Genomic DNA, 123,248 nt, shown 5'->3' on the forward strand with positions numbered 1-123,248 from the left:
TACATATGATTTTTTTTTATAAGATTTTCCGTAAGATCCTTACCTTATTAAACTAGCTATAATTCCTTCATATATATATATATATATACATACATATATATATATATGGAATTTTTTTTTTCTTTATAAATGCTGATTGTTTTTATCAATTCTTAAGTGCTGAAGTGCAATAATATATATATATATATATTCTTTTTTTTTTTTTTTGCGTAATATGTAAAATATCATGTTTCAACCTAAGAAAACAAACGACAATAATTGATAATTTGGCAGTATGCCTGATAATTTGGCAGTATGCTTGTAATTAAATTGCTAGGTTAGTGCATGCAACTCGATCTTTATGTGAAATCAAGACCATTAACAATAATAGAAAAAAAAAAAAAAAAAGACCATTAACAATCGTATGAATAATACATGATTTGAAATTAATATAAAAATATGAAATAAAATACATAAAAACTTTATTCATATGGGATGTTTCTACTATCAGGTTCGTGATGGGAATAGATTTTATTCAAAAAAATGAAAAAAATTATAGTCATTGAATTTAAATTGTAAGACATGGACGATTTATATTTAAAATTTTCTCATATGAGAAAAATTGCCAAAATTCTTTTCCAGCTCGACACCACGGCTCCCACTCGACAAAGAGGATGCTTAACCAAACTGTTAAAGTAAATTAGTAAATCCGAGTGCGGTCAAAGTTGTATTAAAGAAAACCTTCTATCCCATGTCCTGCTATCTTGTCCCCATATATATAAATAGTGCTTCTTCCATGACCTTGGCTTGAGCCAGCAACTGAACTCTCTTCTTTCCAGATGGATGTGTCGAAAAATAATTTCTTAGTAAAAGAGTACGTCACCACCGTCACCCCTTCCCAACTTCTCATACACCTGTCTCTAGGATCATATCCAGCATATGCCATCAACAGCAGCCCTGTGTAATTCGCTTCCATTTCATTCCTAATTAAATCACAACAAATGAAAGATTACGGAAAAAGTTTAGTCTAAGACTAAGTAATAAATGCATGGGGGTTGACTAAAAAGAAGGGAACATTAAGAAAATTGGCTAAATATGATCCTTATAATTTAGAATGCTTTCACTTAAATTAAAGATTAACCCCTATGAAAAAAATAAAAAAATAGATTTTTAGCAATGATTTTTTTTAAAAATATCATCAAAAAAAAGAAAAGCCAATATTTTTATAGAAAAGCATCAGCTATTATATAGGTTTTTAGCGATGTTTTTTTAAAAAAAAGATCATTAAAACGTTTATAATAATTTACATTTTTACAGAAAAGCATTGACTTTTTTTTTTTTTGGTGATAATTTTCTGAAAATCATTGCTAAAAATCTATTTTTATTATTTTTTATTTTAAAAATTGGATTATGAGGCTAGGGAATTGAATTTTAACCATCCATAAGTGATGGAAAAAAATGTTTAGAATATTTGGAGAGGTTAGGAAGATATGGAGGTGAAGAAAGAATGAGAAAGAAAGAGAAGGAATAAAACCTTAAAAAAAAATTTCAGCACCAATGTTTTGTTGTAAACTTTTCATTTGGTGGGGCTTTTATCAATTCTATTGCTTCTTCATTTAATTGCATGGTTAGGAAATGTTAGGCACACATGAATAAATGCATGAGGCTTGAATTCAACAGGTTCAGGCATGGATTAGGAGGGTGGGCATGCCTGGTTTGAAATGTTGAAGACTGGGGAGTTTGAATTCCGTGGTGTTCTTGCTGCCAACAGCAAGAAATGAACCTTGCTATTCTATATGTATATTGCTTTTATTCTTGTTGCCAAAGTGCTTCAATTACTGCTGAGCGGAAAATGAATTTTGGCAATTTTTCTTATACGAGAGAATTTTAAATCTAAATCATCTGTACTTTGCAATTTAAATCCAATGACCATAATTTTTTTCTATGTTTTTGGATCAGATCCATTCTCATAAGGTCGGACTTGATAATAGACACCCCCTACTCATATGTATACAAAGCACGCATGTTTTGACGGAGTAGAGTAATCCATGTGGATTTATATTTTTAACTGTGAGTAGATACAGTTGACAGCCAATATATGATATATCTTCTTTTTTATATAAATTATTATTTTCATCTATTTAATTAGTAATTGTTCCTAAGGATAAAATAAGATTATTAATCTTTTTTTTCTTCTTCTTCATACATATGGGTTGCTTAGTTAACTTTTAGTGCTTATATATATAAGAGAAGTACCTAGCTATAGAGGCTATTAATTAAGTTTTTTTTAGGCTCACGTGTATATAAAAGTAAATGTTCCATACAAAAATGTTGTGGACTCTAGAATTATCGATGAGGATGTAACCTTTTATCAAAGTCATTTGAGCTTGAAGGATAATCTATATGTAATATTTAGACCCATTGTCAAACTTTTCCTTGATACGTTATAGGGAACAGGAGAGAACAAATTGATCGACAGACCATGATCTCCTAGCATGACATATATATATACATGCATGAGCCAAATTTCAAAGGTCAAGTATCTATAGAACTTGCACCTTTCATGTCAGACTGTTTCTAAAATAGAATAAGGTGTCATTGACCAACATACCTAATCCTTGATCTTCTATATAAATCAGAGTCTTTATTTTCCTTCAAATGTATTATATATATATGTATATATATGTACATTGACTCCTTAGATTTTCAAAATTTTTTATGAACATATATATTAAATGTACAAATACAAGGAATCATTAATATAGGATTCTGGATTAGAAGATAAAATCTAAAAGTTTAATATTGACCATAAAATCTTGAGTTTAACATTAACCGATGCATCCAAATGTTTTAGAAAAGAAAAATGAAAAAAAATGCTTTTAAAATACCTAGGTGTCTGGTTTCCGTGAATGTCAGTGAAAATTGAAGAGAAACCCTGATGGAATTGCAAAATCGGATGATATACACGATATTGGTAGTGGTGAATTTCCAGTGAAAGTTTTTATGTTTGTTCCCTTTATGAGGAAGAAGAATTTCAATCAACCCAAAATTCTAATAAATTAACAACCCCAATGAATTCCAATTAATGAACCTTTAATCTATTTGACTCACTGTTACAGCATACTCGAACTGGACGGAGAGGGGAAGAAAATGACATCGAGTTGATAATATTCGTATTTGAAATTTGTGGTTCATAATATTCATATGTCAAATTTGGGTGACAGAAGTCATGGAGGAGATCACTTTTTATTTGTTATTATTATTTTTTCAATTAAAATTAAATCTTAATGAGATTCAACTTGTCAATAGTAAAAGTATGGATTTATCTTTGGTTTATATATATAAAAATAATTATCATGTTAGAATATTTTCACTTCAATTACAAAATTAGAATATATTGCAAATAATAGAATTAAATCAATTTAGATTGATTTAGTGTTTGTTTGGTAAAGTTTTTTTTTTTTGCCCAAAAGTTATTTTGGTCCAAAAATTAAAGTGTTTGATAATAATGCTTAACCAAAAAATTAGTTGTTTAAACTAAGAAAAACTTAAATTTTGAACTTTTTTAATTTTTTTTTAAAATTTCTGTGGAAAATCTAATTAGTATATAATGCAGTTTTTAAATTGACAATTAAATTACTTATGAACTTTTTCATAAAAGTTATTTTTAAAAAATATTTATTACACAAAACTTTACATACAAAAATTCTATTTTTATCGGCTATAATAAACGAACACTTATATTATAGGGTGGGTATTGTTCTCTTTAATTAGTTTTGAACTTTTTTACAAACCAAATTAAACCATTTAAAAAAAAAACAAACCTAATTGAATTGACCATCATGTTTTAGCTTTGGTCCAATATTGTATTTTTATTAATTTTTTATTTCTTTTAAAATTTATTATTTTGTAATAATTTAAATTTAATATTATTAATTTCTTAGATAAGATAATTTAAAACATAAAAGTATAATTAATTATAATAAAAATATAAAATCATATAGTTATATATATATTCTATTCATTTTGGTTGGGGTTATCTAAACTAACCAATTAAATTAAAAACCAAACCAATTCAATTAAATTGGTTTTTCTAATTTGTATTATATTTTAATTTTATAAAATCAAAATATTCTGTAGTTAAAAATATTTATGTATGAATATACATATATATATATATATATATATATGATTTCAGTCCATCATTAAAAAGAGGATATCAACAACATTTCAACCCCTCTCGAAGACCATATGTTAAAGGAATATTTTTTTCCTTTTTGTTTCTTTTTTGTTTGTTGGGGAGGGGGGGTTGTTTAATAATAAACAATAAACATGACTCAGCAAAACAAAATATATATATAGTATACCGTTGTTAAATCATCAGTTCGTGGCATCACGGCAAATGATAAGAATGACTCCTTAATCAATAATTTGAATCTGAAAATCTAGTTCCTCAAGTGATTATTTTAGAAGTTATCACAAATTAATAGATTTTCAGTATAAAAGGGGAACTCAATTTCCTTGTATAAAATATGGCATGTTTGTATATATATATATAAAATCTAGCTGAGTATGTAGCGTGTAAAAGTCTGTTAGGCATGGATTCGGCACTTTCTTCAAGTCGAAGGAAAAGGTACGTGTCATATTGAGGTTTGTGGCTTTAAAAAAAAAAAAAAAACACAAATAAGTCACTCTGCTCCATTCCCATCAATCAGAGTCAAAAGGCGGCTTATATACGCTGGGAGCACATATTCACATGAGATCTACGTAATACACACATGTATATGAAAATTATATGGTGAGGATGGTTCATATGAGAACCGTAATATTAGTGATAATTTTTTATAGTATTAATGATAATTTTTTATAAAATCGTCACCAAAATTATGAAAAATCATCACCAATACTGTGGTCTGCATGAAAACCGTCCGCATAATAGATGGATTGTACATGTATATATCAATATATATGAGTCCGTGATTTATTTATGGTGCAAGGTTCGTATGTTTTTGTAAATTTCAACATTGACGATCATTTTTCTTATGTATACACTATTTCGATATGAAAGTGTAGTAGAAAATACTAACATTACAAATTTAACAATTATTAATAATATTTTTTCTTATTTATTTTGTGGGTGTGTATATATATATATATGTGTGCATGATAATTAAGTTAGGCTAATCGGTAATTGAAAGGCTCTGAGGAGGTTGCTTCTTCCAACAAGAAATGAGTTAATACTTGTGCGACTTTCTTATCCAACGAAATATGAGTTAATAACAAACGCATGATGTAAAGTTAGACCAACTCGTTTGTTTTTTCACTTGTGCGATTTTCTTATAATTAATTGTGACTAGTTGTGCATTTGATATTTTCGTTAAGAACATGCATGCATGGTAACCCGAAAGCATGCTTAAAAGGCCACGTAGATTGGTGGATTTTAGCATGCGTACGCCTTCATTTTAACATATAGGTATAGAACCACATCCACATGTACCAATTTTTAGCCAAACAAAATTTAGCACATCGATGTCACGGTTAAATAGATATTACTTGATACTCAACTAGTCCAATGTCCAAATCAACTTTAACTCTCTCTATATTTTGCTTTTCTAAATATCGAATACTTCTACTTTTTGAAGTTTAGTAGTACCTATCAATATTTCGTACCAATTAATTATTAATGGAATTATTGCAAGTTTACCCCGGTAGCAACCAGTTGGCTTAAGTTATCTATTTCTATTTATGGATATTTGAACCATATTTCAGATATGCATATGATTAAGTATATAATTAGGAAAAGTTTTGAGCAATTTTTTTCATAATTGGAAATGTTCTAGTGAAGTTAATATGTTTCCCTTTTTAAGAAAATAATAATGTGGGCGGTTAAGATTAAATGGTTGGGAATCATAAAAATAGAAAGTTTTTCTGACAATTCGGATCTTTCTCTACAAGTTAATTACAGGGTATGGTAAAATTTTTACAAATAATATTAAAGATACTATTTAATCTATCAAAATATCCAGCTTATATTCAATTATGTATATATATATTTTATAAATTCACTTGTTTATATCTAAATTATATTAATATATATTAATTAAAAAAATAATAATACATGTACTGTTATGATATTTTGGCTGATTATTAGATGATACTTGAGTTACTCATTTTTTTTCATAAAAAAAAAAGGTATGATTGATTTTTGCACTGCTGAAACGCTTAGATATGCCTATGAGTTACTAAGCAAAAAGCAAAAAGGAGAATGGACTAGCCAGCATCTAATGTAATTTGCAACTAAAATATTGTATCCTATATCAATATGCATTTTGTTAACGAATCTATTCGCACGACCTTATATATATAAGTTTGTAAATACTTTAATAAAGTTTACTGCTTTCGTTTTCTATATATGTACGAGGCCTATATATGCTTAGATTGCAGGTTGTCAACTGGTTTAATTGATAGCCATTCTTATTTTGCAGCTAGAGGCAATTAAATTAATGGAAATCTAGCTGTATATTAACAATCTCAAAGTGACTCTGATGTAGGGGTCTAACAATCACATACAAACACAATAATTAATTTAATTTAATTTAATTTAGTCAACAAGTGTCCTTTTCCCATTCGGCCAATATAGGACGTAACATAAATAATCAAAATTAATTAATTCAAAACAGTAACTCTATATATTCCTACACCTATTCGATTCGTATACTTATTCTATATATAAGCAATTATATAAAGTTATTGCTTCTTTGTCCATTTCGAGTTTAAATCCCCCCGTTTTGAGGAAGAAAAAAAATTATTTCATGATTGGTGCACTATATTCCAATCCTCAAAAATCAAACTATATATTAAATCATCCATTGTCTCTGCAATTAATGAAAAAAGTTATCCTTCATGAAATGATCTCTACTTAGGCTACTCATTCAATGCATCACGTGCGGTACTATTCGCATTAATGCTACCTAATGACTTTTATAATCTTTTTTTAATGAAATAATTACTTTTATAAATTAATCATATTTTGCTTATAAATATAAATCTTTTTTCTTATTTGAAGTTCACCTATTGTCATACGTTAAGTGTTCATTTGGTATGCTGATGAAGCAGAGTTTTTATTTATAGAAATTATGAAAATGAATTTTTACTAAAAAGCCAATAAATATTTGGTTGTAAATAAAAAATTGTATTAAATATTTATTAGGTTTTCTATATAAATTAAAAAATAATTTTTTTTTAAATTTAAAATTGAAACTTCTCTATAACAGTTTAAAAAATTATTATTATTATTATTTTTTTATGAAAAGGTGCTTGTTAACTATTATCAAATATCTATACTTATTGACAAAATGGTTTTTGGCCATCGAATATAGCTTTTGAACAAAAAAAAACCTTGCCAAACACATCCTAAATCTTGATGAGTTTATGATCTTGTTTTTAAGCCACATGTAATATGTGTTGATATTTTGTAAATTGTAAACCACTCGGTCTCCACTTTAACTAAAAAGGAGGAATTTTCCTTTGTCTTGCAACCAAATTATAATTTCTTTTAATTAGCGAGGTTGTAGTTGGATAAGCACTAGCTAGCTTATAGGTAAATTAAGATCATTTTTTCTTCCTAGTTTGTATTCATATGGGTGGTTATAGTTTTAACATAAATGCTACACACATCAAATTATTATTTACCAATTGATATGATAGGGAAAATAGTAAATATGTTATTATTTTACCAGTGATGTTATAGGTACTAAAATATTTATAAAATAATATATGTTAAGATATTATTGGTTGATATATTCATATAACCTAAATATAGATGAGTGAACCTTTAAATAAAAAAATAAATCAATTAAATATTATTACATCATATGTTATGTTATTTACTCCACAAATTTGGTGAATATTTTAATAAATCCGGTATTATTGTTATTTTTATTGATTAAAAACATAATATAAACTAAATATAAATAAAAAAATAAATGAAATTCAACACAAGCCAATTAAATAACAGGAGTATTGACTAGTAGCTAGGGAAGTTGTTAAACATTATTGTTGATAAATAATGGCGCATCATTTTGGTAAATTTCTTTCCTTCATTTTATGAAATTTATTTTGACAAATCACTTCGTAAATAGCATCTATCTATGTATAAAATTATTGTAGTATTTTAAGTTAGGATAAGAGTGAGGATGATTAATTATCTCTGTAGAATCCGTTAACATGAAAATTTTTCCTAGTCCGTCCAATATTCGAATAGTTGGTTGCTATCAAGCAATATTTGCTTTTATCCCTCTCATCTTAGCCATAATCACCAAATGCTTTTTCTTGCACAACTTTTCCATCTACAATATTCTGTTCACCTAAAGTTACCAACAATAATTTGCTTTTTAGCTTTTGACTTTCCTCCCAATAAGATTCTTATAGCCATAGCTTTTGGTTCTTTTTAAATACCATGATATGGATTTCATTTTCTTCAAGTCCTTCAAGCCACATAAATATAGTTCAAACTTATTAGTCTATTTCCATGGCTTTTTCGGATTTTCCTGATATATTTTCCTGGATTCAAAACCTTCCACCACTCCCTCACTGGAAAACAAATTCCATTTCTCTATGTATATGTTCACCTAGTCCATCCCAACCATCCCTTAAACTCTCTATAGCCAACAATCGTCAAACTTCAAATCCCTCTTTCTCTATAGTCGTGGATTTTAATCTCCCTATCTCTCTTTGGACCTCGAAACCCTTGAAGCTTAGCTCCAAATGCACTAAGTTACTCGATCAAGAAGCTATAACCAATCTCTTTATTAATTTTATCAAAGATGTTCTTCGTTATGGCTCAAACAATAACAGCTCCTTGAGTATCAAATTCCCAAAGCTAGATTCCATTGCCAACTTCAAAGACATCTTCAACACCGCGTTTCTCACGCTGTTGTTCCTGATTTGCATCTATGAAGCTCCTGGAGATCTTCGTTCTGAATGTCTTAATATTTTGAAAAACCATTTGGCAAATTGTGGATCAAGACGTGGAACAAAGTTGCTGATGAAACTGTTGGGATCTAACTTGGAAGAACAATGGATGAGGTCCATAAATCTCGCTATTACTAATTGGATTGTAGAACTCCAATCAAGTAGCCAAGGAATTCTAAAAGCACCATCACCACTTTTCTCTTATGCGATTTCGACATTTGGGCTGTGGAAAGTTCAGTTGTATTGCCCTTTAATAGCCATGCCTGTTGAGAACTCGAGTGGTCCTAATTCAGCTGATGATAGATTGGGATTCTCTTTGAATTACCACCAGCTTGAAGGTGTGCTTCAATTCAACTACAGAGTTACCATTCGACAGATGTGGGTCGAAGTGATGGTAAATATTGATAACATAAGGTATATATTCCCTCCATTAATTTGTCATCTTTTCTTTTCTTTTCTTTTCTTTTTTTCTTCTTTTTTTTATTTTTTTATTTTTTGTTTTTTTAGATGGAGGGATTCTGGACCTTTGCACATATTATCATTGAGTCACCAATATGCATATTATATACATAGACCTGAGTGCCTGCATTTATATGTGTGTGTGTGTGTGTGTGTATGTATACATACATATATAGTGTAAACAAACTGATGGGGAATATTCGACCAAAAAGAATCCACTTACTAATCTGAAGGAACAAAAACTAACAATTACAGCTAAAAAATTTTAAATTATGGGAGTAATATCTAAGAGAAAAAAAGAAAAAAAAAAATTCTTATCACAACGCGGAGATGAATATATATGGTACAGACCACAAACACACCCAGTTGGGTCAAGGATCTAGCATCCCAAAGATAGTTTATCAATTTCCACAACTACTTGAAACAACCACTGTTAAGGGTCCATTTTCATTTTCATGTTGCCGTATAACAAAGGATGCACTTGAATGTTGACACCACAAAAAAAAAGGAATTATTTTAATTTCATGGTATTTTAACATAATATACTTGCGTTATATATATATTTGGTCACAAATTAATAAATGCTATTAAAAAAAGTCTCCTTCCCCAAAAATGATCTTATTATTGCAATTTTAAGTTTCTAAAATCAAATTCATACTAAAAGATATTTTATTTTTGTAGAATAAAAAAAAAATGGTCAATTATCTTTTATACACTGAAATTTTTGTTTCATTTTCTTGAGAGAGCTCATCCAAATTGATACGTTTCATGAAATAAATTAACCAACTTTTTTGGTTGTTTTTATTATTTATTTCTAATTAACTTCAATTTTTTGTTTTCATTTTTCCTATAGGTGCGATGTCATAAAACTTTTGAACAAGACACTACTATCCGAGAGAGGTTTTGGGGCATCAGAAAAACATTTCCCTTCGCGAATATCTTTGCGACTCACACCAACTTTGCAAACAAACATAATAAGCGTTTCAGTGAGCAAATCTTCAGAGAATCCCACAAGAGAGATTGGGATAGAGAAAAGCATAGAAGGTGCATTTGAACCACCAAACCCTTACTTGGGTCTCAAGGTATCTGCGGGAGAGACGGTAACAATGAGCTTGAAACCTTGGAAATTTGAAGAATCTGTCCACGGATACTCTGCAAATCTGAATTGGTATCTCCACGACAGTGTCGATGGAAGAGAGGTTTTCTCTTCGAAGCCATCGAAGATCTCGTTGATCAACCCCAAGGCTTGGTTTCGAGATAGATATTCTAGTGCTTATAGGCCTTTCACAAGGCAAGGGGGGGTGGTTTTTGCCGGTGATGAATATGGAGAGAGGGTTTTCTGGAAGGTTGATAAAGGTTCAATTGGAAAGACAATGGAATGGGAAATAAAAGGATGGATTTGGTTAACATATTGGCCTAATAAACATAGAACGTTTTATAGTGAGACTAGGAGGCTGGAATTCAGGGAAATCCTTGACCTCACAATTTCATCCCAAGTCTAAATTAAAGATGAGATTTAAATAAAGAAAGTGTAAAAGAAGAGAGACCTCTGAATTGTTTTACATATATGTGTGGAGTTGTAAACCTTTTTTTTTTTTTTTTTTTTTTTATGTAGTTGGGCTGGGTTGGGGGTGGTTTTTTCAAACTTGTATTATAAAATTAATATTGTTTTTCTTGATGATGTATAATTCTAATATGAAGTTTTATAGAAATGAACAAAAATGCCCATCTTTTGTTTAAGGGGTACCTCTCAAGCAACATATATAGGGGTGGTGAGTGACAATAGTATTTCTCCTCAAGAAGCATATGTAAAAATTAAAACATTTCAATTGTATCCAAAAAAAAAAAAATTATAACATTTCAAAAAGTGGTTGGAGCAATCATGTGAATTAGATAAACCAATAATAATAATAGTGACCTTGAAATTTGTTTTCATTTTGGTTGATGGGTAATTTTGATGTTATATTAACTTTGATACTCGAAGATTTTTTGGAACAAACAGAATATTTAGTCAAAATACAGTAGAATGTTATAGAGACCGTTTATATATTATTTTAGAATTTTTTTTTAATAAAAAAGAAAAATTTGTTGAATGGTGACAAAGTTGAGGCTTAAAGCTATAATTGAGGCTCAATTCACCAAAAGAGTTGAGGGTTAAAGCTATAATTGCAAGTGAGTTAATTGAACCCAACATAATAAAAGAAAATCAAATTATTTCAAAAACGTTTAAACATGATTTATGCAAAAAAAAAAAAAAAAATTGTTTACATTATTTTTGGGGGGATTTCCTTTGAAAAAGTGGGGATTGGGGGGATTTCCTTGGAAAAAGTGGGGGTGTTTTCCCTTTTTTTATTTTTATTATTTTTTTTTTGGGCAGAGGTATATATATTGATTAATATTATTTATATGGGCTTTTTTTCTCGTTCTAAGGCCCAAATTAAGTTTGGTCGGCCCTGATTAGAAGCGGGCTGTTTTCCAACGACCCGGCAAAAATGTTAATTTCGAAATTGTTGCCCAAGAAAACAAAATGTTATTAATTTGGAAATTAAAGAAATAAAAACTTTTAATAAAATTTTATTATTAATCTGCTTCTGCATCTCTTTTTCTCATCCAACAGGTGGTACCAAGTAGTGAAACCGAAGTAAAAGTCCGCTGCTACCATAACGAGAGTGAAAAGGAGGCAGAGTTATCATCAATGGACGACGAAAGTATACTGAAATTCGTGACGGAGTACCTGAAGAAGAAAGGGTTTAAGCAAACGGAGAACGCTTTTCAAGAAGAACTTCAAAATACCAAGACCACCACCACCAACAACAATTCTGCGTCTCCAATCTCTTCCACTTCCCAATTCGATTCCGATATTGCCAAGCACATCCTCTCACTCGCCGAGTACTCTCTCGCTTTCTCTTTATGCTTACAATTTCATAACTTGGCTGGTGTTCTTTTTTTCTTTTTTTTTTTTTGGCATTGAAAATTTATATATTATATGTTCGCAGAAATTGTGCATATGAAGCTCTAATGGGGGTTGTGTGAATATTTTGTACCCTCGAATGGAAAAATAGTGGTCGCGGAGACTAACTTTCTGTGATAGGGTATTCATTTTGTTAGCATTTTAACTGAAGTAGGGTTTTGGCGTAAACAAGGTGTTGTTTAGTTTTGTTCATTATTAGGGTTTTTTATTTTTTTTATTTTTTTTATTATTATTATCCAAAAAGGGCAATCTTGTTAATTATTCTTTCATGTTAGATATATGCTCTTGAATTGGTGCGTGTAAAGTCATAAAATTTGCTTATGAATAAGTGAGGGTAGCTGGAGATGGGATATAGAAGTTGAGGAAAAATAAGATCAACATGAAAGGGTTGCTTTAGAAAATGATGAATTATCTGTAAACGAAATCTGTGGATTCTCTTTTGTTCCATCGTTGATTTTGATTTTGTGTGTTTTAAAAGGTGCTTTTGTTCCTTAATGGGACTTCATGTTTTCTCAGATCAGAGAATGCTCCAACACGGTATCAGGATGGGTATAGCAAGTTGAGGTCATGGACTTATAGTTCTCTAGATTCATACAGGGTAACTTATCTTCGAGGTTTATACTTCTGTTTAAGTAAAAATTCAGTTTGGGGTCTTTATACTGTTTTATACCATTTTTAATACCCTTATTACTATTGCAGCATGAATTGCTTCGTGTGCTTTATCCAGTTTTTATACATTGTTTTATGGATCTGGTTGCAAATGGTCACGTTCAAGAAGGTATGCCTCAACCTTGTATTTATTCAGTTTTGTGGATGTTGTATCTCATGATAGTGGTCCATCAGTGCTAACGTTGGCACTTTATATCTTATACTATTGTGGTTGATGTTTCCAGCACGCACTTTCTTCAATAGCTTTCGTGAAGACCATGAAATGATGCACTTACGAGACCTTCAAAAGTTGGAAGGTGTTCTTTCTCCATCACATCTGGAGGTTAGTTACTATCTAAAACCTTCAGTATCACATTTTTACATGATAATAAGTACTTAATAAGATTTCATGGTCCTGTACTTGTTTAGGAGATGGAATTTGCTCATACTCTTAGGAAGAGCAAAATCAGCATAAAGATGTGTCAGGTAAAATCTTTCTTTCAGGGATATACTTAGTCTTATTCATGGTTCCTTTGAAATTTATTAGTGTTTCTTGGCAACCATTTCAGATATGTTAAATCTGGTAATCTGACTAAAAAAGATTGTTACCAGAGTTTGTGTCAAAATTATGGTTTTGCGATGTTTGTTACACCATTCTTGTTAGGATACTCATGCACTATAATTTTGCCACTTGTCATGCTATGGTGATTAGACAAACCTGTTTCCGCACAAGTATAAATTTATCTCATGTAGTTTGATATATATATATATACACACACACACACACATATATGTATTCCTAGGAACTGGATCAGTTACTTTAAATGATTGCTGGAACTTTTTGGGATACTGTAAACTGTTCAAAATTCATTATAGTGTTGTTCATATATATATATATATATATATGGTATTTCTGCTGAAGTTCTAGATCTTGGTGTTGGTTGAGTTTTCTGATAGTAGGTGTCAGCATGTTTTTATTATATATTCATGAGCACTACAAGGTTTTCGTTCTATTTAGATAAGATGGAACATATTTATGTAAATTACCAACAAATTTGTTGTTTGCTGTCTTGTCAGTATTCCTATGACCTTCTGCTGCAATTTCTACAAAAACCACAGTCCACAACTATACTTGGGATTATCAATGAACATATCAACTTCCAGGGTATATCGTTGGACTGCTTATGTAATAATATTTTGTTTCGACTTACTACTTTTTATCGTTTGCATAACTAATTTATAATTTATGGTTTTGTAGTTTCTCCTGGACCGCCAAGCTCAATATGTGATGATGCTGATGTTGTCACTGTGATTGGAGGCAGCCAGGATGCAGCCAATCAAATAAATCAGAAGGAAGTACATTGGGGGGTGAGTTAAATTTCTCATTTTGTGCCTGACGTGGTCTTGTTCATGTTTTAATTTAAAATTTTCAGCCAGGAGTTGGATGCTGTTGTTTTTGGAATCAAGAAGTTGCAAGGATAGACTTATATTATCATTAAGTACAACAATCTTTAAACATATATTGAATCATCTTTTTGCTTTTAAAATATTAAAGTTTTTGGTTTCATACTATTACATCATTGAGGTGTGGAGGTAAAGACTTTTCTGTCATCATATAAATCAACAGTAATAGATCTGCCTTTTGCTTTAAAATTTTTAGATCCATATTGAATTCAGGAGAAGCAATTACCTTTGGGTATTTTTATTTTTCCCCATAGTGGTGCTATAGGAAGAATGGCACCTTGATAGGCTATCACATGTTATCAATACATGTCTTGTAAGTTGTTCTGCATGTTGGTTGTAATGTGTTTGTTGTTAGTGATGTGCTTTATATGTGAGGTTGGTTCCTTAGTGCTATGCCATACCTGTGTGCAATATATGTTGGTTAACTTTTTATTTTTTATTTATTTTTTCTTTTTTTGGTGGGTGGGGGAGGATTTTTTGATAGGTTATTTGATCTGATATTAACAATTTTTCTATTGGTCAATCTTCAAAAAGTTATTTTTTACTGACAAGGATTTGTTTCTTTGAGCACTATGACAGTTTAAGATGCATATTTTTTAGCACCATGACAGTTTAAGTTGCATATTTTTAGGAGCTGAGGATATTTGTTGTTGTTGTTGCTAACTTTTATATGGCTTTGATCATATTTTTGTCATAGTTGCTTGAAGATTCCTTGGAAGAACGCTTAGAAAAGGCTGGGAGTTTGCTTTCAGATTCTGAAAAGGCAGAAGGAGAAACCAAAGAATTGGAATGGGATGAGAATAAGGTGCAAATGCCATTCAAATGCATATTGTTACTTTTTAACTGGACAAAGTACTCGATTGAAATTCTGTCTTTGTGATTGTTTACTTTTCTTATATATAATATAATGTCTATTCTATTGATGCTGTCAAAATCTGGATGCATACCCACAACTTTTATGGTATCTATTTCTGTTCAGAAAAGATCTGCGGATGGAGGAAAACAAGGGGCTTCAATTAAAAAGTTAAAAAAGGACAAGGCTGTTAATGTAACAGGAAAAACTGCACGTCCTGAGGCTAACTCTATACCTACGGCACCACGAGTGAAACCAGAGCTTGCTTTGCCAGTAATGTATTTTCAAGATTCTCTCTCTCTCTCTCTCTTTCTTTCCCGCTCTCATTTTAGTAGTGTTAGACGAGGTTTTAATCTCTTCCCCCACACCCCATGTTTTTTCCTGTCTTCCTTGTTTGCACCTGTAAGAGCATACAATTACTTTTATCTAATTATTCATACTTTTGTTTTATTGTTTGACCCTGTAAGAGCATAACATTACTTTATCTATTATTCATACGTTTGTTTCGTTTATTAGTACCTAATTAGTAAATAAATGAGGCATATAATAGTCAATTTGCCCACATAAAAACTTGGATGGATTTCGCATCAGTGTGTGGGTGTGTAAGAAACTGATGGTTTGTTAATATTATGATTCTGATTTAAGGCTATTGATTAATCTTTTATTTGTTGCTTCAGCCCAGCTGAGGTTGAACAGTCTATTCTTGAAGACTTAAGAAATCGCGTACAGTTGAGTAGTGTTGCATTGCCATCTGTCAGCTTTTACACATTTATCAATACACATAACGGGTAATGCTTTGTTGGGTTAACATTGGTTCGTTGGTGTTCGAATAATTGAATTGCATTTTTGTACTCTTTGCTTATCGTTTTGTCTTTTTTCTCTGTAGTTTAAACTGTTCATCTATATCCCATGACGGATCTTTGGTTGCTGGTGGATTTTCAGACTCATCACTGAAGGTTGTATCCCATGTCATAATTTATCCCATGCGCATCTCATTGTTTTTTGTGCTTGCTAATTTTTGAGCCATTTTTGCACAGGTTTGGGATATGGCAAAGCTTGGGCAACAGGCTGTTGGTTGTAAGTATTAATACCGCTCAGTTTATCTGATGTTTATTATTTCTTTTAATTACTTTGTGCTCTTGGCATAAAAAATCATATCTTTTCAGAGTTCACTTGTGTCTATTTCTGTATTTCATGTTGTAACTAAATGGATAGATGTGTGTATGCTTTAATGCTTTATAGTTTATACTGCAAAACTTCTGAAAGAAGAGACTTTTCTATGATTTTAGTTGAATGAATATTTTGAGGAAGTTTATTAAGATGTTGTTATGTGCACAGAGTTCTGGATAATTCTTGTTTTGTTTTGTCTGGGTTTGCATCTCATGGAGAATTGGACCCATCTCTATACAGATGGCTGTATGTTAGCATTGTTTCATATGTCCTTTCCATACTTTCACTCATAGTTAAATCATTCATTTGCATATGATTGGGCATGCTACCATTGCTTCTAAGTTCAATTCCTCCATGCTGCTCATATATCAGGGAAATTTGGATGTTAACTCGTACTGGTTTAGCCACTTTGCAGGGTGAAAGTGATGCAACTCCAAATGAACATACACTTGGGTCAAATGGAGGAAAAAGACCTTACACGTTATTTCAGGGTCATTCAGGACCAGTTTATTCTGCAACATTTAGTCCTCTAGGGGATTTTATACTTTCCTCCTCTTCAGACTCAACAGGTAAATTAATCTATTTTGCCATTACCATCACATTCTTTCTACACTGCTAGTTTTTTCGTGCTTAGATATTTTATGGTATTAACTGAACTTCTTATGAGAAAACTGCATTGCTGTGATGCAGTTCGGTTATGGAGCTCAAAATTAAATGCCAACCTTGTTTGCTATAAGGGTCATAATTATCCTGTATGGGATGTTCAGGTAGAAATCTGATCTTCTGAACTGGATTTTGTTTCTGCATACTTTTTATTTTTCTTAATGTTCCATAGGTATTTGCTTACGCTGTAATTTTGAGTCTTGTTTTTGCATTACTACTATTTTAATTTGAGTTGAGAACTGCAAGTAAGGATTTGGTGCCTCTCAATATGCAAATTAGTTGATTTCATCTTGTGAATGAGGCAAACTGATTGACTTGCTATGTCCTTAAACATTTTTCTCACGTATGTACTGTTTTTTTGGGATAACAATGGCCAACTTTTTCGAAGTTGACTAAAAAAATATAAGATAAAGAAAAAGAATTATCATATTTCCTATTTGGTAGTGTATGTATTCTGTACCTTATATTTTCTAATATCATGTCATATATTTTAGCTTTTTCCTGTTCGCTTTCTATTGATTCTTATATGTAAGTAAATCCTATTGCATTTTCCCCCCCTAACTTTTGGAGGCAAACATTGAATGGTGGATGTAAGAAGTTTGGCTAAGCAATACTTTTGCTTCTAGATGCATTACTTGTTGTCGTTTCCTCTATTGAGACATCATTATTGGGGTTGTTATTTTAGTATTTTACTTTTTTATAAATCCATTGTGTTTCCCTAATTTAATTGCATCTGTTTTTTATATCTTTAATAGTGTTCAGTACAATTGTTTCTTTACTTCTCTTCCTTGTTTATTTCCTTCCTAGCTTACCTTTTTGTGTATTCAAACCTTTTAATTATTTAAATTCCTGTATTCTCTAATTTTCTCTAATGTTTATTCTTTATTCCTTGATACAGTTTAGTCCTGTGGGACATTACTTTGCCAGTGCATCACATGATCGGACTGCAAGAATTTGGTCTATGGACAGAGTACAGCCTTTACGAATAATGGCAGGGCATTTATCTGATGTTGATGTTAGTCTCTCTCTCTCTCTCTCTCTCTCTCTCTGTGTTCGTGGTATAAACAATGTTTGATGCTTCTAAACAAGGAACCATCAAGAGGGGTTGTGTAAACATCTTTCTTTAAGTCCATTCTGCATCAATTAATCTCTTAAAGGGGAACCAGTGGTTCCTGAACCCTGAAATAAGTGTTAGATGTAGGTTGTACGATATTGTTGAATGATATGAAGCCAGCCCATGTATATTATTTGATTGAATATCAACCATGTGCTAAGCTTAAGAACCAATTCTGATGAATTGAAATGTATTATACCAGTGTGTACAATGGCATGCCAACTGCAACTACATTGCTACCGGTTCTAGTGACAAAACAGTTCGATTGTGGGATGTACAAACTGGGGAATGTGTCCGTATATTCATTGGTCACAGGAGTATGATTTTGTCTTTGGCAATGTCACCTGATGGTCGATATATGGCTTCTGGTGATGAAGATGGTGCAATCATGATGTGGGACCTGTCGAGTGGCCGATGTGTTACGCCTTTGATTGCTCACACCTCATGTGTTTGGACACTTGCTTTCAGGTGACCTTTTGGTGTTAGAATATATTTTCTTTTGCTCTATTTTAAACCTAAAATAGAATAATTTAATCCTGTGGCTGATATCCGAAAATTTTTGTCTGTCAGTTGTGAAGGCTCACTTCTTGCGTCTGGTTCTGCTGATTGCACTGTAAAACTATGGGATGTAACTACAAGTACTAAGGTTTCTAGAACCGAAGAAAAGTAACTCAAGTCGTTGTTCAATTCAAAGTTGTTCCTCGTTTAGAAATTGTAGTGTTTGTTTATTAAGACTATTGAATTTTCTCAGCAAAAGTGGAAATACAAGTAGGCTGAGATCATTGAAAACTCTGCCAACAAAGTCTACCCCTGTCTACAGTCTGCGAGTAAGTTCAATTTATAACTTCTACTTTTTGTTTTTTACAGAATAAAAAGCAAGTTAATGACTGTTTTGCAATTCATTATAAAGAGCTTTTTTTTACACAATGTACTTGTTGTAATTTAAATGCAGTTTTCTAGAAGGAATCTTCTATTCGCAGCTGGGGCTCTCTCAAAAACTGTATAAGAAGCTATCTATCCCTCATGATATCTGCTTTGTATTCGAGACTATTTATTCTGTTGGTGTACAAGACCTAATCGCTTACCTAGTTCGTTTTGTGGATTGGCATAGCATGTTTTCATGAATTGTTCAGTCTCAAGAAACTTCAATGCCGTAACCTACCACCAATTTTTGACGTTGAAGAGAGCAGAGCATGTGATAGAAGGTTGGACATAACTGCCACAGGAACTAGGTGGAAAATGGGATGGGAAATTGTTTCTTCGGGGGTATTCGGTTAACCATTATTTTTGTCTGAATCTGCTAATTGGAATTTTTAATATAGTAGTGTTAAGTCGCGAATTTGACATTTAACTGCTCTAATATTATTTTGTTTGTAATTTTAATATGTTTAATATTATTTATCACCTTTTTTTTTTTGACACATTGAATTATTAAATAATTATCCATCATAAGTTTAAAAAAATAAAAATCAATGTAATATGTAGATATAAGATATTAATCTAAAAATTATTCTAAATAAATTTAAATTATGATATTATTGTAAATTTGATATGAGATATTAATATGGCAGTGTCATGTTACCAAATTTTTTGTAACCACATTTAATTGCTCTAATATTATTTGGGTTGTAACTTTTATATGTTTTCTATTATTTATCACTTTTTTTGGTCCTGTTATCTCTTTTTTATTATTTTTTTTATTTTTTGGACATATTGAATTGTATAATTATACATCATCTAAAAAAACAAGTCAATGTAATATGATATACCAAAAAAAAAAAAAAAAACCCAATGTAATATGATGTTATAAGATATTAATCTAAAACTATTGTTCGTTAATTTAAGTTGTGATGATATTTTTCAAACGATTATATGTCCAATAATAAATTGATTGTCTTACAAAACTATCTTAAAATAGCAAACTATCCTTTGATCTGGGAAACACTCGATCCAAAGATAATCAAGTAGATATAAATCCGCCACAGCCTGGTGGTTCATGTACATGAGTGAGCATTATAATGCTGACAAGAGAAGGCATGCAAGCAATATGATCCTACGACCTGTCGTATGGAAAAGCCCAACTTTAATTCTCGGAGAGAGCGCTAGATAAGTGCCACGTAAGACTGAAAGCACCGTACTATTGCGGCGTAGGTTAGCGAGCAACAATGAAAACGAAAACGGAGAAACTAATGAGAAAAGGCGGAGATTTCGAAGACAAACCACCACCCCAACTGTGCTCTAGAGCAGAGACTTTATATTTATTTTTTGGTCTCAAGCTCTCGATTTTGCCCCCAAATTTTAAGTATAAATTGCTATCTGGACCCCCACTACTCCATTTCCGGTTCGTTAGATCCTCCAAAGATATCGTTCCTCACCTGCATTTTGCCTGATTCGATTCGCTTCGCTCTCTCCTTCCATGGAGTCCCCTGCTGTGCTCCGATCCTTCCCCTGTATCTCTCTCTCTCTCTCTCTATATATATATATATATATATCTATGTATATTCGTATGTATTTGAATATGAGCGTTTTGGACGGAGATATATATGTGAATCTTTGAGTGACTTTTTCCTGTTTGTATACTCGTTTCCTGGATAAAACTGAGCTAACGGAATGAAGGAAAATTCTTTGGATTGCGTTAGAAATTCTCTCATTTTCTGTTTCTGGAGAACCAAACAGAGCTCGTTCTCTTACTCGTACTTATTCTCACTCTTTTTTTCTACATGATTGATTAAATGCTAATTAAATGGAACTATGAATCTTGAATTAGAAATTTAAGCTCCAGAGAGGTAGGATCCGCTATTTTCAAATGCTTTTTATTATTATTATTATTATTATTATTATTATTATTATTTTGCTTGTTATGTGAAGCTGCATAGATATGAATGATAAGGTTCATTTATATATACGCGGATTTTTCTTGAACCAAATGGATCTACATTATCAGATGCTCAATCTTTTATTTTTGTTTTTGTTTTCTTATTAATAATTAGAAGTTTTATTGATTCTAAGCTAGTGACGACGCTCTACAATGAACATATTTGGTAGCTATGCTTTTAGATTGCGTCATTTAACGATATTTTGTAATCTTTGTGTTACTTGTTGCGGTGCTAATTACCTTTATTAATAGAGAAGCACAATAAAATAAATTTCCATTTTAGAGTAGATATTACTTAAATATTTTGTAATAAATTTTCAATGTTAATAAGTATGCTCTATTAACAAAAGGTGGGCTTGTTTTATATATGTTGTATAGCGCGCCATTGCTAATTGTTGGCTGAATCTGTTAATTGCTCTATTAACAAAAGGTGGGCTTGTTTTATATATGTTGTATAGCGCGCCATTGCTAATTGTTGACTGAATCTGTTGCAAATAAATTGAATAAATGCTGTATAGTTAATCACTTTTAGTTGTTAGCTTTCACAAGCCACACTTTCATAATTGTTGTCAGTTCCCCTAAAAAATATAACATAATGGTATATTTCTTGCAACTTGAATTCCATTAATGGATTCCTTGATTCCGACTAGTATCTTAGAACTGAAAAGTTGACTTTTACTATCTAAACCAGTCAGTTAAAGCTTATGCTTATCATCATCATACTTGTTTTTTTTTTTTTTTTTTTTTCCTTTTGTACTTACATGCTTGTATGCATATACATGATTGTCTTCGCATTACTGTTTAGCTGTTATAGAAGTAGATATACAACAAGGTGGTTATAAGGCATTATGGAATTTTAGGTTCTGCTGGCGCTGTTTCAAATGCACGGTCCTTACTTGTGAAGTCTGGTGTTGTCCCTATGCATAATGCCTGCGGACCCACCCCAAGTGGTTCTTGCATCCAAAGCTCGACAGTTAGTAAGAAGTTAATTTATTCTCCAAAAATGCAGAAGACAATGCTAATATCATGTGTAAAGACATCAGAAGCTAAAGAGACATCCAAGTCCAATGGTGAGGTTAATTTTATTTTAATATTTTATCTAATGAGTCTAACTTAGCTGTTGATGTTCATCATTTCATGTTACCTGGTAATTTTTTTCTTTTGTGCAATTGAAGATTTTAGGCAGTTGTAGGATAGCTGTATTCAAATTGGATATGTACAACATGTTGATACTTTTAGAAATTAGAAGTAACATCTTCTTGTTGTATTCTTGATCTGGAACAGTCCTTTACTAGTGTGCTTTGCCTGTCTAGACAGCAGTGATGTGAATTTTCAGCCAACACAAGCTTATAAAAATATAATGTGTCAGTCTTAAAATATTTTTTAAAAATTATATAAGTGTTAAGTGAATCCTATTCTTTTGCTTGTACAAAATATAAAGAAAAATGTTTTCTATTATATATAATTACACTTATAAGTTGTAATGGTTACAACCATTGTTGCTGAACTCTTAATTATAAGCTATCAATTATAACTTATTGAGGAAGTGGAATTTTGGAATTTTTGAGAAATTAGAAATATAAAAAATAAAATAAAAATGATAAGACTTTTCAGATTAAGATAAAATAATTTAACAAAATTTAACTAGTTTGAAAAATAAACAAATGCAAAACATATTTATCTTTAGTCAAAGATGTATAAGACTTCTCTCAAGAAACAGACACCTATATGATACTCACACTCAGGCAGTTTCATCAGATAGCATTCAACAAGGCTCATTGGAGAAAACACCTCGGAGTGCTACTTTTCCTAATGGATTTGAGGTGAACATTTTTCTTTTCCTGATGCAACTTTTTCAGTTTTCTCTTTTTACTCCATCAATGTACCTTTTTTTTCAATGGCAAGGCACCAATTTAGTTATAACTTATTTGGATTAGTTGTACACAGATATTGCATTTATCAATTATGGCTGCTTCTTGTATTTCAAAATAGTTTTAGCTGTTTTCAGAAACTCCAATTCTCAATAGTGTGATGGGTGATTCTGAATACATGTAAGCTTCAAATAAGTATACAATGAACTTATGGACCATTTTTAGGCTAAGTGGAACCTAGGGGCTACCTTTAGTTGTAATGACGGTTACTCTTTACATTGGATTACATTTATTTGGTCTTGACAAGTATTGATTGAACTAATCTCATTTTTCTTGACATTGATAGTTCCTCTTGCTACCACAATCTTTTTCTGCATTCTTTTCATTTGATACATAATAGGGTTTTGCTTCTAACTCTTCAGGCTTTGATGCTAGAGGTCTGTGATGAGACAGAGATTGCTGAACTGAAATTAAAGGTAATCTTCTATTCTATCCAGTTTCAAGCAATTGGTTTCCTTGCTAAACATTCTAATAGTTTAGTGTGTATGCAGTGTAAGAAAGAAGTTTCTGTACATTTTGTAAACACTTGTAAAACACAGAGCATGATGTATGAAGGGATTATGAGGTATTTATTTTCAACAGAGTGAGCATGCAATTGAGACTTAAGTGGCATATCATTTACATTTTCATTTCATTAAAATTATAAGTGGACTATAATATACTAAACTGACAAGAAAGGAGATGTTAGGAAATGGGTCCAATTATTTATATGGAGGCGTATATAGTAGATAGTTTTAATAAAAATATTCACTAAGATTCTTGCTGTATGGCAGGGGTTGTGGTTCGGAAATGAGCCCAATTATGTATATCAAGCTTAGATAGTAGATACTTTTAATAACAACAATTCTCCAAGATTTTTGCTATATAGCAGGGGCTTCTTAAATTGTTGGTTTCATGTACATTCTTACCTGACTAGTACATGTTGTACGTTCTCTGTAATAGGTTGGAGACTTTGAAATGCATCTGAAGCGGAACGTTGGAGCCACCACAACTCCTTTGTCTAGCATCTCACCAACAACACCACCACCTATTCCATCTAAACCCATGGTTGAATCAACTCCTGCTGCTCCACCTCCATCACCACCAAAGTCCTCATCTGAAAAGACCAGTCCATTCAAAAATGTTGCATCACAGAAGATATCAAAATTAGCAGCCTTGGAGGCTTCTGGAAGCAGTGGCTATATTCTTGTATCTTCACCAACAGTATGTGTCATTCCTAAGTAGGGAGAGGCAGTATTGTACTTTCTTTGTTATGATCAATATTTACGCTATGTCCTCTAATTTTCCTCTAATTTTACTTCTTTGTTAGGTTGGCAAATTCCAAAGAGGCAGAACAGTGAAAGAAAAGAGGCAACCACCTATATGCAAAGAGGTACCAGTTGCATATCAATGCTTGTCATCATTTTAATATTTTGATGTTTATGGATTTTTAGGAGCAAAATAACCTTGTAAGCCAGTTTGCTGATATGTATCCTTAGGTTTAAAATTTCGTGTATTTTCAATGGTTTCAATCTGTCAATTAAAAAATGAAGCTTTTGTTCTGGAAACAAAATTGTGAGAAATCTGAAATAAGCTTTTTTGAAAAGATAGGTGTTAGTTCCGGCCATTTCTTCAAAGATCCTAATTTAGCTAAACTGGATGTAAACAATGATTTTAGGAATTCTCAATTTCTTATAGAAAAAAAAAAAAAAATAAATAGAAAAGAACCGAAAATACTAGATTTGGGAACTGAGAGAAATATTTGTGAAAATCATCTTGGCTGCCTAGCCATAGTTTGGGTTCACTTGGTTCTTTAATTTACAGGGTGATGTTATTAAAGAGGGACAAGTAATTGGATATGTGGAGCAGTTTGGCACTGAACTTCCTGTGAAGGTGAAATCTATTTTTGAGTTCACTTTCAATATAGTTGCAGGGTCATGTTGCATGCTTTTCATGATATGTTATTCCTGATTTGTTGAGCAGTCGGATGTTGGTGGAGAAGTTTTTAAGATCCTCTTCAATGATGAAGGTAAATACCTAAAAAAAAATTATTTACATATTTAATGTTTTGAGTTGCTACATTGTGCTGTTTATGGAGTTCTAATTTGCCATCATAAAATGTAGGCACAATTAAGCTATACAGAAACCATGTGTCCAACATATACAAACTTTGTTTGCGAGTTATTAATGAAAATCTTTTATCATGAACAAATTTTTGGCTTACTTGGTTTTCCTATTCTTTATGGTGTAAGATGCAAGGGCTTTAGGGAAGCACATCTTGTTCATTAAGATTTTATCAATTTTAGACTTCAACAGTCTGCACTTGCACATGTAATAGATATGTTTTCCCCGTAAATATATTCTGGTCTCTATACTGAAATATCATAGTTTTAGTTTACTGAAAGATGAACTTTTCAATTATGTATAACAGAAGCCGTTGGCTATGGAGACCCACTCGTCGCTATCTTGCCATCGTTTCATGGTATCAATATCAAGTGAAAACGACCGCACTCACTCAACCCTCGATCCACATTAAATCCCAATAGCTGGAGTTGGAAATGTCTGAGGGGTTTGAAATTTTCATTTTTCTAAACATTTTCATTCTTTTTGGATCAAGTAGTTGGTTAAAATGTATTTGACATCTCTCTGGTCAGTTAAAATGAGTGCGCATGGGAGGAATAATAGATTATAAGAAAGAATTCGTTGTGTTCTAAGGACAAAAATTTGTTATGTTACTCATTGAACTGCTAATATGTTCACGTAGGCACGATTATCCTGCCCCTCATAAAGGCAGAATTTCATAAATATGTTCATGTAAGCTCGATTATCCTGCCCCTCATAAAGGCAGAATTTCATATTACGCTTATAATCGTAACTTTTTTTGTGTTTTCCAATTCTTTTTTTTTTCCCTCTTTTTCATGGAAAACAAATGCCGTAGCCATAACGTTACGACCTTAATTCTTTTATTTTATTTTATTATTTTTACAGAGAAAAAAGAGAACCCTCCAGAGAAATTGCCGAGGCATATAGACACACTGGTTTGTCCTCAACTCAAGGCTGAGAAGAAAGCTCTTTTCCCAATAGCTTTAGAATTAATTGCATGCCATCCAACACCCTGCTTGTAGCATTCCACCTGCACATTTATTGAGAAAGAGTCATAAAAAAAAAAATAAAAAAAAAATCATAGAAGTTTGAAAATATTAGATATGAGAAACAGCAATTGCATACAGTGTCTAAAATTTGTTCCCCATTGCTCAAGCCTCCAATTACATAAATTGCATCTCCAATCACCACAGCATTAGAATATCCCCGACTTTCCCTCATTGATTCCTCCATCATCCATGAACTTTTACGAGGGTCAAAAACCTCAGCCGTCGAGACCATTTTCTCTCCATCAAAGCCCCCAATAGCATATCTGCCAAAATGTTGTCAATAACGATTATGATAATAATAATGATACGTAATCAGTCTCTTATCAGGTCGTTTGCTTAATTGAGCTAGGTCTATCTTTTTAAAATTAAATTTAAAGGGTCGATTTCATAGGTTTTAGGTCAATTTCATAGGTCTAGAATAAGCATTAAAATTTGTCCAATAGTTGAATCAATAATTACAGGCCATATTAAGACAGGAAATAAACTCACAGTTTTTCATTCAGAACGGCCAAAGAATGACACCTTCTCATCGTGGACATGCTCTGAAGTCTCCTCCATGAATACTCTCGGGGGTCAAATCTTTCAACTGACCTGTGAGAAGCAAGAGAGATGCTTCAGTCAAACCAGGGTCAACTCCACATATGATATTTCAGAATTCATGCTACCTATACCACAATATAATGCCATAATTCAAGTGAATCTAACAATGATGAAATTTATGAAAAGGTTTGAAAGAAAAATTTGAGACTGAAATCTAAATGTTGTTAAAGAGTTTGGAATAATGGCAAAACATGAAAACACATATATACAAGGGCAAAATTTACTCTTTTCACCATGGAAGGCAAAAAGGAGACTATTCTAATCCAAACTTTTGAAGTCAGTCTTGCACGTATCAGTGAGTAATGGAATGTAGTGTAAATACTTTAATGCTTTAATGTATTAAACCCGTATAATGTTATAATATTTGCGTAATTAAGCAGGATTTCTCCTCAACAATTGGTACCTTGTGAAAGAAATTTACACTGGCGGTTCCAAGAAATCAAAGATCAGATAGAAATTAAAAAAATCTAAAAATGATATCTTACTTTAGGCAGTATTGTCCATCAAATCCTCCAGCAACGTAAATTGCACCATTAATTTCTGCGGCAGCTGGAGCAAATCTCTGACATAACAAAGAATGATAATAAACTTGTAGTTAGACCAGTGAGCACAACCATACAAAATTCTCGTATCTCAAAAAAATTATTTGGTCACTGGTACAATATTAGATTTAATATTATCTTTTCTGGTCAAACATCGGATTTAATTGTTATGTCCATATCATGTCCAAAGAGCTGGGTGTGGTGTATCTTATCCAAAAGCACTTCTATATGCAACAAAATGATAAGATTTGCAACTTGCAACATATACAAAAAGCTCTTGCTACAATTTTTCTCCATAAAAATATGTTGGGATTTTATTGTTTTATTAATTTATTACAATGCCATTTGATACATGCCTATCATTCTTACATGAACTGGTAAAGCTTATGCCTGTATAACCCAATAAAATTTACCTTCTGCAGCAGTGAACGACTGGGTATCCACCTTCCAACATCCAAATCAAACATTTCTACCTCCGACAAGCTTTCAACTCCATTTCCTCCACCAATTGCAAAAATTTTGTCATTGTAAGAAATTCCTGCCAAGTTCCTCTTTCTTTGACCCAAAGAAGGACGAATAGTCCACAGATTCTTCACCGGATTGTACGATTCAACTTCACATTTCCAAATAAAAGACAAAAAATTAAATGCCTCTTGAATAGAGAATAAGTGGTAGACAATGAAAGTCAAAAGAATACTTCATAATATTACCTATATCATAACACCAGTTATCGTATACACCACCAAAAACGTAGATTTCACCATTGAGCTTTGCTGCCGAAGCATGTGAACGTACAAGATTCATAGGACAGAGGGATTCTAAAACATCTCGAGAAGGATGGTAACAGTCCAGAGATGAAAGCCACAAAGAACCGTCAAATCCTCCTGTTATAAGTATTGAGTCATCAAGGTTTTTAACAGGTTCATTAGTCAGCTCTAACTCTTCTTGTTCATCACTCGACCCAGATTCCAGGAGGTTCAACCTGTCTTTTAAGGCTCGAATTTGTAATTTTGATTCAACCTGGACAACTCATAATCATGTTCAAATTAATTAATTCACAGGTTCAATAAAAAAGCAGTCATCTTACAGTAACAATTCATAAGAATTATATACTGAACATGACATATTTGGGTATACATTTTGTGGACAAAACCATATACGGACAGAAAGTCAACTTGCCTAAGGACATAATGCACACAGTCAAAACAAATGATACAGGAAGATGGGTTCAACACTAATACTTTAAGAACTCGCCTCAGGAAAAAAAACAATTTACAGTAGAAGAAAGTGCATAAAGGTAAAATTGAAAACGTTTTGAGGCAAGAGCCATACCAGATCCATCTGCATGGAACAAATTTTCTTGGCTTGTTTCAAATGAGAATCAGCTCTATGACTTCCTTCTCCAGCTTTTATAATATCTCACAAAAAATTATACCAGATTAAAAGGTACGAAAACCTTCAAATGCTAGAGCTAACAGATGATTGACAGGTCTATTACCTTGGCTACAACGGATTGAACACCACCAGACAACTCCATTTCCAAAGCAAATGCAGCCTGTGGAGAATAAATATTATCTGATATGGTCCCATCCACCATACTGTCTTCACACTCACTATGTTTCGATATATTTTCTTTTGTACTGGCTGAAGATGACGTGCATTCATCACTCGGTTTGAAGTGTGCATGTTCATCATCAATCACTTCCTCTCCATCCTCATCCACAAGAGCATCAAAAGGGTGACTTAACTCCTGAGTTAATGCTGTAATATCTTCAATTCCTTTCTGATCATCAGATGTGGTTGAATCTTTAAATAGAGAGCTCCATTTTCTCTGCTGATAAGGTTGCACACCTCCCGCAGCAGCAGCAAAAGAAGGCCAGTTGTTTGGTTCGACAAGTCCAACCCCATCCTCATTCTTTTCCGCATTATCACCAACAAGCACAGTTTCTGACACCCAATTTTCTTCACCCAAACCAGGAGCATCCCATGAGGAGCAACATTCTGTGTTAGTTTTGTTAGGGTAAGAACCACTTGTGTTTAACCAATGTGTCTTAACACCCTTCTTAATCGAAGTGATCGGTACAGACGAAAACATGGAGATTAATTTGCTTGTTTGATCCCGGTCAAGTTCAAACCAGAAAAGCTTTGGTGCATAGTAATTGTTGGAAATTATTGGACCAAAATGATCCTCTAGCACGGGTTGGCACTCCATTCGAATTCGAACCCTTACCTTTAAACACAAAAATAGAATAAACTAGTTGGTGCCCTTTAGCAACAACAAGCTACTAAATTAAAAAGAAAAAAAAATTCTAATAAGAACAATAAATCACAAAATGGTAAAGAAAGAATTCCTTTACTTGTGCAGGATATGGGGTATCTGAACCATCAGTAGTCCAGCCATTCGGATTAATATTGAGCTTTCCATGACTAGCAGCCTCAAATATACCATGGAGCTTTCTGTCACTGTAGTTGAACAAAAACAGTGGTAAACCAGGATCAATGTTCTTCACATATGAGATATGAGGAGCTGGTAATCCTGCAATAAAAAAATAAAATAATAAAAGTTGGAAAAAACGAAATTTCCATACATTTTGGAGTGAATGAGTATGGACCATATTGCAAAACATATTAAAGACTAAAACTACGAACCAAATAAGTATTCCTTCAAGCAGTCTTTGATGGTTCCGTGCTTGCATCCGAATATCACACCAGCAAGGTCACTTTTCCTCAAATTCCTAGCCGTTACACTACAATTCCAAGTCCACTTTCTTTCACCTTTTTCTTTTCCGTTCACATTGATAGTCTCCGTCTTCCTTCCTCTGCCCATTTCTGTTATTCACTAATAAAAGAATAAATAAACAAACCAAAAAAAAAAAAAAAGAAATATTTGACAGAAGTATCATAAGCAAAAAATTAAAAATAAAAATAAACTTACATACTGAAAACGTAGCCTCTGCACAAAGGAAGAAAAAAAAAAAACCTGCTCAAGCACCGAGGATGATGAAAAATGCTTTTGTTAATGGCGATAGAGAAAGAGAGAGAGAGAGAGAGAGTAGAAGTGGGGCTTCGGCGAGCGATCCTGTATCTGTAACCGCTGGAAGCGCTCAGGTTTTGTTTTCCAGCTTTCAGAGCCAACTCAAGAATGGTGTTTGTTTCTCGGGAAAATGTATATCTTTTGGAGAGGAAATGGGGCTTCTTGGTGTTTCCTCCGCGTGACTGAGGGAAAAAAAACAAAACCAAAAAGAGAAAAGAGTCCGAGACGACATTTGAAATTATGCTTTTGCAGATGCTATGTAAGCCTAAGGGTCTCAGAACACTGGAGCTCCCGAAGCGCGAAACGTGCCCATTCTTTTTTCCAATTTTGTTTCATTTCCGTACGTGATACATATACTTCTGCCAGTTGCTCAAATTACATACTTGCCCCTGTCGATCCATTACCTTTTATTGCCCTAAAATAATAAAAAAGGAACTTTAAAATAAAGTTTGGCAAATTTCAATTGGTTTTGGAAAGATGAATTGTTTTGGTTTTGCTCAATAATTTCAACAATAATAATTTATTTTTATTATTATTATTATTATTATTTCTTTTTCTTTGTAAAAAATGGAAGTTGGTTTTAATATCACAGGCCTCACCAAATTTGTTTATATCAGGCACCAGCTTTTATTTTTTTTATATTTGATAGGCACCAACTTTGTTTAGCAAACTTTTTACCAATTAATATACAAATGATACTATCAATATATTATTTTTTATTGTTAAAAAATATATACTTTTTTTTCTTTTACCAAAAAGATATATCAATGTATTCTTGGTTGGAAATAATGTGGTATATTGCGAAGCAAACCAAGAAATAACAAAAAAATGGTATATTTCTATAGGTTGGAAAAGATTATTGTATTGGTTTACTGCAGAATTTATACGAAAGTGACTTCTTTTATTTTTAGAAACTCTAGAGATATTAAAGGCGAGATGCTCTTTTTTTCTTTTTCTTTTTTTTCTTTGAAACATTTGGATTTGTTTGATCAATTGGTTTTAAAAATTTTCTGTTTTATAAAATAAAAAACTATTTCTAAAATAAAAATAAAATCATCTGACCATCAATTTTCAAAAACAATTTTAAAAAATAAATTAAAAAATGTTTAAAAATATTAAAATGATATTTTTTAATTTTTAATTTTTTAATTAAAAACTATTTTAAAACATCACTAATCAAATACTCTTTGTTTTCATGAAACAAATAAAAATAATATTTTACTTTTTATTTTTAAAATAATATTTTAAAAACTAAAAATAGAAAATATAATTAAACAGAACCTTAGTTTTGATAAACTTACACTACATGCAATAGCTTTGTTTATCAATTTATCAGACAGCAACTTTGTTTAGCAAGTAGTTTTTCTTTTTTTTTGGTAGGGATTGATAAAAAACAGTGTCTTATAATCTTTTTATTTTTATTTTTTCGCTAAAAGTTGCCGTATAATTAGGGAGTGAAGAAGTTTTAACTCAAAAATACCTTGCATTTTAAGTAATAGGTTAGCTATTAAAATACAATATTTCAAAAATGAAGCGGTGAAACTGTTGCTTAAAACGCAGCGTATTATAAAAGTTTATGAACGACACAAAACTTCTTCATCCCCCACTTATACGACAACTCTTCACGTATAAATAATACTATAAATAATAAACCAATAATATTATTGTTTGAACTAACTATATAAATTAAGTATTGACAGGTTACTGTAAACATGCTATAGAAAAATTGAAATATTACCGCATTATTCGGCATTTTAATTTTATTTTATTTTTGGCATTTCAGGTGGAAGAACTCATAAAATAAGGTGATACATATATCATCATTACAACTATATTTATAAGAGTTTTATTATTTATCATCTGCAATGACAATTACTAATATACAAATGATATTATCAATATATCTCATCACTTGTGGTGATCGCTGGTTGACCATTATTGGTATGGTTATTACAACTTTTTATTATTATTATATTAATATTACTTATTGATTGCTGATTGCAGTTAATTATATAATGATTTTTATTTTAAAATTTTAATTTAAAATATAAATTTAAATATATATAAATAATCATTTAATTTATCAATCTAATAAATGGTGGCAAATAATATTTTTTTATTTATTATTCTCAAATCAAAACTTTTTTTTTTTTTTTTGGCTGAAGATTCTCAAATTAAAACTTACTTAGAAGATTTGTTTACCTCCTGATAGAAAATGGATAATAAAAACGAAAAGGAAAGGAAATAAGGTTAATGTATGTCAATTCTCTTCTCGTCCATCAATAAGTGTTGAAATGATAAAACAAACAAATAAATAATAACTAAGGTGTTGAAATATAGTACTATTTAAAAAAAGTCCAATACATCATAGGTAAAAATAATATAATGCATTGCACTGAGTAACTAATGCATTTTCAGCCGAAAAAAAAAAAAAAACTAATGCAATGCAATGCATTAACTAATATTAATAAATTGGATGTCCTTTTACCAAAAAACAAAAATAATAATAATAAATTGGATGTAGAAAACTTAATCATTTGATTAATAAATATTCATAGGCTTAGCCCCAATGGAGAAGCAACACTTGGGCTCGAGGGCCATGGCCTCCTGCCATTATTATTATTATTATTTTTTGCCATATATGTTTTAATATTTTATTAGTTTTCTTTATCATTTAATATTATCTGTGATTATCTTTTAATTATCATTAAAATAATTGAAATAATGAATTAATTGTATACAAAATATAAATTGATTTGTTACTTAGATATAGGTAACTAATCATGTATATTATAATTACTCTAATTGAATGCTTCAAAATAATTAAATACTTCAATATTTTTATAAACATTTTAAAATTTTTTAAAAGTTTACATTGAATATTTCAAAACTGTTATAGAATCCTTAGAAATCTATATTAAATACATTTAATCTTTTCAGATCCAAAAAAGTGTAAGAATCTTTTAAAATCATAATTAAATATACCTTTCTAAATAATTTTTTTATATAGAATATAAGAATATAAAATGTTTTACCATTAAATTGATAAATGAAAACAAATAAAATACTTTACTTCTTTGCTCTTTCACTTCTAGCGTATTTTTATTTATATTCAATAAAAATAAATAATTTATTTTATGCTTGTTTAATTTATTTTCAAAGAAAATAAATATATTATTTTTATTTATTTTTAAATAGTTTGATTATAAATATTCTTTTTTTATAAATAATATTTTAACTTCCGGCAACCCTACCCTAACATTTTTGGCCCATTCCCTACTTAGCCCATGTTCAGATCTTAACTTGGATAAAAATTCCTCCAATCCAGATTGTAATTAAAATAATCTTAAAAAAAAAAAAAAAAAAACCCATTTGATTAATAAAAACTTAGTGTACGGTTAAATTAATATATATTGGCAAAAGAAGAGAAAAAAATAAAATTAGTGTATGGTTAAACTAATATATTGGCAAAGGAAGAGACAAAAAAAAAAATGATCATGTTACAACAATAATCTTTGTGGATGATCATTTGTAAGATATTTAATATGCACATTTTTTTTTTTGGGGAAATAAACATTAAATATGTACAAATGCATTATCGTGATGTCATATTATGTTAAAAGTATTAATCTATGCAATAACATATTATTCATCAATACAAATATAATCCACTAGAAGGAAAAATTCGAATTAATAAAATATTATTGTATTATTTATTTAACTATAAGAAATATCATCTTGCCTTCACAAGGTCTCAGTTATGCTGATCTGTTGCATGTTAGGACTCTGTTAGATTTAATAATTAATACAAGAGTAAAAACTATTTGGCAAATGGAAGCAAAAACAGTGAAACGATAGATATAAACGATTATGGACCAAATTGCAAAACATATAAACACTAAATTGGACTAATTCATACAAAATTAAAAAATCGAAAGTCTAACATACATAATTATTAAATTGAAAATTTAGAATATCAGAATTTAATTAACATAAAAATAAAAAAACGATGAATCCGATCTAAATTAAATCAATTAAAAATTATAAATAATTACAGAATATATATTTAAAAATGATTAGTAAAATATCATTGTTTTTATTTTATTTAATAATTATATTGATTTTTATATTTAATATTTATATCTGATGGTCCAAATTGCTAAGGCCTTGTCTTGTATTATTATTTTGCAAAACTGTTTTTCATTCTATAAATTCAAAAAATGTTTTGAAAAAATGTATTTGGTAGCTATATGTGGAATATATGATTTCAAAAAAAAAAAAAAAATTTGAAACAAATATACAAAATGATATGGATAGTATTTATTGTTTAAATAAAAAATTATTTATTTTATATAAATACATATCATATTTAACATATATAAAAAATAAATACGAATAATATATATAATTTTCATCAACAAACATTTTATTTCGTATAAAAGTAACTCATTTAACGTTTTACCAAATACAATTTATACTATTTTTATTCTCAAAATATTTTTAAAATGTATTATTGTTTTTAAATTATAAAAATACAAAATGCAATCTACCATATTTTCATTTTACAAAATTATTTTATTAAATACCAAACGGGCCTAAAGTTCTTTTTGGTTTGTCTTGTTTTAACCTTTTTTTTCATTCATTCACTCATTCAAAGTGTTGTTTATTGTTTGTATGGAACCTATTTGGTTGGACCATCAGATATTAATGCCGGTTATATTATACTAACTATTAAAGTGTTATCTCAAAGAAAATGTTCAAAGAGGTCTAAGGCAGGGAGATCCCTTATCTCCCTTCTTATTCATCATATATTCAGAACTTTTCTCTCGAATGCTCATCAAGCTGGAAAGGGAAGGAAAAATTCATGGTGCTAAGATCGGGAGAACAAGTCCTGCCATATCTCACTTATTTTTCGCAGATGACATTCTACTTTTTTGCAGGGTCAAAGAAAAGGAGGTTCGTGAAACCCAAAAATGCTTGGGTCTTTACTGCAGATTGTCAGGTCAGAAAATAAATATTGCGAAATTTGGTTGCTTCTTCTCCAAGAATAAGCAAAGGAAAACCAAGGCAGCCATCAAGAAAATTTTCGGTTTTAAAGAACTTACAAAAGATTCCAAAAACCTTGGAAATCCTTTATTCACGAGGAAAAATCATTCCAATTCATATGAAGATTTGCGAAGGAAAATAGACTCCAAGCTTCAAGGATAGAAATCCAAAATGCTTTCTTAGGTTGGCAAATTTACTTTGGTAAAGTCGGTTGCTAGTGCAATTCCCCTCTACACAATGTCTGCCAATAAGCTCCCAGCCAAGTGGTGTCGCAATGTAGAACAGATGGCGAATCAGTTCCTTTGGGACAAAGGAAGAAATGGCAAGGCATTGGTTCCCATTTTTTGGTCTAGAGTATGCCGCCCCAAATCAGCAGGTGGGCTTGGTCTCAGAAGGCTCAAAGATATGAAAATGGCACTTCTCAGCAAGTTAGGCTGGTTCCTAGCCAATGATGCAAATAAACTCTGGGTTAGAGCATTGAAAGCAAAGTATTTTGTTGGGAGATCCTTTTCAAATTGTCCTATCAAGAAAAACAGCTCCAGATCTTGGAGAGGGATCCTTATGACTAGACAAATTCTGGAAAAAGGCTTATGCTACAGAGTGGGGCGGGGAGACGCCATAGACTTCTGGGAAGATTCTTGGGTACCTAACAACCCAAATTTCAAACCCATTCCCAAGTCTGAAGAAGCTAGAAGTGAACTAGGATCGGTTAGCACTCTCAGATGCCTGGATGGAAGCTGGAACACCGAGTAGCTGCTTCGTCTTTTCAATAGAGAAACTGTTAATAATATTTACAAAATTCCCTTAACTACTACCCAGTTGGAGGACAAACTCATTTGGAATGGCAACAACAATGGCATCTTCAGGGTGAAATCAGCTTATCTAATTGAGTTCTGGAATGGTTACTCAACTTCTTCATGGTGGAAAATCCTTTGGTCGTTGAAAATACAGGAAAGACAGAAATTTTTCCTTTGGAAATTAGCAAATGGAGGGCTAACCACGGCCTCAAATCTCTAACGACGTAACATAGAAGTCAACTGTAAGGATTGAATTCATGGTTGTAATAGTTCAGAATTGGATGATCATTTGTTTTTCCATTGTCAGGTTGCCAAGGCTCTATGGTTTTCTTCTCCTTGGAGTATCAAATGGGACGCATTTGAACATTTATCCATTAAGGAGAAACTTTTACTTCTTGCTGACCCCATCGGGGTGCTTCCAGTACACTTAAACGATAAGGAAGACTTCTTCCTCTATGCTGCGTTGCTCCTTCATCAGCTGTGGCAAATCAGAAATCTCGCTAAAATGGAAAATAAAATTTTTTTCTCTCATCCGCAATATGAGTTCCTTAAACCACAGATATGCTGAGTTCAAGACACTGAGTTCCAAGGATAGGCTTGAAAGCCCGATGGTCCATTGTAGCAGAAACAAATGGAAAAAGCCTCAAGCACATTGTATCAAAATTAACTCCAATGCTGCGGTCAAAGAAGAAATCGGCTTCATATGAGTCGTAGCCAGAGACCACTTGGGCAAGGTTCTAGAATTAAAAGCAGCTCAACTTCACACCGATATTTCGGAGTTAGCAGAAGCTTACGGCGTTCTGCAGGGTTTAGTCTTGGCAAAGGAGAAAGGTTGGAAGAAGATTTGGCTTGAATCTGATGCGAAGAATGTAATTTTTCAGCTGGACAATCATAACTCTACTTCAACTCACTGGCTATCAGAAGGGCTCTTTGCAGACATCCAGAGTTTAAGAAATGATTTCCAGGAAGTCCAGTTTACTTGGTTCCTAGAGAATAAAATTTTCTAGCTCATTTTGTTGGTCAATGGTGTCTTAAAAGTAACTTTGTTGGGTCAATTCCCATTGATTCCCTTCCAGGGATGTTTCCTGTTTTTGTTGCCCAGGAGGATGGAGTTTCGGCCACCTCTCTTGTGTAGGATTGTTTGCCTGTGGGGTTATTCTACAACCATTTTATTAAAGCAAAATAAAAAAAAGTAAAAAAATTTATGATGGAATATTAGCAAATAAGCATCCCTTTCCTGTATAAAAGTTATATTCAATATAATATAATAACATTATTTACAATTTTTGACCATTTATTTTAATTTTTACCAATTTATACCCTAGTATCAAATCGGTTTTTCTGTTAATGTATGAAACATATCAAAGCCATACTAACATCTAGTGGAAATGCTGAGCTGAGGTCCTAATCGAACAATATTATTGATGTACATTTTTTTCCCTTGATATTTGAAATGATGTAGACAACTTATTTACACATTATACTATATGAACAAATTTTATCAAATTACCAACATAAAACCATATAAAGAATATATTTGATATCCAAAATCAAGAATAAGAAAAGAGAAACCCACCACAAAAGCAAAAAGCCAAAAAAAAAAAAAAAAATCATTAGAACTGGCAGTTATAGGCAAATGCCCAGATAGCCAGATCGGGCACGCGATGTGTAAGTTTGGCGCTAAAATTTTCTTGGCTTTCCAATAAGTATAGTACAAAAGTATATATTAATTTATTAAAAAAAGGGTCTATGAACTGCCAACCACAAAAAATTTGTTGTCTGGCGGATAAGAATGAAAGCATCTGTGGAGAAAAAAAAAAAATATATATATATATATATATATATGTTTTTTTTTTTTTTTTTTTTTGATTGTCCAATAGAAATATTTATTTATGTGAAGAAGAAAAACTAAAATATATGAAGCACAAAAAATAAAAAAAGTGTGTGAACCAAATTCATGCACGAAGGAACAAAATATGCTTTGGGCATTATACAACCTGAATCATGTACATGTGGAGCTTTCTCAGATTGGAAAATGAAGCCGCACACTTACGGGGGCTTCTACACAGCTGGACCCGTATATACAACACCCAATCGCCTTCTCTCACCGGAAAATCAATTCCCAACCAACTTAACCTCCGGAACTCAAGTTTTCCGGCGATTTTCCATCGGAAAACGCAACCGGAACTTTCTATCAGCCGTTTGCTGCCGTAATCCTCCTGACGATTCTGGATATACCGGTGGAAACATCGGCAATTCAAAAGAGAATGATGAATGCGTCCACCACACAAGGCGTCGCGTGCTTCTTCTTGCTCCTTCTCTTGCAGCCGGAGCTTGGTTCCTGCAATCGGCGACGGTGGCGAGGGGTGAGAATCCAGCAGCACCGGTGCCTATTCCGATGCCGGCGAAGGTGACGGAGCCAATTCAGAAAGCCGACGAGAAGAAGAATATGGATGCGATAGCGTCGAGGATATACGACGCGACGGTGATTGGAGAGCCACTGGCGGTTGGGAAGGACAAGCAAAAGTTGTGGGAGAAGATAATGAACGCTCGGATTGTGTATCTAGGTGAAGCAGAACAGGTTCCAATTCGCGACGACAAGGTATTGGAGCTTGAAATTGTGAAAAATTTGACGAAGAGGTGTGCGGAGAGTGAACGACCAATATCTTTAGCTCTGGAAGCTTTTCCTAGTAATTTGCAGGACCAGCTCGATCAGTATATGAACAAAAGGTTTTGAACTATATAACTATTGCTATTGCTCTACATATTACATTTTCATTTGCGTGTCTAACTCTATGAATTTTGTGAATAGGCTTTTGCTTTAGAATTCAAAGAGGGTGACGATTAGCTTTGACTATAACTGATAACTGATCTCATGCTGATATAATAACATATCTTGGGAAGATTACCCATTATATGGTATTTGTCTACCAGATGAATAAAATTCTGCCTTGTGCTTGGAACAGTTTTAACAAAATACACTCCAATAGGATGTTTGTAGGCTGGTTTCAATTCCAGAATAAACATGGAAAATCTCTTACTTACCAATTGAAAGAACATTATTAAGCAATACATCTGGACCCTTTTACGTATGTGAAGTGCATGTTTCAAGATTAACTTACACCTGAAGGGCTGAAAATTAGATGATTTAGTTTGATATTGAACTTCTATTTTGTCTTCTATAGTCATATAATTAAATATATTTTTAATTTTGTTGACAATTGAAATAATATTTGTAAAATTTTCTAATCACATTTCTCTCTTTCTTATGCTGATGCCTGTCAATGATGGCAGTATAGATGGAGAAACCTTGAAGTCTTTCACATCTCATTGGCCACCTCATAGTTGGCAGGAATATGAACCTCTTTTAAGTTACTGCCGTGATAATGGAGTTCGGCTTGTTGCTTGTGGTACTCCACTGAAGGTGCTCTGCGTTTCCTTTATAAACAATTATCAAACTATTACATTGTTCCCTCGACTTGGTCATGTAGGAATATAAATGTGCTATTTATAGCAACAATAATATAATAATAAACAGAATATTAACTAACTCAAATCACATATATCATTTTTTTGTCGTGGTGAATTTATAAATTAAGTATACCTGTCTGTGATATTTAAAAGAATAGGTTGTTTGCTATTCCTCTGCTATGCCAGAGTTTTTCTCTGACCATATTCAAGTGTTACAACTTTATTATGTCTGTTTCTGCGTGTATCTATCTTGCTGTGACTATGGGCAATGTGCTAATCATTGCAAAATTTGGTAGGTCTTAAGGACTGTCCAAGCAGAAGGTATTCATGGACTTTCGAAAGCTGATCGTAAAATCTATGCTCCTCCAGCCGGTTCAGGCTTCATATCAGGGTTCACTTCCATTTCACACCGTTCACAAGTTGACTTGAATTATCCAAATCAGCCCATTCCTTTTGGTCCAAGCTCATATCTCTCTGCTCAAGCAAGAGTAGTTGAGGACTATACCATGTCTCAAACTATCTTGAAAGCCGTGGTGGATGGAGGAGCCACAGGTATGATAGTAGTGGTGACAGGTGCAAGTCATGTTACATATGGAACAAGAGGGACTGGGCTGCCCGCAAGAATTTCAAAAAAGATGCAAAAGAAAAACCAAGTAGTTATACTACTTAGTCCTGAAAGACAACAAATAAGAAGAGAGGGAGAAGTTCCTATAGCTGATTTTTTGTGGTATTCTGCTGCCAGTCCCTGCAGTCGGAATTGTTTTGATCGTGCTGAAATTGCTCGAGTTATGAATGCAGCTGGCAGGAAGCGAGATGCTCTTCCTCAGGTTCTCTGATTATTTCCATGGAAACATAATTGCTTCACTTTCTTTCCTTGATATTCTTATTTTTTATATTATTTTTTTATGCATTATTTCAGACATTAGAACCTGATAACTTGGACTTTGAACTTTATATGGTTACTTCTTAAGTAATATATTCTAAGTGCTCATTTTGAATTTGTGTAATGTGTTACTTTCTGATTAGGAGTTCAAATAAATGCTTTACTAATCTATTTATGTTTAGTTCTGATATATGCTTTTATGTTTTTTTGAAATATATGTATATATTTATATATATCATTGAAGTAATGGAATTATGAGGAATTGGGTGAATTTTACAATTTAATTTCATTGAATTCAGATTCTTTTAAAACAAATATATGAGTTGATTTAATAAAATAGGAGTGATATACTATGTGCTGGATTTATTCGGTTTGCAAGTTAGGAATGTTTTTTTTAACAGTCTAGTAGCCAAAACTTGATCTTGTTACTTTATGGTTCTGAAAAGAGCAGTTTGCAACATGCTTTTTCAGGACCTTCAGAAAGGACTGGATCTTGGTTTGGTATCACCGGAGGTACTACAAAATTTCTTTGACTTGGAGCAGTATCCTCTTATTTCAGAACTCACTCACCGTTTCCAGGTAAGCTTGGGTATGAAATTGAAATATTACTTTGTGGTCAATGATGAAAAGTTTATATAATGTTTATGGCAAAGGAACACCTATTGTGTGTATGCAACCTTAATCCTGGTTTATATTGTAACGCTACGGAGAACCAGTTGGTGTAGGGAAGCTGATGCTGAAGAGGCACACAAGTTGACCATAGTTCTTATTCATGCAGGGATTCAGGGAAAGATTGTTGGCTGATCCTAAATTCTTGCACAGATTAGCAATAGAAGAAGCTATATCAATAACCACTACTCTCTTAGCACAGTATGAGAGGCGTAAAGAGAATTTTTTAGAAGAGCTTGATTATGTTATTACAGATACTGTAAGAGGAATAGTCGTTGATTTCTTTACTGTGTGGCTTCCTGCTCCAACTATATCATTCCTTTCATCTGCTGATGGGACAGATGTCCCTGATAATATGGATGCTATAAATGGTATTCTTGGGTCCATTCCAGATAATGCATTTCAAAAGAATTCTGCAGGGAAGTACTGGAATCTCAACCATAGGATTGCAGCAGTCCTTTTTGGTGGTTTGAAACTTGCTAGTGTTGGATTTGTTTCTAGTATTGGGGCTGTTGCTTCGTCAAATGTTTTGCATGCAATCCGCAGATTCCTTAATCCAGCACTCCTTGTAAATCAAAACAATAAAAGATCTCCATTACTTAAAACAGCAGTTGTATATGGATGCTTTCTTGGAATATCAGCAAATCTTCGCTATCAGGTAAAGAAAATACTAACTTCATATCCTTCAACTTGAGTCTTTTCTGTTTGCTCCAACATGTTCTGCATATATATATATATATATATTATAGAAAAGATGTTTGTCAATTTTTACTTTTTCAAAGAGAGCAGTTAAAGTTATTTAAGCAATGGAACTGATGATTGTGACTGCTTATTGGAGTAGAGATATTGAGAACAATTTGGTTTCCGTTATATTAGTAAAAGCATACTTGAATATCCTTTAGTATGTTCTGAAGTTATCTGATCAAATTTTTTCATTCAATGTTTTATAAGAAGTAGTTGGTTATACTGCAAGGTTTGACCTTTATTATTGGGAATTTCATGAAGAATGAATTAAATGATGTCAATTATCTATAATGCAGATTATTGCTGGAATAGTGGAGCATCGGATTTCTGATGAATTTTCTTCTCAAACATTTTTTGTAAATATGTTATCTTTCATCGTTCGGACAATCAACTCTTATTGGGGGACACAGGTTGATGTCATCTTCATAATCTCAAATCCAGATTGCGTTTATTATTATTGTTGTTTTTATTTCCTTGGGTGCTTAACTTCATTTGTTTTTGAATTTCTGAAAGACTTATCATTATTAAAACTTGAGACAAACCATATTATTATTATTTCCAAAAGTACAATTGAAAACTGTGCCAGTACACTATTGCATTGATTTGGAATCATTTTATTGCACTGTGTTAGAGGAATATATAATTATCACAATGGGTTTGGCGACTTCTAGGGTTATGCTGCAAGGTTCTTTTTGGAAAGCTTTAATAAGCTCTCTGGATTTTTATTTCATTCATGATAATGGTTCTTACTCATGCCTAATGGAACTTAGGTCTTGTGTTTATTCTTAATTTTGATTCCTTTTATCTATGAAACTCTACTGAATCACGATAACTATAATGCAGTTATGTTTTGTGCTATATATTGATTTGAGTTGTCTCCTAAATGCTGCAGCAATGGGTTGATCTAGCACGCTCTACAGGACTGCAAACTCGCAAGAGTGAATCACCCTCTTATCAAATAGATTCATCTAATCTTGCCACTTTGGAATGCAATACTGAAGAGACCAATGTAGATGATTTGAAAAATCAATAAGGTGTAGTTTCATTTTACATTCCCATAGTAAATTGTAAATTTCTCTTCAAAAGTTGGGAAGATATCTAAAAAATGAAAGCAATTTTGGCCCTTGTGTTTTATGCATATCTTCCATGACTCTATTATACTTGTTCCATATAATATAAAGCTTCCAATTTTTGTCACATGGTAGGATATAAGAATTAGCTTGTAGTCTTAATTGTCAAGTGATCTTAGGCTGGAGGTACTTGGGAAGAGAAGAGCTTGATGTTTTCTCATTTCAGAATAAATGGTGCAAATTTTGTTACAGATGCTTATTTTTTGTCTGAGCAACTCGTTTATTCTTTGCAGCAACCTATTTAATTATTCTAGAACTATATATATATTTTTTTTTAAATAAAAAAAGGAGATTTGATGTGGCTTGTGTTGCAAAGAAGACTAGAAATAATTTTTTCTTCAACATTGTTTGGGACAATAAAGCTAGAGAATATGATTCAATGGGTAACTTAAGAAAAATTAGAGTTTCAGCACATTAACTTTCCTAGCAGCAAAGTAGTCTCCTCAGATGTGGAAGACGAGGTCTATCGCCATTTAAGTGAAAAAATACCTGGAATAATTGTTGTAGCAGTGAATGTCTGATCTGAGTTCATCTAAAATATCATTTGATCGTATATCAATTTGGAAAATGGTTTATTATTTGTCCATTGTTCCCCAAAAAATGGTAGCTAACTTCAATTCAAACCATCCTTTAACTATAAAGAAACAGGTAAAACAGCATCAATAGACCTTTGTTAACCAAGTGCATTCTATATCGTTTTTCCACCCTTCCTCTTCCTCTTCATCCAGGAACTCTTGTCACAGTTATATTGTTAGATGGTATCCAGATCTTCTACCTCATTCATCCTATCTTGCAGCTTCTGCTTGATCTTCTTGAAAGCGAGTTCCAGATTTTCCAGCTACAAGATCAACAAAGACTCGACCTTCAATTTCTTGACTTGAATTGTTAAAAAGGGATATAAACCTTTAATTATGAAAATCAGTAGGCAGTCAGTCATTACCTCTCGTTTGGAAAATTTGTTTCGTACAAATAATCCACTATACAGATCAAAACTATCTTTCATAGTGCTGTCTTTCTGCAAATAAATTAGCGTTAGCTTGTTTCTTAATTGAATATTCTTTATACACTGTTTGGCTGTTAAAGATGGAAAAGAATAAGATAACTTTTGGAAAATAAACAGTGGAGTTTACCAATTGAATCAGTGTCTCAAAGCCTTTGGTATTGATGGAAGTGGACTTGATCTCCATTTCTGACAGTATCCTGTAAAATAAGAAGATGCTTGAGTATGATGATAGGTTGTTTTTCTGATGTTTTTCCGCTGGTGTTAAGGTGGGCTAAAAGTGGTAAAATCTTTTTACCTGCCAATGGTGTGAGTGATAAATTGGCTACTGGCAGCTATTTTATCATGTTCCTCACAAGACATTTCCAGCATAATGCAACCCTGAGTACATGATTATTGTTTTATGAGCCAAAAAAGGTTCAATTAAGTCCTTTTCAGAGGCCTTTGTACATTCAATGAGAAGATGTGACTTTAAAACTTATGAGGAAAGAACCCCCTATTAGATATTATGTGAAGAAATTTTGTAGGTGTTTTTAGCTTAATATTGAACATTTCATGATTGAAATCTACTTAGATATGGGTTAATTAGTTTCTATATGTATCAGAGCTAAAAGTACTGGCCAACTCTGTGCAAATGTAAGAACTGAGAATGGAAAGAACTAGTTGCCTCTCGTTTGAAAATTTGAAGGAAGTTCGAGCAGGTGACTTCATTTCTTATCCGAACTCTGTCATACATAAATGGGAGATCTTTCCACCCATTTTCCCCACTTTCTGGTCCGAACATAGGGTGAGTACAAAGAATATCAGATTCCTCTGGAAGCACCTAAGCAACAAAATACACACTTTAATACATTCAAACATTGTGTAACTAAATTTTTCCCAATATGAAACATAGCAGAATATCTAATTACAACTAGAAGTTAAATTGAGTACTTGCTGTAGAACTTCTCTAGGGTGTTCTTTGACTGAGAGTACGTCAGCAAAGAGTGTAGGTCGTTTTAGACAGTGGAGTGGCATTGACTTGAGAAACTCCGAGAAGGATAGGATTGATGTGCATATCAGTATGACGTCGTTTTCTGCTTCAAGAAATGCTTCTACTTCCCTAAGCATTGCAAAAATATAGACATGTATTATATTGAGCTAGAAAGTAGAACTAGGCATATAATGCGTGTATGCCTATTATTCTGTGATATGTTTTTCTCTGTTGTGCGGCTTGTGCATATATTTAATTATCTGAAAAACAAATAAATTGTAATTAAAAAAAGTACCTGAAGAATGAGACACCCAAGTTGAGACACAGCTCGGAATAATCTGTTCGAGAAGTTGCACTTAAGGTATGGCCTTGTTTGATCATGGTCTTCGCCAAAAACTGGCCAAAGTTGCCGAAGCCTACTATGCCTATTTTCAGGTTCGTTAATGGGGAAGAAGATGAGGAAGATACAGACATGGTGATTGGTGCTCTGGTAGAGGGTGCACAGAGAGAGAGAGAGAGAGAGAGAGAGAGAGAGAGAGAGAGAGAGAGAGAGAGAGATATGGATTCAATCAAACAGAGGTTAATTAATGTTTTGGACATATTTTCCATCCGCGTTTAAACAATATACGAAATATCTATTTAGTGGGCCCGCCTATTAGGATTTAGGCCTTCTCTCAAATCCACAAGTAGCTCTAAAGGTTATTCATTAAAAAAAAATAATAAAATAAAAAAATAAAGAAGAAGAATAAGAAGAAGAAATTAGGTCTGTGATGTGGGATTTATTTTTATTATTATTATTCTTTTCCCCGTATGGGATATATGTGGCATATTTTCTGAGACTGAATAATTTTCTGTTTAACAGTATTAACGTATGTTTGGTTTATAGGCCCACGTTCCACATGTGCCCTGTTCCTTGCATTTCATTTTCAAGTAGAAAATTGGTTTACGTAACAAGCTCGGAATATATTTGTTCAGCCAAAGAATTTATAATTAATTAGTATAATTACAATGAGCAAGACTAAAGATTTAGGCTCGTATATTAAAGATTTAGGTTCTTATCCTTTCTTATCAAATAGAAACTTTATTCCTCTAATAAAAAAAAAAAATGTATAATTTAGTAAATTCTTTTAACCTGCAACGATCCCAAATAAAGGATCTTTTTGCTTGCTAATGGTTATGAGATGTTATCAACCAGATTCATTTACCCCACTAGTTTTATTCGATTTTTATCGTGCTTTAAATTTTATCCATTTCATCATTTTCTCTTTGAAGGCAGGTAATTGGTATAAATTTAACGTATCATCTATAATAAACTCTACAAAAATCTAAAATTAGAGTAATATACTTAGAAATATTTAATTTACAGAAAAGAGACAACAGATTCATTTTGGGAAGGAGAGAGATTTATATTTGATGGAATCATAATCTTATAGATCCCAAATTCTATTTCTTATCATTCTTATCCATTGTAATAGTCCAGGATGTTTTCCCTTCATCATCAAATGGGGCATCATGAATTAGTTGATCTTTATTAAACTCTCGGTTAACTGCATTATTCCCTCCTATTCTCTGTTGTTGCACTACTAACACAGATGCCGCCATTCCAAATTCTGGCAAAGCCAGCATATCGCCGATGACTCCCAGCTCCGGGCAATCACTCCATCTTCCCATCCCTTCAAGAAGCGGTGACTCCGGGTGGCTCCTCCCAACCAGAATCAAATCCAAACAATCAGCCATTGCTCTGATACCAGTAGACAATCCTTCAGCATCTTTCACCATCTCTTCCACAATCACAAACCTCTCATTTCCGGCGTTCGCTTGCCAGTATTCATCGATCAACTCGCTGTCCCTTCTTCTTTCTTTGCTGTTTGTATCCCCAAAGTGAATGAATCGAGCTACTGTTAGATCCACTATTTCATGTTTAGCCATGTGAGCTCCGTATGCTAATGACTCTGCATCATCCTCTCCTCCAATGAATATTACAGCAACATGGTATATATACTGAACGGCTAGAACTGTCCCTGTCCCGGTTAGGATTCCCCGGTCGATGAGAATTGCAACCGAGCAAGGTGCTTTTTTTATGACATTGATGTTCATGTTTATGATGGCTCTGTCCAGTGAACCAACGGTGCCATCTATGGCCCATTGTTTATGAAACGGCAAGATCACTATATTAGCCCTCTTTTCCATCGCCACCCTGCAAATGTCTTCCTGCATCCACTTGAAATGGGAGACACAGGTGAAGGATTGAACAACGGTAGATCTACCACAACGTTGTTGGTATTGTCTCAAGGCGTTTAGGATTTGCATGGAGGTTTCTGTGGTGTTATGTGGGACATGATCATCAAGTTGGTGAGTGATGAGAATGGGAGCTGTTCGGCCTGCAATCTCGACAAGAATGAGTCCGATGACAGCAAGGGGCCTCTTTTCTGAAGCATGGGATACTTCCAGAAGGTTGATGATGGTTGGGACGGCCTCCTGGTTCTGAATGCAGACTAGGATTTTAAGCTCTGACTCGAGTTTGGAATGCTGAACGGTATTTCGCTTGACCATAAAGTATTGGCTGGAGGGATTGTAGAAAAAATTTATCAAGGGGGTTATGATTCCCGTTACCACTATCACTGAGATTACTAACAATGAGAACTCTTGGTCTTTCAGAACCTGCAGAAAGTTTTAGTATTTACATCATTTTGGTTGTCATTCACATCAAATCGGAGACCAACAGAAATAAACAGAGGGAAGTTGGTCAAACCTTATTTTGTCTCCACATGTTGAAAACCATAAGCTCAATGATGCCTCTGCCATTCATAATAAGTCCAAGCACAAAAGCTTCATGCCTAGGTATATTACTATAATGGCCTATTACCATTACAGCTCCAATCTTAATCAAACATGCAAAGAGAGTGATTATCCCCACGCCAATCAAACCCCAGAAATGAACCTTATAGATGTTGGTTTGCAACCCACTGATTGCCAGGTAAGTCGGATAGAACAATCCAGAAGCCAGACTATCGAGCTTTGACATCAACCCTGCCCCGAATGGTGGTCCAGGAGGCACAACCAGGCCAAGAATTAATGGTCCAAACACAAAATGCTGGCCTATCAACTCACCCAGAAATCCAGCCACAAGTACCAATATAAACATAGCAACAACATGTGTCTCCTTTATGGGTTTCCCTTCTCCAGTTCGTCTTCTCATCCACATTATGGCTGGTCGGAAGAGAAGTTGAATAACACCAATGACTGCCACCGCAGATATGATTGCCAACACTGTAGGATTTTAGAGTTGGTATGATTACCCAGAAATGCCATAGGTAGTTGCGGTATAGGTGATACCAAGAGCATCACAGAACATGGCAAACGAGAGGGCTAACCGACCGATTTCGTTGTTGAGGATGTTGAGCTCGGAGAGCAGGCACGCAATGACAGGGAAGCCTCCTAGAGACTGTGAAGCGGCTATGACTGGAAGAGAGTCGGCCATGGTGGCTTCAAGCGGAAGATATTTGACCACGAGTAAGGATAATAAACTAGGAAGTGCCAATGTGAAGATGAAAACTGATAAACCAATGCAAATGGCTCTTCGTTCTGGCTGCAACATGGTACTTGGATCCATCTTCACACCTATGGTGAAGAAGAACATGATTCCGAACTATGCGACGGTTTCGAACACTACCGTGCCTCTTAAAGGGAAGAATTTCGCACCCAAGACCTTTTTGTGTCCCAGAAGTGATGGCCCCAATACCAGACCACCTGTAAATGTTCTATCTGGATCAGTACTTGTATATATATATTCAAAGTAGAAATTTATTAGCAAGAAATTAGATAATATTAATGGTTGAAATGGTTAGAAGAAAAGAGAACCTTACGAAAATCTGTGCTACAATAGTGGATTGTCCGAGAGGTTTGAGACAAACTTCAAGCAGCTTTGATACGCATGAAATTGCAGAAACTTGAAGCAAGAGAAGAGGTGTAGAAGAATGGAAAATGTTACCGAAATTCCAAAAGCCCCTCGGAAGCATGCTGTGGGGATTATGGCAGACCAAAGTCGTGTTCCGAACCACCATTACCAAGGTAGGATTCGTTGCCATTGTTATTGTCTGTGTTTATGTTTCCAGTAACAAGGAAGAAGAAAAAGAAGAAGAAGAAGAAGAAGAAATGGAGAGTAGTGAATGCAAGAGAGAGAGGGAGAGAGAGATTTAACATGGGTGGCCAACCTCATATTTTGGACTTCCTATTTTTAGTATATTTAGAGGCAAATAGAGACAATCCCAGTGTAGAAAGTCTGAAAATTAATCCAGACTATTCGTGAGAAGACCAAACTGTATATATGTACATATATATATATATATGGATCTGAAAAAATGTCCACGACTTAATCTGGTTTCAATTATCAATATATATAAATATATTTATATATATCTACATATCTTTAAAAATAATCGATTAGCAATCTATTGTTTGGATGTTAAAGGATTTTAGATAGCTAGCTTCCAAGCTTAATCTAGTTTCTCCTCCCAATGTTAAGCCAACCTCATTTTGAACACCTGATATATAAGCATAAAAGTAGAATTAAGTTTTTTTCTTTTTTTTTTTTTTTTTTTCCCCCTCTTTCTTCTAATTATTTATTTTTTAATTTCGCTTGGTTTCATTGGCTTGATTTCGTGATTCAAAATTGTAGCATTTTCATTATAAAATTAAAAGAAAAAATAAATTTTTTGGTCACTACTCGAGACACATCATTGTTACGGTTTTCATTTCATTTATATATATATATATATATTTATATTTATATTTATATTTTTTTCTAACATTCTCCCTCACATATAGGTCCATCTTTTTTAGGTTTTTTTTTAGATTTTTTCATGTGTTAAATTTTAATTCTTTTTCATGTGTTAAATTTTAATTCTTTTGGTGTAGTTGTTGAATTTTGAATACAGAATTTTTTAGATCTTTGAATTTGATACTAAATTAAATTATCATTTATTTCAAAAACTCTAACTTAGAGGAGACAAATGTGTTTTAGATGGAACAAAACAAGAAGAAGGTGGGACCGAGAGAGAAGTGGAAGGTATAGGACTTTTGAAAGGAATGAAAGTGTGAGTGGAGTCATGTGATTGGAAAGAGATAGGACTCTAAGAAAATGATGGTGACTTATCTAGAGTGGAAGATAGAGATTGATATGGAAAAGTCGATTCAATGAACACCACATGACATGAGATAAATATTTTGTTTGTTTTAGTATTGAAACACCGGGACTCACTTTGAGAGGATAAGGGACCGAGGTAGACACAAGGGGTAGATCGGGTTTCAAGCTTGTAATGTGTGTAAGGTTGAAGCCACGAATAACATAAACAACCAAACACTTTTAAATTATAATAAATTAGGAGGTTTCTGAAATAATTTTTCAAACGAATATGTATTATTTAGTGTTGGTGTTATTAATCGATTAATTAGATGAGTGGCAGTAATGAAAGCAAATGACCAGAAGTTGGAAGGAAAGCCAGCTTGAGTTAACAAGGCCATACCGGTTTCATGAATATGACGATGTTGACGTTCAACAAAGCCGTTGTGTTGTGGCGTATGAGGTGTAGAAAGATAATGAGTAATGCCATGTTGTTGAAAGAAAGGCTTGAGTTTAATGAACTCATCACCATTGTCTGAATAAAAAGAAATTAAAGGTAATTGAAAATATTTTTCAACAATCTTTTTAAATTGAACAAAAATTGAAGAAACATATAATTTATTAGAAATAGAAAATAGCGAGTATATCTTATATAATGATCCACAAAGATAACATAAAATTTGAAACCATCATAAGACATAACAAAGGCAGGATCCCAAACATCTAAATAAACTAATTGCAATGGTTGTGAACTAGAAAAAGACCAGACACCAAAAGGAAGTCTGTGAGACTTGTTACAGAGACATGAATTGCGGTTGAATTTATTGAAGGACAAAATAGGAAGAGAGTATCGAGAAATCATTTGACGAAGAATTTGATCTGATGGTTGACCAAGGAAATGATGCCAGTCCTGAAAGGGTTGTTTTAACACTAGTATACGCAGTGGGAACAGAGGAAGAAATAATAGCTATTGGCAACTCATAAACGCCATTACGAAGAGGTCCTTTGAGAAGTGTGTTGCCCGTTTTGGAGATCCTTGACAAGAAAATAGTGAGGTAAAAATTCAATAGATAAGTTATTAGATTGACCAAATTTTGACACAGATAGTAGATTTCGGGTCATTTGAGGAACACATAATACATTAGTTAAAGTAAAAGATTTGGAAGAAGATGATAATGTAGCAAAGCCAATATGAGTAATTTGAAGTTTATTACCATTACCCACAGCAATCTCATCTGTACCGTCATATTCAGAGTGAAGAGAGAGAGTATTAAGATCTTGAGCCACATGATCAGAGGCACCAGAGTCAAGTGACCATGGTTGAGATGAAGTTTGTGGTGCAGGACCTAAAATAGAATTTGAGTGAAAAGCCTGAGGAGGATAATTCCGAGGAACAAAGGGTGGGTGTTGTTGACAAGGAGTACAAGTCCACTATTGTTTGAGAAGTGGACAGAAACGAGCTGAATGCCCTTGTTGAACACATAGTTGACACTGACTTTTAAAACCTGCTGAGAAATTTCCTTGGTTGCTGTGTCGGGTTTGATTATTGACACTCCCAGAAAATTGACACTCCCAGAAAATTTGGTTTGATGGGTGGGAGAAGCATAAAACTTAGAGGAAGCAGATGACATGGGAGTAGGGATCCTGGTGGCTGCATTTGCCGTGATAGGAGAGTCAGAAAGTTTGGGTTCATGCTTTTTCGTATAGCTTAAATATTCAATGAGTTTCTCATATAATTCTTCAAAAAGTAATGGTACTATCTCTTGAACGGAATGTAGCAGAGATGCTCTCAAATTCAGTTGATAATCCATTAAGAACATATAATATGAGATCATCAGCAGAGACTGGGTTCTTGATGAGAGCTAATTCATCAGAGGCAGATTTAACATCAGTCAGGTCTTTGAGAATTGATCGAGAGCCTTGCACTTTAATGAGGCATTCACGAAGACGTAAAACTCTGGAACGAGACAGCTTGACAAAAGTAAAAGCTAATTTTTGCCATGCTTCTCTTGAGGTTTCTGCTATGGAAACAAAATGATGCACTTCAAGAGAAAGAGAGGCAAGTAAAGCACCAAGGCCAAAATAGATAATAAGAGTTGGGAGTGTTGTCTGGAAGAGTTGGTGAGGGACAAGGCAATGGGCCATCAATAAAATCATATAGATCATAATCTACAAGTAGGGCATCAAATTGTTTCTTCCATAGAAAGTATGTAGTTTCCTTGAGTTTCAGAGGGGCTTGTGTGGCGGTATTAATGACAACAAGATTGCGGTTGGCAAAGATAGGGTCATTACGCAACATGAGATTGTTTAGATGCAGAAGCGTTAGAAGAAGAATCGGCCATGACAAATGAGAAGAGAGAAAAAAAAAAAAAAAAAAAAAAAGATAAACTCAGTTGAGTATAAAATGCTTTGATACAATGTAACAAAAACAGAGTATGAGGGTAAAAATAATTATTTCTCATTAATGAACAGTGTCAATATATACACACATGATGAGCAAAACTGAATGACTTAGATAACTATTATCTACAAGTTACAACAATATATACAGATAAGGGTAAGCACTATAACTTCTGTAGGCTAAAAAGACGGGAAAGGCTTATTAGGCTTTACATGTAACATTTCAATTGACTAACATGAGGAATTGAAAATAAATTGGGCGTTGCTTTCTTTTATAGATTTATAGTTTTAAAAATTCCAAAAAAAATAAATAAGACTCAATTATTACTGTGATATTAATGTGGATTTCACTAGTACAATATGGATTTCATTGGTTACTATCATCACTTATGACAAATACTTTATTATGAAGTCAATAACAATAAAAAAAAAAAAAAAAAAAAAAAAAAAAAAAAAAAAACTCTTTGTCACAATTCATGATCATCATTAAGTCAAATACATGCCTGCTTAGGATTTATTTATTATTTTTTTTGGGTGATACATGCCCCCTTGGGATTGGTATTTTAATGGATTACTTTTATTATAAGTTAATTTTTCATATTAAATTTTTAGTTTTAAAAGTTCAGAACAAAATTAAATACATCCAACTATTGATTGCCGTATTAGCAATACTGTAATAGATATAATTTGTGATGAATATAAATATGAAAAATTGCAAAACTCATCAAAATCATAAAAAAATTGAAAAACTTGTTAACAATATACTAATATTTTACAAGTTCAAAGCATTCCTAAATGTGTTTCATGTCTTTTATTTTAAAGAGTTAATTATTAAAAATAAGTACTAATGAATTTTTAACATTGATATTATAATATAAAGAGTAATTTTAATTCTCAAAATATAGAGATCCAAATCTGCTATTTATTTTAATATTATATTAACTTAATTTAATATAGTATAAATTCATGTATCACTATATAATATTTTTGAAAGATAATCTATATAAAAACAAAGAAGAAATATAAATAGAATAACAAATATTTATCAAAAAAAAATATGAATAAAATATGTTATCAAAGAATAATTTAAAATTTTAATATTTATCTTAAAGATACACTTAATTATTAAAAATATACTTTTTATTGTAAAGAGTTTGATTTCAAATTTTCAAAAGTTGAGAATAACAAAAATGCTTTAAAATTTTACTATTGTGCATGCTCTTTATTTAAAGAGTCTAATGCTCTCATATCTTCAAGCGTTGAAAAATAACAAAAATGCCTCCTGCGGAAATCCACCCTTAATGGGGTCAGGAATCTTTGTTTAAACAGGTCACAGGGCAGGCATGACCAAGAAAGTTTGCCTGCGATGGGGATAGGATCCGTCCCTTATATTACCATATTTAATTTTATTAAATTTTTTAATATAAATATACTATTTCAAAAAAAAAATAGTACTGAAATTTACATTTTTTTTAATGCTTAATATATAATTTATTATAATATATTTTAATATATAAATATATTGAGGTAAGTTCTTATATGACAGTTTTTTTGAATAATAATCGAAATTTGAATCCCTTGTTCTAAATATACAAAATATATAATGTATATTGATGTAAAATATGTATGCTTCTATGTTACAATAATTTTTTTAGATTTGTTTTTGAGGATCAGGGACGGGGCATGTTAGAGAAAGTGAAACAGAAATTGGAGCTTTTAAATGAGTATTTGGAAACTACTTTTTAAAAGAACTTTCTTTTTGTTGTTTGGGATATTGTAGAAATTTTTATTTCATTATGTACAAATGTAAATGATGAAATAGGAATTCAGCAGAAAAAAACAAGTAAAAGATGAAATATGAATTTTAAAGAGACAAATGACTTGTGTGTTTTTCAGAAGAACTTTACAAGTTACTCTAAGCTAACTAACCTAATTGGTGTAATAGGTGATTTTATTTTTACAAAATAATTGAAAATGATTTCAAATTTTTTTATTTTTATCAAACACTATAAAAAGAAAAAGGTGTTTTCACCATTTCTGCAGCGGTTTTAGACCTCCCAAAAATCACTTTCACCTCTTAAAATTATTCAAATAGGTTCAAAAACAGTTTCTTAATTGCAAAAACCATCTTTGGGTTTTCAAGAACCAGCAGTTCTTAAAAAAGAAGAGTGGGGTATTTGGGTTACTCGTCTGGCCATTCAGATGCCACTCATACCTACCTAGCAGTAAGCCCATAACCGAAGTAGATCAGATTTTCGTTATCATGAAAGGCCCAAAAAAAATAATAATAAATGCGTGGGTAAAGTCCCCAAAAAAAAAATAATAATAATAATTTAATGCGTAGGTAAAGGATAAGAACAATGACGTGTAAGCACATGGATGATACCCCATGTGGAAATCACTCACGTTCATGTACCTTTCGTATAAAAAAAATTATTTATTTTTTAAAAAATAATTCTATGGGCATAAAAAACCGAACCACCCGCGGCTTTGCACTTTAGTTTCTGTTTTTAGTAGGTAGGTGGTATTTCTGTAATACAACCCCAAAACTTAGGTCTATCTCTTTGCTCATCATGTTTATATATTCATCATCACCAGGTAGTACTAAATATTTCCTAGTCTTATCCTTATCCAGCTTTTTGTTTGAGAATTCAGAAAATTTCAGGTTTTTTTTCTACTTTTTTTTTTTTTTTGTATTTTTATTTTTTCTCAGTATGAGAAATTTTCAACTTAAGCACTAATTTTCTTTCTTTTTGAATTGAACAGTGGCAATGGACGTAATTTCTGCAAGAATGTCGTCGTCGACATTGAACCCTAACGCGCCGATGTTCGTTCCATTGGCGTATCGGACGGTGGAGGACTTCTCCGATGAATGGTGGGCCCTGGTGCAATCTTCCCCTTGGTTCCGCGACTACTGGCTACAGGAATGTTTCCATGATCCCCAAGATGACCCTTCCTTTGTCGATATTTACGATCCTGTCCTCCCCGAAATTGACGCTCTCTTCCACGATGCTGATATCATCAATGGTTAGTAATATTCATCACTGCGTCCAGAACGAGTCGAATTGCCCGAGTTGTTTTTTTTTTAACAGATCTGAATCGTTTTGTGTTGTCCTTTTTTTCTTTTTTCTTTTTTTTTTTTTTTTTTTGGTGGAACAGAGGAGGGAGGAGGAGACCATAGCAAGGAACTGGTTTCAATGGGAGCCTTGAAATGGCGAAAAGGCAGGGCTTTAACGGAAGTTCCGAGGTATATTGAAAAAGCTCCGAAGATTGTGAATGTGAAAGTGAGTCCAAGGACGATTCAGCAGCCGAGGTAGATCTGTTTTGGCTCAGTGAGTTCGTACCTAAGTTTATCAGCATGTTCGAGGTTCACCAATGATCTTAAGAATTGTTGTCAAAATCTGGTTTTCGTTGTAAATTTCTGTACAGACTGTAACTTCCATGTCGTAGACTAATTTCTCATGCTTGTTGTTTCTGTAGTTTGTACCTTGTTTTTCAGAAAATAAAAGCATAACAAAAACAAAAGGAAAAAAAAACAAAAAAAAGAATTTATTTTCACCGATACAATTGCTACTATAATCTAGTGAATATTATTAATATAAGTTTATAAATATATAAATAAAATATTATTATATAATTCCAGAAAGTAGGATTGCAAAATTGAAGAGGGAATGGCAGTGAAATTGTATGGAAAAACCCTCAGAATTAGAAAAGAAAGATATAATACAAAGAAATAATTAAAGGCCATAAACTAGGAACTATTATTTTGTTATGATGATTTAATTGCTAACCGAGGCATATATAAAAATGGAGATGTTTATTTTTAACATGTTTGTTCTGCTTCCCATGTGCTTGCTGTCTTTCCAATCTTGTGAATTACTTTAATGACTTCTTCAGTTGTAACATTACCAGTTACAGTCACCTTGTTCAGCTGTGTATCAACATTATATGTTTCAATATCTGCTAACCAAAAAAAAAAAAAAAAAAGAAGATAAAAATCCCATTGAAGCAAAATTCAGAATAATTCTTCATAATAAGCAAATCAAACTAAAAGCAATTAACGTGATGTGCTTACCTTGAATTTTCTTGATGGCCTTCAAAATCTTCTTGATACATTCATCACAGTGCAAACCCACCTTCAATTCCACCACCTAATATTCAACGAACCCAGAAAGAAGAAGAAAACAGTGTTAGTTCCTGTGACCATATAATCTTAAGTTAAATTCGGGGGCTGAAAATGTTTGTTAAGAGGGCTTACATTTGCCATCTAGTTAAGATTTTCTCCTGAGTGAATTGTTGTTATGAGCTTGTAGAAGGACGAAATGTTCTAATGGAAAGAGAAAGTGGGCAAAGAGGGTTCCTTTTTAACCCCCTCCAGAATAGTGAAAAACAGCTATAAACAAACAAGCAATGGGAGGGGCGAGAGAAAGAGAGAGAGGTATTGGATTCTTTACGTGATTGACGGGTGCCTTTTCTTTTTCCTCTTTTGCAAAGCCACTTTTATTCCTAATTAGCTTAACGAAGGGTGCTGATGGCTATAGCAATGATCCTCAAAGCACAAGGTCGGCGAAAAGCTATTAACCTGCTGGGCTTGTTGGGACAAAGATGGTGCGAATTTGTCGTTTTATAGCTAGCTTACTCTTCAATAAGGACCATATGTGGAAAGGGTCGAGCTGTGTTCACACGGATTGTGGTATGAAAGAAACAATATTATAATTCGCCACCCTAATAAGCCTGGGCTATGGGAAGGGGTTGAAAAATGAAAAGGGAGATTATAAATGTGGCAGAGCAAACACCGTTGAAGGACCTTTCCAGGCTAAACGTCTTTGTTGCAGGCCTCTGCCAGTACATTATTCCGTAATCTACAAATGGGTTTAGCTAGTATATCCTGCTTTTTAGGTCCTAATATAATATTTATTTATATGTGTGCATATTTTTTTTTTCTTTTTTTAAAGGTAATAAATAATGCATATCTTGTATGTATGGGTTTTTGGCACCAATGAGTAGTCCAGTTTTAACACTTTTCACTTTAGCATGTGTAGTATCAAATTTGTACCTTGTCAAGTTAATCAACATATAGCATCAGTCCAAAATTTTCATATAGTGAGTGCTGCTAATCAGTCCAAAACTTTCATAAAGTGACCCAATTCACAAAAAGTCCAGGTTCTCTCATCCACAACGTGGCTATATGTGAATCCATCGTCATTGAGGAGTATATTGATGATATTGGAGTTCAATTGATGCCATATGATCCTCACCAGAGAGCCCATGCCAGGTTCTAGGCCGACTTCATTGGCTAGAAGGAAGTTTTTAATTTTCCTTGGAGTATTATGTGTCCAAATATAACACAATTTAAAGTTTTTTATTTTCCTTGGAGTATTATGTGTACAAATATAACACAATTTTTCTCATTGGTTTCTTATTTTCACTTACTTATTATTTTCCATTTAAATTAAAATGGAAGTTGATAAAAAGATATTTTGGCAACTAAAGGATATTTTTACTAAGTTTTAAGCTTCTAAGGAAATAATTAGAAATTTAACATTCATAAAGTATGAAAAAAAATTTATTTTCACTTGGCAATATTAAACTTAAAAGATTTAAGAGTTAATTGCATGTAAGTACTTTGTATTTTGGTTATATTTTGCACATTGGATCTTCAAGGTTAAAACTTTCCACTTCAAACTCTCAATTTATATTTATTTCATAATAATTTAATTTTCATTAATTCCTTTATTGAATAATAAAAACTTTAAAAATTGAGAAAATTGATTAGCTTTCTCAACTTACAACGGGATGAGAAAAAATTGATTAATTAATTAATAAGAAAACTAGTCAATTTTTTGCTTTTAATTTTTTAAACTTTCATATGTCAATTTGGGAATTGATATAAGAATTGGACAAATGTAAAATAAGTTGCAATTTGAAGATTTAATATAGAGAACAATTTAAACCCAAGGCCCAATCGGCAATCAGACCAAAATACAAGATACTAAAATGTGATTAACTCTAAAATTCAATACCTTTTCTACATGATCTTTTTTCTATGAATGAAGTGCAAATATTTCTTAGTTAATCACATCTTACATATTATAAATAATTTTTAGTGGTTATTTATTTTAATTAATAAAGCATCTTCAATGACATGTTGTTTGGACATATAATTGCTAAAAAAATAGAAAAATACTTTTTGTCATTATTAGTGAATGATCATTAGTGGAATCTCTATGTCAAATGACAATTTAAATAATTATTATTAAAGAGTTTATTTTTTTTTAGTATAAAAATAATAAAATTAAATATTTCAATTAAATATTGACACATGAACTGGTAATATATTATTAACAAATAGCAAGATTTTAAAAAATAGCATTGATGCCCTTATTTTGTATCTTTCATGGGGTTGCTAAATTTTGGCAATCCATTTTTTTGATACTACATACCATGATAATACAGTATGTGGATCAGATACATTTATTGAATTAAATTTTTATTATGTTATTATTTTTTATTGGTAAAAAATAGGCATATCTAAAATAAGCTAATAAAATTTATAATTTGACAATTCCATTTCTTAATACTTGCAATGCTAAAATTTGACATTAATATTTATGATTAAAAAATTCATACCGATGCCCAAAAAACATTTATAATGACCAATATACCATGCTGCTCGTACTGTTTGTTGACCATAAATTATGGACTTGTTACCGTAGGGAACACGTGGTGTATATATATATATATATATATGAATAATACGATGTTTGTTTGTTTCTCTTGATTGAGGCTAGTAGTTGGAGAAGCATAAGAGACCCGTTAAATATTTCTTATTTTGTGCTTATGATATTGGATTGTAGATGGGGATGCTTGAAAGAAATATCAACGGGTGATGGACGGGGTGGGAAAAAAAAAAAAAGGGAAAGAGAAATATAGATGGTTACCTCAGTGGATGGAATGAGAGAGTGAATTCTGAGGCTTCTCGTATCTCAATGATTTGTGTACAAATTATTGCCATTTATTATGTTCCTGGAGGAACTATTCTTGTACATATCATAGTCGTCTCTTATACCGACAATTGTTCATATTAACAATGCCGTTTCATTAATCTCCAAATGGTTGTTAAAACAACCTCAAAAGTATAAAATGATCCTGACCCACCCTATGCAAACTCTAAAACCTAAAATCTTTATGCATGGAAATATGCTAATGGGGAAATATGCTTATGAGAAATATGCAACCTAAAATCTTTATGCATGGAATATGCTAATGAGAAATATGCAGGTTGTTATGTTAAGTAGAAAGTTAAGCAATCTGACATCATAGTTAAGTTTTTGAAAATTAGTGGCATGAAAGAAAGTTAGTTTGTTGTATTTGCTTGTTAAAAAAATATGTATATATAATTTGTATATTTAGTGTATTTTCAATGGGTGTTGATGGGTTGAGGTGGATTTAAAGAAATTCTAAACCTGTTTCAAGCAAGGAATTTAAAAAAAAAAAAAAACTTTAGATAGATATTAAACAAAATAAAGCAAAAATAATGTTAAAACTAAAACCATAAATATTGATCAATTTTATATGATTGTGTTTTTTTGATTGAAAAAAAATAGTATTGAATTTCATAATTTCTTCATATTTTTATATTTTTTTAAGAAAATTAAAGCTAAATAATCAATGTATTACTCTAACAGTTGATGGGAATGAAAAACGGATCAAGTTGTAAAAATGATATATGTAACAGTAATTTTGATATAATTTATGTGGCATTTATTTTGATTTTTTTTTAAATATTATTTATCATCATTGGTGAATTATCATCAATAAAACTTACATATCAAATAATAATTTAAATATTTATTAAAAGAGGTACATAACAAATAACAATTTAAATAGTTATCATTAAAAAAAATTTTAAAATTTTAATATAAAAATATTAAAATTAAATATTCTAATTAAAATATACCATATAAGTTAGAAATGGTCATCAACAATAATAAATAACAAAATTCTTTTTTTTTTAAAATAGATATAAAATTTTTGAGAAATATATTCACATCATAAAATTATTAACCATACTACAATTTAATAATATTTTTATATTCTGAAAATACCCATAATAAAAGGTCAGGAATTATACAATACACCATGTATCGGAGCAGTTCATGTTTGTTTCAATATCATATATAAATGCAAATATATATATATATATATATATATATATATTTTGCTAGTTTCAGTGTTTGTGTGTGGTTTGTCTAAAGACAATTACCCCCATTGTTCAAAATTCCTTAACAATTTCACAAGCAGTCACTATAGCCACATTCTCAATTCTCTCCTACAAAATTAAAAAGAAAAAAAAAAAAACAGCAAAATAAATATTTTTATATATAATAACAAAAAAAAAATGATAAAATGATAAACAAAAAATGAAGTTGGTGATGGTGGTGTCTATGTGAGGACCTCAAATAACAATAATAATAACAATAATAATAAAATAACAAAAAAAATGATAAAATAGCTAGATTGTAACAAGAGGCCGTGTGGTAAGAGAGAGCATCAATAACTCAATCTATGAGCTGGTTTGGAGTCTCACAAAAAAAAAAAAAAAAAAAAAAACATGATTATAACAAAATGAGACAGAGCTTGAATTTGAAGAAAATTACAAAATGTTCTCACCGAGAGGAGATAAATTCTTAATAGATCTGAATCGTCTAAAGTAAATCGAGGCCATGATTCAAAACCGACAATCGGAATAATTAAGACAAATATAAGTTTTGTTTAGAAATCACAATGAAGTAAAGAATCGAAATAGCCAATAGAAACTTGCAAGAATCGATCGGTGAAGGGACAATAATTCACAGATTATGCGTACTCAAATTTCAAGCAGATCAAGCTTTAAATGTCAACCGAAAGCCACAAATCAAACATTATGAACAAGCAAAATAAAATAAAAATAATAAAAAACAAACAAACAAACTCTGAATCATAAGACCCTAAGACCATGGAATTGTCATCTCATCATCCAAATTATTTATTTTTTATTTTTAAAAAGGTAAAACCCACGAGCCTGCTTCTTCTTCCACCGATCTGAAATCCTCACCCTTCCTTTCCATGGCTGTCAATACCCAAAACCCATATTTCCCTAACCTCCAAACCCTTTTAAAAAAATCTAAGAGGGAAAAGAAAGAAGATAGTAATATTTATCATCGTTGGTTCAAACCCATATCTCACCATCATTTTTTTTTAATTATATTTGCTTTTTAAAAAAAAACAAAAAAAGGGGGGAAAAAAACCATTATTTTTATTTTATTTTTTTTGTTTTCATGGAATATTAGGCCCTGATTTTCTTCTTCTTCTATTTGTCTCTGAGTGAGAAGCTGAGGAGGAGGAAGGAGAAGACGGAAAGAGTGGGCTGACAAATACTTAGATTCTTCTATTTAAAATCCTAATCTTACAATACAGATTCTCAAAAATTGGGGATAAAAGATTATTTAATTTATTATCTTATTTTGTTTAGAGTATTAATGAAAATTATGGGTCATAGAGTATGTATGTTTAATTTTAAATAATAAATATAAATTATTAATATAGTTAGCAAATCAAATTTTTGACTGAGAATATATAGTGATCACTTTTTATACTGTGGATAGAATTCTCCTAAGCTTTTTAATGGTATTTCAATATAATTTTCAAGAGATAATTTATGAGGCACTCATTTTGATTTTCTTTTTAAAGAAAGATAAGGTTTCTAAGGTATTTCTATATAATTTTCAAGAGAGTAATAAACTTGCAAGTATATCTAGCAATTCGATCACAATTTTTCGTATTAAATTCTGTGTTTAGAAGTAAATAATGTCATAAAATATTTCAGATTTCCTTCATATTAAGCATTTATTATTTATATTTATGCATATAAATATTGACCAATTTCATATGATTGTGTTGAATTTCATAATTTCTTTTAACATTTTGTTCAAACTGTGGAAAGAGATTCAAGGTAAAGTATTAATAGATTATCTAATTAAAGAGATTATGGGGAATAAAATGTAAAATCCAATTTGATATAATTTATGTGTCCCATTTTGATTTTCTCTTTAAATAAAGAGAAATGTAAATTATCCAAAAGCTATTTCTATACAATTTTCAAGAGAGTACTAAGCGGGGATCTTAAGTTGGTAAAATGTCAAACAGGCAAGTAAATCTAGCATGTCGATCACAATTTATCGTATTATAATCCATGTTTAAAAGTAGATAATTTCATAAAAATATTTCAGATTTCCTTCCTGTTAAGCATTTATTATCTATATCTATGCGTATATCTCTTTATTTAGTTTATTTTTTTAATAAGCATTTCTTTTCAAACAAAATATGTCTCTTTATCTAATTATTAATTACAATTTTTTTTTCTTCAATTTTTTTTTTATTATTATTTTATATAATTTTTTGTGAGCGAATGCGTGAACATCACTATAAATTCAGCTTTACTTACAATGTACGGCAACCCGTTGACTCGTATAATTAACCACCAGATGGGACAAACAGATCCTTTGTGTGCTAAATATTTAAAAATTATAATGGGACGCCGTGTAAACTATGAAGCTGTCCATGTTAAATCAAGACGAGCCACGTCCTAATGATTTTCTATTCGTTACTTGCCAATTTTCTTCCTTACGCGTCCTCGAATCTAAATCCAAACCCAAAAACCGTAAGTTAAAAGGACCATGAACTTTGTTATTATCAATTTATCAAAAATTCATTACCGAATTCACCAACTACTTTTTCCAATTCAAATCCACAGGGCGCTTCTTCTTGTAGCGTTCATCTGCTGCTTCTTCAGCTTTTTTGTCAAATTCATAACCTTCAGAGACTCCAATTGGCAGAGCTGCAACATGGGAAATGCCCTCAGGTTCCTCTACGCTCATTGTTGCAAGCCCACCACCGGCGGCGGCGACTCCGGCCCTTTGGGTCCCCACGGCGTGTCCACCGCCAACGTTGGTGTCTCGGCCCTTGCTCACGATCTCTTCCACTTCGAGATCACCTCTCAGGTATGTATGTTTATGGTCATTCCCTGTCATGTCCTCTGCTGCTTAATGGTAATGTTGAATTCCATTAACATCATAATTCTGTTGAATTCTGACAAAGCTCCAAGTTAGTTCTCACAGTTTATGAGCTAATTTGATATCTGGTTCAGATGAGTTTTCATCCCCTTTGATGGAAATTTGTTTTCTTTTTCCCTCTGTTGTTTTTAAGGTCCCAGAAGGACTCAGTAAACATGTGGTATCGTCCAAGAAGGCTCAGGCTAATTGGTAATTTGGAAGCATTATTCTTTTTCTGCAGTTTGTTTTATTGGATTTTCAAAATAGTTACTTACAATTTGCTAAATGGAACGGTGAAACTTGTATGTGATATTAAGGTATAGAAAATTAGTAGAGGCATGGAGAGAAGCAAAACCCCCTCCTAGAACAGCTGAAGAAGCAGCTAGGCTTATCATCCAGACCTTGAAGAGGCACCAAAAGGCAGATGTTGAGGTAAGCACCAAAGAAAAAAGCTTGAGCCTCTTAGCATGATTGATAAATTACAAATGAAAAAAAATTGACTAGTAGTATTTTCCATTCCTTGATTATATAATAGGGCTTGTTGGCTTTCTATGGTCTCCCTCTTCCTCATACTCTGGTTGAACATTCTGCTGGAATTCCAACTTCATTGCCTGAAGGGGTTAAGTTCGAATTGCTGACTCTACCGGTAAAAGACATAATAATCCTCATTGTCACCACAAATAACTTTCTTGAAAGCTGGGTTTGATGTGATCAATAATTTTAATGAAACCAGGTTGAAGCGAAAGCAATTTCAGATGGGGACACGGTGACTGTGTATGTTAGCACGGCAGATCCCAGGGAGTCATCCAGCCTTCCAAATGATGTACAAATGGCGGCTGCAGAAAGATCAGAAGCGCGTGCTGTAAGGAATTATGCAAAGGCAGATGCACTTCATAAGAAAATAGTTGATTCAGGATATCGGTTAGGGATCTATATTCCTCTAAAGATAATTTCATTTAGTAGATCCATAGCATCATTACTAGTTAAACTTACAAAAACGTTGCATTTCTCAATTCAGGGTAATAAATTCTCAAAACAACGAGGAGATCCTTGCTCGAAAATATCGCATTCGACTCAGGTAACTTTTCTCTTCTTAAATAAGTATAATTAGCCGAGTCACAACTAGCAGTGAATGATACATAAATAGAACAGGGGAATAGATGCACCAGAGAGTTCAATGCCATATGGGAAAGAAGCCAAGGATGAACTGGCTAAGCTTGTTCAGGGAAAGTGTTTGAGAGTCCTTGTCTATAATCAAGATCTGTATGGCCGTTCCGTAGGTGATATTTACTGCAATGGCAAATTTGTACAGGTACTACATCTCTGAACTTGTATTTTTATGGCACCATGACAACTACTATCCTGATCTTTCCATTTCATCTCAACCAGGAAAGGATGCTCAAGAAAGGGTTTGCTTGGCATTACACAGCCTATGACAACCGAGCAGAGCTTGCAAGAGTAAGTAATATGTTGTCCCTGCTCACTTTGCACTTCTTTTTTGGGAGGCCTCTTTGTTCTTAAGTCTATGTGCCATAACAGTGGGAAAATGAGGCTCGAACAAAGCGAGTTGGCTTGTGGGCTTCCTCAAACCCTGAGAAGCCATGGGAATGGAGAAAAGATAGACGAGAAGGCAGATAACAACGTTCCCTAACAAATTATTGCTCCAGTAAAATTGGCTGCTAACCACAGCCATATGCAGAGCCATATACATTAAGCACTCACATCAATGACCCGGCGTTGCCAGCAAGATAGGAAAATAACTTGAATCAAACCGACAAAAAGCTGTTATTTTATATGTATGCATCATTAATGTTTATGATTACTTGTATTTAATTGTTATCAGGGCATGTTGTAAACTGAAATTTGTGTTTGACAATTTGTATTCAAGGTTGTAACATTACACAACCATGAATGAACTAATAGCCATGCAAATATCCAAAGTGAATCATTGGAAATGGGCAGAAGGAACCCGAGATAATATCTTTATCGTTACTCAAACAAGAAGTAACTACCTAATCATCCATAAAATTATGGGGGGGAAAGGAAGACCAAAAAAAAAAAAAAACAGTACTAAAAATCAAAACATTAAAAATACACCCAAAAGCAAGTAAAATACCCAAAAGGAGGAGAAGATACATCTCCAGTTAGAAGACAGAAAGAAACAAAATGGTCGAGGACAGTAGTGAGACAAAATTTGACCTACAGATTGCCTTGGAAAACAGGTGAATGTTACAATTGTTTCTCCAGGAATTAACTGCAAAAGATTAATGCTTCAGATGAGTACATGTAGCACAACCATACTGATTAAAAGCATAAATAATTCATATTTCAAACCTGGCTCCCTCTTCCCCGTCTCAACAGATAAATTGATGTCAAACAGCTAGGGTAATACAAGGAGACAAAGACAGTTCCACGAATGCAAGCACTATCTAAACTAAACTATATGCTCACAATACACTGACACATCCACCCTTAAGATTGAGAAGGAGGACATATTCTTAGCTTAAATTGAGGAGGAGGAAATATTCTTAGCTGAACATGAATTCATGAGCCATATTTTCCACCCCAGCAAACCCAAAAAAGAGGGTTTGCTTATGCTCCCTCAATGTAAACCTCCCAATTGAGACATTAAAATGACAGCTTAATTTGTAGTTTTTACTAGTCTTAGAGGGTTATTCCTATTACTAATAAATCCATGTAAAATCACATGATGCAAATTCATAAAACATGGAAGATTTTCAAGCAATACGGTTCCAATAATTACAGCTTGCAATAGGTGTTAGGAAATTGCGTTGTGTGGCACACAATTACAGCTGAAGTCGAAATTATAAAAATGAGAAATTTGTGTGTAAAATATTCAAATAAAATACACACAAAATAATTGACAATTGTAGAAAGACTTTATTATAGCAAAAGAATATAATAATTTCTCTCTAAAATAAGGAGAGCATAATTGACAATACCCTCTTTTTTGTACTAGGAGAAAAACACTCTCTCTAACAAAAGAAAGACACAAGTATTTAGGAAAGACTATTTTTCTCTCTTTCTAATACTCTCCTTTTTCTCTCTCTGCGTTTCTCACAAATGAAAGACACGAATATTTAGAAGAAACCCTTTTAATTTTCCCTCTAATATTCTCCTTCTCTATCTTTGCTTCTCATGCCAAGAAATGAAATTGGCTTCTACATGAGAATGAGTTGAGCCCTTGTTCAAAATGGGATAAGTTTTGCAACAAGCTTAAATGCATATATATAAAGGAGAAGAGGCGGTGAAATTCAAATTGAAATTGAATCCTCCCAAGGTGGTAGAGTTCAAATTGAATTTGTCCTCTATCATGACAATTTAATGCTTGCTGTCATCTTTATACTTTAAGTCAACATATGTAGCTTAATTGATAAGGCCAAACGTGGTTTTACTGCCACATATCTCCTATTTAAAGTCACTTTTGCTATAATTCTTCTATCATTTCTACTTGCCGTTTCATTCCCATACTACTCATGTTTCTACTAGACCAATGGATGATCTAAAGTCTAATCCTCTATAACATAACGCAGCATTTTAGGTATCCTTCATATATTTTAGGATCCTTTTCACAGTATTCCAATGCTTTCTACCAGGATTCGCTATGTACTGACTAACCGCTCCCACTGCTTGTGCAATGTCTGATCTTGTGCATACCATAGCGAATATTAAACTACCCATTGCTGATACATACAATACCTGAGACATTTTGATCTTTCTTTTTCGTTGCTAGGGCTCATATTTGAGGATAACTTGAAATTACTAGGAAGAGGGGTAAAAATTGGCTTACAATTTTGCATGTTGAAACACTGCAAAATTTTCTTCAAGTACTTCTTCTGAGAAAGTCAAATCTTCCTATTATTTCTATCTCAGTAAATTTGCATCCCTTATTTTAGAAAAAAATTATTATATTCTTTTGCTATAATAAAATCCTTCTACAATTGCCAATTATTTTGTGTGTATTTTATTTGAGTATTTTACATGCAAATTTTTCATTTTTGTAATTTTGACTTCAGTTGTAATTGTGTGCCATACAACACAATTTCCTAACAGTGGTATCAGAATCCGGTTCATAGGCATATTCAACAATGACAACGAAGTACGAAATAGAAAAATTCAATCAGAATAATTTCTCATTGTGGAAAATGAGAATAAAAACAGTTTTAAGAAAAGATAACTGCATGGCGACAATTGAAGAAAGGCCCACAAAGATCGTCGACAACGATAAGTGGAACGAGATGGATGACAATGCTTTTGCTAAGCTGAATCTAGCACTAGCCGATAAAGTATTGTCAAATGTGGCGGAGAAAAAGACTGCAAAAAAAATATGGGACACTCTGATAAAATTGTACGAGGCCTGAAGAAAAATCTATTGTCTTTGGGACAATTAGATAATAGTGGGTGTAAAACCAATATTCAAGATGGGATCATAAAAAATAGTTAAAGGCACGCTTATGACGATGAAAGCGGAAAAAATAGCTGCAAATTTGTACATGCTTAAAAGAGGAACACAACAAGAAGGAGAAGCATCTACAGCGTCAGCAAACTTTATAGAAGACTCAACAATGATGTGGCAGCATAAGCTTGGCCACATGTCAGAATGAGTTTGAAGATTCTTGCTAAACAAAAGCTTCTTCTAGGGTTCAAAAATGTTTCATTACCATTTTATGAGCATTGTGTCATTAGTAAGCAGCACAGATTAAAAGTTCAGCAGTTCTAATGTTAGAAACAAAACTATCGTAGAGTTGATCCACTCCGATGTTTGGCAAGCACCAATTCTGTCTCTAGGAGTTGCAAGATACTTTGTATCTTTTATTGATTACTCCAGGAGATGTTAGGTGTATCCAATCAAAAGGAAAGCGGATGTATTTCCAGTTTTCAAAATATTCAAAGCATGGGTGGAACTTGAATCAGAGAAAAAGATCAAGTGTTTGAGGACAGATAATGGAGGAGAATATACTGGTGAAGAATTTAATAGTTTATGTCAACAAGAAGGTATCCAGAAGCAATTCAAGATGGCGTATACTGCACAAGCGAAATGGAGTAGCAGAACGGATGAACAAAACCTTGTTCAAACGGACAAAAGCGATGTTGAGAACTGCAGGGATGACCAAGACATTTTGGGCAAAAGTAGTTAAGACTGCTTGCTATGTGATCAATCGGTCACCATCTACTACAGTTTATTTGAAAATGCCAATGGAGATATAGACTGGTAAGCCAGCTAATTATTCTTGCTTACATATATTTGGAAGTCCTGCTTATGTTATGTACAATACCCAAGAAACATCAAAGCTTGATTCAAAATTCAAAAAGTGTATTTTCTTAGGGTATGCTGATGGAGTTAAAGGATACCGCCTGTGGGATCCCATTGCCCACAAGGTAATAATCAGCAAAGATATGAAAACTGCATTTCTTCATGTAAAACTTAAAGAAGAGATTTATATGCTCCAACCAGGAGGTTTTAAAGAAAAAATGAATGAGAACTTGGTTTGCAAGTTGAACAAATCTCTATATGGTCTCAAACAGGCATCGGGATGTTGGTATAAGAGATTTGATTCCTTCATCATGAGCCTTGGATAGAACATACTTAGTTCAGATCCTTATGCTTCCTACAAAAGATTTGGTGATGATGATTTCATTCTTTTGCGGTTGTATGTCGACAACATGTTGGTAGCAGGCCCCAACAAAGATCGTATTAAGGATTTGAAGGCACACAAGAGAGTTTGAACTGAAGGACTAAGAACCAACAAACAAGATTTTAGAGATGCAAATTTACCAAGATAGAAACAATAAGAAGATTTGGCTTTCTCAGAAGAATTACTTAAAAAACAATTTTGCAGTGTTTCAACATGCAAAATTGTAAGCCAATATTTTTATCTCTTTTCCTATTAATTTCAAATTATCCTCAAGTATGAACCTTAGCAAAGAAAAAGAATGATCGAAATGCCTCGAATACCATATGCATCAGCAGTGGGTAGCTTAATGTTTGCTATGCTATGCACAAGATCAGACATTGCACAAGCAGTGGAAGCGATTAGTCGGTACATAGCGAATCCTGGTAGAGAGCATTGGAATGCTGTGAAAGGGATCCTAAGATATGTGAAGGGTATCCCAAATGCTGCATTATGTTATGAAGGATTAGACTTTAAATAATCCGTTAGCCTAGCAGAAACATGAGCAGCATGGGAATGAAATGGCAATGGGAATGAAATGGCAAGTAGAAATGATAGAAGAGTTATAGCAAAAGTGACTTTAAGTGAAAGATATGTAGCAGTAAAGCCACCTTTAGCCTTATCAATTAAGCCACATATGTTGATTTAAGAAATAAAGATGACAGCAAGCATTAAATTATCATGATAGAGGACAAATTCAATTTGAACTCTACCACCTTAGAAGAATTCAATTTCAATTTGAATTCCACTGCCTCTTCTCCTCTATATATATGTATCTAAGTTTGTTGCAAAACTTATCTCATTTTGAAGAAGGGCTCAACTCATTCTCATGTAGAAGCCAATTCCATTTCTTGGCATGAGAAGCAAAGAGAGAGAAGGTGAATATTAGAGAGAAAATTAAAAAGACTTCTCCTAAATATTCGTATCTTTCGTATGTGAGAAACAGAAAGAGAGCAAAGAATATTAGAGAGAGAATTATCAAAAAAGGTTTCTCCTAAATGTTCGTGTCTTTTCTTTGTAAGAGAGAGAAAGTGTGTTTTCTCTTATTATAAGAGAGAGGGTTTGGTTAATTATATTCCCCTTATTTTAGAGAGAAATTATTATATTCTTTTGCTATAATAAAGTATTTCTACAATTGCCAATTAATTTGTGTGTATTTTTATACTCAAATTTCTCATTTTTATAATTTCGACTTCAACTGTAATTGTATATCTCGTACCTTAATTTCCTAACAGTGGTATCAGAGCCTGGTTTCGATCCAGGGACTTGTGGGTTATGGGTTTCTCTCTAAATATGTGTATCTTTCTTTTGTGAGAAACAAAGAGAGAGAAAGATAAAAGGTGAGCATGAGAGAGAGAAAAAGAGTCTTTATCAAATATTTGTATTTTTCCTTTGTTAGAGAAAATATGTTTTTCTCCTAGTATAAAAGAGAATGTGATGTCAATTATGCTCTCTTTATTTTAGAAAGAAATTATTATATTTTTTGCTGTACAATAAAATCTTTCTACAATTGTCAATTATTTTGTATGTATTTTATTTGAGTATTATAAACACAAATTTTTCATTTTTATAATTTCAATCTCAGCTGTAATTGTGTGCCACAAAACACAATTTTCTAACAATAGGCAGCCAAATGAGGATTTTTGATGATTGCGGCACAACTTATGAGTTGATTTCACAACACTCAAATCAAGGAAAATTGAACGTTCTTTTTTCTTTGCTGAACAAGGAAAATTGAACGTTTATAATATGACTACATGAACAAGAATTATGACTAAACCATCATCAGATAATGAGTAGGGATTTGAAATAAAACTGACCACATTAGTAAATCTTAGTGAGAATTGCTTTCGACATTATTTTGCATTGCCCTTCTGCTCATCTGAATCAGAATCACTTGCATTGTAGCCTAATGGAAACCAGCAGCACATCATTTAGAACACGCAAGGCCACAAAAATGTTCCAACGAGAGACATAAAAACACAAAGACTCAAACGCATACCTGGATGTTTGTCGCTTACTTTCCACACCGAAGATCGACTTTTTGAAGCTCTACTCATCCAAGCTCGACCCTTTATTTACAAAGAAACAGTTTCAGAATTAAGAAGGCCACAACCAACAAATTTGACAACAAAAATGTCAATAACAAAGCAGAGTAACTTACATAAAGAGTATTAGCCATAAATTAGGTTCACATAGCTAACTAACTTACAACGATTAAGAACCCAACATTAACATTGTCCCAGGCTCCATGCATCAAAGAACAATTTCATTGCAAAATCATTGGTCTATGAGTAAAGCTTTTTGTGCACTAGATATTAATTAATAAATGAATCCCCCCACCCTTAATTCTGCATGTTTCAAGTTGAGTATTTTCTCCAAACTACAGAGAACAAGGAATATGCAACATAAGATGCAACATTCTAAAATCTCTATTATTTTTATATAATTACTCCAACAAACCCATAAAGAATTCAACTTGAAAATCATAAAGCCTGCAATATTCATAATTCCACACATCCAAAGATGAAAACTTTCAACTAAAAACCAAAAACTCAAAAAGAACCCAGAAAGAAAAAAAGAGAGAAAACATAGAATGGAAATCTGAAAAGGAGAAAAGAAATGGACCTTTTGAGGGTCTCTAGCAACACCATAGCCACTGTAATACATCTGACCAACCAAGACCTGCATAGCGCTGTCACCAGCCTTAGCCTCCTTAAGCGAGTCTTGAAACCAACGATCCACGCAGTCCGAGACCACCTGAGCCAAAGGTATCCGACTCTGCCCCTCATGATTGCTCTCCATTTTAAGCTTGAGCTGCTCCGACGACCCGGCTCGGACCCTATCCGAAATTGCAGTTTCCGGTGAGGAAACTGGGATTTGAGAGATGGGTTTTGTGCGTTTGGTTCTTCGGAGTCTATCCGATGAGATAATCCTGGTGAATTCTTGAAGCCTGGTCGTCGAAGGCAGTGACTTTCCCATAAAAAAACCAATACCAAAAAAGATAAAGATTTTAAAGACACCTTTTTTTCGTAATTTTTTTTTTTCCTCTGTTTAATTTAATGGGATTGTGGGGAGGATTATAGCGGATTAGATTCTTTCGGCTCAATGGATTTTCATTTTCCTTTTTTCTTTTTTGTTTATACACAGATTTATGAGATCATGAACAGATAGACAAAGTACAAAACATATAACGGCTCTGTGTCTCTGCTACTGCTTGGTTTTGGGATTTTTTATTTTATTTTATTTTAATTTTTTTGCCTGATTTTTAGTTTGTGTAGGGCAAAAACCACCCGTTATCAGGCCTAGAATCTGGATTTCAGGCCCACAATTTGTGGATCGGATCGATTTGTGTTTGCCTGGATTTTTTATTTTTATTTTTTTGAAGTATCTTTCTATTTTATGATATATGAAAATATTTAAACAAAACAATGTTACTGCCTTTCAGAAAAAAAAAAAGGGGTTACTCCTTAAACTACATATATTGGGAATTTGAATTACCATAATTATTAATTTGACAATTTATTTATAATATAATAATTTCTATCTGGATTTTCTTTTTGAGTATTTTTCAATTAAAGAAATAAACATTTCGGTAGGATTAAAAGACATCTAACTAGAGTTTTTAAGAAATAAAGTTGGAAACTTGTCATTTGCAACGACTGAAATGTAATGATTTATTTATTTATTTATTGCTTTTCTTTTTTGGGGGGAGAACTGAAATGTAGTGGGATTTGGATTCTCTAATCTTCCTAAATTTGTGAAAATCTAATGACACATGATAACTAATATATTAATGTTTAAGATTCATTCTTCCATTTATTCTTTTTTTCTTTTTTTTTTCGTTCAACCTTTTCCATAATGACATGTTGCAACTAACATATAAATGGTTAATATTTATCTTTTTCATTCATTTTTCAATTTAACTTTTTTTAGCTCTTATAATAAAATTCATCTTTTCACCATTTGAAAAGGGGGAAATAAAAAAAAAAATAGGTTAGCACTGAGCGTTCAACCAAGTTATTTTGCAATTATAAGTCTTCCTTTAATTTTAAATACTTGTTGGTTGAAAAGTATTTACTTTTCTGAAATTCTCCCTATCTCTACCTTTACGTTCTCTCTTAAATATCTACATTGATAATATCTTCTTATGAAATTAAGTAAATGATGACACAAGAAAATAAAATAAAATAAAAAAGCCCAATGATTAAGGGTAGCCAAGATATCAATAGGAGGAAAAAATGACTTGTAACTCATCTTTATTCATCTTTCATCAAGATTAAAAAAAAAAAAAAAAATTCATCTTTATTCATAAATTTATTTCTAAAAATGAGGAATAGAACACTATTTTTGAAAAACAGTGAAAACTTTGAAGATTTATTATTCTATATATATAGAGAGAGAGAGGGAGAGGGAGAGAGGAGAAAATATTCTAAAGTTGTTGCTGTTATATGTTTAACCAGTTATTTTTGGATTTTATCTTATATATATATTTCCTAATGTAATTTTAAAGTTGAGAAAAAAAAAAACCATTGAACCAAAGGAGAAAAATGGACGAAAAGCTGAGAAGAAAAAAAAGTGTTATCATTTTATGATCTCAATTATTATTATTATTATTATTATTATTATTATTATTATTTATAAATTGAGTAAAATGCCCCCCCAATTGATACCTATTTTAAGGGTTTATTAAATTGTAAGCTTTAAAAGAAATATTAAAGTTGAATTCTAACCATTAATATGATAGTAGTCACATGTCATCGGATCCTCAATAATTTAAAAAGAACTTAGATTAAAAAAAGATTCAGATCCAATGTACTGATATATGAGAGGGAAAAAAATGTTAATATTATAAGTGATTTTCTGTGTTTAATTTATGTAACAAAAAATAGAAGATTATAACAATTTGTTAATTACTTTTAAAGACCACAAGGCTTGGATGGATCCAAATCCAATAATGATTATACACTTAATAAATGACGATAAAATATTTATCAATTTTGAGATTCGTTTCTTAATTTCATGAATTTCTATACCTTTTTAAGGATTAGAGTTGATATGTAGCAACTAATAATAAGTGAGATAAGGGAAAAATCAGGCGAATTTACACATTTTCCTCATAGTACCAAAAGTCCCTATGAGCTAATTTTTCGTTTCATGACGAAGAGCTAAAAGAGTTTTAGTGCAACATTTTTGAAAGACTCAATTACTCGACTAAGGTTCATTCAGTGTATGCCTCTCAAATTTATAGGCCCAAAGTTTTTATTTTATTTTATTTTATTTATTTTATTTTTATTTTTTTCCTGTCGAATGCACCCTCAAAAGTATGTTAGGTCAGAAAATTATTGTAGTGGGTAAAAAACAAAAACAAAACAAATCAGTAAGAGTTGTTTTTCTTTTACTTTATAAATTTTTATAGCAATACTTTGTGTTAAAAAAAAAAAAATTGTTAAGATAATACTTTTATAACTATTTTCAGTTGTTTTGGTTGTTTATTAAATATGTGGTGTTCTTTTATTTTGCTTGCCCTCTAATTAATTGGTATTGTTTTTACAGATTTGACCTTTACATTTATTATTCTCAATAGATATAATATAATTTTTTAGTCTTTTTTCTTTTCTTTTTTTTTTTTTGCCTGCTCTTTAATTAATTAATATTATATTCACCAATTTGCCCTTCATATTTATTTCTCTAAAATAGGTGTAATATGGTTGATAGACATTTTATTTAATCTCATCTCCTATATTCATTTTATTTAATCTCATCTCCTATATACATACATATATATATATATATATATATATATATGGATGTTTATGTTAGTATTGACATTTGTCAAGAAAGAGTAAATAAGCAGTGCCAATCCTCCTGTTCTTGAGTATTATCACCATTTCCATTTTGCACTTTACAATATTTTAATTACTACTAGATATTAAAAGAATATGTTTTTATGCTCTAATTTCATATGCTTAAGCAGCGTAGAAGCACAATTCAGGATATTGAAATTAAACCTCAAAACATTTCTTAAAAAATTACAAGAAAATAAAATTATATTTAAATAATTTATATGTATAAATTATATTACATATGAATGAATGGCTATAATTATATGTTATTATTGTAAAAAAAGAAATAAAGGTTAAAATTATGTTTAGTTCTTATTATATGAACACATTTATATTGATCAGTTGATATGTGACAAACAATTTAATATTATTTGGTTAATATGTTCTAAACAATTTAACATTATTTAGTTGAGGTCTACTAAATCTTTAATAAAGAGTGATTTTTAGGAAACTCACATAAAATACCATAAAAGATATAGTCATATGCTTGAACTGGTTAGGGAGGATAATCTTAGCAGTAATTAAAATGATTTTAAAAAGGATGATCAAATTAAAAAATAAAAAAAATCATCAATTATGGGCTAAATGAATAATCAATATTGACAAAGTCATTGTCATTAATTATGAACAATTTAAAATTAAAATAAACTTAAAAAATGAGCTTCACTGTAAGGATGTCAAAATATCAAAATTAAAATGCAATACTCCGTTTTCTATCATTAATATGGAGTGCATAAAACCCCAATACAGATTTGGTTTAATTTAAACATGCCAAATAGCATGTAAAACAATGGTAATTTAAAAGGGGCAGTGTTTACCTAATTTAATTTAGATTTATGATGCCTACTTGACGTCTTGTATAAGATCATGATAATTGGCATTTTTTCATTGTTTTGTCTATTGCCTAAATTAGATTTGTTTTGGAACCCAAAAAAAAAAAATTATATTAATCTTGTAATTAAATAAATTAGTTATTAATTTATACATTTTTAATGTTATTATTGCTTTGGGTTAACGTTCAAAGCGCTTTTTTTTTTCTTGTTTTTTTTTGTTAAATAACGTTCAAAGCACATTGACGAGGCCCAATGTTCTAATAAAAATCCTTTTTATCGTTGTCATATCTTATCCTAGTAGGAGAGGACCAGAATTCAGATTGGGCCAAAAACTCAAAATAAAGGTTTCGTCACAAAGCCCCTTACACAAGTTTTCATTGTGATTAAAAATTGGGCCCAAGTTGTGTTATTTCTTTTTTTCTTTTCGACGAATAATAACAACAATAAAAGGATGCTATAACGACTCGAAAGTTGTAAAATCTAAAACTGAGTTCTGGATTTTCCGAAGGCATAATACAAGATTAGTCACCCTCAATCAATTCAGTATTTGAAAAATCCCTCCCCCCCCATTTTTTTTATTTTTTTAAACCAAAAAATAAACTTTTCAAAAAACAACGCAAAATAAAACTAAAGCCCGTGGACTTATCAACACAAATTTAATAGCAGGGTGAAATACTATTCGTCCTGTGGGTAAGAGCAAAAGCTTATTCATAAATCATAGCCCTTTTTTTTATTATTACTATTATTTTTTTTATTTTTTCTTCATTTAAAAGAGACGTCATACCAAAATGTAACCAGCGGTGATATAGACTTGTTACAGCAAGCAAAATCCGTTGCCGTCTGCGTCTTCAAGCATATACATTGTAATATACGTAAAAGTTAGATACTTTCCTACTAATTTCCATACACAAGGAATCAATTCTCATATTCAACCAAAAAAAAAAAAAAAAGGAAAAAAAAGACAAAAAGTGCTTGTCAAAGAAAGGAAATGCGGGAAAATGACCATTCCCTACTTGTAAAATTAAATATTCTTATGAATCTTATCAACCTTCACAGTATGATCGAATACCCCATTCACCAAAAAGGGCAAAAAAAAAAACTTTTGAAAAGAATTTTGCTATTTCTGAATTTATATGATAAATTGTAATTAGAATACTTAATTTTATTATTTTTATTTTAAAATTATAAAAATAAATATTTTAATAATGATCATTTAAATTATTATTTAGTTATATAAGTTTTTATTAGAGATTGTTCATAGCATTTTTCTTTTGAAAATCTCATTACTTAGCTCAATTCCTTCTAAACCCATTTTTTCCTTCACCCAAACCCCGGGGCCGGCACCATTTTTTTTCTTTTTTTCTTTTTTTTTAATTATTATTTTCGTTTTCCCTCTCAAACTCTCTTTCTTTTTCCTACATTTTGGAGGAAAGCAAGCATGTTTATCTTGACGAAAGAATAGAAAATTTTCATTACGCAAAAAAAGTCAAAACCCAATATAGAAAAATTGAGAGTTTTGCGTTGATGACCTCCACTTGTGTATTTATAGTCTAACTTGTGATGCGGGTCATTAATATACTCGATTTCCGTCTTAATGCCAAAGTCTAATTGGAGTTTTTCCCACACAAATCCAATTCTAATTAAGTCATACCCACATGACTTTTGTTGCATGTCATTGATGCTTTATGACTTGATAAGCACCACTACATTGCTTCATCATCGTTTCCTCTGTATTAATTAAACTTATCTCAAAACTATTTGTTAAAGATAGCTTTTCAATTCTAGGAGTACTGCTATTTGTCTTCATAGGTGATCATCAACCATCCTTATTGCATCTAATATGATAATTATTAATTACTTTATTTTAAATTTCTTTTGATTTTTTGGGCTAAAACCTATAAGGGAAAATGTTGAAGGGCTCAAGAATGATTTTTATAAATCAATCTTATAAAATGAATATGATGAATTTGATTTTGAATTTTTGGAATAAAAATAATATATTCAAAAATATTTTATGAGAATGAAAATGATAAAAATATATTCAATAAATGTAAATATGATATAAAGAAAATATTTGTTTTTGAAAATGATAATCATTATCCATAATTGTGTCTAATGTTTATTAAACAAGCAGGCTCAAATCATGCTCATATAAAAACTAATGTGATAACTTCATTTTTTATCCCTTAAATCATATAAAAGGCTAAAAATTAAAATGACGTTTATAAATTATATCCCAATAAAGTGTATTTTTCTTATATAAGATTTTAACATATTAGTTACTAAATTTATATTTTACTATTTTTGAATTTTAAATCCTAATCGTTAAACTAATTTAAAAGCCCATAAAAGAATATATGATATTAAAAAATAATGTCGAACTTGATTGATATGTTAAATATGATATATATCTATATAAAATAAATATTTTTATTTAAAATAATAAATTTTATCATATTTTGTTTCCAAAATTTTTGGATTCATGTAAAACATCTTTTGTAACTTTTCTAAATTTATTCAAATTTTATTCAATATCATCAAATTTTTTTTTCAAATTTTAAATTAAAAAAAAAAGCTAACAAATACATTTTTGATCATTTTTCAATTTGTAAAATGAAAAATTGTTTTGTAAATGGAAGATGACAAATTCTAATATTTTTGAAATTTTAGTTAGAAGTTTATATATGGGACAAGGTGCTACTCCATCTCGATTTATTACCATATGGATATAAAAACAAACCTACCTTCTCTTATTCAAAATACACAAAAAGGATAAAAATGTCTATATATAGTTATATTGTAGTTAATATTGATGTATAATATTAATACACATCAATCAACTCATTACGTGTTAATATTATAGTTACTTATATCTATGTCTATATCTATATCTATGTATAAATAACCGTGTCAATATGCAGTTTGCAGAGAAAATGTACAAGAATGCACAATGTTAAAAATAATATGCATAAAGTAGCAGATTCCATTCATGTTGAAGCAGAGTTTTATAAGATAACTTTAAAAAGTTCATCCGTTCAACAAAAACAATAATCATAATAGTAATAATGATAATAACTGAAAAAGTTCATCCTAAACGAATTTAATTGGTATTAATCAATCTAATACGCAACCTTTGACATCTAAATATAATAAAAAACTTTCTGTTGGCATTTGGCAGTGTGTTGGATATCTTTTCCAACACTATGTCTCTAGATGATGCTGGAATGCTACCTTAAAAATTAAAGCATTTTTGAATAAATTGAAATAAAAATATAAATAAAATTATGCAAAATATCTCACTCATATCAAATGATTATACTAAAATTGTAGTAAACAAAGCAATTTAAAGGTTCTTTTAATGCCTAATGAAATAAGATTTTCTAAAGATATTTAATTTAGACTTTAAAAGAATCCATATAGTTCAGAGATATTTTATTTAGATTTTAATAAATTTTAATTTAGATGTATTTAATTAAAATTTTATAGAATTTTTCTAAAAATTAAGAGTATTTAAAAAGTTAATTGACTTTAAAATATTTTTAAAAAAATAATGGATTTGAATGGATTTAAATGGATTTTGAAAGCGAAAGTATGAAGAAAAATGTAAATGTGAAATTTAGCTTTAATTTTAAAGATTTTATTGAATTCTTTACAAATTTTATTTATAGAATTTTATAACAATTTATCAAATTTTTAAAAGTTTATAACTTTTTTTAAATTTATTAAATTTCAAATTAAATACATCATTTTTTCAAAGATTTTATTAGATTTTTTCAAATTTTATATAGAGTTTATGAAATTTCATAACAATTTATCAAATTTTTTAAAATCTATAATTTCTTTTAAATTTATTAAACTCCAAATTGAATAAATCATTTTTAAACTCTTTTAAAATCCTCCACACTCTAAATTAAGTAAACAACATTCACTTAAAGAAAATAATTGAAGTTTAAATAAATGGTAAAATAAGGGCATAAATCAATACTTGCTAGAAAATTATATTACTAAAAGACAGAGTTTTTAGAAAATTGTAAAAAGATTTTGACAAAAAGTATCCATAGTGAGGTTTTGTTGTATGAAGAGGAATCTCTCTTCATGTTGTTGTAGTTTTGATTGCTTTGCCGGATATGAAAATTTTCTAAAACTTTTATGATTTATGTTGTCATTAGGAATTGTCTAAATAAAACTGATTTTATAATATTCTCTTATTTAATTAACGCAATTAAAGCCATTTAAAATTTGAATTTAAATCTTGGCCACAAATAATTATCCATCACCTTAAAATCTTCAAGAATAAAAGATTTATGCCAAAATAGCATTTTCACATAACTCCAATCTCTCTATTAAAATCGTCAATATTTATTAACATTATTTAATAATAATAATAATATTAATATTTGAAAAAGTAGGTGGTGCAAACACAACGGCCACTAGTAATAATCATCAAATTTTGGATTCAAACCCTAAGATGAAGTTCGTCCTACCCAATTTATGAAAAAAAATTTCTTAAAAAAAAAAAAAAAAAAAAACCCACAACCTTTCTGTTGCTAAAATGAGTTGGACATCTTGTGTTACATTGTTTGTATTTCAATTTCTATCCAACCATTGATAGAATTGATTCCATTCAAAAAATGGTTACTCTCTCTCTGCAAGGATTTTTCTTTTGTTTAGTTACTTTTTTTGGTTACTCTTTCTCTGCTAGGAATTTTGTTTTGTTTAGTTATTTTTTTGTAATAAGTTGGCATGATATTGATATTGATATTATTTATTGGACATAAAGGGAGATAGAAAAATGAAATGGAAAATCTAATCTGCTAAAATGTATATACATATATGTATAAGATCTACCTCGTGTAATTATCAATCAACTTCGCGGGGCTTAATCAAACTTGAGATAAAAGTGATTAATTGATTAAACGACAAGAAAAAGATGGGACTGTCTGAAAGATTTTATCGAATAGGTGCTTTAGATTATCTACAGGATTGCTCATTTGCAATATCACATATCTCTGTATCATACTGCTCACTTTTTTTTAACATTATTGGTGGGTTCCATTGGAGAGGTCACTGAAAGCTAAAACAATTTCCATCACCATCTATTTACCAAAAAAAAAAAAATCTCCATCAGCATCCAAATCAAAGTCTATTTTCCCAACATGTATATAGCAATTAAAATAGTGCATTAATTCCAATTTACAACTTCAATGCCTTTCTTATCAGATGAACAATTTGAAGTGGGCATAGCATATTCGAGGTCTCGAATAATGAAATCTAGTGTATCAAATCGAATTGGGTTGAAATGATCTATATATTATACAACATTTTGGTATATATTGGAATTTTTATGCTTGTTTTTTCCTTTAACACATTTTCTATTTTTTTCTCATTTTTCAATGCATTTATTATATGAATAATATTTTGTCGGTTATCAAAGTAAATTATTTGATCATATATTATAGTGAAAAGCATGAAACGTATAAGATGATGAGGTTGAAATTCTGACAATTCCAAGGAATATCTTCATATGGTAGGAATATATTCCAATTTAGATCCTATAAAATCTTGGATGCCTCTCTCCCTTTCTGTCCCCATGAATAGTTGCTCCAAATTGAAATGGGGTTCGAGAATATACCTTATACGCACATTACAAGCTGATTAGCAAAGTTGGAAAGTGATATGGATAACCAAAAAAAAAAAAAAAAAAAGGGAAAAACAAAAACTGAAAGAGAGAGAGAATTATTGAGAAGAATTAAACATTTTAGAATTAAATAAAATTAGGAGCACGTTTTTTTTTTTTTTCTTTGAAGTAACTATGAACACGTTTATTTATTTATTTTGTCATGTCTCTCCACATATATTATCAATTAATTAAACTAATTCTTGCAAAACAAAATACAGCCTCACTTTTATGGGCTTTCCACAATGTATAAATAAAACTTAAAAATTCTAAAGTTTGTGCTTAATATACGAAGTGTCATAATTCTTATGCTCCCTAGACGATTGGTATTTGACCAAAGGGGTAAGAAAATGGATTCCAATGTTTGGTGGCTAGATTAGCTTTTGTCATACAACAAGACCTGCTTAGAATGTTGGATTGCATTAAATTGGAAATACCATTTTAAATTTTGATTGGAACAATCCAGTTCAACATTCCAAATTAACTATGTTCCAAATCATTTTTTTGGCTCCTTAATTATTGGGGGAATAAGGAGATATAATTTTGTATTTTTTTTTTTCATTGTACTACCCAAATTGCTTGAATGAAAAAATAAAGTTAAATTTATATATAAGTGGTTATCCATTTACAGTAAGAAAGACAAGGAGGAAGAGAATGCACGTAGAAGACCAGAATTCCACACACAAAAACACAAAATAAATAAATAAATAATTAAAAAGAAATACCAAGATGCTCTAGTGTTCAATGGAACCAACAGTTCTAAAATGAAGCTGGGACACGTTTCGTCTCCAGCCACCAAAACAATAAAACAAATACCAAATTAGGAGCAGCCTCTCATTATTTTATGTACCAAATTACACAAGGTGTTTGGATATATACGTAAGGTTTTTTATTCGATCAATTTTATATTTTATTCTAAAAGGGAAGTAAAGAAATTGTAAAGAAAAATAAGTGTGAACAAAAATTTAAACTACAAGTAAGTTTTTAAAGTAGTAAAAAAAGATAAGTTTTTAAAAAATAGAAGGATAAATGTGCAAAAATTTCAAATTGTAATTTCTATCGTGACAAAATTATACTTAGTTACATACATGATGCATGACAATTAATTAGTTGATTGGTTGATTAGCAAATTTTTTGTTTTTACTTTTAAAGTTTTTTTTTTAAATTTAATGTATTGAAAGTGAAAAATTCGAATTTAAATTTTTTTATCTTATAAAATACTAATTTTCCCAATAGATTGTTCCCAAAAGGATAATTTTTACTTATTGGTTTTAAGGGAAAAATAAACTATGATACTGGTATATACGGTATCTTTATATCAAAGTTGTAGATAATTTAGATGTGAAATGATTTAATACTTGTGTATTTTGTAATTTATTAAGCTCACATTATAATATTTTGGTATCTAAGTTAAAGTTTCTTAAATTAAATTGAGCTATGACAACTCTTGTCAGGTTCCAAACATTAATCATATATGCTTTCAGAGATTGGGACCCAATGAGACATGTGAAGTATGAAAACTGAGAAAGATGAATTTATGTTATTAGAAAAGCAAGATAAAAACAAAGTAAGAAAGACAGAAGAAGAGGAAGTTGAGTAAGAAAGACAGAAGAAGAGGAAGTTGTGTCTCACTATCTAAGCTCTTTGGGGCTATGTATGCGTCCAACTCAAATGCTGATTTGCTTCCTCCTTGAATTCTGCAAAGACAAGGGCGTCGAATGACTTAACTAATTAATAAATAAAGAAAAACGGTAACTACTATGTTTAAATAGTAGACACAAATACAAACATGTCCCTTTCCCTTTTGGCATCCCTATCCATTTTTGTCCTACTTGAGTTTTTTATATATTTAAAGTCAAGGCTTTCTAAGATAAGATTTGGGATTCGACTCTTTCATCTCTAATGTCAAAAAAAAAAAAAAAAAAGAGACCATATAAGTTCAAGGAATTCAATCTAATAAAAATATTTATTATCCAAATCACTTCAGATTTAAAGTAGCTTTGTTATACATATTCATTTATAGGATACATAATTTTTAGTGTTAAAATCATTTTACCACTAAATTATGACACATTTTTACATTTGTCTTCTAAATTACAACAATTTCTCACGAGTAACCAAAAAAAAAATAATAATTATTATTTCTATGCATAGTTACAATAATTGTATATGGATAATTTCATTGAGTTCAATAGCATATGATGTTTTGATTTGACTAAAGTAATACAAAAACATTAATTTAGGGGGTAAAAATGTAAAACATACTATAGTTTAGAAACTAAAATGATATTAGTCCTATTAATTCTTATGTAGCATTAGTTTAATTGGAATTTATTTGCCACATTTTTAAACCATTGTATTTTTACAAGCAATAATATTAAAGTTATCATTTCTTTTAAGAATTTTCAAATATTAGTTCATGTAATATTGTTATATTTAGGAGTAGGTTCGATGCAAATCGATTCGGTTTTATGGGCTTTTTAAACAGAACCGACCAATTCAATTTAGATTAGATATGAAATCGAACCGAATCGATCGTCGATTTGGGTTGGATTAACTGTTTGGGCCGGTTTGGGTCTCATATGGGACTTTGATCCAATTTTTTTTATTTATACTATTTTGAGATAGAAATTGTATACATTATGCTCAAAATTGTATAAAATTTTTTTAGACCTTTTTAATTATCAATCTTCAATCTTATTTATGTATTATATTTTTAATTAAGTATTTTTTTAAAGCTATTATCTAAATTAAATAATTTTAACATACATTCACCTAGCAAAAATACCAAATAAACTAACTATTAACTACAATACAACATAAAACCATACAACTACAATACAAGTGAAATAATACAATATAAAACCATACAACTACAATATAAGTCTACAACTACAACCTAATTATACAACTACATCATACACCATATTTGAAATCTTAAATTTTAAAATGAACTTATAATTAAATAAGCTAACAATCTATAAAAATGAAAATTATTTTAAAAAGTCTTTTTCCATACTTTTCAATTCCATTCTCACAATAAATAAAATAATAGTTTTATTTTATAATTATATACTATATTTATATATAAAAGTAAAATAAAATATTAGTTTAATTGGTAATCGGTTTGGTGAGGGTTGGGTTGGATAAAATTTCATCAAACCTACAATCCGAAGCTACTGTTTCGGTTTTTTATATATTTAACCAAATCAAACCGATTAATAAGTTAAAATCAATCCAAATCAAACCAAATATATCGGTTGGTCAATCCAGTTCAGTTTTGCCCATCCCTAATTATATTGACTTTTTTTTGAAATAAATTGTTTTATTGAATGTACTTATCAATATATTTATGTTATTTTAATTTGTAAGCTATTAATGTACTGCTAGATCAATTGATATCTAAAATTTAGTTAACTTAATAGACATTCACCCAAAAAAAAAAAAAAAAAACATATTTGATGAGACTAGTAATATTTTATATATATAATTATCTTATAGTTTCAATTAGAGAATGACATCGTGTTTTGGGTGCAAGCAAAAATTTGTATTTGTAAATTAGATAGGACCGGTTATAAAAATGATTATTTTCTGATAAAGATTTTAAGGTCCAATCCTTCTCGTTCTATATATATATATATATATATATGGAATATGATTACGGTACAAAATCAATATAAAAATTAATATTTTTTCAAAAAAAATATTAATTTTATTGTTATACATACATAATAAAATTAATTTTTTTTTTTTTTAAACATCAACTTAACTTTATTACTGATCAACATGCGGATCGTCTGTATAGCCATAATTTGTCCTTAATAAATATTTAATTTTCGAATCAACAGAATATTTAAGTGAAAAAAAAGAAAAAAAAGAGAGGTTGGAGTTGTAACCTGGAAGCAAGTGCGCCTGGGAATCACTGCAGAAGCACCAAACAAACACAACTGGTCACGCTATACACGTGAGTGAGGGAAATCTCTTTTTTTAAGGACTTGGTACTTGAAGTTGAAGTCACACATTTTCAGCTGTCAGATTTGCTCTTCGTCAGGTAGATCTGCGTGCGGTCATCACCACCGACGCCTATGTGATCCTCAGCTCCTTGCCAGCCTATTCTGTACAACCACTCAATCAGCTGGAAGACCATATCACCGTACACGTGGCTTCAGTTGGATTATAAAAGGAGCTCCAGACAAATTGTCCTCCAATTATTTTTTGTTTGCTGTGAACAACAAAATATCCTTTATTTTCTTTTCCTAGGCAAACAGGGTCTCTATTTTGGATCAAGCAATATATATATATATATATATATATATATATATGAGTATTTCGCTTATTTTAATATAAAAATCAAATAATTGTCTAATTAAGTTAGATCATCATTGTTCAAGTATGTGCATTAACCATTATTTTCCTTCTTATTTTAACCCCAAAAAAAAAAAAAAAATCAAAGGAAAGCCGGAAAATTACATTACAGGTAATACAATGAGAATCACGATGTCCAAATTCTCCCCTTCAGCCTCCTCATGTTAAAGTCAATTTCAGAAATTTTACTTTTTCACTTTGGGTTTGCTTCACCAAGAAAAAGAAAGCATATCCACTTATCTATTGCCATGCTTTAGCTATTTGACTGTACAAAGTTCAATTTCAATGAAAAAAGGCCATGTTGAGACAGTAGATGGTAATTTTTACTTATGGCCATAGGAGCCCAAATTTATTACCAATCAATGGACCCACCAAAACCAAAGTAATGATTAAAATATGTTAGACCAAGTTAAATACCCACCAGGTGTTGTGTGAGGCAATGCTGAAAAAGTCCAAATTATTCAGCTCAATAATGCATGCATGTAATGGGCAACAAGGAAACATTTATGGCTGTTGATGTTCATTCCATTATCCATTATTTGACTAACAAAGTTCCCAAAAAGCCATTTGAAGAAGGACCCATGAGGTGCGTGCATACCATGTTAACCATGATGACCTACATCCACATTATCATATAAATAAATACATAAATAATAAGCATCGCATTAAGTAATTTATTTTTGTTCCTGCAGTCCAAAGTCTTCGGGAAACGGTCTGGTGGCTAGCTAAGTCCATTCATTCTTATCGAGGCTGACGTTTCAAAGTTAATTTTTAAATTCAACTCCTTTAGATGACGGCAAATTCACGATAAATTTGATAGGTAGTTAAAAATAACAAATTCAAGAATCAAATACCATCCTTGAGTTAAACCCAATGCAAGAGGGATCTCTTGGTTGGCTTTGCTTCAAGTTTTGGACATCTTTTCCCATTTCCTTAGCAATCAAGCCGAAGTTACAAGGTAAAGTGGAAAACTAGCCCTTAATTTTTTCCTCCATCTCAGAATCAAATTTATTATGACTTATCACTTATGAAATTCATAATTAGTCCTCCTCACTTTATTGCCCATCAAAAATTTCACATGGGTGTTTTGGACATTGGCTCCATTTTTTGGGGCAAAGTTGATTGGTCACACCATTAGATCAACAATATCAGTCAAGAATTAGAAAAGTCATAGAGTTATTAAGAAAACCCATCTTTATTGTAAATGTAAAACCATAACACCATATTAAAGACGCGTCAGGATATGACCAATTGGAACTCATCCCCACAGTTCCACCCAACACCGATACACACAGGATTTCAACGACCACAAACCCAAACAGAACACTCCCACAACACGACAGATTAAAATGAAATGACAAACAAGCCCCTAAACGGATACGAAAACCCGAAAAACCGAACCACACTTTAAGGTCTTACATCTCTCTGACCTCCAATGTTTGACCTTTTTCTATAAGCCAATCAGGAACAGCCTTTTTTATTTACTGTACTATATTACACTACAACCGGCTGCGCACGATCACAGAGAGAGCTTTTTTTTGGGATTTAGATTGCCAGGACTAAACCCGGCACGGAATGCCCGACCCGGTCGGAGACACTGCTCTCCCAAACGGAAGGGCAATGGGAAGAAGTAATCTCAGACGTTGACGAAGAAGAAGAAGCGAAATCAGACGGTGGAGAGAGAGTAGTGGGATTGCCAAGGCGAGTGACGGTGAGGGAAGTGTTGAAGTACTCCCTAACCTGGGTGATTATCCCATCAGTGACGGTCCAAGCGTGAACCCAAGAGATGGAACGGTCGTGATCGCAGCCTTCGACGAGGACGATGGGGCCGAAGGAAGCGATGGATTGGGGTACGAATCGAAAGGTGTCCTTGGATGGAGGAGCACCGGTGAGCAAGCGCATCAAGTACTGGTGGGAGGGTGGACCATGGAACCACCAATCGAGGTCTGGGGATACAAGCTGGTGCACCGTATCCACGTCTCGTGAGCTTAGGGCCTCATATAGGGCGAGAACCACCCCTTGATTACTGGAATCACTTTCCTCCAGAGTTTCCTGAGAGTTAGCCAGTTCTTGATCGAGTGAACAAAAACACAAGCAAACAGAGAATATCAGAGAGAAAATATAAGATTAGATTTTCTAGGGAGAGAAAATGAAGGGAGAAAAAATTATACTAAAAACCAGAGAAAACTGGTAAAGATTAAGCATTAAGAGATGGAGATAAGGGGTCTTTTATAGACGAAATGTGGGTCCCACCTCGAATATGAGACCGCGCTCTTTGTTTACTCTGCATCCGTTTGCATTGGTTTAGTTGGTACGCTGTCTAACGGTCGGTGACCAAGTTGACTGTGGCAAGGGCTGTGCCGTCATTTGCGAACTTTTGGTGTAAAAAAAGTGAAGGATAATCCAGACATTCGGGAAACTTCGGATGACGTGGCGTGTTGGTATTGGAATTTATGAAAAGATTGAAAATGGCATGAGCATAAAAAAGTGAAATTGTTTGTTTGGTATGGTGGAGTATCGCGGGGAGCGAGGAAAGGGGAGGCCGTATTGAGGAGAGCATTGCCTTTGATTAAGCAATAGTCAAGCCAGCTTTATTTGACCCCACTTGTTACGTCATTGTTACATTTATTTATTTATTTTTTTTGTAATTTACCAAATTAATAATTTTACAATTTTACGCTATTAGCTTAAGAATTTTGTCTAGAAAACTTCAATATAACGAAAACTTGAAAATATTTGAAAGAGACTATTTTTGGATAATCTTTTTCAAGTTTATCTTATTAACTAAACTCTTAAGAAAGCTATTTCTATGTATAAGAAAAAATATATTTGACTAAAACTTTGCTAAGCCCATTGAGTTTTCCTATCTTTACACAAACCCATTTTGAATCCATTAGGCAAAGTTTAATTAATGAAATTGTGAATAACTGGAAGTGACCCACTGAGAAAAATTTGGTGATAATATTCACTAATGAAATAGTTGTGTCCAATACAATTATTTTCTGAAATAGGTAATTAAGTATTACCAATGTTTTCTTAGTGAAGCTGATAAGACGGAAAAGTTTAAAATTGAACCCGATTTCGAGTTTCCATCTAGATTTAAAGTAAAGCAACAAATCAGATTGGAATGTGAAAAGCAACATTCTTAAAAGTGGAACCAAATAGTTCCCACTAGCGCTTATGCAGCAAATTCCATCCACTTCCTTGCAACAAAATGACAAACAACACATATATAGGGATAACATTTTCCAACAATTTAAGCAAACCAAGGTTCTTTTTTGTTTATTTTTTTTAAATTTGCCGGTTTTAAGATTTTGTGGGTTACAAAGACAAGAAACGATGGATTCCATTAAGCTTTAACTGCCCATTGGTTTTTTATTTTGGGTAAAAACATTGGTTTTTTTTTTTTTAATTTTTTTTTTACCAATTGAATTAGATGAAAGAAATGAAAAGTAGAGCTTGACAGAGAAAAGCGAGTCATAATAAAGGCAATTTTTTTGACAGCACGGTAATATATATTTGTTACACATCCACATCCTATGAATTAAAATTGGGGTCAGGAAATAGAACAAGTACAAAAATAAATTTGTCTTCTTCGAAAGCGAGCAAAATTGCATTTCGCAATTAGTCATAGAGTAGAATGCTAGACTGGATACAGTCCATTTTTCCATCTCACAGTAGCCAACCGGGGGGCCGGGGGGGGGGGGTCCTTTCTTTACCATATCATTGTGATCGAACAGCTATAATTGCTCCCACAGAAACCTAATAAGGAAATGGTCCACGGCCGTCTTTGCTTTCTAATCGCCTTCGGAGAAACAGGTTCCAAGGTTCCAAGTAGGGAGACTGAAAGTGAAGGTCAAGCTCAACAAACAGGACCTCCTAATCCTGCCATGGTTGGTTATGTTTATCAAAGCCATAATTACTGATTAAGACACGCCCACTACTTAATGTAATAAAAGTGGATTAAGCTATTCATATTCGGTTTATTTATTTATTTATTTTTCATAAATTTGGATATTCTTATAGCCTATTATTATGGGTTTACACAGAAAAAGTGAAATTGGTTGCTAAACCTTTTTTTGTTTGGTGGAATTTTCCATTTTCCTGAATTGTCTTTTGTATACATACAAAATATTTCAAACCCACTTTATATTTTTGAGTAATTAGTAAATGGGTTTTGGTAGATAACCATGGAATCATACATTACACATGAAAGGGTTTAGGTAGATGATTATCAAAGTCTTATATGTCACAGCTATATATAGGAAATAACAACTTTCCAGTAAAAAACAAGAAGATCCTTGTTAGCTCATAGGACACAGTTCCCTACCTTATCCCTTATACCAAACTTGGTACTACTTGCTAAAGGTCTCCAGTAACTGTATAATGAACTTAAGTTTAGTCCTTCTTCAACGGGCTACTTTTCTTTTCTTATGCTGAAACTAACTTATGCTTGAGGCTTATTAATATGAATTGCTCATAGTAACATACGCTTTTTTAAGTGTGAGATTCAAAATGTTTTGTCTTATTCTACAACCTGTGCAGTTGCCAGACCCAGTGAAGAGAGCCAAACTTGGCAGGGCAGTGCCTAAATGTTTCCCCATTCAAGAGTATTTTGTGAACCATGACTGTGCTTCCTAATATGCACACACTTGGCAACTCGATAATAGAGTTTCACAGCTAACGAGGTAGGCGTGGAGGTCTAAGGCTTTTCCATTTGTCTTTCTTGTACCGGCCTTACTGGCCATCTTTGGCATTTAGCATCAACAACTTCAAAGCTTTGATGATATAATCTTCATAAGTCCACACTGGCAACTTGCACAACCAATTAAAACCACTGCATTACACCTTTCACGCATTGCTGTGAGACACATAGCACACAAATTTCCCTGCCACGTATATGAAGGGAAAAAAAAAAAAAAAAAAAAAGCAGGCACAGAAGAATGAAATATTGCTAAACAGATGTGGTTCATTGAGGATCTAAAAACACAAAAAAGTGGCTGAATTTGGTTCCCTTGTCATGCCAAAGGGCGCTGGATCATATACAAAAACTTTTCTCACTTGAAGTTTGATTGGCTATATTTGAATAATTCTATATAAGAAAATCTCAACAAACTATAACACCTACCTCAGTGATTGAGCCACGTCGGTACCACTTCATAATCCACAAGCTGTCTGTCTCTGTCCCTCGTGCAGACATACGCACAGAATACACATACACATGCTCTGTTGCATACCCCCATTAGCACATTTCCATTCAGGTGCATGCTTGTGAAAGTGAAATCTTGGGAAAGTATGTTTGGCAAACAATGCCAGATTAAAATAATAAGCAAAAAAAGCAGAGATATTTTCATAGAGCTAATGGATGCGATTTTTTATATTTCCATGTCAGAAATTTTGAACTTAATGGTTAATAACGCCATTATATTGATAAATCATATTCAAGCTCTCTTAATCAGATTATCTGGATATCAAATTCTATTGCTCAAATCCAAAAACAAAAGTCAAATTATAATGAAAACACAATTGAATATGAATAGTATGATAGATGAATGCCAACGAGAGAAAGCAACTCGGAATAGATTGATGACTATGATTCCAATACATCAAGTAAGCTCACATAAAAAAAATGACATGACATCCACTATTAGAGTCAATATATATACGTTTTCAATGTTTCCTCACTATTCCATCTTTGTTATATTATAGAACTACAAATGATCAAAAAGTTAAAACAAATAAAAATCCAGTGAAACCCCAAACCAAATCCTGTGAGTGTCACCCCCTCTAAAGGATTCTGCACGGATGGAGACTGAAGTCTAGAACCATGGGTCAAGACCTATTTTCCTTTTCCTTTCAACATCTCTATCATAATCTATTTAGGTTTTCTTTTCAATCTCACAATCTATTTGAGCCAGGTTACATTTATATCTGCTGCAAATAATAGTCTACCACTCTGAAGGAAATACCATCTTAACAAAGAATGACTAATTTAAAACTGATTAGAAACCAGCTTCTCAAAAATATTTTCTGTTCTAGTTGTGGTATTCTTTTGTAGTCATTAATCTTCCTAATTTTCAATGCAAGTGCAAACCCAGAAGCATCTCTCAACTCCAATTGAAACTCTAGACTGGACCTTAATATAAGATGCACTTCTTTATTATCTTTAAGGTCGACATTTTCCAATCCATTTATGTTACTTTTAATTTTTTCTAAGATTACATTCCTGTTGTTTCAATATGAAATCCCACAAAAACGCACTATCAGCCCACCAAGTTGCAACCAGAAATAAAGTTAAACTTTTTTTTTTTTTTTTTTTTTTAGCTGCAAAGAAATAAAGTTAACTTAGAAGTAGTTTTGAGTAGATCTCTCAGTCACAACAATGAATAGGAGAACAAAACAATAAAAGATACCTTACTAATATATCAACAAAACAATAAAAGATACCTTACTAATATATCACATTTTGAGGGAGTCTTCGAAGAAAATATTACTCAAGGTAGAGTTACTAATCAAATGATTATATCATCATATGAAACTACTAATTCCATGAAAAATAAATCTTCAGAAGCAAATAAAGCAAATACAATTTGAACACATGAACTCAGATACAATATAAACACACTCAACTCAAGATACTGTAAATCTCATCAATGATCACAATGTTTTACATACAAAAAGCTATATAGATTTCTCTCCCTTTTGGGGCTATGAGGCTTCTCTTTGTATTAACGATGGAGCAGGTGGGATCATAGTTTCATCCTTACCTCTTTCAAAAGACTCTTCTTTCACCGTTGCAAGTGGCCTCTCTGGACTATAATATTCCTTCGAAAGTCCGCTCGGACTTGGAGAAGCGGCTATATTGTTCTTGGATGGGCTAAAGCTGTTTCCTAGCGGAGAAGTTGGGCCAGATCTGTACTGAGCCACTCCATCTTCACGAGGCAAAGGTGAAATTGGTAACTGGTCACCATTGTCCAGCTGTTTTCTGCAAAACTTATCTTCCACAATGAAGTAAGAATTCCCAGTTCGCACTTCTTGAGCAAGAGAACACCAACAACAGCAAAGCCACAATGTGAAATCGCCCAACGCTGGTTGACCAAAACAAAAGCTATAAGCAGGCAAATTGAATCTCTTTCTCATCTGAATCCTCCAGAAGCCACCATAGAGCAACCCAAATGCACAAAGAATTATGCCGGTAATGCCCAGAGCCTCACGAACACCCTCATTGTCAATGTTTACAGCAGCCAAGTTAAAAATCAAGGAAGGAGCCGTGCAAAACAGAAGAAAGGTAAAAATATGAACAAACATATTTCCAAATCCAAGTCTCTCCATATTCCATCCAAACACACAAAAACTGCAAAAGAGTGAGAGATATGCTATAGAAAGGTCATCCCAAAAGTCAAGTATCCCTCCACTCCACTGTGGTCTATTCTCGATGACCCGCTGCTCATCCCTCAATGCAAATGAATATCTTTTCTCCATAGATTTCAATCTTAACTTTTCTGGCCTCTCACCAGGGCTAATTTGAAGCTGTGCTTCCTCATCAATTTCAGAATCATAATCCTTACCAAGAGGGCTGACAATTAAATACACACCTGAAATTGCAGGAGCAGCAATTGCAAAAGAGATACATATTCCAACCCCAATGGCTGGTCGTTCAGATCTCTTGTACCCCCAGTTTAGACCACAAAGGGCATATTGAGCAAAACAGTTCACATGGAGTAGAAGAACAACCACCATCATGTGTGCCCATTCATGGGGTTTATAAGTCCCATTCTTGCAGTAAATCTTTCTAAGTCTAGAAATATCTTTAGGTTTCCACCTACATAGAAGTATAAGGTGGTAGAACCGCTTTGGATGTTGGTACAAACACATAAGAGTAAATAGTGCATTAAGAATTTGGTTATTGACTTCAAACCATGCATCTCTCTGGGACTTCTTCGTTAGCACATGATTCAACATTCCAATCATAACCATGAACAGGATTGCACCCGAAACAGCAACACAGAGAATCCATACAAAAAGAGCCATGTTCATTGGGTTTCTAATCCATTCTTTGCACATTTTCATAACCAACGCCCAATCAATTTTCCGAGAAAATATCCCGTTGAGACGTTCTCTCAGATGACTACTAGAAGAAGCAACAGTTCTTGAAATCTCATCTTTTCCCTCAGCTATCCGCTTGAACTTAGCAGATGCAGAACCAAATTTGAAAAACCTTTTTCTATCAGCAACAGCAGTGAAGGTATTGCCAAAATGTTTTGGAGATTTTTTTTCGCTTAGCAGTGTCCTTTGAGACCCTGAAATGTCGAAGGAAACTTCAGCCTTTGGTTGATTACCTTTGGATTCCTCAATTTCCCCTTTGCCACTTCCATTATCAGTGAACACCATTCTTGCATCAAGCTAAGGCTATTTCAATCGAAATCAAAACTGCAAAGATTAAGGACACAATGCATATATGTAAAATTTCTTCAATGTTTCTAATAAGGCTGGAAATGGAAACCCAAGTAATACATTATGTGCTTATTTTTCTCAGTATAAAGAACTGAAAAGTATCCTCAAAGAACAAGAGAAGTAAGGAATCTACAAGAGAAAACCAAATCACAAAATCACTAACAAAAACTTGATTTTAGTATGGAAAACGACCACGTGAATAAATTTAACATCAATCAAAATCTCTGACAAAGTGAACAAGATGCTGATACAGTAACCATCTTTTTTCGCGCAAATTATAAACCTTTATTACTAATTAAAGTCGATATACTCGACAAAAGGGGAAAAAGAAAAAGTTGGGGCAGGTTGAATTGTACTTCGAAACCCAGAACCCGATCCAAAAGAACAAGCTTTTCTAATTATCAGAAAGCAATGGAAAAAAACAAATAATACCCAGAAAATCAAAATTACAAATTTCAAAGAAAAATTGGATTTCAATATAAACCCAAAAAAAAAAAAAAAATTGAATCATAAAAAAGGAAGTGTGTTAAGGAGAATAAAATATTATACCATAAAAGAACAAAAATCAGAAAAAAGGTCTATACTTACCAATGACAAGAGGAACATGAGGATTGAAGAAACTGATTTACAAGCGGTTACTGACACATTCTTAACTATCAATAATTAGGCTTTCCTGATTTCAAAAAAAAAAAAAAATGATTACGCTTTCCTTGTCATTTTTATAACTCTACCTTCCTCTGCGAATGAACTGAAAATGACAATAGGTTGAAGGACGAACAGTCAACGGGAATTGTCTGGATGAGGCACTGAAGAAGAAATTTGAAACGCTGTCGTATGAGCTTTCTTGAGACAAAACACTGCGTCGTTTCTTCGACGTTGCTGAGAAATAATCAAGAAAAGGGAGTTTAGTGGTTCCATTACAAAGCTTCTGGCAAATAATAATAATAATTATTAAAAATAAAAATCCATAAAAAGGCAAGCTCATAGCATGAACCCCCATGGTCTCCCTCCACGTGGAGTCCCATATTTATTTCAAGAAATTGAACAGTTATATAATTCTCAACTCATTGGGTATCCACGACCTTTATTCCAATTTTCTTTTATGAATTTTACTGAAAATCCTTTATTCCAGATTCGAAATGTTTTCCACTCATAAAAAGTTTATGATTTTAATTGTAAGAAAAAAAAAAAAAACTTTGATATTAAAATTTTCTATTTACTTTTTACCTTTTCTCTTTATTCGACACTTTTTTATTTCATATTTGTGACTTAATTGACGTTGATAATTATTTATATTAAAAAGTCTTTATCTTATTTAATGTTCTCAATTATTTTTCCTCCTCCTTTTTCTATCATTAATTATATTTCTTTCTTATTCTAGAATCTAATGAATTTAAACTAGTGTAATCAAACAGTTATTTCATGGTTTTAAACCTATGTAACGAAAAAATCTATATTCGAGTTTAATATCATAAATCACCATAATAATTGCTCAAGTTTTTGACATCATACATTTTGTTTTATGAAAAAATATTTCTTATAATTTGTTCTTCATATAAATAACCATATGATAAAAATTTATTCATAATTTAGTCTTAAATTTTCAAAATTATTTTTCAAAATGTACTTTTTATATTTCTTAATCTCATTAAAACTATTTAGTGCCAGTCTAATTAGGTGAGATTTAGACCTACCAACTTTAATTATCGGAACTAATGTTCACACATTTAAGAACCCGCACTTTATTCTACCCAACGCAATCAAACTTACATATCATCACCCCTTTCAACCCAATTAATTGAACGGAATTTTATGTCCATGCCATTGAAGTTTGAACCATAGCCAACGGCCCAATGCCAAAACCAAGTAAAATAGAACACACAAAACGTTACACAATTTACATGTCATGCTCATAAATTGTTGCATACCCACTCTGATAAAATCCCAAATCAAGTACAATTTAGAATCAGGTAATAATACACTCTAAATAAAGTATAACTGAACACAATAGCAATCATCATCCACAACAAAATAGAGAACCACACGTTTATAAATCAGATTTAGGTAAGATCGTCATCCTCTAGTTCCTTGGCTTTCAGTTTTTCCTTCACCCTTAACAGTAAGGTTGTCTTCCATTGATCCTATATTAATATCACACAACATCAGTAAATTGCTAAAAACAAATAATAATAATAATAATAAAATATAAAAGAATAAAATAAAATAAAAACAGAAATGAACAAATAGCGATGGCCAAAACAAATACAAATGCAAATGTCAACTGGTGACCAAATGCAGCAAAATGAAACCACAAAAAAAAGGGGGGGAAAAAAAAAAAAGGAAAGGGGGGGTAGAGAGAGAGAGAGAGAGAGGGAGGGGTTGCAATATGCATAAACATCTTGAACAAATAGAAGCCTAGTGTTCAAAGAAAGATCAGAAACAATATTGTCAAGATAGGATGATTTCTCAAATGAACTGTGGGAAAAAGTTTCAACTTTGGTGTCTCCTCCATCTATACACTTTAGTTCTAGTGGTTGAATCCAACAGTATACAGGTATGTGCATAAACGTGGAAATCTACTGATGAAACCGTCCCTTTTAATATGGCATTCTCCATTAATTATAAGTCAAATTTGAATTCACCCTCTTCTAATTGGCGTCACCCAAGTTAAATGGTTTTTAACATAATCACAATCCAAAGTTCGAACAAATTCTAACAGAGATATACCAGTGGGGTCATGCTATCAAATTCCTTCACCACATCAGTAAATTTTGCAATGTCTTCCTCATCGATTGCAGCAGCAACATCCTGCCAAAGAAATAAGCTTCCTCATCAAAATTCCATCACCTCCATACAAATACATAAAAACAAATTTAGATGGTAAAACTAATAATTTAAGTGATAATGATTCCAAAATGACCAAAATTACACAGAAGAAAACAAGTAAAGTATTTCCAATGAACAAATGAAGAAGTGCCAATTAAATTTTCTGTAAAGCTCATCTATTATTCTATTAAGAACAACACAAATACATATTTACAACTTTCAAAGTTCTTTACAAAACTATAAACCAACACAATGTTCATCCAAAACCAATTTAACCCACCGCTAAAAATTTGCACTCCCTTGTCCCTGAAAAAGTTGGATCTAGTTCCTGCAAAAGCAAATGCAATATCTGTACTTTTAGAGTTTCGACGTTTGGCAAGGTAAAATATTTTGATGCTGATAGAAAGCCAAAGTTAGACCTGGTATTTCTCTAATGCATTGGTAATTGCAACAACATCTCCTCTGCAAAGATGGCAGATTCCAGCATTTAGAAGATGTCCTTTTACTCCATACTTCAGCAAGTGATTGCCAAGTGAATGTCGAGCTATCTCTTCGTAAATCTCAATAGACTTCTGATATCTGCAGGAAAGTTTCCCCAAGAAAAAAAAGGAATCTATTTAAGTATTTTACTTATATACAAATCACAATAAATTACCACACATCTAGAAGTCCAAGACGATCCAGGTGGGACAATTTTTCATGCAGAAATCATCAACCTCTACCAAAAATCGAAAAATACAGACAAGGGTGTAGAAATAAATAAATAAGTAGGAAGCAAAATGTGATATCATGACATAATGTATTCTGAACTCATATAGAGCAGACAGGCTTACTGTTCCAGTTGAGCAGCAAATTGTGCAACTTTTTGCTTGCACTGATTGGCAGTAGAAGTTACTTCTTCACTCTGGAACAATTCAGCTGCTCTATCAAAAAATTCAATTGCCTTCTCAAGATTCTGTTCAGACTCGTACAATTCAGCAATTTCCTGCACACGTGTTAAAGCAAATGCCTTATATGTCATGGAATGTCTTCAGCATTACATAAGACCTCCTAAAAATGTATTCCATGCACATGTAAATACTGAAAGTCTGCCAACAGTAGTGCCTAGAAGGCTTTATGTCATTGCAAAAATAAATGGAAAGGGAAAGGGAGAAACAAAACAAGAAGTAGGAAAAATAAATAAATAAAAAATAAAAAATACCAAAAAGTCACAAATTATCTGCACGAAATAAAATTGTCTTAATGAAGATGTTGCAATACTATAAAGTCACTGGTCTAACTACATAAGTACAAACCTTATAATATCTTGCAGCCATATTGAGCCTTCCAATATCACAGAAGAAATTTACTGCCTGCTCTAAGCAAGATATGGCCTCTGCACAGAATTAGATATTTTAACTATTGTAAGGTTCTATTCAGCTGTAAAAGAAAATTGATGAGTTTTACCAAAAAAGGGTTAAAAAAAAAAGGAAAATTGATGAGATAACAATGTGTTTTTCCTCAGAAAGTTGTCAAGTCAAAGTCAAACACTTGGGACAAGACAAACATATCCAATGTATCTAATACTTGTTTACGGATTCAAATTAATATGCTTTTGATCACTAAACTGTTCAAAATGAAAATGCAGTATGTATTTCAGTTGAGAGATTCGTAATTAATTGCCCTATCATAAAATGTTATATCATACAAGGTTTCTTCCACCAATCAGTAATTCTAACAGGAATCAGATAATGGAAAAAGAAAGAGCCCACGCCAAAAAGGATAGAAGAGGAAACAACTAAGCCAGTGTGAGAAACCGGCCAAAGAGAGGCCCAAGGATTTGTAATAAATGTGGATGATTATATATGTAAGATAACATGTTTCATACCTTTTGCAGATGTTTTCTTGTAGCAATGAGCAGCATCAACATAAGCTTGGGCTGCTTCATGTTTGCTATCCAACTAAAAATAGAGAAGACTATTGTTATATGCATCTAGTGAAAATGTTTTTAAAAAAATCAGAAGAAAAATTAGAAAATAAATCACTGTACTCCAAGAACCAAATTCACTAAAAATTAGAAAAATAAATCACTGTACTCCAAGCACCAAATTCGCTAACCTTCAAATGGCAGTTTACTAACTTGACATATGTTGCTCCGGCTTTGTCCCCTAAAATAACAGAGAAAAATTAGCAATCAATATTGGAAAGATCTTGTTACAAACAATAAACTAATTCCCTAATCCACTAAGTGCCAACAAAAACACGATAGAACTCACAGAAGTTGTTCCAGAGAATCAATATTAATGCTAAAACTATAATTTATAGTAATTTGTATCCAGCTTTCACACTTTATCTCCGCGTAAAATTAAATTTTAAAAATATCCCCATGAATTACCTTAAATAACATGTCATGATTGATAACAGATAAGCATAATCACCGTGTAATTTTCATTCAATTTCATCAAATAAAAATTCAATTAATATTGCTAAAACTATTCATTGTTTCAGATTCTCGTTATACTTGTTTCCTAACAACAACATACAAACACATTTCAAACACCCATTTCGACTGCAATTGACACCAATAAGCGTGTTCACCAATCAGCCAACAAAATTCGATTTGAAGATCATCCTCTACTTAAAAAGTAAAATCCAAGCATTTCATCAATCATAAATGATTCAACGATCTCACAAGGAACTAAAATGCAAAAATTGAAAACAGTTTGACAATCACATCTGACTTCCTAAACACTAAAATTGGCGAATTGATCAACAAGCAATTGGCAAAGAATTTGACTCTTCGAAAACAAAAAAAAAATAAAAACATAACAAAAAAATCCATTACTAAATAACACATATATGTATCTATTATGCACGAACACTAAAACAGAATTTGAACGCATACAATGGCAAACAAAGCGAAAAAAAAGCAAGGAAAAAAATCAGAAACACTAAATTCCATGAAATCGGATTAAGAATTTATCAAACAAGAATCAAATCAGATTCAGAAAAAGAAAAGAAAATAAAAGAAATTACAGGCTTTGGCGAGTTTGTAGGAATTGGCGGCTTTATCGAAGAGATCGGCGGCGTCTTCATATTTGGAACCGAACAAACCCCAGCCGCTGAGCTTTTTCTCTGCTTTCTTCTCGAAATCATCTGCTCTGGCTAGCTGATCCCCCATTTTCTCTGCCAAGGGCCTTTTTTTTCTTTTTTTTTAATTTTTTTAATTTTTGGTTTTCTTCAGAGTTGAAGAAAATGGAGGCGATCGGTGGGTGAGAAACTGAGAAAGAAAATAATCCGAAAGGGAGGTTATTTGATATTGTCAAGGCTAAAGTTTGAAAATCCCACGGACGGTGAGGTTTTTCGCTATTTAGCTTTTTCCTGGGTCAGGCTGGTTATGGTTTTTTTTTTCTCTTTCTTTTATGAACCGCTGATTTGAATAGTAGAGCTGGCGTGTCGTTTGGATTGCGTTTCGACTTGGGTTTGGTTGGGTTTGATTTAGGTTTGGATCTGGTCTTTGCCAATTTTGGGTCTTCTACACCATCCTCTACTTCATTTGATAAAAGCCCAGCCCATTAACTGTAATTTTATTTTATTTTATGTTTTTTTGGGTTTACCGAGTGGTGAATCTCGAACTCAAGACCTGCAGCAATTCGGAATGACATGCAATGCCAACAAGCTGAGCTCAAGGATCAGTGCCCATTAATGTAATTGGAATGAAGTTTTTACCATGAATAATATAATTTCGCAATTAAAAAAATCATGTGAAGGTTTTAGAATTAGAGATTTATTTAATTGAGATTTTATTGGTTTTTGTACATTTTTATGGAATTTAAAAATAATGTAAATAATGTGGTATTTAATTCAATTTTTTAAAGCCTTCACAAAAATTTGGAAGTATTTAATATAAATTTTAAATAAGTTTTTAAATGTTTATAAAAATTAAAAAATATTCAATTAATATTTTTAATAAGTCTATAAAAATAATGTAATATTTAAAATATCAATAATTTTTATTAATTTTTGAAATTTATAATTTTTATTGATTTTTAAATTAAAAATAGAAAGATTTGTTTAAGAATTTCTCCATTCATTTGTCCCAAAATTTTCGAAGACTTTTAAAATAAAAACAATTAAATTATCTCATAAATCATTTTTGCAATACATTCCTAATTGAAAAAGCTTTACTACTCCCATAAGAATGGTAACCCTGTAAGGAATTGTCCCCATGGGACAGACAAATTCAGGATGGGATGAGGTAGGCTTGGAAAACATACTCCTCACCCTGTATATATGTTTATTTAAATTTATTTATACATTTATAACTATATTTATATATTTTCTTTTATTTAAATTTATACTTATTTTTATAGCTTTTAGTAAAAGTATAAATTATTAGTAAAAATATATATTCTATATTAATAAACTAATATTTTAAAAAAAATATTGAATATTATTTTTTTTAAAAAGTGGAGAAATTGTTTTCCTCGTCTCATTTCTTTTTTTTCATTTTTAGCGAATCTCCATCTTATCCCACCCCATTATCATTCTTATACTTTTGGAGTATCCATTGATCACTACATACCCTTTCATCATCCAAAAAAAAAAAGAAAAAGAAAAAGAAAAGAAAAGAATTGTTATAAACAATACATAAAAAATCAAAAGAAAAAAAAAAACTATGAATGTATTTTTTTTATTGACACGTGAAATATAATTTTGTTATTACAATTTACAAAGGTTATAGTTATATTTAAAAGTTAATAAAAGTTTATCAATTTCTACAAAAGGCAATCATTGTCTATAAAAATTTATTAATCTCTATTAAAAATTTTTAAAATGAAAATTTATAAGAGTTCTGTAAACTCTATAAAAGTTAATAGGAATTTTTGAATTTTGTAAAAGTAAATCATTAAAAAAAGTCCACAAAAATAAATTAAAATTCCAATTAAATACACCATTTTTTACACTACATAAATAATTTTTAAAGATTACCGATGCTAAGTTGATATTATAAAGGATAAAGTGCAAAAATATTGAAGCTTTATAAGCCATTGATGCCAAAATCCCTATTTTTCTCACAAGCAACATGAATATAGAGAATATGATGCATTTGAATTACATATTTCTTTTAATTTTCTTTTATTACCAGTTAACTAAAAATTAATAGGTAATTTGAGTGGAATGAGTCACTATTTTTGTAGGCCATAGTGATCCATCCTAGTTATAACAGCCACATTTTGGATATGGATTATAAAGGATGAAGACTAAACCAGTTTTTTAAAATTTTATTAAACAATCCCAATTTTTTTACTGTAAAAGAAAGTCAATTGGAATATCGTTTGAGAATGCATCTATGATTAGAAATTTGTCATGCTCATTTTAGTCACAGAGACAGAGAAAGATATTGCGGCAAGCTGCTAGGACATGAATTATTTACAATCTGGTCCCAACAAAATGCTAATTATTTCCCAATATTCAACCTAAAGAAAGATATGTGTTTTTACCAAATAAATAAATAAATAAAAAAGAAAGTTGTTGTTTTGTTTTTAATTTTGTTTCTGTTCTTGTGATCATATATATATATATATATATATTAAGCAAGCTTAGAAACAAGGAAAAAACAAAAAAAAAAAAAAAAAAAAAAGAAGGAGAAAAAAAAGATGAAAATGGGAGATTCAAATTCAGGTTTCGTTACGAGAAACGGTGGACTTTGCCACTGTGGATTTGATTTCACAAATAATAAAAGGATTGGTTTTTTCCTCATTGGCCATCTCTAGAATGCTTTTCAACAGGATTTTGGCTTTGGATACTGAAAATATGATTATAGCCTGTGAACAATAGCACAGCACCACATTGTAGGACAGCCACATCAACATCAATGTGGACGTTTCATTTTCACTCTTTGATGAAATGAATAGGCTTTTTATTTCTAATTTGTCAAATCTGAACAATTAGAAATCATCACACAAGGATAAAGTTCATAAAAAAAAAAAAAATCCTCCTGGGACCTGAGTATAAATCACATTGGGGTAGATCCACCATAACAAAATCCAGGACACAAATGGACGGTCTAAAAACTCAAAAACAATGTTCTTTACAACAGGACACAAATTAAAAATACAATAAAATAAAAGAAAGAAAAAGAGGTGGGTCTCTGAATTGATATATATATATATATATATATATGAAACATGACATTCACATTTATAATTTGAAGCATAGTCATGCTGGTTATTGATGGCTTATGTCATGGATTTATGGGTCCACATCTGTCCACTCTTCACCTTATTTTTCCAACTTTATCGGTTCATCTTGTCCCCTTTTTTGGCTAGTGCTTGGACTATATACAGATCTTGGAAGTGACTCTGAAACTTTTTATTTTAAGAATTAAATAGTAGTTCCTAGATACATAAATAAAAGAAAAAGAATAGAACTTAAAAGCTTATAAATTTGCAACAATTTTTATTTAATTTCTCAGTATAATAAATAATATAAACATTGATATATGAATCATGTACAAATTTTGATGCTCTTTTAATTTCTCTTTTATGGGTAAAAATTCTTATAATTCAAATGTATAAAGAATGTTACTCAGCCACCTAAAAGAAAAAAAAAAGAAAAAAAGAAAAAGAAAAAGAAAAAAAGAGCATGAAGAATTTTATTCCTTACAAAATACAATATAATAATTATATATATTACTTTGAAAAGAGGGCGAGAAACATGCTTTCTCATTATCAAATTGATTTTATCTTTTGAATCTTGTCCGTATCCCATTATTTTAGACATTATCTTTTTTCGAAAAAATTCTGAATCAAACAATATATCCTATTAATTCCATATGCAGTATATATTCCTTTTCTTTTTTGGCTTAGAATGAAACACAAATAATATATAAAAAAATATTGTCGTTATATTAAACTATTGGTGGTAGCATGATAAAAGAAAAAAAAAGGAAAAAAAAAAAAAAACTATTAGTAGTAGCAACTTTTTCTCGTTTTCTTTTCTTGACAAATTACCGACTTTTTCTTTCAACCACTCCTTTCATTGCCGCGTGGACGCGTTCACTTTCTCTCTATTCTATCGTGTACGGTGGAATTCGCAACCAGGAGGCCGGTAATATTTTTTTTGAAACACAACGGAAATATTATTAATAACCGCCAGTAATAGAGTGCATATCAGGCTGTAATAAAGAATCAAGCCACGTAGGGCCAACTTCTAACCAAGACTCAAAAGAGACTAGGTGGACAGCATGTTTTGCAAATGTATTGAGCTACCATATTGGCAGCCCTACCAACAAAATTACAAAAAAAGTGACGAATAAGCAAAGATTTAATGTCATCCACTAAAAAGCAGTTCTCATCCAAACTATCATCATAGAATCACTTATGATATCCCCGTTAAAGAAACGAGCCTGAATACAAAACTCAATTGCATGACGGATGGCCAACAGTTCTACAGAAAGGACACTCACAGCAATTTGTAACTGGTATTGCTAAAGCTCCTAATAACTCACCTCTACAGTTTCTAACAACCACACCTATACCCACTCGACCAGAGCTACCCAGAGTTGCAGAGGAGGCCGGTAATAATGATCATTTCTTTCGGAGCACAAAAAATATGCTTTTTTTTTTTCTACTAACTCTGGTTCAGTACTAAAATTAACCAAAAACAATTAGAAATAGAAGAGTTATTTTTCTGAAAAAGTTATCCACGTTTTATACATTAAAGTTTTTGAAAAAAGCAACAAAAAAATCATTCTTCCCCATCTTTCACACACCCAATTAAAATAATGCCCAATTATAGAGAAAAAAAAAAGTGTCATAGGTATTCAGTGTTTTTTACCCAACAGTTAATTAATATATTATCTCATAAATTATGAAGTCCAAAGTATTTCACCATTTAGCAAAATAAAAAAGTATTTTCACCAAAAAAAAAAAAAAGAATGTACAAAGTATTTTTACATGTTTTGATTTTGATGGAAAAGTACCAAGTATTTTAATTATAAAAAAATCGATGCTATTTATATAATCAACAACAGGAGCTAATATTAGCAACCAAGTCAAACTCAAACCCACCCGGAAAAAACTACATTATGAGACAGAATCAGAAGCAAAAGGAGAATGACGGCAAAGCCGTCGTGGATGTTCCACTTCTAGCCGACTTCAAGTCGTTGGATCACCAAAACGCACAAACTGGAGCGTCGTTCACCGGCTCCATCTTCAACATCTCGACGACCATGATCGGCGCCGGAATTATGTCGATTCCGGCGACAATGAAGGTACTGGGTATCGTTCCTGGGTTCGTACTGATTCTTGTGGTGGCTTTCTTCGTGGAAGTGACGGTTGAGTTCCTGTTGAGGTACACTCACTCCGGTGAGTCAAACACATATGCTGGTATGGCGGCCGAGTCATTTGGTCGCTTTGGCTCTGTGACTGTTCAGATTTGTGTGGTCATCACCAACCTTGGCTGCCTCATCATTTACTTTATTATTGTTGGTAAATTCTTGCATTTTCACTGATAGAAAAAATATTTTGATTTAAATTGCTGATGATTTTGATTGATTTATAATACCCAACTAAAATTTGTATTTGATGTTCTCTTATAGCTAGAATTTTGCACTTTATTGTGATCTGTGGGGGAATTTTTGGATGCTAATTTTGCCTTGTGCTTTTAAATTCTTTTTCCTCTTTATTATTTTGCTAATTCTGGGAATTGATGGATCATTATTTGCGATTTGTCTACGTTTTTTGATGATAAGATTAATATATCTGGTGGTCCAGCTTGTTGGTAATGGGTGTTTTTGACATGATAAGACCGAAATCGACAGACCCAGAAAAAAAAAAAATAAATAAATAAAAAGATTATTAAAAAAGGAGTAGAAAAAGTGAAGCAACTAATTCAAAATAATTATTCACCAAAAACTAATTAAAAATAATTAGTTTCTTCCCCAAAGAAAAAATAATATTTTGTTAATCGAAAGCAAATGGAAAATATATTTTTCAAAGTCTAATTCACATCCACTTTTGCGTAAAAGTAAGCAATAGATACTTACTTTTTCAAGTCTCACCGGACAGTATAAATAGAGCATCACATTTATCACACCCCATATCATACAGCTAAATTAAGTAAAAATTAAAATAAAAGCATCCCTTAAATTCTATCATATATGTGTGAACGTATTTTGTTTAGATCAACTAGTAATTACAGGACCAATTATCAATATTTTTCTTTTCCTAAAACATCATTTTATATGAACATACAGAAGACCAAGAGGACCAATTTTCATGGATTATTTGAACATTAATTCATCCGTTTTTTATATCCCTATGACATGAATCGTACTCATTTTACTTTGAGCATCTTATAGTAACAAATAAAATCAATATAACTCATTTTACAATGATCAAATTGATTCTTGAGACAGTATGAATGAGAAAGTAAAACTGAGTCTAATAGAAACCTCTGCAATTTTTTGTAAACAGGGGATGTGTTATGTGGGACTGAGTCAGACGGGACAGTGCACTTGGGAGTTCTACAAGAATGGTTTGGTGTGCACTGGTGGAATTCTCGTGCTTATGCACTTCTCTTCATTGCCGTCTTTGTTATGCTTCCTTTGGTCATGTTAAGAAGAGTAGGTCGGTAAACTGTGAATAATGACTTCCTAATTGCTAATCATAATTTGATTTCTTTTTTAGACAAGAAATGTTACTTTGCTGGATTTAAGAACTTGTATAAGCAGCATGGCAAAATTTACAATGAAAGAATTTGTAGTTTTTAATCGGGTTTTCATTATTGTTTTCCAGATTCACTAAAGCACAGTTCAGCAGTATCGATCTTGTTGGCTGTGTTTTTTGTTGCTGTAAGCTCAGCAATGGCAATATATGCATTGTTCAAAGGGAAGACTCAGAAACTGAGACTATTTCCAGATTTCTCTCAAGTCTCAGTTTTCGATCTTTTCACCACCATCCCAGTCTTTGTAACAGGTTTTGGATTCCATGTCAATGGTAAGATTAATTCAATATTTTCAATTGCTGCAAAGTTGACACATGTCAAATTAATGGCCTGGTAAACATTATATATATATATATATATATATATCTGTGCAGTTCATCCAATCAGAGCTGAGCTTGGTAAGGCTTCTGATATGAAACCTGCTGTTAGGATTTCCATTGTAATCTGCATCGCTATCTACTTCGCTATTGGATTCTTCGGCTACCTACTGTTTGGAGACTCAATCGTGGCAGACATGCTAGTAAATTTTGACCAAAACTCTGATTCAACAGTTGGACAAATTCTCAATGACATTGTTCGATTAAGCTATGCAGTCCATCTCCTGCTGGTTTATCCAGTAATGAACTTTTCTTTGAGGGTGAATATAGATGAACTTCTTTTCCCAAAGAAGCCCGATTTGGCTTCAGACACTACAAGATTCGTATCCATGACTTGTGTTTTGCTTGCCCTTACATACATAGTGGCAATAGCCGTTCCAAACATTTGGTATTTCTTTCAGTTCATGGGTTCCACAACCATAGTTTGCCTCTCTTTCATTTTCCCAGGCGCTATCATTCTTAGGTACACCTACTAGTTTCTTCTTTATTTATATAAAATCATGCTATGATAAGCGATGTTGTCCGCATTGTGGAGAGCAGCCTAACATTTAATTACATTTAATCCAACATTAGGCGCCCACAATAAGGTGGACTACATCGTCCATCGTAGAAAATTTATATTTATATATTATTTTTGATGATTGATTCTGGCTAATTGATTATTAGCATTTTTGACGCTTGATTTTTTTATTAGTAATGAAACTTGTTTTTGTATTTGTTTTGGGCATTTTGACAGGGATGTTCATGGAATATCAACAAGAGGAGATAAGATCATTGCTATTTTGGTGATTATATTGGCTCTTGTGACAAGCATAATTGCAATATCCACCAATCTGTCTGGTTCAGAAACCTAAGTCGTTTTGACGTTTCTCTTCCCTATCAATATGTTATAGTACAAATATACATATGTTAATTCTGTGTTGCAGTTGGGTAAAGTGAAAGCAGATTTTCATGAATTGGGCTTATGTTTTTAAGAGCCAGAAAATCTGCTCCAGTGTACTCTTACTATTACTAATAGTTTAGGACCACCGCTATGACAGCTTGTGGTGAATAGTGGGAGCTTCACAAATTGGTCTCTGTTTTTAATTCAATATGACTAAAAATTTTCTGCAAGTTATATTAATGTGATTATAAGAATTTTCAGTTCCTCATCTATGAATTACTTACTAGCTCTTCCAAGGAAAAAGCTCAAAATGGCAACGGAAAATGCAAATTGTTTTTATTTATTTATTTTTATTTTTTTAAAAGGAATTATTTTCCGAATAATGATTGAACCATATCTTTGAAATGAATGCTTAATAATGTGGAATGAAAGTGGTTGAATATATACATTTATACATTGAAGACTTTTCTTGATGGTGGTTGATAACTAGAAATGATACAAAATCCCAAATTTTATTTAATTTTGGATTTTATGGACCTAAATAGAAAATAAACAAAAGGGTATAATTCAAAATTTCTGCAATATCTCAAACAGGCAGAAAATCTTCTCTACATACTTGCCAACGCACGCACAGACTTTTCAGGATTTGTTGGAATATAAAAAAGAAGAAGATATCCTTGCACTATTGCTATCGTATCAAATTACAAAGAGCTGGAAGCATTGGTCAAATTAACAACTATTTATTTCATTATCCCACGTGATGCATTAATTTATCAACTCTAATAAAATATTAGAAATTGGTTAATTCGTTGACCACCACCAGTTTCCTTTCAATTACTACGTCCATACGATCCACAGAGAAAGAAAGACAAATTGAAATTTGAAAAAGAAAAAAAAAATCAAAATGATTTTTATAACAAATATTAAACGATATAATTGTGTCCATGTGTTTTTACCAGTGTAATTCACGTTGTAAAAGTTTTAATATTAATTTTGTCACGTGAGAGAGTTTCAAAATATTAAGGAGCACCATCAAAACCACCATTAGAATTTTATCTTCATTTAAGAATGGAATTATCAATTATGTGATAGGTAGTGGTAGGTGATTCATTTATTTATTTTTATTTGTTGGTGATGACTAACACGAAACATCTAAAACCAAAATAGCCACCAAGATGAGCATTTTTTTGGCTTACTGCGTTACTAGATTTCTCTTAAAACCTGTTTATTAGGAAAATGGAGTTTCATATAAATGGAAAAAAAAAAATACAAAAACTACTCAATTTTATGAAAATATGCCATTAACTTAATATTCTAGCAATTTACCCCAAAAAAATAAATAAATATTCTGGCAGAATTCGATTTGAGCATGTTGATTTCATAAAATTTCTTTTGGGAAATATGGTGTCCGTCAAGTTTCAACAACTCTGATCATAATCATGAACAATTGAATATGTGTCATCAAATACCACTTGCTTTGAAGCTAAAAAAAAATAAAAAATAAAAATCCCACTTACTAAAGCTACGGTGATTATGGTCCATTAATATTATTTTTTTAAAAATTATTTTCCCCTTTAAGACTTATATTTGTAGGGCTCGATTTAATTTTTCATTGTACTAAACTGCTAATGCGTGTAGGACTTTAATTTCTGTCGCTTTCTTTATGTGGTCAATCTACTTATATTTTGTCCAACTTGCCTTCGATTTGTTTTTCATTTGGGTCCATTTTTCCCTAGGCTTATCCTTTTAGCAATAACATAGAATTATTTGGATATACAATGTTGATGATAACTTTACAAAATCATATGATAATTGTCATTGAATTTTTATTTTATTTTTTTATATATACAATGGCATAAATAGTTATGTTACTGAGACTACACCAAATTGTAGTACCTAATAATTTTCTTTTGGTTACATTTATAATTTTACTAGAATTTTGATTTAGTAAAAATAATTTTAAACTATACATTTTTTTTTATCAGGTAAGTTAGGGTGATAAGTGTGGTAATTAGAGAAACCAAATGTATTTGGAGAGATAAAAAAAAAAACCCAAAATTAATGCAAGTTGTGGACTGCTTTTGGTAGATTACAATATATTTGGAAATTTAATTAGGCATAGAATTTGGACTTTGATTGGATGTGGTAAAATGATGAGGTGTAATAATTGTGAGAAGCAGCCAGAGATCAAACTGACCAGCAAAGCCGCTATCACGTCCCAATACATTGGCTTATTATTTTGCACACCTTTTTTTTTTTTTTTTTGAATCTACGTACGTAAATTCGTCATCTACGACAATAATGAAAAATACCACTCCATTCCAAGCTGTCATATTATCATTAATAAAAATTCCCCTCAAATTCCAATCTTACCCTTCTTCTTATTACTTTTATTAATCAAACACCTACCTATATTAAACCACATTTTTGGTAAATCAATAACCCACATCCATCCAAAAGTGACATGTATATATATATATATATATATTTATATATATATTTATATATATAATATATATAAATTATTTACATGTAGCAACTTTATGAGCTAGTAGACAATAACAACGTCCTTTGCCAAATTCTCTCTCTCACTGTCTATCCAACCAGAAAACTCATATTCGCCGGGATGTCGCCGGCGGCGGGAGCTCATGTTCCGCTGCTGCCGGAGAAGAAGCATCAGCGGTCAAAGAGTCCGTCGGTGTCCGGCGCGGTGTTCAACGTGTCGACGAGCATAATTGGTGCCGGAATTATGTCAATCCCGGCGACCCTAAAGGTGCTAGGAGTAATACCAGCTCTGTTGCTGATTGTGATTATTGCAGTGCTAGCTGATATATCGGTGGACTTCTTGATGAGGTTTACGAATTCTGGCGAGTCCACCACCTATGCCGGTGTCATGAGGGAGTCGTTTGGGCCGTTTGGATCGGTGATCACGCAGCTCTGTGTTATAATTACTAATCTTGGCTGCTTGATTATGTACCTTATTATAATCGGTAAAGCTAATTTAAAGCTGCTTTAGTTAACTTTTTTTGTTTTCTACAAATACTTTTTGATTTTGTTTTTTTCCTTCATATTGTTTTTTTGAATAACTTTTAAAGGAGTATGAAGCTGGTTTTTGTTAAATTTGTAGTTGGTAATCTTCAATATCGGACATGAACTCCTTTTTCATGCTGAATTAATAAGTGATATAGATCAGCAAATGGGTAAATATTAATTGCTTGCTGGTTGTGTTTGGTTTGAGTTACCTTGAAAGCAAAGATGGACCATGTTAGATCAGCATAGGAAAATGACTTCTTTAGTGCTTATACATTGGTAAAACATTTTTTTGTTTTTTTTAAAGAGGAATTTTAAGAAAGTGTTTTTAGCAAAACCCAGATTTATTTATTTATTATTATTATTATTTTTTTATGTTTGTTTAATAAAGTGATAATGATAGAGGAAGGAGACGAAATCTGGGTAGAGATTTAGCCGATTTGATCGATGTTTACTCTGTTTAAGCACCCACTTTTGGAATAAAGATGAGGGAGCTGGATCTGCAGAGTTTGAGCAGATATTTGGCATATGAGAATTGGCTTATTATGAGATGGAACACACTTGGAGTTAGATTTGAGATGTAAAAAGAACATTTTCAATGGGATAATTAATTATGTGACAAAATAAAAGTTAATCCAGTTTTTGTTTTTTTAATTTTTTTATTGTTTCTGTTTTGTCCCTTTTCAGGTGATGTTTGTTCTGGGAATCAGCGTGAAGAAACAGTGCACTTGGGCGTTTTGCAAGAATGGTTTGGAATCCACTGGTGGAATTCTCGTGAATTCGCAATCTTATTCACTGTTGTAGTTGTCATGCTTCCATTGGTCTTGTTTCGCCGCGTAGGTAAGTGTATATAACACAACATATATGCTTATTATATATATATACAGATTTATTTACATTCTGAGCTTATATTTATGCTGATTTTTGCAGAATCATTGAGCTTCAGTTCGGCTATAGCAGTTCTTCTTGCTTTAGTTTTTGTTGGAATTAGTTCTGTTATGGCCATAGTTTCAATTGTGCAAGGGAAAACCCAGACCCCGAGATTGGTACCTCATTTGGACCAGCGGACCACCTTCTTTGATCTATTCACTGCTGTCCCTGTAATTGTCACGGCCTTCACTTTTCATTTCAATGGTCAGAAACATTACACCACAGAATTCAATTCAATATGCTTACACGTTTAATCAATTCTTTCTAAACAATCCCATTGATTGCAGTTCATCCAATTGGTTTCGAGCTTGCGAAGCCTTCTGACATGACCAAAGCCGTTCGGATTTCGCTGCTGCTGTGTGCTGCACTCTATTCTACAATAGGCCTATTTGGGTACCTGCTGTTTGGAGAGTCGATCGCGTCTGATATCCTTGTGAACTTTGATAGAAGCTCTGATTCAGCGATGGGTTCACTGCTCAATGATGTAGTGCGATTAAGCTATGCACTTCATCTAATGCTGGTTTTCCCGCTGTTGAACTTCTCTTTAAGGGCAAACATTGATGAATTCCTCTTCCCCATGAAGCCCCTTTTGGCCTCTGATACTAAAAGATTTGTGTCCCTCACTCTTGTCCTTTTGCTCTTCTCTTACTTAGCAGCAATAGCATTCCCAAATATTTGGTATCTACTAAACTTTCTGGGTTCAACAACTGCAGTTTGCCTTGCCTTTATTTTTCCTGGTGCAATTGCTCTGAGGTACTCTCTCTCTCCCCCCCCTAACTCTCTCTTAAAATGATGCTCTGCTCTCAATCTAATTCTTTATCTTTCTCTTTAGGGATGTTCATGGTATATCTACAACAGGAGATAGGATCAAGGCGATGACGATGGTGATCCTGGCAGTAGTATCAAGCGCAATTGCCATTTCTACCAATGTATATGATATGTTTGGAAGCAAGTCATAAATTTTATTTTTCATTTTTTTTGGTCTGAGAGTTGAGGTTGGTTTAATTGTGTTCTGTATAATTTTGTTTGCTGTATGAAATCTAATTGCTTGAAACGAGGCAGAGGTTTTTGTTATCTCCATGTTGAGATATAACTTTATTTCTGGTGCACCAGAACAATATTGCTCTAAGTGTTGTCCGTTCCCGGACAAGATCTCATAATATTATAAGAAAACAAGTTGTACTACTAAATATCTTATAATATTATAAGGAAACAAGTTGTAGTACTAACATAATTACTAGTTACCAAAAAAGAAAAAATAATGACTAATTTTTGCAACCAATATGATTAAATAAACACAATACCATCCTCCCTTAGGTGCCACAACAAATGCATAGGTAAATTTTGACCCTCAATGTAACACCCCGTATTGAAAAATACACATGATTAAAAAAGTTTGATCAAGTTGATTAAGTTTGACTAAGTGAACAATATATGGATTCAAGTTAACTTTTTCAATAGCCAATATTTTTTATTTGACTGAGGTACCATTGTGTAGATCTCGTTGATACGAGTTCATAGACTGACGGCACATTAAATTCCAAATTACGGATAAAAGGTTATGGTACTGAGAAGTTTTAAATATAAGTTTTATATCAGTATCCAAACCAGTCCCTGATTTTTATCTGTTAGTGACCCAAGGCTCAATATAAACCTCGGTAAGCATGCCAAACAGAAAACAAAGCCCAAAATACCCATTTCATCCACTAAACCTAAGTTATTCTCTCCCAGACCCGTGAGTTCGAATTGGATCGTTTTGACTTGTTTACCGTGCAACTAGGTCAACTCTATTTTGCCCATTTTTAGCCAACCACCACTTACACGCGCTAGCCAAGTAGAAATGTCACTTGAAGGCGATCTCATCCGTGAAATTTCACAGCGATAGGTGGCCGGACACGCCTAGATCGGGCCGACGAAATCCACGGCCACGAGCGAGGTGGGTCGTCGGATTTTCTCGATTTTTAGCTATTTCAGGCCAACCCATACACCTTTTCCATTATTTTTTGACCCCTATAAACTCATTCCCGTGGTTATTTTTCCCAGATTCCTCACCGTTTGGGAGATATGATGACTTAAAGTTCGGCCGAAGCTTCAACTGAGTTTTCCAGCCATCAGAGAAATCTTTGGACCAAGGTGAGCATACGGGTGGGTTCCTTATCTCTTGGAATTTCCGTCAATATAAAATTTGTGAATTTTGGAGGTCGTTTGATAATTTTTCCATTTGTGGGTCAATTAGTTAATTTTCGGATAAATTGGGATTGTGTTTGGATAAGATTGGTCAAATTGGTTAAAATTGGAGTTGTATTAATGAAATTGGATATTGTAAGGACCCATTAGTAGGTTCAATTTTGAAAGATTAGGCTTCGGGTGAAAATCCCCAATTTTGGATACCGGATCCTAAGGGTACGTGGTATAATTGGACTGTTCGGTGTCCAATTTATGTAATTTTATAGTATCATAAATTATTTTAAGACATTTAGGTCATATAAGTGTCTTTGATTTAGTTATTTGGAGTCTTAGGAATGTTTTATTATATTACAGGCACTCGAGTTGAGTATGGAGGTGATCCTGCAAGTTGAGTCTGGAGGTGATCCTGCAGAGAAGCAGGAGTGAACATCTACAGTTGTGAGTGATTTTATAATTTTTAAAATTGTTTGGGGTGTAATATAATATATATGTGCTTTGAATAATTTGAATACATACCATTTGTTTAAATGTTTGGTTTATGTATATATATATAAATCTGCTTTTATAAATATGAATTGTCACTTTATGTGACGTTTGATAATATTTTAAATGGTTTCCAATTCTAATGAGTTCATAAGTGAACTTGTGGTATTAAAATATTTTGGTATTTGAATTGGGTTTTTAATCATTTCAGAAATAATAGATTTGAAAAAGCAGATTGAAAATTATATGATTTTAAGCATGTTCAAATATTTTAAAATTTCATACGCTTAGAATTTGTTTATGGTGAATATGTTTCACTGTGGTATTTCTGGTTTTATATGAAATGATGATTTGAAATTTTTAGAATATTTAAATAAGCAGATAAATTTGGAAATTAAATAAAGACTCATGATATAGTATTGTTTGGAAAAGTATTTGAGATATTACAAGATTGTTTTACGAATACTGTATCGGTTATTTTAAATTGATGTACCATGTAATGCTAATATCTTGAATTAGTATTATATTATATTATATTATAGCGCGTTGGATTTTTGCTACGGTATCGTGAGGCTGGGCTCAGCCTACAGGATATTATTGCCACGAATTGTGAGATCGGATTTATCCAACGGTTTATTATTATTACCACGGTATCGTATGGTTGGGCTCAGCCCATAGGATATTATTGCCACGGACCGTGAGGTTGAGTTTATCCCACATGTTATTATTGCTACTGTACCGTGAGGTTAGGCTTGGCTCACAGGATATTATTGCCACGGAATGTGAGGTTGGGTACGTTCCGACGGTTTACTATTTCTATGATACTTTTTGAATATTAAGGGTCGTGAGGTGGGGGTATCCCATGGTTTACAGTTTGGTATATCAAATGGTACATTGTATACGTTCTGAGTACATTATTGATTTTCAAATATTGTGATTATTACTGTATTTTCATAAATATTTTGTGAAACTGCATTCATTATATATTATGCTTAATATTAATATATTGATTAAGACATTTTATAATATTACAATGATCGTACACTTGATACTTTTGAGCATCGGTTTCATGATATTAATTTGGAGTACAATTTTGGATTTTGTGAAATGATTTTTAAATGAAAACTTTTCAAAAGAGTAGAAGGAGAAATCTTGAGAGAAATATTTTTATGGAAATAAATTATTATAATTCTATTTTACTATGCCACTCACTGAGATTCTTTATCTCACATTTTATTGTTTTAAATTCGTTCCCCTAGGCCCAGGCATTTAGTAGTAGTCTACCTCGCGCACAGCTTATCACTTTGTTCTTTCCATGACACCAGCCGTATTTATCATTTTTTTTATTTATCATTATCTTTTGGACTTATTTATTTCTTAGTTGTACTCTTGGACCTCGTACCACTCTTAGAATACTCTGATTTAGATATTGGACTCAGTAGAGATCCTACTATATATGTGTGTAGTTATGGCCTATGGTACAATAAACCGGTTGTGGACTTGTGCTATTGTGGATTTATTTTATATTCATATATCGAGGTATTATTGATATTGCTGGTGTTCGTTGTCCATGTTTAAGGTGAGGTTCCATTGGATATTCTCAGAAATTGTCCGGTGGAACTTCACTAGGCGGGACCATCTGAAAGATCCTGGAAAGATTTCCGGAATGGATCCTGTCACTCAAGTTCTCTTCCAATTTGCTACAACCTATAAATTCTAAGTTGTAGTCTACCTGTATAGTCACAATAATTGAATGGATCACTTCATATGAAAACTTCAAAAAAATAAAATGGAAATTTTATAGTTACAAGGTAAATGAAAATTGGGAAAACAAAGTACCTCAGCAATGATGGCATGGTCTTTGTAAACTTTATAACATTGAGAGGAGTGATAATCAACGATTTGGAAGTGGCAGATATCTTCAGCTGCATTGGCTGGGAGGAAGACTTCAAAAGTCTTGGTCTCATTTGGGAAGTGTAAAATCTTTGTGTGCTGAAGAGGAGCTCGTTTCTCTTTGGGCTTCCTTCTCGATGGACCGTCCTTCGATGGAGATGATGCTTATCCTCACACAAGCTAAACCACAATCAGTAGCGTATTGCCGAAAACGTAGGTATAGATGGAAATATCAAAAACATAATTTTATAAAAATACGTGCCGAAATGTTGATGCTGATGGAATTATAAAAAAAAATTACAAAATTATAAATATTCAACTTAAAACATAAATTCTTACATGCAAAACATTTAATAAGGTAAAACAAGACAATAATTAGAATAAAAATTGTAAAAATTAGTTCAAAAACATTAAAACAAATAAAGTGTTTATTAGTATCCAAATGTTGTAAATTTGACTAATTGAACATGTATCTAAAATTTTAAATAAATTAAAGTATGCAATTTTATCCAAATTGATAATATGTGTATATATATATTTAAACAATTTATTATTATGCCATAATGATGGTATCATCTATGACCATGCTAAACTATTATTATGTAAAGCACATGCCATAGTACTTGATCAAATATAATTATAGATTTAAAATCTTAATTAAAAACAATAGTTAAATATTATCTTTTTTTTTTTTTTAATTACAACTTGGAGCAAGAGGATTTTCAAAGTTTGAAAGTTGAAGAAGACCATAAATATTTTTTAAAATACATAATTTTTTTTTAAAACTATAGTGATTAATTTTTATTCTTATTAAAAATGGAGAAAAATTTAAGTAATTGATAATTAAATAGTTGATATTAGCAACACCAATAACCATCAATAAATTCAATATTTCTCTTATATTTTTATAAAAATCCTTATTTTTTTTCATTTTCCATCAATAATTATCGTCATCATCAATAATTACCGATAAATTTGATATTTTTGTTGATATAAATGATAGATAAATTTTATTCACTTATCAATATTAAATATATCGATGTCTATTTTTTATCCTTCTTTATTGATGTGGAACATGAAAAAATATGCAAATGTTGATAGAAATATCAACAATAATGTGGATATTTGGATCCATACAGTAGCATCATGCATGCATCTCCTTCTCTTCTTTGTCTTTTTGTCTTTGAAAACCATCAATCTCGAAGTGTAGCTTTCCATTAACGTCTAAAACTTTTATTTCATTCGTAAAGCTATATTGATTTTCTTCTTCACAATCAACTCCACAAGGTGAAGGACAGATAATTCTTCCTTCACAACTCTGACGATTGGAATCCCATTTGCCACCTTGGGGGGCCTCCATTAAAATGACAGAAATTAAACAGAGTAATATATTATAAAATTAGAAGTAAATGAATTGTGATATTTCGTTTAATATATATCTATATAGATGTAGATACAATGTGTTACGCCCTTGGGCTTAACATATGAAAATACAAGCCCAAATAAGATGGCTTCATTATATGTATTTCCAAGCCAACATTGGTAAAACAGAACCTAGCCATGGTTGTTTGGCTCAAAATGTGGAGGAACAAGGCACTTAGTGTAATCTTGTTGAAAGACAAATCATGCACGTGAGGTCTAGGGAACCACGAACCACCTTGGGTAACTAAAATACTAAGTTAATCGGTATGGCATGGTGTGCATGAAAAGAAAGAGCAGAGGAAAGCCAAAAAGAGGGCTTTTACCATGGCGATCATAAGTCCCATATGGAGATAAAACCAGATTAGAAATTAACCAGTGGACAAAATCCAAAGGTAATGTTAGGAAACAAACCAAGAAATGAAAAATGGGAGCTTTAAAAGGAACACATTGGATAAAGAAAGAGGTAGGCTTTCTCGCAGTCTTTTACCTAGCTTAATTACTAACTTAAGCATGGAAGGGACATGAGGCCTTGTTTGAAGGTTTGCTTGGCAGTGAAACTCAGAACATTGAAGTGGCGTTGGGTGGAGGGAGCAGAGGCGAAGATTGAGGCATTAACACAATGGATTGCAATAAAAATAACAAAGTAATAATCTATATGACAAAGATAAGCCAAGTATCTAGAGAAACTGAAGCCAATCAGCAAGTTTTTTTTTTTGGTTTTTGGCCGGTAAATAAAGCCTACCAGCAAGTTGTTCAAGAAGAGATTAGTGTTTTGTTTTTAATCATAAAATATCTCCAGAAAGACTAAAGACTAATCAACATAACTACTGTGTCTGCAATTTTGAAGTTTAAACTACTTAACATAGATAAGAGCTAGACCTGTAGGTTCTGTTTGGATTAACAAGATCACAAAAAAGAAAAATTGAGATTTGATATAGATAGGATGATAAGTGCGACACTAGTGCTTATAGAGACTATTCAAAGTCACTTATTGATAAGTGGATGGAAACATTTCACATAAATTTTGAAGCAAATAAAAAAAATAAAAAGTTATCTGATGTGGGAAAATGGGCTTTTAACTTCATCACAATTGTTTGGAAAGATGTGAGGGCCATTGAAAATAGTCCTGTAAGCCCACTGTCATGATCAAATTAATTAATTCCATTGTTTGGACTCTAAATTTGCAATTCTAATTAAAATAAGTTTCATCATAGTGATTATTCTTTTTGGTAATTATTCTTAACTAGAATACTAGAAAGAATTTCCATTCCTTTGGTTCCCACATGATACTGGTCAACATAATAATATATGTCCATGATGAATCAGGTTCTCTATTTGTGTTTTTGCTTTGAAACTTACGATAGAATTCAATTCGGTCATCCCAGTTTAAAGCAACACTAAATACAAGTTCCAATAATTAATATGACTAATGGAAAAAAAAAAAATCAATCAATGGAGATAAAGGAGAAAGGATTTGGTGGAGCTGAAAGCTGAATAATTCCTTTAAGCATCAGCATAACCTTCTTCATGGTGGGTCTTACATTAGGATCTTCTTGAAGGCACCAAATTGCAACCTTCACAAACCTCTCAACCTTCTTCATATCATTTATGGCATCCATATCATTTTCAATCAGAGCATCTAAGTTTCCATCCACATAGCAATCATAGGCCCAATCTGTTAAAATTCCCTTTACACCCCCATCAGTGTCTACATTCCTTCTACAGCATATGATTTCCAGCAGCACTACACCAAAACTGTACACATCAACCTTCACAGACACCTTGGCAGACCTGAACCAATCAGGCGCCACGTACCCTTTTGTTCCCCTGATGTTGGTTTTTGAATGGCTCTGATTGAGAAGCAGAAGCTTTGCCAACCCAAAATTAGAAATCCGAGCATTATAGTATTCATCAAGAAGTATATTTAAGGCTTTATGTCACAGTGGATGATCTGGGTGCTACATTCCTCATGCAAATAAACTAGTCCTCTAGCAATCCCAAAAGCAATTTGGACCCTTTGTGTCCAACTTGGTTTTGAGTCCCCAAAGAGATATCTTGCTAATGTGCCATTGCTCATGAACTCGTACACAACCAACCTATGCTGTTTCTCTTCACAATATCCTATCAACGGGACAAGATTCTTGTGATGTGTTTGGCGTATAACATTCACTTCGGCTTTGAATTCTTTCTCACTGTCTTGAAACACTTTAAACTATGCTACATGATCCTTTTCCTAGCTCTTCTTTGAACCCATTTGTGGCCTCTGTTAGCTCCTTGTAGGTGAATTGCCTCAAGTTGCTTCTGACACAAGTTTCATTTGAAGAAATTCTAAGGGTCAGCTTCTAATTTTGTACTTGAAGAAGGAAACCGAACATATTGCAGTCACCAATATGAAGTTGACAAAGGCAGAAGTGCCTAAGAGTGAGGACGCCGCAATGACCAAAGTGTTCTGGTCCTTTGGAAGGTGATGCTGCAGGGGCGGAGACGAATAATTAATTCTTAGTTTAAAAAACGCCACTACCCCACTTAGCCCATCTCTCCCATTGGAAAGAGGTAACTTCTTCTTCCAACAGTTGTTGTCCTTAAAAATGGCTGCTGCACATAGGCAGTCATGCAAGTAAGAATTTTCGCAACTCTGCTGGTTATAAGGTGCAGTTATCTCATAATCTGACGATGTTGGCCAATCCGTATTTGGTATCTTTTCCATCAAATACTCTTGCAATGGTGTACTCTGGTCACCACTACCACAGTCCAATATGAAGTCAGGTTTGCAGCCACCAAACGCATTAGTTGGATCGAATAAAGAATACCCATTTGGGCATTTACAATTTGGCCTTCCCTCACTTTGGATTGAGCAAATACTATTGTACCTGCATGGTCCAGTTCCCAAATCTCCATTTATATTCACACATATATTGTCAGGCATGGATGCTATGGTGTCCTAGCTTTCATTGGCAGAGGAGGGTTCTTTGGAGTGAGAACTCCATCAAAATTCAGAGTAACCTTTTGATAAGTGCCTAATGTTAAAACCGAACCTTTGGATGTTATAATCTTTGTTTCTCGATTTCTTTTCAATATGTACAAGTAGCCTGATGCATTATAGACCACTTACAAACCTCCATTCGACCCATATGTCTCATCATTGGTTCCACTAGCATAATATGCATCGTAAGAATGATTGCTAGGCAAATTTATAGTATTGAGCACTGCATTACCATCGTCGAGCATACGAAACACGAATCTTCCACGTGAGAAGTTATTCTCGCCTTTTCTTGAATAAAGATGACTACCTATCTCCATGGTCTGTCCAGGAAACAGTGTATCAGTGGGATGGTCGAAGCTCTGCATATGGGATTAGAGTTCTTATCAAGGAGTTGAAGGTTTCTTGTGTCGTTCATAACTGCGTTGGATATTGAGGAAGCTGCAGGTATTTCTCCTAAACTCCATAGTTGAGCACCTTGAGGGTCAGTGAGGACTAGGCCACAGTTAGTAAACAGCTCCAGTTTTGATCTTCTTGGCGCAGGATTTTCTCCATTTGCATACCAAACGACCGTACTGGTATTTGAAGTTAGTTTGTTGTACCATATGGCAATCAAGAAGTTACCATTTTCAAGTTGGTAAAACCCAAATGCAAAGACTTCAGAAGGGGAAAGCCATCGAGCATCCTTGTCTCCTGTAGTGAGAGAAGATCCGACATTTATTATAGTTGGGTTGGTTTGAGTGACAACAATAAAAATGGAAAATATGACAAGAAAGAGGAAAAGATATGGAAGAACAGAGTTGGTCATTATTGCTAGCTTGACGAAACTCAATCACAAAACTAATTAGTGTGTAGGATATGTATATATCCAGTGTTTGTGCTAACATATATTGGAGACACGAGTACTCAATTGGAGATGACCAAAAAGTTATGCATGGAAGCCTTGGACTTCGATGAAATTAAAGCTCAAAAAGGCATGCAATTGGAAAATACGGGCACGGAAATGTCAAAGAAATATGGATGAATTTTTTTTTCTACCCGTTATTTTATCTTTGTTTAAGCGTGTTGACTGGGACTATCAACCAACACAGCTTCAAAATTAAATGTGTGATAGATGAATTGCAACTGCCCGATTTAATTGATTAAATCTCACTACCCAAAAAAAAAAAAAAAAGAAAAAAAAAGAAAAGGAGCATTAACTACCAAAAAAAAAAGAAAAAAAAAAGAGCATTAACCACCCAATTTGCAGCCACTATTAATTATTATGGCTTACTTTTGCCAACAACCAATAACTTTTAGCCATAACAACTGGTTTTAGCTACAAAAATTATTATTGCTAAAAACATGATTAAAAACTTTACAACATACTGTGATTAAAAACTTTTAACCATAGAGTTATTGACCACAATCTAGTAACTACCTTTATTGTGGTTAAAAATATTTAACCGCAAAGTATATATTTTTAGTTACTATTTTGTTGTAGCTATTACTTTGTTTTTTCATAATGTCTTCAAGGAAATTTCTTGAAAATTTTTTTAAAGAATGACAAGATCATATTTTGTCTTCGGTCTTAAATTTTTGAAAATGATGAAACTGAAAAATAAATAAATAAATAAATACCAAACATCACAGATCCAACGGCGATCAGATTGCCATTGTTTTTGGTCTTCTCTGGATTATCCTTGCGTATTTTGAAAAAAACCTGAGAGTTGAGACTGGGGTCCACTCTTCCATTAGAGAGCGGCAGCTTCTTCTTCCAACAAGTTCCATCTCTGAAAATGGCAACAGCACACATGCAATCTTGCACGTAACTTTCGTTGCACTTATCGGCGGTGAAAGGCTTCAACATGTTGTAATCTGATAAAGGCCAGTCAGTATTAATTAGCACCTCAACCCCATAAAGATTAGGAGAAGAGCTAATGT

The 123,248-nt window shown here is 32.1% G+C and overlaps 15 protein-coding genes, 1 long non-coding RNA gene and 1 pseudogene across 25 annotated transcripts; 9 read left to right on the forward strand and 8 right to left on the reverse strand.

Annotated features, from left to right (window-relative positions):
• The first annotated feature begins 8,381 nt into the window (after nt 1–8,381).
• On the forward strand, nt 8,382–11,151 carry LOC125420493 (uncharacterized). Its single transcript, XM_048467132.2, has 2 exons — nt 8,382–9,366; nt 10,265–11,151. Exons 1-2 carry the CDS (start codon nt 8,510–8,512, stop codon nt 10,911–10,913), a joined length of 1,506 nt encoding a protein of 501 aa, XP_048323089.2. The 5' UTR covers nt 8,382–8,509; the 3' UTR covers nt 10,914–11,151.
• An 838-nt stretch (nt 11,152–11,989) lies between these two features.
• On the forward strand, nt 11,990–19,686 carry LOC107413934 (transcription initiation factor TFIID subunit 5). Its single transcript, XM_048469537.2, has 19 exons — nt 11,990–12,300; nt 12,899–12,980; nt 13,082–13,160; nt 13,276–13,373; nt 13,460–13,516; nt 14,108–14,195; nt 14,289–14,398; nt 15,192–15,299; nt 15,474–15,625; nt 16,025–16,135; nt 16,234–16,303; nt 16,385–16,424; nt 16,922–17,086; nt 17,208–17,284; nt 18,079–18,195; nt 18,497–18,762; nt 18,865–18,960; nt 19,046–19,121; nt 19,247–19,686. The coding sequence occupies exons 1-19, from the start codon at nt 12,107–12,109 to the stop codon at nt 19,298–19,300; spliced, it is 2,040 nt and encodes a 679-aa protein (XP_048325494.2). The 5' UTR covers nt 11,990–12,106; the 3' UTR covers nt 19,301–19,686.
• Nucleotides 19,687–20,469: 783 nt separating this feature from the next.
• LOC125421247 (uncharacterized) lies at nt 20,470–25,973 on the forward strand. Of its 2 annotated transcripts, none has more exons than XM_016022016.4 (9): nt 20,470–20,744; nt 22,030–22,239; nt 22,919–22,992; nt 23,463–23,516; nt 24,043–24,303; nt 24,410–24,472; nt 24,904–24,972; nt 25,063–25,108; nt 25,511–25,973. In XM_016022016.4, the coding sequence occupies exons 1-9, from the start codon at nt 20,711–20,713 to the stop codon at nt 25,576–25,578; spliced, it is 879 nt and encodes a 292-aa protein (XP_015877502.3). In that variant the 5' UTR covers nt 20,470–20,710; the 3' UTR covers nt 25,579–25,973. The 2 variants fall into 2 exon arrangements, with proteins under 2 accessions (XP_015877502.3, XP_015877503.3); XM_016022017.4 differs by having other exon boundaries at nt 20,471–20,744; nt 22,928–22,992.
• LOC107413921 (uncharacterized) lies at nt 25,675–30,674 on the reverse strand. Its single transcript, XM_060819848.1, has 11 exons — nt 30,309–30,674; nt 30,023–30,202; nt 29,731–29,909; nt 28,850–29,603; nt 28,706–28,779; nt 28,084–28,393; nt 27,787–27,986; nt 27,317–27,393; nt 26,721–26,822; nt 26,308–26,494; nt 25,675–26,212 (listed from the first exon to the last, which is right to left on the reverse strand). Exons 2-11 carry the CDS (start codon nt 30,198–30,200, stop codon nt 26,126–26,128), a joined length of 2,148 nt encoding a protein of 715 aa, XP_060675831.1. The 5' UTR covers nt 30,201–30,202; nt 30,309–30,674; the 3' UTR covers nt 25,675–26,125.
• A 7,494-nt stretch (nt 30,675–38,168) lies between these two features.
• On the forward strand, nt 38,169–43,214 carry LOC125420495 (protein RETICULATA-RELATED 5, chloroplastic). The gene is made up of 7 exons (XM_016021997.4): nt 38,169–38,980; nt 39,545–39,674; nt 40,018–40,548; nt 41,076–41,183; nt 41,383–41,931; nt 42,314–42,427; nt 42,910–43,214. Exons 1-7 carry the CDS (start codon nt 38,208–38,210, stop codon nt 43,048–43,050), a joined length of 2,346 nt encoding a protein of 781 aa, XP_015877483.3. The 5' UTR covers nt 38,169–38,207; the 3' UTR covers nt 43,051–43,214.
• Nucleotides 43,215–43,670: 456 nt separating this feature from the next.
• LOC107413940 (arogenate dehydrogenase 2, chloroplastic) lies at nt 43,671–45,675 on the reverse strand. Its single transcript, XM_060819550.1, has 8 exons — nt 45,658–45,675; nt 45,416–45,623; nt 45,081–45,249; nt 44,815–44,970; nt 44,446–44,528; nt 44,278–44,347; nt 44,088–44,162; nt 43,671–43,985 (listed from the first exon to the last, which is right to left on the reverse strand). The coding sequence occupies exons 2-8, from the start codon at nt 45,592–45,594 to the stop codon at nt 43,899–43,901; spliced, it is 819 nt and encodes a 272-aa protein (XP_060675533.1). The 5' UTR covers nt 45,595–45,623; nt 45,658–45,675; the 3' UTR covers nt 43,671–43,898.
• Nucleotides 45,676–46,440: 765 nt separating this feature from the next.
• Nucleotides 46,441–49,509, reverse strand: LOC107413923 (cation/H(+) antiporter 15-like; annotated as a pseudogene).
• A 5,637-nt stretch (nt 49,510–55,146) lies between these two features.
• On the forward strand, nt 55,147–56,200 carry LOC107413924 (protein EARLY RESPONSIVE TO DEHYDRATION 15). Of its 2 annotated transcripts, none has more exons than XM_025072024.3 (3): nt 55,147–55,307; nt 55,409–55,669; nt 55,802–56,200. In XM_025072024.3, the coding sequence occupies exons 2-3, from the start codon at nt 55,414–55,416 to the stop codon at nt 55,957–55,959; spliced, it is 414 nt and encodes a 137-aa protein (XP_024927792.3). In that variant the 5' UTR covers nt 55,147–55,307; nt 55,409–55,413; the 3' UTR covers nt 55,960–56,200. The 2 variants fall into 2 exon arrangements, with proteins under 2 accessions (XP_024927792.3, XP_024927793.3); XM_025072025.3 differs by having other exon boundaries at nt 55,201–55,240.
• Nucleotides 56,201–56,232: 32 nt separating this feature from the next.
• LOC125421681 (heavy metal-associated isoprenylated plant protein 45) lies at nt 56,233–57,058 on the reverse strand. Its single transcript, XM_048471038.2, has 3 exons — nt 56,901–57,058; nt 56,718–56,793; nt 56,233–56,602 (listed from the first exon to the last, which is right to left on the reverse strand). The coding sequence occupies exons 1-3, from the start codon at nt 56,907–56,909 to the stop codon at nt 56,466–56,468; spliced, it is 222 nt and encodes a 73-aa protein (XP_048326995.1). The 5' UTR covers nt 56,910–57,058; the 3' UTR covers nt 56,233–56,465.
• Nucleotides 57,059–63,191: 6,133 nt separating this feature from the next.
• Nucleotides 63,192–65,680, forward strand: LOC125418156 (uncharacterized 38.1 kDa protein). 2 transcript variants are annotated; one of them, XM_016022004.4, is made up of 10 exons: nt 63,192–63,344; nt 63,438–63,684; nt 63,890–63,945; nt 64,053–64,167; nt 64,271–64,381; nt 64,469–64,656; nt 64,754–64,813; nt 64,888–65,047; nt 65,125–65,193; nt 65,275–65,680. In XM_016022004.4, the coding sequence occupies exons 2-10, from the start codon at nt 63,529–63,531 to the stop codon at nt 65,371–65,373; spliced, it is 1,014 nt and encodes a 337-aa protein (XP_015877490.3). In that variant the 5' UTR covers nt 63,192–63,344; nt 63,438–63,528; the 3' UTR covers nt 65,374–65,680. The 2 variants fall into 2 exon arrangements, with proteins under 2 accessions (XP_015877490.3, XP_048323090.2); XM_048467133.2 differs by lacking the exon at nt 63,192–63,344 and having other exon boundaries at nt 63,351–63,684.
• On the reverse strand, nt 65,656–72,669 carry LOC107413943 (uncharacterized). Of its 2 annotated transcripts, none has more exons than XM_048470178.2 (4): nt 72,057–72,667; nt 71,431–71,500; nt 71,249–71,337; nt 65,656–65,989 (listed from the first exon to the last, which is right to left on the reverse strand). In XM_048470178.2, the coding sequence occupies exons 1-3, from the start codon at nt 72,408–72,410 to the stop codon at nt 71,285–71,287; spliced, it is 477 nt and encodes a 158-aa protein (XP_048326135.1). In that variant the 5' UTR covers nt 72,411–72,667; the 3' UTR covers nt 65,656–65,989; nt 71,249–71,284. The 2 variants fall into 2 exon arrangements, with proteins under 2 accessions (XP_048326135.1, XP_060675687.1); XM_060819704.1 differs by lacking the exon at nt 65,656–65,989 and adding an exon at nt 66,726–68,070 and having other exon boundaries at nt 72,057–72,669.
• Nucleotides 72,670–87,325: 14,656 nt separating this feature from the next.
• LOC107413930 (wound-induced protein 1) lies at nt 87,326–88,354 on the reverse strand. Its single transcript, XM_016021990.4, has one exon. The coding sequence runs from the start codon at nt 88,049–88,051 to the stop codon at nt 87,695–87,697; it is 357 nt and encodes a 118-aa protein (XP_015877476.1). The 5' UTR covers nt 88,052–88,354; the 3' UTR covers nt 87,326–87,694.
• Nucleotides 88,355–89,895: 1,541 nt separating this feature from the next.
• On the reverse strand, nt 89,896–95,618 carry LOC125418125 (uncharacterized). Of its 6 annotated transcripts, XM_016021988.4 has the most exons (5): nt 95,382–95,618; nt 95,192–95,276; nt 92,917–94,579; nt 91,278–91,375; nt 90,783–91,038 (listed from the first exon to the last, which is right to left on the reverse strand). In XM_016021988.4, the coding sequence occupies exons 3-5, from the start codon at nt 94,538–94,540 to the stop codon at nt 90,922–90,924; spliced, it is 1,839 nt and encodes a 612-aa protein (XP_015877474.3). In that variant the 5' UTR covers nt 94,541–94,579; nt 95,192–95,276; nt 95,382–95,618; the 3' UTR covers nt 90,783–90,921. The 6 variants fall into 6 exon arrangements, with proteins under 6 accessions (XP_024927506.2, XP_015877474.3, XP_015877473.3 ...); XM_025071738.3 differs by lacking the exon at nt 90,783–91,038 and adding an exon at nt 89,896–90,034 and having other exon boundaries at nt 95,192–95,617; XM_016021987.4 differs by lacking the exon at nt 95,192–95,276 and having other exon boundaries at nt 95,335–95,618.
• On the forward strand, nt 89,905–90,726 carry LOC125420494 (uncharacterized). The gene is made up of 2 exons (XR_007238820.2): nt 89,905–90,042; nt 90,695–90,726. It is a non-coding gene; the product is annotated as an uncharacterized LOC125420494 (long non-coding RNA).
• An 824-nt stretch (nt 95,619–96,442) lies between the features above and the next one.
• Nucleotides 96,443–100,804, reverse strand: LOC107413932 (alpha-soluble NSF attachment protein 2). Its single transcript, XM_048470643.2, has 9 exons — nt 100,445–100,804; nt 99,527–99,576; nt 99,297–99,369; nt 98,725–98,804; nt 98,263–98,414; nt 97,849–98,008; nt 97,710–97,757; nt 97,331–97,411; nt 96,443–96,744 (listed from the first exon to the last, which is right to left on the reverse strand). The coding sequence occupies exons 1-9, from the start codon at nt 100,587–100,589 to the stop codon at nt 96,664–96,666; spliced, it is 870 nt and encodes a 289-aa protein (XP_048326600.2). The 5' UTR covers nt 100,590–100,804; the 3' UTR covers nt 96,443–96,663.
• A 3,902-nt stretch (nt 100,805–104,706) lies between these two features.
• On the forward strand, nt 104,707–108,666 carry LOC107413937 (amino acid transporter AVT6C-like). Its single transcript, XM_048466613.2, has 6 exons — nt 104,707–104,990; nt 105,447–105,903; nt 106,891–107,043; nt 107,212–107,412; nt 107,515–107,980; nt 108,254–108,666. The coding sequence occupies exons 2-6, from the start codon at nt 105,501–105,503 to the stop codon at nt 108,369–108,371; spliced, it is 1,341 nt and encodes a 446-aa protein (XP_048322570.2). The 5' UTR covers nt 104,707–104,990; nt 105,447–105,500; the 3' UTR covers nt 108,372–108,666.
• A 2,260-nt stretch (nt 108,667–110,926) lies between these two features.
• On the forward strand, nt 110,927–113,458 carry LOC125420497 (amino acid transporter AVT6C). Its single transcript, XM_048467145.2, has 5 exons — nt 110,927–111,390; nt 112,118–112,270; nt 112,361–112,564; nt 112,648–113,113; nt 113,193–113,458. Exons 1-5 carry the CDS (start codon nt 111,027–111,029, stop codon nt 113,317–113,319), a joined length of 1,314 nt encoding a protein of 437 aa, XP_048323102.1. The 5' UTR covers nt 110,927–111,026; the 3' UTR covers nt 113,320–113,458.
• The last annotated feature ends 9,790 nt before the right edge of the window (nt 113,459–123,248 follow it).

This window comes from Ziziphus jujuba, chromosome 8 (assembly GCF_031755915.1).
Source record: "Ziziphus jujuba cultivar Dongzao chromosome 8, ASM3175591v1".
NCBI lineage: Eukaryota > Viridiplantae > Streptophyta > Magnoliopsida > Rosales > Rhamnaceae > Ziziphus > Ziziphus jujuba.

Excerpts from the sequence above, each read along its gene's own strand:
- LOC107413943 (XM_048470178.2), bottom strand. The coding sequence starts at position 72,410 with ATGGGAAAGTCACTGCCTTCGACGACCAGGCTTCAAGAATTCACCAGG. Across the intron at positions 71,501-72,056 it reads TTGCTAGAGACCCTCAAAAG|GGTCGAGCTTGGATGAGTAG; the intron begins GTCCATTTCTTT and ends TTGTAAATAAAG. Across the intron at positions 71,338-71,430 it reads AGTAAGCGACAAACATCCAG|GCTACAATGCAAGTGATTCT; the intron begins GTATGCGTTTGA and ends GGTTTCCATTAG.
- LOC125421247 (XM_016022016.4), top strand. The coding sequence starts at position 20,711 with ATGGAGTCCCCTGCTGTGCTCCGATCCTTCCCCT. Across the intron at positions 20,745-22,029 it reads TGTGCTCCGATCCTTCCCCT|GTTCTGCTGGCGCTGTTTCA; the intron begins GTATCTCTCTCT and ends ATGGAATTTTAG. Across the intron at positions 22,240-22,918 it reads AGAGACATCCAAGTCCAATG|TTTCATCAGATAGCATTCAA; the intron begins GTGAGGTTAATT and ends ACACTCAGGCAG.
- LOC107413924 (XM_025072025.3), top strand. The coding sequence starts at position 55,216 with ATGTTTATATATTCATCATCACCAG. Across the intron at positions 55,241-55,408 it reads TATATATTCATCATCACCAG|TGGCAATGGACGTAATTTCT; the intron begins GTAGTACTAAAT and ends TGAATTGAACAG. Across the intron at positions 55,670-55,801 it reads CGATGCTGATATCATCAATG|AGGAGGGAGGAGGAGACCAT; the intron begins GTTAGTAATATT and ends TTGGTGGAACAG.
- LOC107413937 (XM_048466613.2), top strand. The coding sequence starts at position 105,501 with ATGAGACAGAATCAGAAGCAAAAGGAGAATGACGGCAAAGCCGTCGTG. Across the intron at positions 107,413-107,514 it reads TTTTGGATTCCATGTCAATG|TTCATCCAATCAGAGCTGAG; the intron begins GTAAGATTAATT and ends ATATCTGTGCAG. Across the intron at positions 107,981-108,253 it reads CCAGGCGCTATCATTCTTAG|GGATGTTCATGGAATATCAA; the intron begins GTACACCTACTA and ends GCATTTTGACAG.
- LOC125418156 (XM_048467133.2), top strand. The coding sequence starts at position 63,361 with ATGAACTTTGTTATTATCAATTTATCAAAAATTCATTACCGAATTCAC. Across the intron at positions 64,382-64,468 it reads TCGAATTGCTGACTCTACCG|GTTGAAGCGAAAGCAATTTC; the intron begins GTAAAAGACATA and ends TAATGAAACCAG. Across the intron at positions 64,657-64,753 it reads ATAGTTGATTCAGGATATCG|GGTAATAAATTCTCAAAACA; the intron begins GTTAGGGATCTA and ends TTCTCAATTCAG.
- LOC125418125 (XM_016021988.4), bottom strand. The coding sequence starts at position 94,540 with ATGGTGTTCACTGATAATGGAAGTGGCAAAGGGGAAATTGAGGAATCC. Across the intron at positions 91,376-92,916 it reads AGAAGAGTCTTTTGAAAGAG|AGCATGTGTATGTGTATTCT; the intron begins GTAAGGATGAAA and ends GGTATGCAACAG. Across the intron at positions 91,039-91,277 it reads GACGTGGCTCAATCACTGAG|GGAAATTTGTGTGCTATGTG; the intron begins GTAGGTGTTATA and ends TATACGTGGCAG.
- LOC125421681 (XM_048471038.2), bottom strand. Across the intron at positions 56,603-56,717 it reads GGCCATCAAGAAAATTCAAG|ATATTGAAACATATAATGTT; the intron begins GTAAGCACATCA and ends TTTGGTTAGCAG.
- LOC125420493 (XM_048467132.2), top strand. The coding sequence starts at position 8,510 with ATGGCTTTTTCGGATTTTCCTGATATATTTTCCTGGATTCAAAACCTT. Across the intron at positions 9,367-10,264 it reads GTAAATATTGATAACATAAG|GTGCGATGTCATAAAACTTT; the intron begins GTATATATTCCC and ends TTTTTCCTATAG.
- LOC107413921 (XM_060819848.1), bottom strand. The coding sequence starts at position 30,200 with ATGGGCAGAGGAAGGAAGACGGAGACTATCAATGTGAACGGAAAAGAA. Across the intron at positions 28,394-28,705 it reads GTTCCATGCAGATGGATCTG|GTTGAATCAAAATTACAAAT; the intron begins GTATGGCTCTTG and ends TGAGTTGTCCAG. Across the intron at positions 26,495-26,720 it reads GCCGTTCTGAATGAAAAACT|ATATGCTATTGGGGGCTTTG; the intron begins GTGAGTTTATTT and ends ACATTTTGGCAG.
- LOC107413940 (XM_060819550.1), bottom strand. The coding sequence starts at position 45,594 with ATGTCTGTATCTTCCTCATCTTCTTCCCCATTAACGAACCTGAAAATA. Across the intron at positions 44,971-45,080 it reads CTAGAGAAGTTCTACAGCAA|GTGCTTCCAGAGGAATCTGA; the intron begins GTACTCAATTTA and ends TTTGTTGCTTAG. Across the intron at positions 44,163-44,277 it reads TTGAGACACTGATTCAATTG|AAAGACAGCACTATGAAAGA; the intron begins GTAAACTCCACT and ends ATTTATTTGCAG.
- LOC107413930 (XM_016021990.4), bottom strand. The coding sequence starts at position 88,051 with ATGCGCTTGCTCACCGGTGCTCCTCCATCCAAGGACACCTTTCGATTC.
- LOC107413932 (XM_048470643.2), bottom strand. The coding sequence starts at position 100,589 with ATGGGGGATCAGCTAGCCAGAGCAGATGATTTCGAGAAGAAAGCAGAG. Across the intron at positions 99,370-99,526 it reads TAGTAAACTGCCATTTGAAG|TTGGATAGCAAACATGAAGC; the intron begins GTTAGCGAATTT and ends CTCTATTTTTAG. Across the intron at positions 96,745-97,330 it reads TTGATAGCATGACCCCACTG|GATCAATGGAAGACAACCTT; the intron begins GTATATCTCTGT and ends ATATTAATATAG.
- LOC125420495 (XM_016021997.4), top strand. The coding sequence starts at position 38,208 with ATGCACGAAGGAACAAAATATGCTTTGGGCATTATACAACCTGAATCA. Across the intron at positions 40,549-41,075 it reads AGCGAGATGCTCTTCCTCAG|GACCTTCAGAAAGGACTGGA; the intron begins GTTCTCTGATTA and ends ATGCTTTTTCAG. Across the intron at positions 41,932-42,313 it reads CAGCAAATCTTCGCTATCAG|ATTATTGCTGGAATAGTGGA; the intron begins GTAAAGAAAATA and ends TCTATAATGCAG.
- LOC125420497 (XM_048467145.2), top strand. The coding sequence starts at position 111,027 with ATGTCGCCGGCGGCGGGAGCTCATGTTCCGCTGCTGCCGGAGAAGAAG. Across the intron at positions 112,271-112,360 it reads GGTCTTGTTTCGCCGCGTAG|AATCATTGAGCTTCAGTTCG; the intron begins GTAAGTGTATAT and ends TGATTTTTGCAG. Across the intron at positions 113,114-113,192 it reads CCTGGTGCAATTGCTCTGAG|GGATGTTCATGGTATATCTA; the intron begins GTACTCTCTCTC and ends CTTTCTCTTTAG.
- LOC107413934 (XM_048469537.2), top strand. The coding sequence starts at position 12,107 with ATGGACGACGAAAGTATACTGAAATTCGTGACGGAGTACCTGAAGAAG. Across the intron at positions 13,374-13,459 it reads TTTCTCCATCACATCTGGAG|GAGATGGAATTTGCTCATAC; the intron begins GTTAGTTACTAT and ends GTACTTGTTTAG. Across the intron at positions 16,425-16,921 it reads TGGGCAACAGGCTGTTGGTT|CCACTTTGCAGGGTGAAAGT; the intron begins GTAAGTATTAAT and ends GTACTGGTTTAG.